At 41.1% G+C, this 144,179-nt stretch overlaps 1 long non-coding RNA gene across 1 annotated transcript; it reads right to left on the bottom strand.

Moving 5' to 3' along the window:
- Positions 1–28,923: 28,923 nt before the first annotated feature.
- LOC133609489 (uncharacterized) lies at positions 28,924–99,137 on the bottom strand. Its single transcript, XR_009815720.1, has 3 exons — positions 99,009–99,137; positions 76,462–76,600; positions 28,924–29,384 (listed from the first exon to the last, which is right to left on the bottom strand). It is a non-coding gene; the product is annotated as an uncharacterized lncRNA (long non-coding RNA).
- Positions 99,138–144,179: the final 45,042 nt, after the last annotated feature.

The raw sequence follows: 144,179 nt of genomic DNA, 5'->3' as shown, positions 1-144,179 counted from the left end.
AGAGGCGGCCTCAGTGATGTTGACTGCGGAACTCCTGAATAAATAGAGGGACGCGGGAGCTGTACCTTAGAGCGTAGGGCGAGACTGTGACTAAGTGTGCAGCTCCATGCGTTCTCCTCATGAGCTAAATTGAACTCTGTCTCTGCATGATTCCTTGCTTCTTGTCTGATTAATAGATGTCATCATTGTTTGAACCTGACAGTTAAATAAATAATATTTGTTGTTAACACATGGTTTCATATCAATTGACAAGGTTTATCCTGTTAAACTTTAAGTAGGTTAAAATAATTATTGAATACCAATAATATCAAGAGTGAGATTAGTAATTCAGTGTAGTGGAAAAGTTGGAAGCCCTGAGATGAGAAAAGGTTAATAAGCCCTGCTCTACACTGTCCTTTGCAGTGGACATTTGTGTTGTTGTTTTTTATTGCAGAATGTCTGTTTTTTTCTAAATGTTTGTAATTAGAACAAAAGAAAGGCATAAAACAAACGTCCACTGCAGGCCGGTGTGAAAAAGTGAAGCACACATTTCTGCAGGATGAAGCAAGAGGTTAGTCCAATTACCTTTCTCCTCCGTTTAAACGGATTAAATCCACTAAATCGGGCGTTTGTGAATGCTTCACCTGACGGCCACGTTAAAGGAAACAAGATTTTCTAACGTGCTGGCGTACTGAAGGTGATCTACGGGAGCATTTGCTACCTTTAAGATGAACTAACCCCAGTACCCTCTGCATCTGGCATTAGTGACATACCACTGCTGTTACTGAGGAGGATATAACATGCTAAGATGGCTAAAATCTCGCTAACATGAGGCAAAGAATAAATGTTATGTTTTTTTTTTTTTTACGTTGAAGCTGCAAATGAATCAAAAGTCATCAAATATGTCAAGCACTCCAAAACGTTGACAAATTGTGAGCAAGTCTCCACTTTATGTAATTTTTAAGTGGTTTTTTTTAATTCTTTGTTGTTACAAAGGAAATATTCATGTTGCTGTCACTTTTAACAACAGCAGGCTGCATTGAGAATGCCACTTTATTTATTTAGAAATAATTACTTTTTTTCCCCGCCACATCTATTTTACAAAACCCAAAACCAGTGAAGTTGGCACGTTGTGTAAACCGTAACTAAAAACAGAATATGATGATTTGCTAATACTTTTCAACTTATATTCAATTGAATAAACTGCAAAGACAATATATTTAACATTCGAACTGGAAAACTAGATTTTTTGCAAATATTAGCTCATTTGGAATTTGATGCCTGCAACATGTTTCAAAGAAGCTGGCACAAGTGGCAAAATAGACTGAAAAAGTTGAGGAATGCTCATCAAACACTTATTTGGAACATCCCACAGGTGAAAAGGCTAATTGGGAACAGGTGGGTGCCATGATTGGGTATAAAAGTAGATTCCATGAAATGCTCAGTCAGTCACAAACAAGGATGGGGAGAGGGTCACTACTTTGCGGATAAATGCCTGAGCAAATTGTTTTCGAACAACATTTCTCAACCAGCTATTGCAAGGAATTTAGGGATTTCACCATCTACGGTCCGTAATATAATCAAAACCAACATTGAATGCCCGTGACCTTCGATCCCTCAGGCGGTATTGTATCAAAACACAACATCAGTGTGTAAAGGATATCACCACATGGGCTCAGGAACACTTCAGAAAACCACTGTCAGTAACTACAGTTGGTCGCTACATCTGTAAGTGCAAGTTAAAAACTCTACTATGCAAAGCGAAAGCCATTTATCAACAACACCCAGAAACGCCGCCGGCCTCGCTGTGCCCGAGCTCATCTAAGTCGGACTGATGCATAGTGAAAATGTGTTCTGTGGTCTGACAAGTGCACATTTCAAATTGTTTTTGGAAACTGTGCACATAGTGTCCTTTGGAACAAAGAGGAAAAGAACCATCCGGATTGTTACAGGCGCAAAGTTGAAAAGCCAGCATCTGTGATGGTATGGGGGTGTATTAGTGCCCAAGACATGGGCAACTTACACATCTGTGAAGGCGCCATTAATGCTGAAAGGTACGTACAGGTTTTGGAGCAACATATGTTGCCATCCAAGCAACGTTATCATGGACGCCCCTGCTTATTTCAGCAGGGTAATGCCAAGCCACGTGTTACAACAGCTTGGCTTCATAGTAAAAGAGTGCGGGTACTAGACTGGCCTGCCTGTAGTCCAGAACTGTCTCCCATTTAAAATGTGTGGCGCATTATGAAGCCTAAAATACCACAAAGGAGACTGTTGGACAACTTAAGCTGTACATCAAGCAAGAATGGGAAATAATTCCACCTGAAAACCCAGAAACGTTGCAGGCTTCCATTTTTATTTACGAATCACACAACGTGCCAACTTCACTGGTATTGGGTTTTGCAAATAAATATGTTCAACTTCCATAATATTGTTTAAAAAGGACTGTTCATTCTCTCTACTTTTCAATGAAGACATTTCAAACTGGAGATGTCCGATAACATCGGACTGCTGATATTATCGGCCGATAAATGCTTTAAAATGTAATATCGGAAATTATCGGTATCGGTTTCATAATTATCGGTATCGGTTTCAAAAAGTAAAATTAATTACTTTTTAAAACGTCTCTGTGTACACGGACGTAGGGAGAGGTACAGAGCGCCAATAAACCTTAAAGGCACTGCCAGTCACATAATATCTACGGCTTTTCACACACAAAAGTGAATGAAATGCATACTTGGTCAACAGCCATACAGGTCACACTGAGGGTGGCCGTATAAAAAACTTTAACACTGTTACAAATATGCGCCACTCTGTGAACCCACACCAAACAAGAATGACAAACACATTTCGGGAGAACATCCGCACCGTAACACAACAGAACAAATACCCAGAAGCCCTTGCAGCACTAACTCCTCCGGGACGCTACAATATACACCCCCCCGCTACCCCCTACCCCTCAAACATTTTAGAGCTGCAGTTCTAAAAGTGATATGTTTACAGTTATCAAACTGCCAGAATGTCATATCTATCCTTTTCCTTGAGTGGCTTTCTTCCTGGTCCTAATTGGCTAAAAGGCCCTCAAAGACAGGCTGAGGGTGATTAGCATAGATGGAGCTTATTATCGTTTGTTTCCGAGCTTCTCCGAAAACTTTGAAGAAGATTCCAGCGCTCTTCTCCTCAACAAGCCTCTCATCTTGCTCTCGTCCTCGCGACTCCAACTCTTCATCTCTCCTGGAGTTTGTCATTAGGATCCTCCAGCAACATCTCGACCTGTCATCAACCTCCTCCTCCTCCTCCTTTTGTCAGCCTTCTGCCACCACCGCGCTGGAGATGCTCGCTCCACAACCTTCCGGGAAAAAAAAAAACGAAAAAAAAAACTTTTGCATCCGCGTCTTGTCGCGTGGAGGAGGGGCCGCAACCTTTCCGTGATGTCACGTTGACGGAAAACGTTCGTCGCTCGCCGGTGAAGCTGTCACGGCGACGCTCTCGTTGTCTCGCTATTTGTCAAACTTTCATTTGGAGACGCTGTCAGCTGTGTCGACACTTTGCCTTTTCTTTTTTCTTTTTTTGACTTTCTGGAGTGTCGTTATTTGAGAGCACAGAAAGACCACTTTTATCAGGACGACGACTTTGGGCAACCCTAATGAGGTTTACATAATCGCACAAATTGTCAGCTCATCGTCTTCAGACTTGGAGGAACGGTTAAGGAACGTTTCGGCAAGGTTTGCTACAAAATGATTACTCAGACTTCCTTTTATTGTCATTCAAATTTGAATTTTGCAGGACAGATAAGAATGAAATTCCGTCGCATTCGCTCGTTGTAGTGCAGGATAAAAGAGCAATAAGGTGCAGATATAAATAAATAGATTAATGTACAGATAAATATATCGCACTTTTGCATATGCATCCACGTTTATGGATGCATGTTATATTGTCTTTTTATTCCAGCCAGTTACCGTATTTTTCGGAGTATAAGTCGCACCTGCCGAAAATGCATAATAAAAAAGGAAAAAAACGTATATAAGTCACACTGGAGCCCGGCCAAACTATGAAAAAAACTGCAACTTATAGTCTGAAAAATACGGTAATCCGTTTTTGGGGGGAATTGAGGGGATTGTAAACAGGTATATATATATACATACAGTCGTGATCATAAGTTTACATACCCTGGGACAGGGGTCGGCAACCCGCGGCTCCGGAGCTGCATGCGGCTCTTTGATCACTCTGATGCGGCTCAGCAGCTTACTTGCTGAACCCCCCGATTTTCCCGTGAGACTTTCGGACTTCAGTTTCTCTCGCAGAAAACTCCCCCGGGATTAATATTCACCGATTTTCACCCTTACAGCTATATTAAGGGCGTACCATGATGGTACAACATTTGGCGCCTTCTACAATCTATATCAACAGCGTGCTAGCCCAACACTTGTTATACATATACATCTTCTGCTTTCACACGTAAGTGACAGCAAGGCATACTTGGTCAACAGCCACACAGGTTACACTGACGGTGACCATATAAAACAACTTTAACACTCTTACTAATAATGCGCCACACTTTGAACCAAAACCAAACAAGAATGACAAACACATTTCGGGAGAACATCTGCACCTTCACACAACATACACACAACAGAACAAACACCCAGAATCCCATGCAGCCCTGACTCTTCCGGGCTATATTATACACCCCTGCTACCACCAAACCCCGCCCCCACTCCAACCCTGCTCCCTCACACATCAACCCCCCCCCTCTCTCTCTCTGTGCGTCGGTTGAGGTGGGCGGGGTTTGGTAGCGGGGGTGTATAATGTATCCCGGAAGAGTTAGGGCTGCATGGGATTCTGGGTATTTGTCCTGTTGTGTTTATGTTGTGTTAAGGTGCAGATGTTCTCCCGAAATGTGTTTGTCATTCTTGTTTGGTGTGGGTTCACAGTGTGGCGCATTATTAGTAAGAGTGTTAAAACCATTTTTTATACCGCCACGTCAGTGTAACCTGTGTGGTTGTTGACCAAGTATGCGTTGCTGTCACCTACGTGAGCAAGCAAAAGCCACATACAACGTGAGACTGATCAGGCACGTTGTTCATGGTGGGTGCTATATACTGTACCAACACGGCACGCATGACGCTGACAAGCGCCATTCAGTTAAAACCCGCGTGCCGCACCAGCTTTCAAATCCTATATAAAGGTGTGGGCAGCATGTCTGAGACCCCTAGTTTAAACATAGCTCAAAGTAAAAAAAAATCTCTGTATACAGTGTTATTTCATTTAAAATTTCATAAATTTTTTGCGGCTCCCATAGTTTTCTATAATTTGTGAAACTGGTCAAAATGGCTCTTTGACTGGTAAAGGTTGCCGACTCCTGCCCTGGGAGAAGTTATGATTTCTTGGCCATTCTTCAGAGAATATGAATGATAACACAAAAACATTTCTTCCACTCATGCTTAATGGTTGTGTGAAGCTATTTATTGGCAAACAACTGTGTTTACTCTTTTTAAATCAAAATGACAAAAGAAAGTACCCAAATGACCGTGATCAAAAGTTTACATACCCCAGTGACTGTGATCTGATAACATGCACAAAAGTTGACACAACCAGGTTTGAATGGCTGATCAAGGTTCCAATCCTCACCTGTGACATGTTTGTTTGTAATTAACGTGTGTGTATAAAAGGTCAGTGAGTTTCTGGGCTTCTGACAGACCATTGCATCTTTCATCCAGTGCGGCACGGATGTTTCTGGATTCTGAGTCACGGGGAAGGCAAAAGAATTGTCAAAGGATCTGCGAGAAAAGGTGATTGAACGGCATAAAACAGGAAAGGGGTATAAAAAGATATTCCAAGGAATTGAGAATGCCAATCAGCAGTGTTCAAACGCTGATTAAGAAGTGGAAAATGAGGGATTCAGGTAGACCAGCAAAGATTTCAGCCACAACTGCCAGGAAAATTGTTCGAGATGCAAAGAAAAATCCACAAATAACTTCAGCTGAAATACAGGACTCTCTGAAAAATAGTGGTGTGGCTGTTTCAAGATGCACAGTAAGGAGGCACTTGAAGAAAAATGGGCTGCATGGTCGAGTCGCCAGAAGAAAGCCATGTATGTGCAAATGTCACAAAGTATCCCGCTTACATTACGCTAAACCGGCTTCCGTTTTTATTTACGAATCACACAACGTGCCAACTTCACTGGTTTTGGGTTTTGCAAATAAATATGTTCAACTTCCATAATATTGTTTAAAATGACTGTTCATTCTCTCTCCTTTTCAATGAAGACATTTCAAACTAGAGATGTCCGATAAGATCGGACTGCCGATATTATTGGCCAATAAATGCTTTAAAATGTAATATCTAAAATTATCGGTATTGTATCGGTTTCAAAATGATCGGTATCAAAAAGTACAATTTATGACTTTTTAAAACGCCACTGTGTACACGGACGTAGGGAGAAGTACAGAGCGCCAATAAACCTTGAAGGCACCGCCTTTGCGTGCCGGCCCAGTCACATAATATCTACGGCTTTTCACACACACTGAGTGTGGCCGTATAAACAACTTTAACACTGTTACAAATATGCGCCACACTGTGAACCCACACCAAACAAGAATGACAAACACATTTCGGGAAAACATCCGTCACGAATTGGTTTGCGGCTTGCTGCGCGGTTGTTCTTCCAAGATGCAAGGGACGGCTCCGGATGAAGGCATAAAGGTGGGATTGGATTTAATAACATAAATCACCCAACTACCAAAAACACAAACAACACAACAAAAAAGGCAAGCTTGCCTAAAACACGTGAAGCTAATATTTGAGCAGAAGCTAGGGCATGGAACATGAACGTGACGTAAACAATGAAGCCACACCGAGTGACCGGAAAAAGCAGGCTTAAATAGTAGTCTCTGATTAATGACAGGTGTGATCCAAACAACAAATGACAAGTGAAACTAATGAGTCGCCATGGTGACAAAAACAAACAAGGAAGCGCAGACGGAACTAAAGATTATATTTATACATATCGTATTTGCTGGTAACCCAACCGAATTGAAATACTATTGTTTATTTATTTGTTAATTCATGTGCTATTCACCCAATAGCCAGCACTGCTCTTAAGGTGGTCAGGGAGTGAGGTTTACCAACGTGCACGTGGCCAAGCCACACTGGCTGACCTCCATCACACACGCACCACCTAAGGTTAAAGGGGAACATTCTCACAATTTCAGAATGGTTAAAACCATTAAAAATCAGTTCCCAGTGGCTTATTATATTTTTCGAAGTTTTTTTCAAAATCTTACCCATCACGCAATATCCCTAAAAAAAGCTTCAAAGTGCCTGATTTTAACCACCCGTCCATTTTCCTGTGACGTCACATAGTGAAGCCAACACAAACAAACATGGCGGAAAGAACAGCAAGCTATAGCGACATTAGCTCGGATTCAGACTCGGATTCAGCGGTTTAAGCGATTCAACAGATTACGAATGTATTGAAACGGATGGTTGTAGTGTGGAGGCAGGTAGCGAAAACGAAATTGAAGAAGAAACTGAAGCTATTGAGCCATATCGGTTTGAACCGTATGCAAGCGAAACCGACGAAAACGACACGACAGCCAGCGACACGGGAGAAAGCGAGGACGAATTCGGCGATCGCCTTCTAACCAACGATTGGTATGTGTTTGTTTGGCATTAAAGGAAACTAACAACTATGAACTAGGTTTACAGCATATGAAATACATTTGGCAACAACATGAACTTTGAGAGTGCAGACAGCCCAATTTTCATCAATTAATATATTCTGTAGACATACCCTCATCCGCGCTATTTTCCTGAAAGCTGATCTGTCTAGTTTTGGAGTTGATGTCAGCAGGCCAGGGAAGCTAGGGTCGATATTCTTCTCTTGATCATCTTCGGGACGGTGTGAGCCAAGACATCCAGGGGGTTTAGCTCGCTCGTCTTCGGGAACAAAATGCCACCATTGCTTGCCGTGTTACCGAGGTCCTTTGTCCCTGAATTGCTCACACACTCCGGCAGATTCAATGGGGTTCTGGCGGCAGATTTCTTTGACTTTATCGTTGGAAATGCATCTGCTTTGAGTGTCGCAGGATATCCACACATTCTTGCCATCTCTGTCGTAGCATAGCTTTCGTCGGTAAAGTGTGCGGAACAAATGTCCAAATTCTTGCCACTTTCGCATCTTTGGGCCACTGGTGCAACTTGAATCTGTCCCTGTTTGTGTTGTTACACCCTCCGACAACACACCGACGAGGCATGATGTCTCCAAGGTACAGAAAACAGTCGAAAAAACGGAAAATAACAGAGCTGATTTGACTCGGTGTTTTTAGAAAATGGCGGATTGCTTCTCGATGTGACATCACAACGTGAATATTAGAAAGGCGTTTAATTCGCCAAAATTAACCCATTTAGAGTTCGGAAATTGGTTAAAAAAATATGGTCTTTTTTTCTGCAACATCAAGGTATATATTGACGCTTACATAGGTCTGGTGATAATGTTCCCCTTTAAGAACCGTTACTGAAGGAATAGTGATTCAGCCCTGGTAGTGTAGCGCTACCTGTTGCGACTGGGACTGTTGTTCCAAATCACACCAACACCCCGACTTGATTTTAGAAATGTGGTCAAAAAGAAATCCCAAAAATATACGGTTGTCATCCCTGTGTCACATGAATCTATTTGACAAGTGATTCTACAGACTCTAAGTACACGTTCCACTTCATATTCGCTGCTCGGTATTGAGATGTGAGGATGGAAGTGGTTTGGCAATGCAGACCAGAATATGCAAATTGATGCCACCAGCTCCAAACAAACCGCGAGTATTTTAGATGTACACTTTATACTTTGACTACTTTTGTTGGGAAAGAGCACTTTCTTTTCAGGCTCTCTCACCTCTTCGACGCAAACGCTTTCATTACGGCGCCATCACAGCTTGTGTCCGCCGTGTCGCCGAGGCAAATTATTGCTGCCACCCTCGGCGCGCTCTCTCAATCACTCACGGGCCGCCGCCTTACACACGCCGATGGCCTCTGTCTCGCACAAACAACCCACTATTGAACGCGTGCACGTTCTCAAAGGGGAACTGCACTTTTTTTTTAAATTTTGCCTATCATTCACATTCTCTATGTCAGTGTTTTTCAACGTTTTTTGAGCCAAGGCACATTTTTTGCGTTGAAAACATTTGGAGGCACACCACCAGCAGAAATCATTAAAAAAACGAAACACAGTTGACAGTAAAAAGTTTAAAGTCAATTGTTGGGTATGACTTTAAAGCATAACCAAGCGTGCATCAATGTTGCTCTTGTCTCAAAGTAGGTGTACTGTCACCACCTGTCACATCACGCCCTGACTTATTTTTAGTTTTTTGCTGTTTTCCTGTGTGTAGTGTTTTAGTTCTTGTCTTGCGCTCCTATTTTGGTGGCTTTTTCTCTTTTGTTGGTATATTCCTGTAGCAGTTTCATGTCTTCCTTGACCGCTATTCTCCATACCTGCTTTGTTTTAGCAATCAAGAATATTTCAGTTGTTTTTATCTGTCATGTCTGTGTGATCATGTTTTTGTTTTGGTCATGTTCGGTTTTGTTTTTGGACTTTTTGTGCACTTTTGTTTTGTCACCATAGCAACCATTAGTTTTAACCTGTCACGTCACGCACCTGTTTCACGTTTTGAGTCACTCACCTGTTTTCGTTAATCATGTCTGTAGTATTTAAGTTCATTGTTTTCAGTTTGTCTTTCTGGTGACATCCCACATTTATGCTCTGCACATTTCTGATACTTTTTTCATGTCCATCGTTCACGCTGATTCTTTTGTCCATGGCAAGTAAGTTTTGTTTATTAATGCCACAGTTAGTGTTTTTCTTTTTGGACATCTGGGATCTGACCGTAAGGGGGGGTTCTGTCATGTCTGTGTGATCATGTTTTTGTTTTGGTCATGTTCGGTTTTGTTTTTGGACTTTTTGTGCACTTTTGTTTTGTCACCATAGCAACCATTAGTTTTCACCTGTCACGTCACGCACCTGTTTCACGTTTTGAGTCACGCACCTGTTTTCGTTAATCATGTCTGTAGTATTTAAGTTCATTGTTTTCAGTTTGTCTTTCTGGTGACATCCCACATTTATGCTCTGCACATTTCTGACACTTTTTTCATGTCCATCGTTCACGCTGCTCCTTTTGTCCATGCCAAGTAAGTTTTGTTTATTAATGCCACAGTTAGTGTTTTTTGTTGTTGTTCATAGTTTCTGCCTTTGTGCAAGTATTTGTTTTCATAGCCAAGTTGTTTCTCCGCCACTGTGCGCGCTTTTCGTTTGTACTTTTTTTAAATAAAATTAAATAAATATGTTCTCACATTCCCGTCTCGCCCGAGCCAACTTTCCGTTGCCTTCTAGAAAAACTAAACCCCAGGACCAAGTCATGACATTATCCTTCTTTGTGGGGACATTTTTGATTTTCATGTCATGTTCGGATGTACTTTGTGGACGCCGTCTTTGCTCCACAGTAAGTCTTTGCTGTCGTCCAGCATTCTGTTTTTGTTTACTTTGTAGTGTCGGAGGCAGATATTTACATATATCCGTATTTAAGTGTTACTTCTTTATATTCATAATCATATTACAAAACAGCTAGTGTTTTTCTTCCAATTGTGGTCTTTTGGTTGTCTGCAAATACTGTGTGCTGACCTTGACTATGGAATGTAAGGAGGAGAGATACTCCTTCTCCTTATCTCTTCTTGTGTCCAGCTGCGGAGGACAATGGGCATGTGTTTGGGCTGGAAAGACAAGACAGCGAGGGTGGGAGGGAGAGAGACTTTATAGAATAGAAGGTTTCCATATTTTAGATCAGACCATCTTAGCTGCGCGATTGAATGTTCTATGCTGGACTGGTCTCATTATATTTCCAAAGCTTTGGGGATAAAATTACAAAATACCTATTCTGTCTCTGGTGGTTCTTCTACTCAGCTTTCAGTGTCATAAAGAGCTTGGGAGCGACCAGAAACTTGAATTCCCTGGGAGGAACAACTGGTCCGAACGCAACAGTAGCCAGTTCAGTTTTAGTTTTCTTCTGCATAGCCTTCCCTAAGCTTCAATGCCTTTTCTTAGGGGCACTCACCTTTTGTTTATTTTTGGTTTAAGCATTAGACACCTTTTTACCTGCACGATGCCTCCCGCTGTTCCCGACATCTACAAAGCAATTAGCTACCGGCTGCCACCTACTGATATGGAAGAGTATTACACGGTTACTCTGCCGAGCTCTAAACAGCACCGACACTCAACAACAACACATAATGTGTAGACTATAATTACTGGTTTGCAAAAAATATTTTTAACCCAAATAAGTGAAACTAGATGATATCTCACGGCACACTGGTTGAAAAACACTGCCCTATGTAATACAAGAACACACATTTTCTTTGTTTTTATGCATTCTAACTCATAAAATATGGCAAGCACAAGGTGGCTAACAATGCAAGTAATGGGAGTACTCTATTCCACCCATAAATCATTTCAAAAAAGACATCTAAAACCGCCAACAATACTCCATTTACAGTTGTGGTCAAAAGTTTACATACACTTGTAAAGAACATAATGTCATGGCTGTCTTGAGTTTATTGAGTTATTTTTTTGTGATAGATTAATTGGAGCACATACTTGTTGGTCACAAAAAACATGCATGAAGTTTGGTTCTTTTATGAATTTATTATGAGTCTACTGAAAATGTGAGCAAATCTGCTGGGTCAAAAGTATGCATACAGCAATGTTTTTTTTTTCTTTTTTCATTTTGTTCATTTATTGTGGGAATGTCAGAGAATAAAAAAGTTATGGTTGAAAACAACAAAAGAAGCAATCACATTCCTTAATATAAACATCCCATTGACACTGCAAACTTGTATTCTTGGGGATCTACATCAATTTAGTAACGTGTCATCAAAGAGTAAAAATGCGTACTCATATAGTAGTACAGTTGGCACAGTACAGTAAACTGACAGTTAATATTTAAACATTTAAAATGTGACATTTCTAACAATTCATGCACATTCAGATAAATTCTTCAAAATTGACTGAAAGAGCACGCACTTGGCGCAATGATGTCATGTTATCGATGGAAAAATGCATTTTTAGACCATATGATTTGCCTGAGCGGCTAGGAGACCCCGAGAGTAACAAGCGCTTGCCTTGTTGCCTTTCCATTAAGAACAATAAATTAGTTTTTAGTATAAGTTTGCTGGTTTCAAGAAATGTAATGCCGAGCGCATATCATAATGTCAAGATAATGGCACTAGCATTTACTTCATTTAAGAATATTTTTCAACATATTGAGCAATAAGGTCTCTTTTTTTTTTCTACCAAGAAAAGTGCACTTGTTATTAGTGAGAATATACTTATTGTAAAGGGGAACATTATCACAATTTCAGAATGGTTAAAACCATTAAAAATCAGTTCCAGTGGCTTATTATATTTTTCAAAGTTTTTTTCAAAATTTTACCCATCACGCAATATCCCTAAAAAAAGCTTCAAAGTGCCTGATTTTAACCATCGTTATATACACCCGTCCATTTTCCTGTGACGTCACATAGTGATGCCAATACAAACAAACATGGCGGAAAGAACAGCAAGCTATAGCGACATTAGCTCGGATTCAGACTCGGATTTCAGCGGCTTAAGCGATTCAACAGATTACGAATGTATTAAAACGGATGGTTGTAGTGTGGAAACAGGTAGCGAAAACGAAATTGAAGAAGAAACTGAAGCTATTGAGCCATATCGGTTTGAACCGTATGCAAGCGAAACCGACGAAAACGACACGGGAGAAAGCGAGGACAAATTCGGCGATCGCCTTCTAACCAACGATTGGTATGTGTTTGTTTGGCATTAAAGGAAACTAACAACTATGAACTAGATTTACAGCATACGAAATACATTTGGCAACAACATACACTGTGAGAGTTCAGAAAGCCTAATTTTCATCAATTAATATATTCTGTAGACATACCCTCATCCGCTCTCTTTTCCTGAAAGCTGATCTGTCCAGTTTTGGAGTTGATGTCAGCAGGCCAGGGAAGCTAGGGTCGATATTCTTCTCTTGATCATCTTCGGTGGCATAAGGGACGGTGTGAGCCAAGACATCTAGGGGGTTTATTTCGCTCGTCTGCGGGAACAAACTGCCGCCATTGCTTGTCGTGCTACCGAGGGCCTTTGTCCCTGAATTGCTCACACACTCCGGCAGATTCAATGGGGGTCTGGCGGCAGATTCAATGGGGGTCTGGCGGCAGATTTCTTTGACTTTATCGTTGGAAATGCATCTGCTTTGAGTGTCGCAGGATATCCACACATTCTTGCCATCTCTGTCGTAGCATAGCTTTCGTCGGTAAAGTATGCGGAACAAACGTCCAATTTCTTGCCACTTTCGCATCTTTGGGCCACTGGTGCAACTTGAATCCGTCCCTGTTCGTGTTGTTACACCCTCCGACAACACACCGACGAGGCATGATGTCTCCAAGGTATGGAAAACAGTCGAAAAAACGGAAAATAACAGAGCTGATTTGACTCGGTGTTTGAGAAAATGGCGGATTGCTTCCCATTGTGACGTCATCGCTCCAAGAGCGAATATTAGAAAGCCGTTTAATTCGCCAAAATTCACCCATTTAGAGTTCGGAAATCGGTTAAAAAAATATATGGTCTTTTTTCTGCAACATCAAGGTATATATTGACGCTTACATGGGTCTGGTGATAATGTTCCCCTTTAAGGTATTTTTGGGTTCATTGAGGTTAGCTAACTTTACTTGTTTTGGAAAGTCTTGACAAGCCAAATTTTCTTGTTCTATTGGCAGATCATTTTGCTTAGTTCAAATAAAATATCCCAAAATTTTGTATTTTTTTTTCTTGTTTTTGACCACTGACTTTTTGCAGTGTTCTATTTCTTCATATTGAGCATTTTGTGTCCCGTCAGGAATCCGCAGGTCCGATTCCTGCGTTATTATTCTGGTGCCCCATTGCAGACGTTCCCAGACTCCACAGAGAGAAGCTGGCTGGTCAGACATGGATTGTTTTCTATTTTTAGCGCGCGCAAAATGACCTGTAATTTGATTTCATCCAGTTTAGAGCAGCAAGAGACATGGGTGGCGGGGGCCCAACCCTCAGTGACGAAGGCGTCCGTTGGAATCGCGGCGGTCGGGGCTGCAGATGCCGCTAAGCTATGCCTGTCGTTCATCAGTCGGGGATGATGAAAGCAGGCTGGCAGTTGACCGCAGAGAGGCGTTGCAGGGAGGTCGGCCATGTGGCGGCCATGTGCAGTGCGGCTTCAGTGACTGACAAAGAATATCATTTGCAATAATTGCGGCGGCACTGTTGGCACGGGCGCCATAATCACACACAGATTGTTTCGCAATGAACAAAAAAAAAGCCTCCCCGGAAAAGGCACAGGAGGCTCTTTCAGCGGAGAAGTGGGGACGACAACAACGGCGGCATTGTCACCGACCTTCTTCCTCCTCCTCCTTTCTTCTTCCAGCTGCTCCGGGGACTTTGCCTTTGAGAGTCAGGTGCGAGGAGTAAAAATTGAAATTACTCATGAATCCCATTGGCTTTCTGCGGGCTCCCAGAGCTCAGCTGCTCAGCGGGAAGTTTCTTGAAATATTCCTTTTATTGTGCGCACGGGCGACATATAAAGCTGCCAGGAACACACAGCTCGCTATCTTATTATTCCCCCACAAGGGTCAAAGCGAGCGTGGGCGGGGGCGGCGGTTTCTCGGTTTTCTAAACATTCCTGACAAGACTCGAACTGCTTTCGGACGTGGTGTCAGATCGTCTCCAGGAATGATGGCTTGGGATTGTTTAAAAATGGGTTCGCATGCCCCGGGGTTCTGTGAGGAGCAGGCTTTTACCCCAAACACCTGGCGGCAATGTTCCCTCCAAGCTGCAAGCGTGTGCAATTACGCTACTTGGAAAATGTAGTGAGCTTAGCTAGGAGTTATTTGACATTAAATGTGGCTTTTACTACACTGAAGCTACAGTAAACACCAGAGAAATGTCGCCAAGCGACAGTTAAAGTAGCTTAAAGGCGAACTGCATTGTTTTGGGAATTTTGTCTAGCATTCACAATCCCTACATTGCAAAAAGTCAGTGTTCAAAAACAAGAAAAAAAAACAAAAAATGAGGGGTATTTTATTTGAACAAAGCAAAATTATTTGCCAATAGAACAAGAAAATTTGGCTTGTCAAGACTTTCCAAAACAAGTAAAATTAGCTAATTTCAATGAACCCAAAAATACCTTAAAATAAGTATATTCTCACTAATAACAAGTGCACTTTTCTTGGTAGAAAAAAAAGAGACCTTTTTGCTCAATATGTTGAAAAATATTCTTAAGTTAAGTAAATGCTAGTGCCATTATCTTGACATAATGATATGCGCTCGGCATTACATTTCTTGAAACCAGCAAACTTATACTAAAAAAATAATTTATTGTTCTTAATGGAAAGGCAACCGCTTGTTACTCTCGGGGTCTTCTAGCCGCTCAGGCAAATCATATGGTCTAAAAATGCACTTTTCCATCGATAACATGACATTATCGCGCCAAGTGCGTGCTCTTTCAGTCAATTAGTGCGCATATATACAGCCCGGCCCCCGGCCAAAATTTTTTTAATTGTAATTTTGAAGAATTTATCTGAATGTGCATGAACTACTTCTGTTCAAAATTGTTTGAAATGTTAAATGTTTAAATATTAACTGTCCGTTTACTGTACTGTGCCAACTGTACTACTATATGAGTATGCATTTTCTATTGTTTCATTGAAAATAGAACAGCAAAGTCCATTTGGCTGTCATCCGTTTTAATTATGAGACACAATTGTGTCAGAGTCATGATTTTTTATTTCATGCTTGAAATAAGAAATTATTACTTTGAAAAAGTAGTTTTATACTTGTGAGTGTTGATGACACAGCTTTGCAACACTTGATATTCTAGTTTCAAGCATGTTTTACTCAATATAGGTCATCAAATCTCAGCAACAAGCTGTAATATCTTACTGAGATCATTTAGGACCAAAACACTTAAAACAAGTAAAACACTAACATATAATCTGCTTAGTGAGAAGAATTATCTTATCAGACAGAAAATAATCAAATATCACCCTTATTTGAGATATTTAATCTTACTTAGATTGCAGTTTTTGCAGTGTATTCAAGACAAGAACACATACAGTACAGGCCAAAAGTTTGGACACACCTTCTCCTCATTCAATGCGTTTTCTTCATTTTCAGGACTATTTACATTGTAGATTGTCACTGAAGGCATCAAATCTATGAATGAACATATGTGGAGTTATGTACTTAACAAAAAAAAAGGTGAAATAACTGAAAACATGTTTTACATTCTAGTTCAGTGGTTCTTAACCTGGGTTCGATCGAACCCAAGGGTTCGGTGAGTCGGCTTCAGGGGTTCGGCGGAGGTCAAGACACACCAGACTCATCGTGTAAATACAAACTTCTCCCTATCGGCGTATTACGGATACGGCAACAGCTGACTGGTTTGCAGGTGTGTAGATTGTTGTGAGTTTATGCACTGTGTTGGTTTTGTTCTTTGAACAAGGTGATGTTCATGCACGGTTCATTTTATGCACCAGTAAAAAAACATGGTAACACTTTAGTATGGGGAACATATTCACCATTAATTAGTTGCTTATTAACATGCAAATTAGTAACATTTTGGCTCTTAACTAGTCATTATTAAGTACTTATTAATGCCTTATTCGGCATGGCCTTATTATAACTCTAACCCTGACCCTAACCCATACTTGCCAAATTTTACTTGTTTTGGAAAGTCTTGACAAGCCAAATTTTCTTGTTCTATTGGCAGATCATTTTGCTTAGTTCAAATAAAATACCCCTCATTTTTGTATTTTGTTTTCTTCTTTTTGAACACTGACTTTTTGCAGTGTATGAGGTAAAAACTTTGTCAAAATTCAGACAAATCAAAGGTTAAGCAGCGTCCCGGAATAGATTTTGTTCAGACTTAGGTGTTCTGCTGTAGACGTAGCATCATACACCGAGGCTTAAAGCCCCAAGGTTGTACAATTTGGAACATTTCACCCAAAAATACTCCCCAAACAGCCACCTGGCTCACAGATGGTGAGAAAGAAATATTGTGATGTTGAGCCAACAAGAGATGTTCAGATGCATTTCAGCTTGCTTGAAGAAGCAGTGTTTTGGTAGGTAAACAATAGCCACTCAGGAACTCAAACAGGACAAAAAAACAAGCTTGAAAATGCTTTAGAATCACCAAGTCATGAAATGAAACAAAAACCTACATAATCACGCAGCAAACCTAACACACATGATACGACTACAACCATATTGGCAAAATTAATACAGTAACATACCTGCCAACTTTTGAAATCAGAAAAACCTAGTAGCCAGGGTCCAGGGGCCGCAGGCCTCGGTAGGTCCAGGACAAAGTCCTGGTGGGGGGTTCAGGCCCCCCGACGCAAAATGATTGATTGCATTCAGACAGGTTAAAATGTTGCTAAAACCATCACTTTTCTATCAGTCACAGTGATTTTTCAAAACAAAAATATTACAGCAAAAATCATATGGGTTGATTGACATGTTTATTCTGTAAGCTAACTTCAATAGTTTGAAATTATTTTGACAGTTAATGCCAGTTATCCTGTCAACCTTTCACAAGACTTCAATTAGTTAATTGAAAGTATAAACAGTATAGACACTTTTTACAGTAAACAAATGGTAAAACAGTACTAAACAATTCCATAAAAAAAAAAATTGGTGTCATTATTAACTTTCTGTCCAAGCTTGTATAATCTACTGCCTTGTTCAATTGTAAAAAATATTCTGTGCCTAAAATTCACATTTCTATCACAATTATCATACTGTAAACATGGTAAGCTAACTTCATTCAAATTAATAGTCCTGTCAATAGCATGGAATTACAATTCAAATGTAGTTTTTTTGTAAGCCTTTCAAAATAATTCAAAATATGAAAAATTTATGAAAATTAATTTAAGCCATCAGACACTTGAAAAGTGGCACATCACATCTCTAATGTAATCATTTTAACTTTTCAACAGAAATAGCACTGCAAAAATATTAAGGACATACTTCTGTATTTTGGTAGTTATACTGTCAACATTTAACAAGATTTCTTTAACTTGGACTTGAAAGCATAAATAGTATAAACACTTTTAACAGTATAACAGTACTAAACAATTCCAATAGATAACATTGGTGTCATTACCCTTTTGTGGCTAAAATCCAAATTTAGCAACGGCATTAGACTTGTGTTTTTTTGTCCCAACGTGGTCTTTTACATCGCTAATTCCTCCGTGTCCGATCGAAAAATCTTGTCTGCACAAGGTGCAATTCGCGTAGTTTTCACCCTTTTTGGAACGGATAATTATTCCCGGATAGGCTTTTGAATATTCTTCACGGAATGACTGCAGTTTTCTTTTCGGTTTAAGACTCGTTTGCGATTTTTCTCCGGCTGATTCCATGATCGTTCGCTCGTTTGGAAACAATGGGCAACAGGTGCCTCGTGCTTGGCAGCGGTGCTATAAATAGCCTCGCGCATGGCATTCGGAATGGCTCGATAGGAAGTTACGGGAAGCAGTGTCGATTGTCATTGTTGATACGCGATTTCGTGAATAAAACTTAAAAAAAAAAATTTTTTTTTAATGAATGAAAAACCGTATTTTTTATCACTGCAACCGTAACCCGGAATAGGTTGATGAAAACCGTACTAATTACGGGAAAACCGGAGTAGTTGGCAGGTATGCAGTAACAAGCAGGGATGCGGGTACAAAACAGCACTGCTGCCACAGTGAACAGTAATAACCAGACCGGAAAAAGAATAAGCTATCAGTGTCTCATTTTGTTGCAAAATTAATGCAGACTCAGCAACCTGCAACAAGTGGTTGGCGGTGGTATTGTACAAGTAACATCTAAGTCAGTGGTTCTTAACCTGGGTTCGATGGAACCCTAGGGGTTGTGTGAGTCGGGCTCAGGGGTTCGGCGGAGGTCAAGACACTCCCGACTCATCGTGTAAATAAAAACTTCTCTCTATCGGCGTATTACGGATACGGCAAGAGCAGAAGTCAGACTGATTTGCAGGTGTGTAATTTGTTGAGAGTTTATGCACTTTAGTATGGGGACCATATTCACTATTAATTAGTTGCTTATTAACATGCAAATTAGTAACATAGTGGCTCTTAACTAGTCAATATTAAGTACTTATTAATGCCTTATTCGGCATGGCCTTATTATAACCCTAACCCTTTAACCCTGGCCCTTACCCTAGCCCAGGGGTCGGCAACCCGCGGCTCTAGAGCCGCATGCGGCTCTTTAGCGCCGCCCTAGTGGCTCTCTGGAGCTTTTTCAGAAATGTATGAAAAATGGAAAAAGATGAGGGGAAAACAATCTATTTTTTGTTTTAATATGGTTTCTGTAGGAGGACAAACATGACACAAACCTCCCTAATTGTTATAAAGCACACTGTTTATATTAAACATGCTTCACTGATTCGAGTATTTGGCGAGCGCCGTTTTGTCCTACTAATTTTGGCGGTCCTTGAACTCACCGTAGTTTGTTTACATGTATAACCTTCTCAGACTTTCTAGGACGTGTTTTATGCCACTTCTTTTTCTGTCTCATTTTGTTCACCAAGCTTTTAACGTTGTGCATGAATCCACAAAGGTGAGTTTTGTTGATGTTATTGACTTGTGTGGAGTGCTAATCAGACATATTTGGTCACTACATTAATGCAAGCTAATCGATGCTGACATGCTATTTAGGCTAGCTATATGTACATATTGCATCATTATGCCTCATTTGTAGGTATATTTGAGCTCATTTAGTTTCCTTTAAGTCATCTTAATTCAATTTATATCTCATGACACACTATCTATATGTAATATGGCTTTTAATTTTTTGCGGCTCAAGACAGATTTGTTTTTGTATTTTTGGTCCAATATGGCTCTTTCAACATTTTGGGTTGCCGACCCCTGCCCTATCCCAAACCCTAACCCTAACCAAATAACTCTAAATTAAGTCTTTATTACTTAGAATATGTTCCCCTAGTGTCCAAATAACTCTAAATTTAGTCTTTGTTACTTAGAATATGTTCCTCATACTAAAGTGTTACCAAAAACATATAACATTGTCTGGAATTTGAATTTTTAAAAAATGTTTCACTAAAGAAGGGTTCGGTAAATGCGCATATGCAACTGGTGGGGTTCGGTACCTCCAACAAGGTTAAAGGGGAACATTATCACAATTTCAGAATTGTTAAAACCATTAAAAATCAGTTCCCAGTGGCTTATTATATTTTTCGAAGTTTTTTTCAAAATTTTACCCATCACGCAATATCCCTAAAAAAAGCTTCAAAGTGCCTGATTTTAACCATCGTTATAAACACCCGTCCATTTTCCTGTGATGTCACATAGTGAAGCCAACACAAACAAACATGGCGGAAAGAACAGCAAGCTATAGCGACATTAGCTCGGATTCAGACTCGGATTTCAGCGGCTTAAGCGATTCAACAGATTACGAATGTATTGAAACGGATGGTTGTAGTGTGGAGGCAGGTAGCGAAAACGAAATTGAATAAGAAACTGAAGCTATTGAGCCATATCGGTTTGAACCGTATGCAAGCGAAACCAACGAAAACGACACGACAGCCAGCGACACGGGAGAAAGCGAGGACGAATTCGGGGATCGCCTTCTAACCAACGATTGGTATGTGTTTGTTTGGCATTAAAGGAAACTAACAACTATGAAGTCGGTTTACAGCATATGAAATACATTTGGCAACAACATGCACTTTGAGAGTGCAGACAGCCCCATTTTCATCAATTAATATATTATGTAGACATACCCTCATCCGCACTCTTTTCCTGAAAGCTGATCTGTCCAGTTTTGGAGTTGATGTCAGCAGGCCAGGGAAGCTAGGGTCGATAGGGGGTTTAGCTCGCTCGTCTGCGGGAACAAACTGCCGCCATTGCTTGTCGTGCTACCGAGGGCCTTTGTCCTTGAATTGCTCACACACTCCGGCAGATTCAATGGGGGTCTGGCGGCAGATTTCTTTGACTTTATCGTTGGAAATGCATCTGCTTTGAGTGTCGCAGGATATCCACACATTCTTGCCATCTCTGTCGTAGCATAGCTTTCGTCGGTAAAGCGTGCGGAACAAACGTTCAATTTCTTGCCACTTTCGCATCTTTGGGCCACTGGTGCAACTTGAATCCGTCCCTGTTCGTGTTGTTACACCCTCCGACAACACACCGACGAGGCATGATGTCTCCAAGGTACGGAAAACAGTCGAAAAAACGGAAAATAACAGAGCTGATTTGACTCGGTGTTTGAGAAAATGGCGGATTGCTTCCCGATGTGACGCCACGTTGTGACGTCATCGCTCCGAGAGCGAATATTAGAAAGGCGTTTTATTCGCCAAAATTCACCCATTTAGAGTTCGGAAATCGGTTAAAAAAATATATGGTCTTTTTTCTGCAACATCAAGGTATAGATTGACGCTTACATAGGTCTGGTGATAATGTTCCCCTTTAAGAACCACTGATCTATTGTGAAGGTAAAATATAGTGTAGGAATGCATCCAATACAGGAGATGTCATCTGGATTTTCAAAATTTAGAATTTCTCACAATGTTCCTCTTTTCTCCCCTCAAAGGGTGCTCACATCCCTAGATACCACCACTTAAGGGAAACAGCAAAAGTGGGCACTATGCCCAGGTTGCCATGACCTACCCACATTTTGAAGCCATAGAACTTGTTATCTCAGGTTTTGGACAAGTGCGATACTGGTCTGGTCAAAGTGTGCTCAAATGTGGTCCAAGGAAATGTGGTCAGGGAGTTTTTGTGTTTTCTCAGACACGGGTCATCTGTCCAGTTATTTAGTCTCAGGTCGTACAATGGACACTAGTGTGAGCGCAGCATACCGACCTTTCTTTGAACGACTGGAGGAGGAAAGCTTCATTTTGCAGTCAGACTGAAACTGAGTCACCAGTGCGTGGGATAACACCGGAAAATAATCCACAAAGTCTAGGAAATTGCAGTAACACCGCAGTACACCAGTGATGAAACAAACGGGTTGTATCACCAATGCTCGACCAGCAGGGTTCAGGACAGAAAGGTGGAATCACGTCCCAGCCTTGTGTGAGTACGCACTAATGACATTTTATGTCGGGGATTTTTCCAGCTTGAGACATATCCGGGAGATTGGATGTGTTATGGAAGCCGGTCATGTCGTCCTTAACTTTGCTTCTGACTGTGATGAGCTGAGGGACGGGTCATTCCCTTGGTGATCCCACACCAGGTTTACTGGGCTGATTGGTGCCGTGGTGTTTCCTGTTTGTGTTACGCTACACTCTTCTTCGTCCCTCCTGATGCGCTTTATTCTCCAGAAATCATCCGAGGGCATCTGAGGGCTCGCCGGCGGTCTTCAGAAGAGCGCTCGCACTCAACAATATCACAAAAGAATGGAGAAAAAAACAAGATGGAAATGCTGCCTCGAATCTCGATCTTCAATTATGTGCTCACGAACGTCTGAAATGCGGAGGTGAGCGTTTGCGAGACAGCTATTACCTAAATACCGTATTTTTCGGAGTATAAGTCGCACCGGAGTATAAGTCGCACCTGCCAAAAATGCATAATAAAAAAGGAAAAAACATATATAAGTCGCCAAACTATGAAAAAAACTGCGACTTATAGTCCGAAAAATACGGTAAATGTTTTTTTTTTTTAATTAAAAAAACATCAAAATTAGGGATGTCCGATAATGGCTTATTGCCGATATCCGATATTGTCCAACTCTTTAATTTCCAATACCGATATCAACCGATACCAATATATACAGTCGTGGAATTAACACATTATTATGCCTAATTTGGACAACCAGGTATGGTGAAGATAAAGTCATTTTTTTTTAAATTAATAAAATAAAATATGATAAATAAATTAAAAAAAAATTCTTGAATAAAAAAGAAAGTAAAACAATATAAAAACAGTTACATAGAAACTAGTAATTAATGAAAATGAGTCAAATTAACTGTTAAAGGTTAGTATTATTAGTGGACCAGCAGCACGCACAATCATGTGTGCTTACGGACTGTATCCCTTGCAGACTGTATTGATATATATTGATATATAATGTAGGAACCAGAATATTAATAACAGAAAGAAACAACCCTTTTGTGTGAATGAGAGGGAGGGAGGTTTTTTGGGTTGGTGCACTAATTGTAAGTGTATCTTGTGTTTTTTATGTTGATTTAATTAAAAAAATAAATAAATAAAAAAATAAAAAAACAACACGATACCGATAATAAAAAAACCTGATACCGATAATTTCCGTTATTACATTTTAAAGCATTTATCGGCCGATATTATCGGACATCTAATCAAAATTAAAGCCAACAACTATGTGATTTACAATTGAGGGAACCATCGCCAGTGTTTCATCTGTGGGCGGACAAGCAGAGATAGTCCCAGGAATGTACTTTTTCGGGGAAGTCTCTTTGGATGTATTGAACATACATACAGTCGTGGTCAAAAGTTTACATACACTTGTAAAGAACATAATGTCATGGCTGTCTTGAGTTTTCAATAATTTCTACAACTCTTATTTTTTTGTGATAGAGTGATTGGAGCACATTCTTGTTGGTCACAAAAAACATTCATGGAGTTTGGTTCTTTTATGAATTTATTATGGGTCTACTGAAAATGTGACCAAATGTGCTGGGTCAAAAGTATACATACAGCAATGTTAATATTTGGTTACATGTCCCTTGGCAAGTTTCACTGCAATAAGGCGCTTTTGGTAGCCATCCACAAGCTTCTGGTTGAATTTTTGACCACTCCTCTTGACAAAATTGGTGCAGTTCAGCTAAATTTGTTGGTTTTCTGACATGGACTTGTTTCTTCAGCATTGTCCACACGTTTAAGTCAGGACTTTGGGGAAGGCCATTCTAAAACCTTAATTCTAGCCTGATTTAGACATTCCTTTACCACTTTTGACGTGTGTTTGGGGTCATTGTCCTGTTGGAACACCCAACTGCGCCCAAGACCCAACCTCCGGGCTGATGATTTTAGGTTGTCCCGAGGAACTTTTTGAAATCATCATCATCGGCGGTCACTCGAAGCGAGTATGACGATCTTCCTGGCAGGGGGGTATCCCTTTATGGAGGATGCCTGTGCGTGACTTAGTTTAACGTGGGGAGACTGGTGCACAGACAGTCACCACATGATCCTTGACAGATCCAGGTCAGGGTCCAGTGGCATGGAGTCCAAGACGACTGGGGACCCTTTTCTGCTGCAGCCTTCATCCGCCATCCCAGCCGTTGTGATGCTCCATAGCAGGGGTCACCAACATTTTTGAAACCAAGAGCTACTTCTTGGGTACTGATTAATGTGAAAGGCTACCAGTTTGATACACACTTAAATAAATTGCCAGAAATAGCCAATTTGCTCAATTTACCTTTAACTTTATGTTATTATTAATAATTAATGATATTTATCTTTGTGGAAACACTGATCATCTTAATGATTTCTCACAAACAATATATATAGAAACAGATAAACATCAATATGCAACACTTTATTTTTATATTTTCTCGAAGTGCACATTTTTCAAATTGAACATTTTCAAATGATCACTTCTAAGACAGTCTTGTGAAATCACAATATCCCATTTTAACTAGCTAGCCACTAACATTTTTTTTTAACAAATCATGAGTTACTTTGCACCATGTTTGTACAAATAATTAGAATTTATGGAACACCATTAGTCATTTTTCCTGATTAAGATTCATTTTAGAATTTTGATGACATGTTTTAAATAGGTTAAAATCCAATCTGCACTTTGTTAGAATAGATAACAAATTGGACCAAGCTATATTTCTAACAAAGACAAATCATTATTTCTTTTAGATTTTCCAGAACAAATTTTTTAAAAGAAATTCAAAAGACTTTGAAATAAGATTTCAATTTGATTCTACAGATTTTCTAGATTTGCCAGAATATTTTTTTTGAATTTTAACAAGTTTGAAGAAATATTTCACAAATATTCTTCGTCGAAAAAACAGAAGCTAAAATGAAGAATTAAATTAAAATGTATTTATTATTCTTTACAATAATAAAAAATATATATACTTGAACATTGATTTAAATTGTCAGGAAAGAAGAGGAAGGAATTGAAAAGGTAAAAAGGTAAATTTGTTTAAAAATCCTAAAATCATTTTTAAGGTTGTATTTTTTCTCTAAAATTGTCTTTCTGATAGTTATAAGAAGCAAAGTAAAAAAAATTAACTAATTTATTTAAACAAGTGAAGACCAAGTCTTTAAAATATTTTCTTGAATTTTCAAATTCTATTTGAGTTTTGTCTCTCTTAGAATTAAAAATTTCGAGCAAAGCGAGACCAGCTTGCTAGTAAATAAATACAATTTAAAAAATAGAGGCAGCTCACTGGTAAGTGCTGCTATTTGAGCTATTTTTAGAACAGGCCAGCGGGCTACTCATCTGGTCCTTACAGGCTACCTGGTGCCCGCGGGCACCGCGTTGGTGACCCCTGCTCCATAGGGTTAGCAATCATCCTCCGCCTGTTCCACCGTTGAGGTCTTGGGTTGTTATTTCCCCAAAACTAGGCCCACATGGTTGTGGGGGTGCCTTCTTCCGCCATCCCAGCCGTTGTGGTAGTTCTTAAATCTACAGTCTTCCGCCGTTGAGGTCTTCACCATATCCCTGGCTAGGGGGCAGTCAGGTACTAGGCCTTTGCCAAGGGCCACCTGGGGTAACAGTAGTAAAGGGGTTAACCTCCTAGTGCCCCAAGACCCCATAGAGGAGCCTCCACTGCCGGATGCACTTTAACGTCATGCCCACTAGGGGGGGGAGTCAGGGGCCTCTAGGTCCAATTCTGTTTACATCCTGTACATACGGGTGTGGCAATTTTGAAGAGCTTTAACGGCGAGCAGCATTTCCGACTAATTTATTTCCACATATGTCGTACCTTGCCATGGTCAGAGCTGTGTCAGCTGCTCCAAACTCTCCCAGTCACTACGTTTCCATGCACTAAATTAGTCTGATTTCTAAAATAGTTTGATTTTTTTTTTTGTACTTTCACACCTACATGTGAAGTCCCAGTGTCCATGCACACTCTCCAGTGCAGGGGTGTCAAACTCATTTTAGATCGGGGGCCACATGGAAAAAAATCCACTCCAAAGTGGGCCGGACTGGTAAAATCACAGCACGATAAACTTAAAAATAAAGACAACTTCAGATTGTTTTCTTTGTTTAAAAATAGAACAAGCATAATCTGAAATTGAACAAATCATTTTTTTTTTTATAAATACCTGTTGTGGTTAATAGTATATATACTTTATTTGTCGTTATTTATATTTTCTGAATAAATTAAGTGATCATGTTCATCAGTCAACTCATCGGTGTTAAATTTCAGATGTTTCCATGGGTTGTAGGATGCTTATTCATAGTCGAGGTACCTGTATATAAGACATCGGACTAAATAAGTGCATGGACACGTACTGAGTCTCGCTGAAGAGCCTCGGATTCCTAGACAACCGCTGAGAGCTAGCGTTTTAGCTCATTAGCCCACGGCTTGCAGCACCTTCAGTTTATAATGAGACCTAAAAAGATGCCGCAGTGGACCTTTATTACAGCAATGGAGAAGGCACTACAAATAAAAGGATTTTCCCTTTTTTGTTGTAGCAACATGGTGGTTAGGGTTTTGGAGCACACCAACAAGACTTTTGTGATATCATCTGACATCAGATGGACAAAGATAAGTTCTGTGGTCAGATGAAACAAAAATGTAGCTGTTTGGCCATAAAACCCAGCAATATGTTTAGAGGAGAAAAGGTGAGGCCTTTAATCCCAGGAACACCAGGCCTACCGTCAAGCACGGTGGTGGTAGTGTTATGCTCTGGGCCTGTTTTGCTGCCAATGGAACTGGTGCTTTACAGAGAGTAAATGTGACAATGAAAAAGGAGGATTACCTCCAAATTCTTCAGAACAACCTAAAATCATCAGGTTGGGTCTTGGGCGCAGTTGGGTGTTCCAACAGGACAATGACCCCAAACACATGTCAAAAGTGGTAAAGGAATGGCTAAATCAGGCTAGAATTAAGGTTTTAGAATGGCCTTCCAAAAGTCCTGACTTAAACGTGTGGACAATGCTGAAGAAACAAGTCCCTGTCAGAAAACCAACAAATTTAGCTGAACTGCACCAATTTTGTCAAGAGGAGTGGTCAAAAATTCAACCAGAAGCTTGTGGATGGCTACCAAAAATATTAACATTGCTGTATGTATACTTTTGACCCAGTAGATTAGGTCACATTTTCAGTAGACTCATAATAAATTCATAAAAGAACCAAACTTCATGAATGTTTTTTGTGACCAAGTATGTGCTCTAATCACACTATCACTCTATTATGTTCTTTACAAGTGTATGTAACCTTTTGACCAATATATATATATATTTTTTTTATTTTATTTATTATTTATATATATATATACAGTATGTTATATATATATATATATATATATATATATACACACACATATATATACATACATATATACTTAAGCATATATATATATATATATATACATCTATACATATACATATATATTATACACACACGTATATATCTATATATATATACATATGTATGCATAAACATATATAAATATACATATACATTTATATATACATATATACACACATGTATATATCTATATATACACATATACATTTATATATACATATATATATACACATATACATTTATATATACATATATATATATATATACACACACACACATGTATATATATATATATACACACACACACACATGTATATATATATACATATACACACATGTATATATATACACACGCGTATATATATATATATATACATACATATATATGTAACTATGTATACATATACACATATGTATATGTATATATATATACACACACACACACACACACACACACACACACACACACACACACACACACACACACACACACACACACACACACACACACACACACACACACACACACACACACACACACACACACACACACACTCACTCACTCACTCACATTTTACAGTGTGTTTAAATAGTGCATTTATTTTTACATTACATACACTCGGCTGGTTCGCAGCCGAGTGTGAAGCGACTGGGATGAGAATCAGCACCTCCAAGTCCGAGTCCATGGTTCTTGCCCGGAAAAGGGTGGAGTGCCATCTCCGGGTTGGGGAGGAGATCTTGCCCCACGTGGAGGAGTTCAAGTACCTCGGAGTCTTGTTCACGAGTGAGGGAAGAGTGGATCGTGAGATCGACAGGCGGATCGGTGCGGCGTCTTCAGTAATGCGGACGCTGTATCGATCCGTTGTGGTGAAGCAGGAGCTGAGCCGGAAGGCAAAGCTCTCAATTTACCGGTCGATCTACGTTCCCATCCTCACCTATGGTCATGAGCTTTGGGTTATGACCGAAAGGACAAGATCACGGGTACAAGCGGCCGAAATGAGTTTCCTCCGCCGGGTGGCGGGGCTCTCCCTTAGAGATAGGGTGAGAAGCTCTGCCATCCGGGAGGAGCTCAAAGTAAAGCCGCTGCTCCTCCACATCGAGAGGAGCCAGATGAGGTGGTTCGGGCATCTGGTCAGGATGCCACCCGAACGCCTCCCTAGGGAGGTGTTTAGGGCACGTCCGACCGGTAGGAGGCCGCGGGGAAGACCCAGGACACGTTGGGAAGACTATGTCTCCTGGCTGGCCTGGGAACGCCTCGGGGTCCCACAGGAAGAGCTGGACGAAGTGGCTGGGGAGAGGGAAGTCTGGGCTTCCCTGCTTAGGCTGCTGCCCCCGCGACCCGACCTCGGATAAGCGGAAGAAGATGGATGGATGGATGGATGGATTTATTTTTACTAAAATCGGGACTTATGCTGAGACTAGAATTAATTATTCATGTTCACATTGTTTCTTATGGGGAACTCTTCTTAACAATATGAACTTTTTGGTTTACCAGCCATGTTTAGGAACCAATGAGGTTCGCAAATCGAGGTTCCACAGTATTAGAGTACATTAGAAGCCTTTAGTCACAGCTGTGGCAAGTGACACGTACTGGTGAGGCGTGGTCCATTGAAAAAAGTGACTGACAGATGCTAAAAATGGCTACCTGCCCAGCTCAGGATTAACACCCTCGACTCCCTCCGTGCTTCTCCACATCTGCTTTCACTTGGCAACATCTCCATCCCAGGAGGATTGGCTCTTGAAGATATCCCACTTTTGACGCCTCCTCTTACATTTCTTTGTGAATCCGAAGCGGGATTTCCGCGGTGTTTTCCCGGACCGGTTGCATCCGCCCGTTCTTGACCTCTGCAGTGTAAACAACACAAGCGCAGGCAGTAATTAATTCTCCTACGATTCATTATTTGCAAGGGTGGAATACTCTGAAGTCCATGTCCACAGTTTCTTTTGGAAGATCTCTTTCCTGTGCACGCGTCTTTATAATACACTGCAAAAACTGAAATCTAAGTAAGATTAAATATCTCAAATAAGGGTATTATTTGCTTATTTTCTGTCTGATAAGATAATTCTTCTCACTAAGCAGATTTTATGTTAGAGTGTTTTACTTGTTTTAAGTGTTTTGGTCCTAAATGATCTCAGTAAGATATTACAGCTTGTTGCTGAGATTTGATGACCTATATTGAGTAAAACATGCTTGAAACTAGAATATCAAGTGTTGCAAAGCTGTGTCATCAACACTCACAAGTATAAAACTACCTTTTTAAAGTAATAAATTCTTATTTCAAGCATGAAAAAAAAAATCATGACTTTGACACAATTTTGTCTCATAATTAAAACGGATGGACTCTGCTGTTTTATTTTCAATGAAACAATAGAAAATACGTACTCAAAGTAGTAAAGTTGACACAGTACAGTAAACTGACAGTTAATATTTAACATGTGACATTTCTAACAATTTTGAACATAAATAGTTCATGCACATTCAGATGAATTCTTCAAAATTACAATTAAACATTTTTTGGCCCGGGGCCGGGCTGTGTATATATATATATATATATATATATATAAGCGGTAAGAAATGGATGGATGGATGGATGGATGGATATATATATATATATATATATATATATATATATATATATATATATATATATATATATATATATATATATATATATATATATATAGGGCTGCGAATCTATGGGTGTCCCACGATTCGATTCAATATCAATTCTTGGGGTCACGATTCGATTCAAAATAGATTTTTTTCGATTCAACACGATTCTCGACTCAAAAACGATATTTTCCCGATTCAAAAGGATTCTCTATTCATTCAATACATATTTCAGCAGGATCTACCCCAGTCTGCTGACATGCAAGCAGAGTAATAGATTTTTGTAAAAAGCTTTTATAATTGTAAAGGACAATGTTTTATCAACTGATTGCAATAATGTAAATTTGTTTGAACTATTAAATGAACCAAAAATATGACTTATTTTATCTTTGTGAAAATATTGGACACAGTGTGTTGTCAAGCTTATGAGATGCGATGCAAGTGTAAGCCACTGTGACACTATTGTTCTTTTTTTTTTTTTATAAATGTCTAATGATAATGTCAATGAGGGATTTTTAATCACTGCTATGCTGAAATTGTTACTAATATTGATACTGTTGTTGATAATATTAATTTTTGTTGCTGGGTCGGGTTTGGTTTTGGAATTGGATTGCATTGTTATGGTATTGCTGTGTATTGTTTTGTTGGATTGATTAATAAAAAATGTAAAAAAATAAAATAAAATAAAAATTAAATAAATAAATAAATAAATAAATAAATAAATAAAATAAAAAAATCGATTTTTTAAAAATAAGAATCAATTCTGAATCGCACAACGTGAGAATCGTGATTTGAATTCGAATCGATTTTTCCCCACACCCTTAATATATATATACATATATATATTCCTCGCACACTAATGACTGAAAGAGCACGCACTTGACGCGATGTTGTCATGTTATCGATGGAAAAATGCATTTTTAGACCATATGATTTGCCTGAGCGGCTAGGAGACCCCGAGAGTAACAAACGGTTGCCTTGTTGCCTTTCCATTAAGAACAATACATTCGTTTTTAGTATAAGTTTGCTGGTTTCAAGAAATGTAATGCCAAGTGCATATCATTATGTCAAGATAATGCCACTAGCATTTACTTCATTTAAGAAAAAAATGTCAACATATTGAGCAAAAAGGTCTCATATTTTTTTTTGCACTTATTAGTGAGAATATACTTATTTTAAGGTATGTTTGGGTTCATTGAGGTTAGCTAATTTGACTTGTTATGGAAAGTCTTGACAAGCCAAATGTTCTTGTTCTATTGGCAGATAATTTTGCTTAGTTCAAATAAAATACACCTCATTATTGTATTTTTCTTTTCTTGTTTTTGAACACTGACTTTTTGGAATGTAATATATATTTAAAAAAAATGCTGCTCTGTTGTTTGCCCAATTACAAGCCAAGCATCTACAAACAAACGCAGCTTGTTGTCCAGTAACCTGCCGGGCCGAGATCGGTTTGCTTTGCTGCACATTTCTGTTCCTTGGGGGAGTGAGCAGGCAGTTTGTTGCCCACCTTGTCAGAAGACACTAAGGTCTTCACAGGAATGAATCAGCAATCAAGTTAGATGTGGAAAACAGGTTGAATGAGTGGCATTTTTTTTATCAGAACTAGACAACTTGTCTTATTTTAGTACTGGAAATACTCTAAATACTTGGTCTTCAACAGGGGGTCCACGAAGGTACTGTAGGGGGTCGTGAAACTTTTGCTGGACCGAACTTTTTTTTATTTTTATACTGGATCCAACACACTGTGGTGAACAAATAAGTGGGCCATTACCAAGAGATTTGCTTCAGAACTACAGTAGTTGCGGGGCGCGTGACTGAAGTACACAGCCTGTGTTGGCCACACCGCTGTGTGAGAGACTGGCTGACACTGCCAGCTGCTGCTGCTCACTGCTTCCTGTCACACTGCTCAAACACTTCTACACTTCCATTGAAACCACAGTAATGGCACTTTTTTTTACTTTACTTCACGGACTTCATTATGTCTACCATGCAACAGTGGGACATGGAAAATGAATATCGTATTTTCCAGACTATAAAGCGCACTTAAAATGTTTTTTTTCCCCCTCAAAACTCGACAGTGCGCCTTATAACCCGGTGCAGAATCATTCTGGTGTTGCTTACCGACCTCGAAGCTATTTTATTTGGTAAATAGTGTAATGATAAGTGTGACCAGTAGATGGCAGTCAAACATAAGAGATACGTGTAGACTGCAATATGACTCAAGTAAACACCAACATTATATATGTTCTAGAGATGTCCAATAATGGCTTCCAATATTGTCCAACTCTTAATTACCGATACCGATATCAACCGATACCGATATATACAGTCATGGAATTAACACATTATTATGCCTAATTTTGCTGTGATGCCCCGCTGGATGCATTAAAAAATGTAACAAAGTTTTCCAAAATAAATCAACTCAAGTTATGGGAAAAAAAATGCCAACATGGCACTGCCATATTTATTATTGAAGTCACAAAGTGCATTATTTTTTTTTAACATGCCTCAAAACAGCAGCTTGGAATTTGGGACATGCTCTCCCTGAAACAGCATGAGGAGGTTGAGGTGGGCTGGGTTGGGGGGGTGGGGTTTATGGGTAGGGGGTAGCGGGGGTCGCTACATCTGTAAGTGCAAGTTAAAACTCTACTATGCAAAGCGAAAGCCATTTATCAACAACACCCAGAACCGCAGCCAGCTTCGCTGGGCCCGAGCTCATCTAAGATGGACTGATGCAAAGCGTAAAAGTGTTCTGTGGTCTGACGAGTTAACATTTCAAATTGTTTTTGGAAACTGTGGACGTCGTGTCCTCCGCATTGTTACAGGTGCAAAGTTCAAAAGCCAGCATCTGTGATGGTATGGGGGCGTATTAGTGCCCAAGTCATGGGTAACTTACACATCTGTGAAGGCACCATTAATGCTGAAAGGTACATACAGGTTTTGGAGCAATATATGTTGCCATCCAAGCAACGTTATCATGGACGCCCCTGCTTATTTCAGCAAGACAATGCCAAGCCACGTGTTACAACAGTGTGGCTTCATAGTTAAAGAGTGCAGGTACTAGACTGGCCTGCCTGTAGTCCATACCTCTCTCCCATTGAAAATGTGTGGCGCATTATGAAACCTAAAATATGACAAATACCCCTAGACAGTTGAACAACTTAAGCTGTACATCAAGCAAGAATGGGAAAGAATTCCACCTGAAAAGCTTCAAAAATTGGTCTCCTCAGTTCCCAAACATTTACCGAGTGTTGTTAAAAGGAAAGGCCATGCAACACAGTGGTAAACATGCCCCTGTGACAACTTTTTTGCAATGTGTTGCTCCCATTAAGTTCTAAGATAATGATTATTTGCAAATAAAAATTAAGTTTCTCAGTTTGAACATTAACTCTGTTGTCTTTGCAGTCTATTCAATTGAATATAAGTCGAAAATAATTTGCAAATCATTGTATTCTGTTTTTATTTACAAATTACACAACGTGCCAACTTCGCTGGTGTTGGATTTTGTATATATATTTGACAGCGTACATTTTAAAAGATAATTGATTCTTTTGGAGAGGGTGAGCGTGCTTTCATTTGTAATCTGAGAATGCCACCATGAACTCTTCATCTTGCAGACACATGCAGAAAGTGGGTTATAAAAGGGACTGGAGAGCAACATTTACACCCCAGAATATTCAACACATTATCTAGAGCACAAGAAGTTGCCTTAAATATAGCCGGAAAGCATCGTAGTTAAAATTGTTGTGGCATATTATTTTAAGCAACCCTGAAATCTATTTTCCAATCATTTGTATAAAATCCGAACTCATAAACAACATTTTTGTGGGAACTCGCATCCTTAAAAAAAAAGTGCATGATGCATGAGGCATTGGAGCAAAAACATTTTACAGTTGGAATATTCAATGACCTAAAAAAAGCATTTGATACAATAAACCATGACATATTAATGAATAAACTGGAACGGTATGGCATTAGGGGTAATGTATCGGACTGGCTGAGGAGTTATTTGAATAACAGAAAGCAGTTTGTGAGGTTGGGTGATTAATGTTCAACATGTCTTGACATTACCTCAGGGTTGAGCCCAAAATTGTTTATTTTATATACCAATGATCTGTTGAGGGTATAAAAAGTGTTTGCAGATGACACTAACATTGTTTGTTCTGGTAGTGACTTGTTACTGCAAGAAATTAATACAGAATTAATCAAACTCAAATCATGGCTTGATATAAATAAATTGTCATTAAGCTTTAATAAAACAAAAATTATGCTCTTTGGAAAATGCAGAACTAGTTCACAATTACAGATACACTTGGATGGGGTGTACCGTATTTTTCAGAGTATAAGTCGCTCTGGAGTATAAGTCGCACCGACCGAAAATGCATAATAAAGAAGGAAAAAAACATATATAAGTCGCACTTTTTGGGGAAATTTATTTGATGAAACCCAACACCAAGAATAGACATTTGAAAGGCAATTTAAAATAATTAAAGAATAGTGAACAACGGGCTGAATAAGTTATATGAGGCATAAATAACCAACTGAGAACGTGCCTGGTATGTTAACGTAACATATTATGGTAAGAGTCATTCAAATAACTATAACATATAGAACATGCTATACATTTACCAAACAATCTGTCACTCCTAATCGCTAAATCCCATGAAATCTTATACGTCTAGTCTCTTACGTGAATGAGATAAATAATATTATTTAATATTTTACGGTAATGTGTTAATAGTTTCACACATAAGTCGCTCCTGAGTATAAGTCGCAACCCTGACTGCGACTTATAGTCCGAAAAATACGGTAAATCAGACGAGTTAATTAAATAAAGTTTCTGGGGGTTACAACTGATCAAATCAACTGGAAATCACATATTAAAGGGGAACATTATCACCAGACCTATGTAAGCGTCAATATATACCTTGATGTTGCAGAAAAAAGACCATATATTTTTTTAACCGATTTTCAAACTCTAAATGGGTGAATTTTGGCGAATTAAACGCCTTTCTATTGTTCGCTCTCGGAGCGATGACGTCACAACATGACGTCACATCGGGAAGCAATCCGCCATTTTCTCAAACACATTACAAACATCGAGTCAAATCAGCTCTGTTATTTTCCGTTTTTTCGACTGTTTTCCGGACCTTGGAGACATCATGCCTCGTCGGTGTGTTGTCGGAGGGTGTAACAACACGAACAGGGACGGATTCAAGTTGCACCAGTGGCCCAAAGATGCGAAAGTGGCAAGAAATTGGACGTTTGTTCCGCACACTTTACCGACGAAAGCTATGCTACGACAGAGATGGCAAGAATGTGTGGATATCCTGCGACACTCAAAGCAGATGCATTTCCAACTGGACTGGACAGATCAGCTTTCAGGAAAAGAGAGCGGATGAGGGTATGTCTACAGAATATATTAATTGATGAAAACTGGGCTGTCTGCACTCTCAAAGTGCATGTTGTTGCCAAATGTATTTCATATGCTGTAAACCTAGTTCATAGTTGTTAGTTTCTTTTAATGCCAAACAAACACATACCAATCGTTGGTTAGAAGGCGATCGCCGAATTCGTCCTCGCTTTCTCCCGTGTCGCTGGCTGTCGTGTCGTTTTCGTCGGTTTCGCTTGCATACGGTTCAAACCGATATGGCTCAATATCTTCAGTTTCTTCTTCAATTTCGTTTTCGCTACCTGCCTCCACACTACAACCATCCGTTTCAATACATGCGTAATCTGTTGAATCGCTTAAGCCGCTAAAATCCGAGTCTGAATCCGAGCTAATGTCGCTATAACTTGCTGTTCTATCCGCCATGTTTGTTTGTATTGGCATCACTATGTGACGTCACAGGAAAATGGACGGGTGTATATAACGATGGTTAAAATCAGGCACTTTGAAGCTTTTTTTAGGGATATTGCGTGATGAGTAAAATTTTGAAAAAAACTTTGAAAAATAAAATTAGCCACTGGGAATTGATTTTTCAGAGAGTAAATGGGACATTGAAAAAGGGAGGATTATCTCCAAATTCTTCAGGACAACCTAAAATCATCAGCCCGGAGGTTGGGTCTTGGGCGCAGTTGGGTGTTCCAACAGGACTATGACCCCAAACACATGTCAAAAGTGGTAAAGGAATGGCAAAATCAGGCTAGAATTAAGGTTTTAGAATGGCCTTCCCAAAGTCCTGTGGACAATGCTGAAGAAACAAGTCCATGTCAGAAAACCAACACATTTAGCTGAACTGCACCAATTTTGTCAAGAGGAGTGGTCAAAAATTCAACCAGAAGTTTGTGGATGGGTACCAAAAGTGCCTTATTGCAGTGAAACTTGCCAAGGGACATGTAACCAAATATTAACATTGCTGGATGTATACTTTTGACCCAGCAGATTTGGTCACATTTTCAGTAGACCCATAATAAATTCATAAAAGAACCAAACTTCATGAATGTTTTTCGTGACCAACAAGTATGTGCTCCAATCACTCTATCACAAAAAAATAAGAGTTATAGAAATTATTGAAAACTCACAACAGCCATGACATGTTCTTTACAAGTGTATGTAAACTTTTGACCACAACTGTATATGAAGCATTGATGGTTTTTTTTATTTTATTTTATTATATTTATAATTTTTGTGGGTTACTTGTTTGGGGGGGGGGGGGGGGGGAATAAACATCTGACATGTGTTTAATTGTGTTTATGGTTAACAATTCAATAAACAAATGATGGAGGTTGTTGGTTTGTTTTTAGAGCTCTATACCAAAGACTATAAAAATGGGACCCATTACCTCCCTGCTTGGCACTCAGCATCAAGGGTTGGAATTGGGGGTTAAATCACCAAAAATGATTCCCGGGCGCGGCCACCGCTGCTGCTCACTGCTCCCCTCACCTCCCAGGGGGGTGATCAAGGGTGTAGGGTCAAATGCAGAGAATAATTTCGCCACACCTAGTGTGTGTGTGTGACAATCATTGGTACTTTAACTTTAGCTTAACTTATAGTTGGAACAGAGCATGGGTGTCAAACTCTGGCCCTTGAGGCGATATCAAATTAACACTAAAGCTGGCCCGCCGATCCTCCCGATGGTCTTCCAAACGCCAGCCAGCCAGCCAGTCAGTCACATAACACGTGCGGCATCTGCACGCACACACATTAGAATGCAACGCATATTTCATCAACAGCGATACAGGTTACACTGAGGGTAGCCGGATAAAAAACTTTAACACTGTTAGAAATATACGCCACACTGTGAATCCACACCAAACCAGAACCCTTTGCAGCACTAACTCTTCCGGGACGCTACAAGGTGTGTGTGTGTGTGGGGGGGAGGAGTTTTGGTGGTAGCGGGGGTGTATTTTGTAGCGTCCGGGAAGAGTTAGTGCCGCAAAGGATTCTGGGTATTTGTTCTGTTGTGTTTATGTTGTGTTACGGTGCGGATGTTCTCCTGAAATGTGTTTGTCATTCTTGTTTGATGTGGATTCACAGTGTGGCGTATATTTCTAACAGTGTTAAAGTTTTTTATACTAGCACCCTCAGTGTAACTTGTATCGCTGTTGATGAAGTATGCGTTGCATTCGCTCGTGTGTGCGTACAGGAGCCGCACATATCTTGTGACTGGGTCTGAACGATGTTAGAATGGATGAAAAGCGGCTTTGTTCAGTTTTAAATTTTGGCCCTCTCTGTATTTGAGTTTGACACCCCTGGAATAGAGCGAATCACATTTTTAGCTGACTCTTACTAGCGTTTATTTACAAGTTTAGAATTCATAGAAAAAAGAAAAATGTGTTATTGTCTCACAAAAGGATTGTGAATGATAGACCGAACTCCAAAACAGTCCGTATTACATGCATGCTAACATGTATTCCAAAGCATTTAAAACACAACCTATAGGGGGCGATATATATAGTGAGATAAGACACTAAGGACGTTCAAACAATCCCTCTTATTTGGAAAAAAGCCTTTAAAACTGCCGACGCTTTCCAGCGGTTTTCTATCACAAATCCATCTGGCGTGTCAGGTTACTTTACAGCGGCTCTCCCATAAAGACAAACCATGCCGCCTCCGGGTCCGTGATGGATGGCTGGCATTATTTTTATCACTGTAACATAATCAGCCCGCACGGCCTCTTCTTGTCTTTGTCTGCTGGCCGCTCTGGCAACACGACTATAAATACCTCCACGCAATATCACGTATCGTGGCGCGCGCTACATCTATCATGCCAAATGGGAGTTGAAAGATCATTCCGTGTATTAAATATGCATGACTTATCGGGGCGTCCGCCGCGCACGTGCCGGCATCTGTCAGCGGGTTGATGGCGTCGCAAAGTGTTGGCCGCCTCGGACCTGATTTGTCTGCTGGTGGGAAAAATGTTAGAATTCACCTTCGAACGTGTCGATGACCAGCTGATCAATTATGGAAGATTTTTACGGCGAGAGAATATTAAATAAAAGAGCTTCAGGTGCGTCGAGTCCGAACAGTTTTAGATGGAACTTTCTAAAAGTGACAGTAGGAAGTTGTCATAACGTGTTTGTTTTCCTGAGTTTGCAATTCCCCCTTCAAAACAAAAGTTTAGTAAAAACAGTCACTTTTGCCTCTTTGAGGTGTAATTTGACCCCCTTAACATGCTTCAAAACTCACCAAACTGGACACACACATCAGGACTGGCACAAATTGCGCTCTCATAAAAAAAACCCAAACCCAAAATTGCGCTCTAGCGCCCCCTAGGAAGAAAACAGACACAACTGCTCCTAGGAAGAAAACTCAAGACAAAACTGCCTGTAACTTCCAGTAGGAATGTCTTGGAGACATGAAACAAAAACCTCTATGTAGGTCTCACTTAGACCTACATTTCATACATTGACATCTTTCAGCAAATATCAACAGGAAGTTTGCAATTCCCCCTTCAAAACAAAAGTTTAGTAAAAACAGTCACTTTTGCCTCTTTGAGCTGTAATTTGACCCCCTTAACATGCTTCAAAACTCACCAAACTGGACACACACATCAGGACTGGCAAAAATTGCGCTCTCATAAAAAAACCCAAACCCAAAACTCAAAATTGCGCTCTAGCGCCCCCTAGGAAGAAAACAGACACAACTGCTCCTAGGAAGAAAACTCAGACAAAACTGCCTGTAACTTCCAGTAGGAATGTCTTGGAGACATGAAACAAAAACCTCTATGTAGGTCTCACTTAGACCTACATTTCATATATTGACAACCCCCAGCAAAAATCAACAGGAAGTTTGCAATTCCCCCTTCAAAACAAAAGTTTAGTAAAAACAGTCACTTTTGCCTCTTTGAGCTGTAATTTGACCCCCTTAACATGCTTCAAAACTCGCCAAACTGGACACACACATTAGGACTGGCAAAAATTGCGCTCCTAGGAAGAAAACTCAAGACAAAACTGCTGATTTGTCTGCTGGTGGGAAAAATGTTAGAATTCACCTTCGAACGTGTCGATGACCAGCTGATCAATTATGGAAGATTTTTACTGCAAGAGAATATTAAATAAAAGAGCTTCAGGTGCGTCGAGTCCAAACAGTTTTAGATGGAACTTTCTAAAAGTGACAGTAGGAAGTTGTCATAACGTGTTTGTTTTCCTGAGATGCAAGTAAAGTTGGAGTCGACATGGCGTGAAGGTAAATACATAATTTATTTTAACAAAATGAACAAACAAAAAGCGCGCACAAGGCGGAAATGCAAACTTGACTACGATGCACAATACTAGCACAAAGGCAGAAACTATGGACATGAAACAAAACTCGCTAACTGTGACATGAACAAACAAAACTTACGTGGCATGGCATGAAGCATAACTATGAACAGGCATGAGTATCAGAAGTAGCAGAGTTAATGTCACCAGCCCGACTGCCTGGCAACTACAAGGTTAACTAATATTGTCTTGATTTACAACAGGTGCGTGAGTCCAAATGCATGACAGGTGAAACCAATGAGTAGTCATGGAAACAAAAACAATGGAGCGTAAACAGAAACTAAAGAGAGTCCAAAAACCAAACATAACTAAATAAACCAAAACATGATCCAAAAGACATGACAGAAGTAGAGATGTCCGATAATGGCTTTTTTGCCGATATCCCGATATTGTCCAACTCTTAATTACCGATTCCGATATCAACCGATACCGATATATACAGTGGTGGAATTAACACATTATTATGCCTAATTTTGTTGTGATGCCCCGCTGGATGCATTAAACAACGTAACAAGGTTTTCCAAAATAAATCAACTCAAGTTATGGGGGGAAAAAAATGCCAACATGGCACTGCCATATTTAGGGACCGCATTGTCCCTTTGGGACAGAGTACCCTATTGTAGATGTAAGGTTTTATTATTATTATTCCACCGCCTCTTTGAGCTGTAATTTGACCCCCTTAACATGCTTCAAAACTCACCAAATTTGACACACACATCAGGTCTGGCGAAAATTGCGATCTAATCAAAAAACCTAGCCCCAAAACTCAAAATTGCGTTCTAGCGCCCCCTAGGAAAAAACACAGCCAAAACTGCCTCTAACTCCCAGTAAGAATGTCGTAGAGACATGAAACAAAAACCTCTATGTAGGTCTCACTTAGACCTACATTTCATACATTGACATCTTTCAGCAAAAATCAACAGGAAGATTGCAATTCCCCCTTCAAAACAAAAGTTTAGTAAAAACAGTCACTTTTGCCTCTTTGAGCTGTAATTTGACCCCCTTAACATGCTTCAAAACTCACCAAACTGGACACACACATCAGGACTGGCAAAAACTGCGCTGTCATAAAAAAACCCAAACCCAAAACTCAAAATTGCGCTCTAGCGCCCCCTAGGAAGAAAACAGACACAACTGCTCCTAGGAAGAAAACTCAAGACAAAACTGCTGATTTGTCTGCTGGTGGGGAAAATGTTAGAATTCACCTTCGAACGTGTCGATGACCAGCTGATCAATTATGGAAAATTTTTACTGCGAGAGAATATTAAATAAAAGAGCTTCAGGTGCGTCGAGTCCAAACAGTTTTAGATGGAACTTTCTAAAAGTGACAGTAGGAAGTTGTCATAACGTGTTTGTTTTCCTGAGATGCAAGTAAAGTTGGAGTCGACATGGCGTGAAGGTAAATACATCATTTATTTTAACAAAATGAACAAACAAAAAGCGCGCACAAGGCGGAAATGCAAACTTGACTACGATGCACAATACTAGCACAAAGGCAGAAACTATGAACATGAAACAAAACTCGCTAACTGTGACATGAACAAACAAAACTTATGTGGCATGGCATGAAGCATAACTATGAACAGGCACGAGTATCAGAAGTAGCAGAGTTAATGTCACCAGCCCGACTGCCTGGCAACTACAAGCTTAAATAATAGTGTCTTGATTTAAACCGGTGCGTGTGTCCAAATGCATGACAGGTGAAACCAATGAGTAGTCATGGAAACAAAAACAATGGAGCGTAAACAGAAACTAAAAATGCAAACTTGACTATGATGCAAAATACTAGCACAAAGGCAGAAACTATGGACATGAAACAAAACTCGCTAACTGTGACATGAACAAACAAAACTTACGTGGCATGGCATGACGCATAACTATGAACAGGCTTGAGTATCAGAAGTAGCAGAGTTAATGTCACCAGCCCGACTGCCTGGCAACTTCAAGGTTAACTAATATTGTCTTGATTTACAACAGGTGCGTGAGTCCAAATGCATGACAGGTGAAACCAATGAGTAGTCATGGAAACAAAAACAATGGAGCGTAAACAGAAACTAAAGAGAGTCCAAAAACCAAACATAACTAAATAAACCAAAACATGATCCAAAAGACATGACAGAAGTAGAGATGTCCGATAATGGCTTTTTTGCCGATATCCCGATATTGTCCAACTCTTAATTACCGATTCCGATATCAACCGATACCGATATATACAGTCGTGGAATTAACACATTATTATGCCTAATTTTGTTGTGATGCCCCGCTGGATGCATTAAACAACGTAACAAGGTTTTCCAAAATAAATCAACTCAAGTTATGGGGGGAAAAAAATGCCAACATGGCACTGCCATATTTAGGGACCGCATTGTCCCTTTGGGACAGAGTACCCTATTGTAGATGTAAGGTTTTATTATTATTATTCCACCGCCTCTTTGAGCTGTAATTTGACCCCCTTAACATGCTTCAAAACTCACCAAATTTGACACACACATCAGGTCTGGCAAAAATTGCGATCTAATCAAAAAACCTAGCCCCAAAACTCAAAATTGCGTTCTAGCGCCCCCCAGGAAAAAACACAGACAAAACTGCCTCTAACTCCCAGTAAGAATGTCGTAGAGACATGAAACATCTATGTAGGTCTCACTTAGACCTACATTTCATACATTGACATCTTTCAGCAAAAATCAACAGGAAGTTTGCAATTCCCCCTTCAAAACAAAAGTTTAGTAAAAACAGTCACTTTTGCCTCTTTGAGCTGTAATTTGAACCCCTTAACATGCTTCAAAACTCACCAAACTGGACACACACATTAGGATTGGCAAAAATTGCGCTGTCATAAAAAAACCCAAACCCAAAACTCAAAATTGCGCTCTGGAGCCCCCTAGGAAGAAAACAGACACAACTGCTCCTAGGAAGAAAACTCAGACAAAACTGCCTGTAGACCTACATTTCATATGTTGACAACCCCCAGCAAAAATCAACAGGAAGTTTGCAATTCCCCCTTCAAAACAAACGTTTTGTAAAAACCGGTCACCTTTTTTCAAACATTATCTCCTCTGAGCGCGTTTGTCGTGTCGGCTTCAAACTAGCACAGGAAAGAGATTGAACCCTTCTGATTAAAAGTTGACAAAAGAGTTTTAATTACTGCTACGGTTTTGATTTTATGTGCCGTCAAAGTCGGTCCCGTCCATCGCTGCTTGCAGCTTTAATTATTATTGAAGTCACAAAGTGCATTTTTTTTTAACATGCCTCAAAACAGCAGCTTGGAATTTGGGACATGCTCTCCCTGAGAGAGCATGAGGAGGTTGAGGTGGGCAGGGTTGAGGCAGGGAGGTAGGGGGTAGCGGGGGTGTATATTGTAGCGTCCTGGAAAAGTTAGTGCTGCAAGGGGTTCTGTTCTGTTGTGTTTATGTTGTGTTACGGTGCGGATGTTCTCTCGAAATGTGTTTGTCATTCTTGTTTGGTGTGGGTTCACAGTGTGGCGCATTTTTGTAACAGTGTTAAAGTTGTTTATACGGCTCTGTTGTGTTTATGTTGTGTTACGGTGCGGATGTTCTCTTGAAATGTGTTTGTCATTCTTGTTTGGTGTGGGTTCACAGTGTGGCGCATTTTTGTAACAGTGTTAAAGTTGTTTATACGGCCACCCTCAGTGTGACCTGTGTGGCTGTTGACCAAGTAAGCATTGCATTCACTTGTGTGTGTGAAAAGCCATAGAAATTATGTGATTCGGCCGACACGTAAAGGCAGTGCCTTTAAGGTTTATTGGCGCTCTGTACTTCTCCTACGTCCGTGTACACAACTGCGTTTTAAAAAGTCATAAATTTAACTTTTTGAAACCGATACCGATAATTTCCGATATTACATTTTAAAGCATTTATCGGCCGATAATATCAGCAGCCCGATATTATCGGACATCTCTAGTAGGAAGAATGACATCGTCCTTCCAAGAAGAGCGATTACATCTTCTTCTGTGTCCTTTCTTCGCCTGTAAAATTATGCACTCGACCCCATTCAGGAAATTTAATTGCAGAAACTTCCCCCAGAATCGTGTCCTATTACTTTTAGACAAGTTGACAAGTCCTTTTTTTACCTTCTGTAGGACACCCGCTGTGAAAATGTCACGTCGGATGAGTCAGAGAGTGGAGAGCAACAGGTGACGGATTGGGCAGCAGGTGGATGAGCACCATGAAGGAAGATAAGATATCACAGATCGACTTTTATTCTGAGTAGTTCTTAAATTCAGTGGAAAACAGTAGTCCAATTAGGCTCAATAGATCTTCTAAGAATGACGTAATTGTTATTCTTATAGCTAGGGATGTCCGATAATGGCTTTTTGCCGATATCCGATATCCCCGATATTGTCCAACTCTTTAATATATATAATGTATATATCAACCGATATATACAGTCGTGGAATTAACACATTATTATGCCTAATTTGGACAACCAGGTATGGTGAAGATAAGGTACTTTAAAAAAAATAAAAATAAAAATAAAATAAGAGAAATAATTTGAAAACATTTTCTTGAATAAAAAAGAAAGTAAAACAATATAAAAACAGTTACATAGAAACTAATAATTAATGAAAATGAGTCAAATTAACTGTTAAAGGTTAGTACTAATAGTGGACCAGCAGCACGCACAATCATGTGTGCTTACGGACTGTATCCCTTGCAGACTGTATTGATATATATTGATATTGAATGTAGGAACCAGAATATTAATAACAGAAGGAAACAACCCTTTTGTGTGAATGAGTGTAAATGAGTGTAAATGGGGGGGAAGGTTTTTTGGGTTGGTGCACTAATCTTGTGTTTTTTATGTTGATTTAATTAAAAAAAATAAAAATAAAAAATAAAAAATTGATACTGATAATAAAAAAACCGATACCTATAATTTCCGATATTACATTTTAACGCATTTATCGGACGATATTATCAGACATCTCTACTTATAGCCAGACCTGTGTGTACGAAAATCATCACACAGGTTTGGCGAGAAGAATAGAAAATGACATACAGTAGACTACAGTACTTCCATCCATCCATTTTCTACTGCTAGTCTCTTTCAGGGCCGCGGGAGGCAGAGTATTTTCCAACTTAATTGTCCCTTTACCCAAAAAATGAGTGTCTCAAATCAACATTGGCCTTTGAAATTAATTGAAGTTGATCTAATTGGTGCTTGGATCCCCCAAAACAGCACAATTTTAACATGCGTTTAAAAAGAAAACAACACTTCTCGACTATGTTTACACTGCAGGCCAAAGTGGCCCAAATTGGACTTTTTTCGAAATCAGATTTTTTTCCACTGGAGTGTCTTTATCAGACTTCATTGTAAACGCGCACAGACCCTGTGACAGTTTGACCTCCCCACTGTCGCTGTTTGACCTTAAAGGGGAACATTATCACAATTTCAGAATTGTTAAAACCATTAAAAATCAGTTCCCAGTGGCTTATTATATTTTCCGAAGTTTTTTTCAAAATTTTACCCATCACGCAATATTCCTAAAAAAAGCTTCAAAGTGCCTGATTTTAACCACCCGTCCATTTTCCTGTGACGTCACATAATGAAGTCAACACAAACAAACATGGCGGAAAGAACAGCAAGCTATAGCGACATTAGCTCGGATTCAGACTCGGATTTCAGCGGCTTAAGCGATTCAACAGATTACGCATGTATTGAAACGGATGGTTGTAGTGTGGAGGCAGGTAGCGAAAACGAAATTGAAGAAGAAACTGAACCTATTGAGCCATATCGGTTTGAACCGTATGCAAGCGAAACCGACGAAAATGACACGACAGCCAGCGACACGGGAGAAAGCGAGAACGAATTTGGCGATCGCCTTCTAACCAACGATTGGTATGTGTTTGTTTGGCATTAAAGGAAACTAACAACTATGCACTAGGTTTACAGCATATGAAATACATTTGGCAACAACATGCACTTTGAGAGTGCAGACAGCCCAATTTTCATCAATTAATATATTCTGTAGACATACCCTCATCCGCGCTCTTTTCCTGAAAGCTGATCTGTTCAGTTTTGGAGTTGATGTCAGCAGGCCAGGGAAGCTAGGGTCGATAGCTCGCTCGTCTGCGGGAACAAACTGCCGCCATTGCTTGCCGTGCTAGCGAGGTCCTTTGTCCCTGAATTGCTCACACACTCCGGCAGATTCAATGGGGGTCTGGCGGCAGATTTCTTTGACTTTATCGTTAGAAATGCACCTGCTTTGAGTGCCGCAGGATATCCACACATTCTTGCCATCTCTGTCGTAGCATGGCTTTCGTCGGTAAAGTGTGCGGAACAAACGTCCAATTTCTTGCCACTTTCGCATCTTTGGGCCACTGGTGCAACTTGAATCCGTCCCTGTTCGTGTTGTTACACCCTCCGACAACACACCGACGAGGCATGATGTCTCCAAGGTACGGAAAACAGTCGAAAAAAACGGAAAATAACAGAGCTGTTTTGACTCGGTGTTTGAGAAAATGGCGGATTGCTTCCTGATGTGACGTCACGTTGTGACGTCATCGCTCCGAGAGCGAATAATAGAAAGGCGTTTAATTCGCCAAAATTCACCCATTTCGAGTTCGGAAATCGGTTAAAAAAATATATGGACTTTTTTCTGCAACATCAAGGTATATATTGACGCTTACATAGGTCTGGTGATAATGTTCCCCTTTAAACTTCCTTTTAAACCGTGCACATTTGTAAGGAAGCACAACTTGGACAAACAACAAACATTCAATCTTTTCAGTCAGTGAACAGCATGCGCTCAAACAAAGTATAACCTGTCACTCACCATGGCTCTGAACGGGTGGCTAAAAGAGTCAGGGTGGGGCTGAGGGCTTTATAAAGGTGAACACACCTGCCTTGCCTAATTAGGCCTAATTTGGGCCGAACCATGGTTCTCAAAAGCTGGGTGTTACAGAAGGACACTGGACATTTACTGTACTGGCTCACCTGCACTGGATTCCTGTGCACTTAAGATGTGACTTTAAGGTTTTACTACTTACATATAAAATACTACACGGTCTAGCTCCGTCCTATCTTGCTGATTGTATTGTACCATATGTCCCGGCAAGAAATCTGCGTTCAAAGAACTCCGCCTTATTAGTGATTCCCAGAGCCCAAAAAAAGTCTGCGGGCTATAGAGCGTTTTCTTTTTGGGCTCCAGTACTATGGAATGCCCTCCCGGTAACAGTTAGAGATGCTACCTCAGTAGAAACATTAAAGTCCCATCTTGTGGAGGGGGGCCCAGGTCTGGTGGCCATGGATGAAGTGCTGGCTGTCCAAAGTCGGGACCCGGGGTGGACCGCTCGCCTGTGCATCGGTTGGGGACATCTCTGCGCTGCTGACCCGTCTCCGCTCGGGATGGTCTCCTGCTGGCCCCACTATGGACTGGACTCTCACTACTATGTTAGATCCACTATGGACTGGACTTTCACAATATTATGCTAGACCCACTCGACGTCCATTGCATCCGGTCTCCCCTAGAGGGGTGGGGGTCACCCACATCTGCGGTCCTCTCCAAGGTTTCTCATAGTCATTCACATTGACATGAGTTTTTCCTTGCCCTTATGTGGGATCTGAACCGAGGATGTCGTTGTGGTTTGTGCAGCCCTTTGAGACACTTGTGATTTAGGGCTATATAAATAAACATTGATTGATTGATTGGTTTAAAAGTTATATAATGCAATCCTGAATACACTGTATACAAAAAGGACTGATCTACAAATGCAAAAGTACTATGTGAGTACTTTTAGATGTGTGATGGTTATCTATGGTGTATTTTAAACAAAAGAAAGGCATTCTTAATTCCCCCTTTCAAATTGGTCCCAGCTAGTGGGCGGGGCTAAGGGCTATTTAAAGGCCTACTGAAACCCACTACTACCGACCACGCAGTCTGATAGTTTATATATCAATGATGAAATCTTAACATTGCAACACATGCCAATACGGCCGGGTTAGCTTACTAAAGTGCAATTTTAAATTTTGCGCAAAATATCATGCTGAAAACGTCTCGGTATGATGACGCCTGCGCGTGACGTCACGGATTGTGGAGGACATTTTGGGACAGCATGGTGGCCAGCTATTAAGTCGTCTGTTTTCATTGCAAAATTCCACAGTATTCTGGACATCTGTGTTGGTGAATCTTTTGCAATTTGTTCAATGAACAATGGAGACAGCAAAGAAGAAAGCTGTAGGTGGGAAGCGGTGTATTGTGGCAGGTGTTGTGCCGGATAACGTGCCCCCGCCGTAGAATGCACCCCCTGACTGTTGTGCCGGATAACACAGCCAGTGTTTCATTGTTTACATTCCCGGAAGATGACAGTCAAGCTTTACCATTGGCCTGTGGAGAACTGGGACAACAGAGACTCTTACCAGGAGGACTTTGAGTTGGATACGCAGACGCGATACCGTGAGTACGCATGCAGCTGCGGCTTCCAAACATTTGATCGCTTGCCAGTACGTGCGTGCCGCTATGTGCATGTCACGTACGTAACTTTGGGGACTTTGGGGAAATATATGTGCTGTATGAACTTTGGGGAGGTGAACGGTACTTTGGGCTGTGGGATTGAGTGTGTTGTGCAGGTGTTTGAGTTGTATTGGCGGGTTATATGGACGGGAGGGGGGAGGTGTTTGTTATGCGGGATTAATTTGTGGCATATTAAATATAAGCCTGGTTGTGTTGTGGCTAATAGAGTATATATATGTCTTGTGTTTATTTACTGTTTTAGTCATTCCCAGCTGAATATCAGGTCCCACCCGCCTCTCACAGCATCTTCCCTATCTGAATCGCTCCCACTGCCCTCTAGTCCTTCACTCTCACTTTCCTCATCCACGAATCTTTCATCCTCGCTCAAATTAATGGGGAAATCGTCGCTTTCTCGGTCCGAATCGCTCTCGCTGCTGGTGGCCATGATTGTAAACAATGTGCAGATGTGAGGAGCTCCACAACCTGTGACGTCACACTACTCGTCTGCTACTTCTGGTACAGGCAAAGCTTTTTTATCAGCGACCAAAAGTTGCGAACTTTATCGTCGATGTTCTCTACTAAATCCTTTCAGCAAAAATATGGCAATATAGCGAAATCATCAAGTATGACACATAGAATGGACCTGCTATCCCCGTTTAAATAAGAAAATCACATTTCAGTAGGCCTTTAAGTTGGAAAATGCCATTTTTCTGAGAGTCTGCTGTCTCTGCCAGAGGAGGTTCTCTGTCCTGAGCAGGAGCTCAGGTCTCCATGCATCAAACATCGACTGAGGTGATTATTTTGATGATGAGATTATGTTGTGTTGTAACCGGTTAAATGAGTTTTGTTGATTGCTAATTGATTTTGCAAAATCTGTTTTGATTATTTAATTATTTACTTTTGACATATTTGATTATTGACCTTTGATTGTGAATACATGCATTTTGTTATAATGGATGATTTACCTTTTGATTATTTGATTATTTTTAATATGCTTATTTTGATGAATTATTTAGGCCTATTTAACAAATGCGACTTTGAAATGGGTTTAGAATACAAATGTACTATATATAATATACTATACTAATATTGCCTCTATTTATTACTATTGTAGATTTTGGGGGCTTTGTTTCCTCTTCTTGTTGTTCACTTTTTGTTTTGACACTTTGGGATTTAAATAAATGTTTGTAAACCGTTACCAACTGTGTGCCTGGCCATCCTTGGTTTGAAAGTCTGGTTTGCAAAGGTTACATTACCTTCACCCGAGGCAGAGTGTGACAGACCCCAATGTGGCCCCAACGTCACATACATGCGCAGTTTAATAAAGTGAAAACAAAGGAAGTTGACCGGAATCCGTAAATCAGGGGTCACCAAATCTACGGCCCGCCAGCGTCCAAAATACGGCCCGCAGGAAGTACCAAGTTTACTTTTTTTCCCCCTTTTTTTAAAATCTGTCCTTTCTAATCCATTTTCTACTGCTTGTTGCTCTCGGTGTCTCCTAGCATTTTGTCTAAAAATGCATTTTCCTATCAATAACATGACATCATTGCGCTTGGAATATATATATATATATATATATATATATATATATATATATATATATATATATATATATATATATATGTGTATATATATATATATATATATATATATATATATACACTATATTTCCAAAAGAATTTGGCCACCCATCCAAATGATGAGAATCAGGTGTCCTAATCACTTGGCCTGGCCACAGGTGTATAAAATCAAGCACTGTGGACCACCATGGAGACTGTTTCTACAAACATTTGTGAAAGACTGGGTCGCTCTCAGTGATTTCCAGCGTGGAACTGTCAAAGGATGCCACCTGTGCAACAAATCCAGTCATGAAATTTCCTCGCTCCTAAATATTCCAAAGTCATCTTTATAATAAGAAAAGTAAAGAGTTTGGGAACAACAGCAACTCAGCCACCAAGTGGTAGGCCACGTAAACTGACAGAGAGGGGTCAGCGGATGCTGAAGTGCATAGTGCAAAGACTTTCTGCACAGTCAGTTGCTACAGAGCTCTGAACTTCATGTGACCTTCCAATTAGCCCACGTACAGTACGCAGAGAGCTTCATGGAATGGGTTTCTATGACCGAGCAGCTGCATCTAAGCCATACATCACCAAGTCCGATGCAAAGTGTGGGATGCAGTGGTGTAAAGCACTTCGCCACTGGACTCTAGAGCAGTGGAGTGATGAATCACACTTTTCCATTTGGCAATCTGATGGACGTTGGAGGTTGCCAGGAGAACGCTACATTTCGGACTGCATTGTGCCGAGTGTGGAATTTGGTGGAGGAGGAATTATGGTGTGGGGTTGTTTTTCAGGAGTTGGGCTTGGCCCCTTAGTTCCAGTGTAATGAACTTTGAATGCTCCAGGATACCAAAACAGTTTGGACAATTCTATAGGATGGCACTTAAAGGGGAACATTATCACCAGACCCATGTAAGCGTCAATATATACCTTGATGTTGCAGAAAAAAGACCTTTTTTTTTTTTTAACCGATTTCCGAACTCTAAATGGGTGAATTTTGGCGAATTAAACGCCTTTCTATTATTATTCGCTCTCGGAGCGATGACGGGAAGCAATGCGCCATTTTCTCAAACACATTACAAACACAGAGTCAAATCAGCTCTGTTATTTTCCGTTTTTTCGACTGTTTTACGTACCTTGGAGACATCATGCCTCGTCGGTGTGTTGTCGGAGGGTGTAACAACACGAACAGGGACGGATTCAAGTTGCACCAGTGGCCCAAAGATGCAAAAGTGGCAAGAAATTGGACGTTTGTTCCGCACACTTTACCGACGAAAGCTATGCTACGACAGAGATGGCAAGAATGTGTGGATATCCTCCGATATCCCTGGCCTGCTGACATCAACTCCAAAACTGGACAGATCAGCTTTCAGGAAAAGAGAGGGGATGAGGGTTTGTCTACAGAATATATTAATTGATGAAAATTGGGCTGTCTGCACTCTCAAAGTGCATGTTGTTGCCAAATGTATTTCATATGCTGTAAACCTAGTTCATAGTTGTTAGTTTCCTTTAATGCCAAACAAACACATACCAATCGTTGGTTAGAAGGCGATCGCCGAATTCGTCCTCACTTTCTCCCGTGTCGCTGGCTGTCGTGTCGTTTTCGTCGGTTTCGCTTGCATACGGTTCAAACCGATATGGCTCAATATCTTCAGTTTCTTCTTCAAATTCGTTTTCGCTACCTGCCTCCACACTACAACCATCCGTTTCAATACATGCGTAATCTGTTGAATCGCTTAAGCCGCTGAAATCCGAGTCTGAAGCCGAGCTAATGTCGCTATAGCTTGCTGTTCTTTCCGCCATGTTTGTTTGTGTTGGCTTCACTATGTGACGTCACAGGAAAATGGACGGGTGTTTATAACGATGGTTAAAATCAGGCACTTTGAAGCTTTTTTTAGGGATATTGCATGATGGGTAAAATTTTGAAAAAAACTTTGAAAAATAAAATAAGCCACTGGGAACTGATTTTTAATGGTTTTAACCCTTCTGAAATTGTGATAATGTTCCCCTTTAAAGTTCATATGTGAGTAAAGGCAGATGGCTAAATACTTTTGGCAATATAGTGTGTGTATATATATATATATATATATATATATATATATATATATATATATATATATATATATCAGTGACGTGCAGTCACTAGAGGCAGGTGAGGCGGGGCCATCTTGGAAAGAAAAAAAATGTAATAAGAAAATTTTTTTATTAAATTGTTATATGTATCCAGTAATAATACTATAAAGTTATTTTCCATTTAACTTCACCAGTTTTAGATTATTTTTATTTAAAATCGCTGAATTTTCACATTTGCCGTTCAAATACTGAGAAGAGACGGTGCGGTGATCAGCAGCCAGTTGAGGCACGTCACTGCGTTGTGCCTCACCATGGATTGTGGACTCGGCTAACTGCTGGCCTGCTGTGCAGTGAGACCGTATTGCTATATGAATTATATTATACATTTCCATAGTTTAGTTAGCTGAGGTATATAATGTACAGTGGATTTTGTCAACAACTGTATGTGTGTAACGTATTTCTTGTGCTGAGCGATCATAAAACGGCTGCAAAAGACGCACTGGCTGAGGCTCGCAGTAATCCCGCCTCCTGCACCCCCGCCGTAGAATGCAACCCCTGACGGGAGTGTTATATCAACTAAAGCCCACACTTAAACTTTCCACGTGCAAGATTGAATCTATTTAAAAAAGTTATTTCATAAGAAGCCAAAAAGTGCAAAAACAATAATGTCAGAATCAGAATCAGCTTTATTGTCATTACGCAAGGTAACGAGATTGAGGCCATTCCATACAGTGCGATGTGTGCATGCTAGAAAAGAAAACAATAATGTTTGTGTTGGAGGAGTTGTGAATGACTGCAGGGCCACAACATTAGGTACACCTGCAGACTGCAGGTGTACCTAATTCACAACTCCTCCAACACAAGCATTATTGTTTTTGCACTTTTTGGCTTCTTATTAAATAACTTTTGTAACCTATTTTTATGGGCTTTCCTCTTTGTGATGTTAAGTTCCTGTTATGCGCTGTTATACAGTATATGCCTTGAGCTCTTATTTTGAAGGCGCTAAGAGCGGAAGTGACGACACGTTGGAGTGGAGCGGAAGTTTTTGAAAGAAGGTAAATAAAGTTAAAGTTAAAGTACCAATGATTGTCACACACACACTAGGTGTGGTGAAATTTGTCCTCTGCATTTGACCCATCCCCTTGATCACCCCCTGGGAGGTGAGGGGAGCAGTGGGCAGCAGCAGTGCCGCGCCCGGGAATCATTTTTGGTGATTTAACCCCCAATTCCAACCCTTGATGCTGAGTGCCAAGCAGGGAGGTAATGGGTCCCATTTTTATAGTCTTTGGTATGACTCGGCCGGGGTTTGAACTCACAACCTACCGATCTCAGGGCGGACACTCTAACCACTAGTCCACTGAGTGGTCCTCGTGTAAACTGGAGCCTCCGTGTTTGTTATTTTGTAGTTTCATACAGTATAGGCGACATTTATAAACCCTCGGTTACACTTTTTTAAATAGATTCAATCTTGCACGTGGAAAGTTTAAGTGAGGGCTTTAGTTGATATAACACTCTCGTCAGGGATTGCATTAATCCAGCACAATAGCGGCTCATGGATTTATTTTATAAGTAAAGGTAAGACCATAATAACGTTTTTTTTATTAAATGTGCTTTTTTGTGTGCTACAGTTTGTATGTGTACAGTTAAAGTTAAGTTAAAGTACCAATGTTTGTCACACACACACTAGGTGTAATGAAATTTGTCCTCTGCATTTGACCCATCCCCTTGATCACCCCCTGGTAGGTGAGGGGAGCAGTGGGCAGCAGCAGCGCCGCGCCCGGGAATCATTTTTGGTGATTTAACCCCCAATTCCAACCCTTGATGCTGAGTGCCAAGCAGGGAAGAATGCTGGTATGAGCTTTTAAACATAACCCGTTAACTGCTGCCAATCAAATGGTGAATAAGATACTCTTTAGGGTTCATATGTTTGTAAATCTGACTGTGATGAAGTCAGTGCCTCACCAGCCATCAACCTCACCGCACGTCACTGGTATATATGTATGTATGTATGTATGTATATATATATGTATATATGTTACATACAGCTTAGTCTTTGCACACTACAGTGACGAACCAAAAATTCCGCTGTGGAACAAATACTTTGCTCACCGAAACCGATGTGATGAAGTATCCACTTCCACTGGCAGGCTGCATCTTTCCCGGCGCACATGAATGACGTAGCTCGCCCAAAGGTGACAAAAATGTCACATACGGGTCGCATTCGGGACGCATTGTGTTTAGACTGAAGTCACACTTGAAAAAATCCCATTCCAATCGGATTGAGGGCTACCTCTTGACGTGGCCTGAATCTGATGCAAAAAGACCAGACTGGCAAAAAAAAGTCACATTACGGCAAAAAAAATCAGTTTTGGTGTGCAGTGTAAACGGGGCCTTAGATAAGAAACATTTAATGAAACAGTTCAACAGAATGCCGTTAAAACAACTGCAGCTGTTGTATGAAATAAAGTAAAAATAATGTACAGCATTTACCGCGGAGAGTGGACTTCTATGGCAGGGGTGGCCAACCAGTCAGAGACCAAGAGACATTTTTTTTTTTTTTACTGTGTTACTGCAAAGAGTCACATCATAGTCACGGGCAGACATGAACATCACCCCATTCCTTCCTCACGCACACGCACACGCACACACACACACACACACACACACACACACACACACACACACACACACACACACACACACACACACACACACACACACACACACACACACACACACACACACACCCACCTTTGCTCAGCCAGATTAATTGTAAATGTCACACACCAAGCAACATAATGCCATAAATGGACTCCTCCAGTACCAAGACAACAGGCCCGTCATGTTCAACAATGACCATTGTGTGCACCGTCTCACACAAACTAACTCCCAGTTCAACCAAGTCCAAGGCGCTGAAGATTTGGCGCTTTGAAATGTTAATGACGCCCGACTTATAAGGCAATTGGACACTCACACTGCAAAAACTGAAATTTAAGTAAGATAAAATATCTCAAATAAGGGTGATATTTGCTTATGTTTTGTCTGATAAGTTCATTCTTCTCACTAAGCAGATTTTATGTAAGTGTTTTACTTGTTTTCGCCTTGCATAGGAGAGTTTTAACTTCCACTTACATATGTAGCGACAAACTGTAGTTACTGACAGTGGGTTTCTGAAGTGTTCCTGAGCCCATGTGGTGATATCCTTTACACACTGATGTCGCTTGTTGATGCAGTACAGCCTGAGGGATCGAAGGTCACAGGCTTAGCTGCTTACGTGCAGTGATTTCTCCAGGATCTCTGAACCGTTTGATGATATTACGGACCGTAGATGGTGAAATCCCTAAATTCCTTGCAATAGCTGGTTGAGAAAGCTTTTTCTTAAACTGTTCAACAATTTGCTCACGCATTTGTTGACAAAGTGGTGACCCTCGCCCCATCCTTGTTTGTGAATGACTGAGCATTTCATGGAATCTACTTTTATACCCAATCATGGCACCCACCTGTTCCCAATTAGCCTGCTCACCTGTGGGATGTTCCAAATAAGTGTTTGATGAGCATTCCTCAACTTTATCAGTATTTATTGCCACCTTTCCCAACTTCTTTGTCACGTGTTGCTGGCATCAAATTCTAAAGTTAATGATTATTTGCACACAAAAAAAAGTTTATCAGTTTGAACATCAAATATGTTGTCTTGGTAGCATATTCAACTGAATATGGGTTGAAAATGATTTGCAAATCATTGTATTCCGTTTATATTTACATCTAACACAATTTCCCAACTCATATGGAAACCTGGTTTGTAATAAACGCACAGTCTGTGCTAATGTTTTCCTACCAAACAGCGCCAACCTTGACCAATAAATAGGTTCTGGAATAGGTTTGTCGGGCCATCTTTTCAGGTGTTAGTCCGCGTAATTTGTTAGGGAAGATCCTCAGATGTGTAAGGGCGACGTACAAGAAGGCAAAGTTAGGACAAATACCAAGAAACCGGATTGTGGTGAGAACAGCAGCCCAGTGTGACTTTTTGTTATTCACAGGGCCCATAATTCCTTGCGGTGCCCCCGTATGTGACACTTCCATCCGGAGCAAGGTGTCTGGACTTGCTCAGTGCTAATGGCGCTAACTGCTAATTGCTAATGGTAATGACCCACCTTTTTCCGTGAACCTGGCCGCTTCCACAAATGATGGGCAATTTCCGAAGCGGTGCTGCACGCACACACACACACACACACACACACACACACACACACACACACACACACACACACACACACACACACACACACATGCTGTCGACACCCACATCTCTTACTTGAGACGTCCTTCACCTGAAATTCTGCCACCCCCCTCTCAATTAGCTGCGCCTGCTCAGGATATTAACAGACGCTCCAATGAGTTTGGCCTCCTTGAGGACCCCCCCCCCCCCCCCCACACAACCCACACATCCTTCATTCCTTTGGTGGCTGACGCCTCGTGACCCCTTTCCGGAAAGTCTCCGCCTCTTGAGTCGCTTCTTTTGAGTCTCAGCAGTCCGCTCGCCCTGCTGACGGTCCATCTGCCGAAATTGAGAACTCACTCTCCGCATGAGCACCCACCCCACCTACCGTCCTCCGTGGACCCCCCACCGCTTGGCTCCCCGCATGATCCTGGCAGAAAACAGCTGAAGTGGCGGCAGGGAGATTTGCCTGAGGTTCAATCCCCTCCGCAGTGAAGGTGACTTCCTGCAGTCGAGCACGCTGCGAATGTATCGGGATGAGAAGAAGGGAATGTGAGGAGAGGGGAAAGCTGCTGTCAATAACGCCCATGTTGCTCACCACAAAATTGTCAGGAAGGCTTAATCCTTTTCAATAGATTTCTACACAGTAGAACCTCAATTTACGAAACCCCCAATTTTTGTATTTAAGATCTTTTAGATTGAGTTAATTGTGCCAGCGTGTGCGAACCATGTCTCTGTGTACATGTGTCCCGCCTGCAGACAAAACGCAGGGCGCGGCAAAATATTTAATTGTGATGAGACCAGACTTTTCTGCTAAAAGATGCCAAAGCAGACTTATTTCACAGCTATGGAAAACACAACTAATCAAAGTCTATTTAAAAAGCTCTTAATCACAGGTAAGTAAGTAAGTAAGTTTGTTTTATTTATAAAGCGCTTTTCACAGATAAAACCACACTGCAAAAAGTCAGTGTTCAAAAAAAAGAAAAAAAAATACAAAAATTAGGGGTATTTTATTTGAACTAAGCAAAATTATCTGCCAATAGAACAAGAAAATTTGGCTTGTCAAGACTTTCCAAAACAAGTAAAATTAGCTAACCTCAATGAACCCAAAAATACCTTAAAATAAGTATATTCTCACTAATAACAAGTGCACTACTATATGAATACGTATTTTCTATTGTGTCATTGAAAATAAAACAGCAAAGTCCATTTGGCTGTCATCTGTTTTAATTATGAGACACAATTGTGTCAAAGTCATGATTTTTTTTTTCATGCTTGAAATAAGAAATTATTACTTAGTAAGTAATTTAGTAGTAGTTTTATACTTGTGAGTGTTGATGACACAGCTTTGCAACACTTGATAGTCTACTTTCAAGCATGCTTTACTCAATATAGGTCATCAAATCTCAGCAACAAGCTGTAATATCTTACTGAGATCATTTAGGACCAAAACCCTTAAAACAAGTAAAACACTCGAACATAAAATCTGCTTAGTGAGAAGAAATATCTTATCAGACAGAAAATAAGCAAATATCACCCTTATTTGACATATTCACCGTATTTTTCGGACTATAAGTCGCAGTTTTTTTCATAGTTTGGCCGGGCTCCAGTGCGACTTATATGTTTTTTTCTTTTTTTATTATGCATTATCGGCAGGTGCGATTTATACTCCGGTGCGACTTATACTCCGAAAAATACGGTAATCTTATTTAGATTTCAGTTTTTGCAGTGCACAAAACATAGGTAAAGTAAAACAACAATTCAATTCAAACAACAAGGGCAACATCATAAAAAGGATACAACGTGGATTAAAAATTATAGTTAAAAGGTGCATTAACTAAAAGCTTTACTAAAAAGAGAAGTTTTCAAATGTTTCTTAAAAGTTTCAACACAATCAAGATGATCACGGAGGGCCTGGTGCAAATTGTTCCAGAGTCTGGGAGCCTGGAATGCCAGGTTTCCACGGGTTTTAAAACAAGTTTTTGGGATCTTTAGAAGACCCTGAAGAGTAGGCGCATAACAAATCAGTGATGTACTGAGGGGCCCCACCATGCAACGCACGGAATGTCAGGACTAACATTTTAAACTCAATGCGGAATTTAAAGGGGAACATTATCACAATTTCAGAAGGGTTAAAACCATTAAAAATCAGTTCCCAGTGGCTTATTTTATTTTTCGAAGTTTTTTTCAAAATTTTACCCATCACGCAATATCCCTAAAAAAAGCTTCAAAGTGCCTGATTTTAACCATCGTTATATACACCCGTCCAATTTCCTGTGACGTCACACAGTGATGCCAATACAAACAAACATGGCGCATAGAACAGCAAGATATAGCGACATTAGCTCGGATTCAGACTCGGATTTCAGCGGCTTAAGCGATTCAGCAGATTACGCATGTATTGAAACGGATGGTTGTAGTGTGGAGGCAGGTAGCGAAAACGAAATTGAAGAAGAAACTGAAGCTATTGAGCCATATCTGTTTGAACCGTATGCAAGCGAAACCGACGAAAACGACACGACAGCCAGCGACACGGGAGAAAGCGAGGGCCAACGATTGGTATGTGTTTGTTTGGCATTAAAGGAAACTAACAACTATGAACTAGGTTTACAGCATATGAAATACATTTGGCAACATCATGCACTTTGAGAGTGCAGACAGCCCAGTTTTCATCAATTAATATATTCTGTAGACATACCCTCATCCGCGCTCTTTTCCTGAAAGCTGATCTGTCCGGTTTTGGAGTTGATGTCAGCAGACCAGAGAAGCTAGGGTCGATATTCTTCTCTTGATCATCTTCGGTGGCACATTCTTGCCATCTCCGTCGTAGCATAGCTTTCGTCGGTAAAGTGTGCGGAACAAACGACTGACCATTTCGTCGGCTTTCCCCAAACCCTCGTATTTTGAACAAATTGCGTCCAATTTCTTGCCAGTTTCGCATCTTTGGGCCACTGGTGCAACTTGAATCCGTCCCTGTTCGTGTTGTTACACCCTCCGACAACACACCGACGAAAGTGAAAAAATGGCGGATTGCTTCCCGATGTGACGGCACAAAGTGACGTCATCGCTCCGAGAGCGAATAATAGAAAGGCGTTTAATTCGCCAAAATTCACCCATTTAGAGTTCGGAAATCGGTAAAGGAACGGCGTGGCGCAGTGGAAGAGTGGCCGTGCGCGACCCGAGGGTCCCTGGTTCAATCCCCACCTAGTACCAACCTCGTCATGTCCGTTGTGTCCTGAGCAAGACACTTCACCCTTGCTCCTGATGGGTGCTGGTTAGCGCCTTGCATGGCAGCTCCCTCCATCAGTGTGTGAATGGGTAAATGTGGAAGTAGTGTCAAAGCGCTTTGAGTACCTTGAAGGTAGAAAAGCGCTATACAAGTACAACCCATTTATTTATTTATCATTTAAAAAAAATGTATGGTCTTTTTTCTGCAACATCAAGGTATATATTGACGCTTACATAGGTCTGGTGATAATGTTCCCCTTTAACTGGTAGCCAATGAAGACTGGATAAAACGGGGGTGATATGGGCTGTTCTGGGTGCAATGGTCAAAAGTCTGGCAGCCGCATTTTGTACAGTCCGAAGTCTTTAGGGGGCCTTAAAGCAGTGGTTCTCAAATGGGGGTACACGTACCCCTGGGGGTACTTGAAGGTATGCCAAGGGGTATGTGAGATTTTTTTTTAAATATTCTAAAAATAGCAACAATTCAAAAATCCTTTATAAATATAAATAAAAACTTTTTTTCCAAATAGTTCAAGAAAGACCACTACAAATGAGCAATATTTTGCACTGTTATACAATTTAATAAATCAGAAACTGATGACATAGTGCTGTATTTTACTTCTTTATCTCTTTTTTTCAACCCAAAATGCTTTGCTCTGATTAGGGGGTACTTGAATTAAAAAACGGGGTACATCACTGAAAAAAGGTTGAGAACCACTGCCTTAAAGGGCTGCACAAACCAATCAAATCAAATCAAAGATTAGCCCTAAATCCCAAGTGTCTCAAAGGGCTGCACAAGCCACAACGACACCCAGATCCCACATCAGGGCAAGAAAAAACTCAGCATACAATGAGAAACCTTGGAGGGGACCGCAAATGTGGGGGCCACAATGAAATCACTGGTCTGAACCCACATCCGAGCAAGGAAAAACTCAAAACCCTATAGGGGAAAACACAGAAACCTTGGGAAGGATTGTGGGGACCTCCTCCTGGAGGATGCCGAGTGGGTACAGTTAAATACTACCTCTCGTTCAGCGACACAGGAGCACACACACCCACACACATGCCAACCCCCTCACCCCCGCCCCCTTCCTTCTCTCCGTGTTTCCTGCGCCGATGTTCTCAGTGGCCTAGTGGTTAGAGCATGGGTGTCAAACTCTGGCCCGTGGGCCAAATTTGGCCCGCCGTGTAATTTCATTTGGCCCTTGAGGCAATATCAAATTAACATTAGAGCTGGCCCGCCGGTATTCACCGCTAATACTCATACTTGCCAACCCTCCCGATTTTCAGTGCCCCTCTCGAAAGTCTCCCGGGGGAACCATTCTCCCGAATTTCTCCCAATTTCCACCCGGACAACAATACTGGGGGCGTGCCTTAAAGGCACTGCCTTTAGCGTCCTCTACAACCTGTCGTCACGTCTGCTTTTCCTCCATACAAACAGCATGCTTGCCCCTGTCACATGATATATGGGGCTTCTACACACACATAAGTAAATGCAAGACATACTTGATCAACAGCCATACAGGTCACACTGAGGGTGGCCGTATAAACAACTTTAACACTGTTACAAATATGCGCCACACTGTGAACCCACACCAAACAAGAATGACAAACACATTTCGGGAGAACATCCGCACCGTAACACAACATACACACAACAGAACAAATACCCAGAAACCCTTGCAGATATAACTCTTCCGGGATGCTACATTATACACCCCCCGCTACCACCAAACCCCGCCCCCCCCAACCCCGCCCACCTGAGCCCCGACATCAATGAACTAGCATCCCAGAAAAGACGGCAGGTATCTGGCTTGGGCACATCAGATTAGATCAGTGTGTTGCAAACTGAGCAGTAAAAACTCCTGAACGGATGGTTTATTCATTGTTATTTTATTTTCAAATTTATTATTAGCCTGTGGAAAAAGTTAATGTTGATATTTACCTCAGAAGGCTGCAAATAGAAATTTTTATTTAAATTGTATTTGATATGCCAAAATTCCATCCATCCATCCATCCATTTTCTACCGCTTATTCCCTTTTGGGGTCGCGGGGGGCGCTGGAGCCTATCTCAGCTACAATCGGGCGGAAGGCGGGGTACACCCTGGACAAGTCGCCACCTCATCGCAGGGCCAACACAGATAGACAGACAACATTCACACTCACATTCACACATACTATATATATATATATATATATATATATATATATATATATATATTATTATTATTTTTATTATTTTTGGGACACTTAGGACGAAAAATGGACAAAAGTATTGGGACACTTGGGACTAAAACTTGACAAAAGTTTTGGGACACTCAGGACGAAAAATGGACATAAGTATTGGGACACTTAGGAATAAAACTGGACAAAAGTATTGGGACACTTAGGGCGAAAACTGGACAACACTATTGGGACACTTGGGACTAAAACTTGACAAAAGTTTTGGGACACTTAGAACGAAAAATGGACATAAGTATTGGGACACTTAGGAATAAAACTGGACAAAAGTATTGGGACACTTAGGGCGAAAACTGGACAACACTATTGGGACACTTGGGCCTAAAACTTGACAAACGTATTGGGACACTTAGGACTAAAACTGGATAAAAGTATTGGGACACTTAGGACTACAACTGGACAAAAGTATTGGGACATTTAGGACTAGTTATTATTTGAAACTCGATTTTGCATGTCACTATAAAGTTATATAAGCCTTGCTTGTTCAATATTCAATGCAAAACTTGTTTGGGTCCCTATTAAAAGGTTAATTTGTTCAACCTTGGCCCGCGGCTTTGTTCAGTTTTACATTTTGGCCCACTCTGTATTTGAGTTTGACACCCCTGGGTTAGAGTGTCCGCCCTGAGATCGGTAGGTTGTGAGTTCAAACCCCGGCCGAGTCATACCAAAGACTATAAAAATAGGACCCATTACCTCCCTGCTTGGCACTCAGCATCAAGGGGGTTAAATCACCAAAAATTATTTCCGGGCACGGCCACCGCTGTTGCTCACTGCTCCCCTCACCTCCCAGGGGGTGATCAAGGGTGATGGGTCAAATGCAGAGAATAATTGCGCCACACCTAGTGTGTGTGTGTGACAATCATTAGTACTTTAACTTTAATGTGGGTGGATTTTTCTTTTTAAAATGTTTTTCATCGTAGCAATATGGTTGTTAAAGTTAAGGATTTGTGTGATTTCTGATCGTTTGTGAGGGCACCAAAGAGACTTTTGTGTGACAGCAGCTTGTCGTCGATGTTTTGAATAGAAAGTTGATCCTTCGCTCCCTTGTTATGTCTGTTTTATATACAGTACTGCATAGTGTCATGACGTGGACTATGATGCAGCATGTTTTCCTGTGGTGTAAACGGACTTGACTGGACAAGGCTTGCAGGTAAATACATGATTTATTCTTACTCAAAAGCTCTACAAAAACAAAAGGCGCACACAAGGCGGAGACACAAACTTGGCGCAGGGTACAACAACTAACACTTAAACAGACTAAGGACATGAAACAAAAAAAAAAACTTACTGTGGCGTGAAAAGTCAAAAACTGTCATGACTTGGTCCTTGGGTTTTGTTTTTCCTGAAGGCAACGGAAAGTTGGCTCGGGCGAGACGGGAATGTGAGTACATATTTTATTTAATATTATCAAAAAAGAACAAACAAAAAGCGCGCACAATGGCGGAGGTACAAAACTTGGCTAATGAAAACAAAACTTGCACATAGGCAGAAACTGTGAACAATGAAACAAAAACTTACTTGGCATGGGACTGTGAACATGGCTTGAGAGGATAAAGTGTGCAGAGCATAAATGCGGTGTCGCCCCCCTGACCAACAGAAAAAGAAAAGCTTAAATAATACAGACATGATTAACGAAAACAGGTGCGTGACTCAAAACGTGAAACAGGTGCGTGACGTGACAGGTGAAAACGAATGGGTTGCAATGGAAACAAAACAAGGGAGTGAACAACCAGAAACTAAAGAGTCCAATAACTAAACAAAACAAAACATGACTAAAACAAAAACATGATCAACGCAGACATGACAAAAACAACAGAGCAATGGCGTGAGCACTATGGCATGGACAGAGTAATCATCGGGGTGTTAAGAGTAATCATCGGAGTGTCAAGATTAATCATCGGAGTGTCAAGAGTAATGTCGCCAGGCTGACTACCTGGCAACTACAGTCTCATGATTAGTGACAGGTGTGTGAGTCCAAATGAGTCAGGTGAAACAAATGAGTTGTCATGGAAACCAAAACAAACCAGGGTGCGCAAACAGGAACGAAAAGAGTCCAAAAACCAACAGAACATGATCACAGAACATGACACATAGCACTTTATATTGTGTTTAAAATGTAGAAAACCTTGACTAAAATATGGACTTTTGTCGAGGCTGAAACACATTTGTCATATTTATATTGTTTCTTATGGAGAAATTTGCTTCACTATACAACATTTTACATTTACTAACCCTGTTAAAGAACCACTTAAGTTTGTAAATCGAGGTTTGGCGGCGTGGAGATGTTGATTGGACGTTTTCTTCAAGGACTGTCAATATTTTCAAGTTCTTGGACTCTTGGCAAATTTTGGATGTCAGACACAGAAGTGATTGACAGCAATTATCCCAGCCTCTCTGTGTCAAAGAGGGACAAACGGGGGTTGATGGTGAGCCCCCATTAGCATCCGGGCCCTCAGCGCAACACTGACAGCTGACACTGACGCAGTCTCCAAGGTGAGCGGGAAGCGGAACCCCCCCAGAGTCCGAGAGCCGCGTGTTTGATGCTGTTCTGTTTCCTTTGTGGTTGCAGGCTGTTGCTTTTTCCCAATGTCGCACTTCCCTGACACATGTAGACGTCTTTGACCTTGTCACTGAACAGCACCCCCCCCCTTCACGGCCTCATTTTGTCTATTCTATTCCTTCAAGGCTACACTAAAGCAGGATTTTTAATACATCCCAACAAAGTGAAGATGAGGGTCAAGCTGTCAATAATTGGAAAAGTACCTACCAATAAATCTTTTTTTTTTACATGCTTGTAAATGGCAGGCGCCCCCTTTGAGCTGTGCTGAAAAAGCTTTGGAAGACATTCCAGCAGTAGATAGACTTGTGGGTATTCGCCGCTGGCCGACTCTCTGCAATGGTCACTCAAAGTGTTTCACGCTTGATCGCACCATCGTGAGTAGCGAACGGACCGCTGTTTTCAGAGTCCAACTGAGTTTTTTTTTCCAATACTGATGACGTAGAACACATAGCATAGTTTAGCCAAAATATCGAAATCTACACTCATGCATATAATCACGTTTCATCAAGCATATATTAACGTTTCATCAAACATATATTAATGTTGTTGCCCTAGGGCGGGGGTCGGCAACCCGCGGCTCTAGAGCCACATGCGGCTCTTTAGCGCCACCATAGTGGCTCTCTGGAGCTTTTTCGAAAATGTATGAAAAAAGATGAGGGGGAAAAAAATATATTTTTTGTGTTAATATGGTTTCTGTAGGAGGAAAAACATGACACAAACCTCCCTAATTGCTATAAAGCACACTGTTTGTATTAAACATGCTTCACTGATCGAGTATTTGGCGAGCGCCGTTTTATCCTACTAATTTTGGCGGTCCTTGAACTCACCGTAGTTTGTTTACATGTATAACTTTCTAGGACGTGTTTTATGCCACTTCTTTTTCTGTCTCATTTTGTCCACCAAACTTTTAACGTTGTGTATGAATGCACAAAGGTGAGTTTTGTTGATGTTATTGTGTGGGGTGCTAATCGGGCATATTTGGTCACTGCATGACTGCAAGCTAATCGATGCTAACATGCTATTTAGACTAGCTATATGTACATATTGCATAATTATGCCTCATTTGTAGCTATATTTGAGGTCATTTAGTTTCCTATAAGTCCTCTTAATTCAATTTATATCTCATGACACACTATCTGTATGTAATATGGCTTTTGATTTTTTTTGCGGCTCCAGACAGATTTGTTTTTGTATTTTTGGTCCAATATGGCTCTTTCAACATTTTGGGTTGCCGACCCCTGCCCTAGGGGAAACTGGGTAACACAGGGCACACTGGCAAAGCTTAACCTATTGTTACTATAACAATCTACAAGGTTAATATAGTTGGCTTCTTTTTCTTCTTCTTTTGTATTTCAAGTTATCATTACATATATGTATTGTTGCATTTGAACAATTGTATTTATGCTTATAGAGGTAATTATTGTTATTATTAATCATCAATAATGCTATTTCTATTGGTATTTGTATTGCTCCATTTGTAGTGCAATAATGTTCATTGTCATGTCTGTATTATTATTTATTTCACTAACTGCTTCTTTGCTATCACTATTACCATCATATTTGTACATATCCTATTCGATATTGTTGTTGTTGTTGTTGTTGTGTTTGCTGTTGTTATCCCCCTATTGTCCCCACAATTTCCCCCTCGGTCTTTCTTTGCTGCACCAAATAATAATATAAATCCATTTAATTAAGTCAAATACAAATAAGGCAACAAGAGAAGTATCCTGGGCAGCACGGTGGGACAGGGGTTAGTGCATGTGCCTCACAATACGAAGGTCCTGAGTAGTCCTGGGTTCAATCCCGGGATCTTTCTGTGTGGAGTTTGCATGTTCTCCCCGTGACTGTGCGTGGGTTCCCTCCGGGCACTCCGGCTTCCTCCCACCGCCAAAAACATGCACCTGGGGATAGGTTGATTGGCAACACTAAATTGGCCCTAGTGTGTGAATGTGAGTGTGAATGTTGTCTGTCTATCTGTGTTGGCCCTGCGATGAGGTGGCGACTTGTCCAGGGAGTACCCCGCCTTCCGCCCGATTGTAGCTGAGATAGGCTCCAGCGACCCCAAAAAAGGGACAAGCGTTAGAAAATGGATGGATGGATGGATGTGTGTTGCCAGTTTGCAGCTTAATCAGTGTTACACCTTGTTCATGATATCAAATGCAAAAGGAACATCCGCCAGCACTTACTGCTGACTTGTTGTTTGTCCCGCGGGCCAAGACCAGACTCTGGCATCGGCTGACAGACATCTGGCCCACAACACCAGGCGTTATTTACTTATCAACACAGAGCATGCAAATAATCATGCGGGCACATGCGTTCATTTGCTGGCCATGGCAAATATATTGAAATATATTGTCATTATGGAGGCGCACCCCCCTCCTCCTTTGCAAACATCAATTTTGATTTGAAATATGGATGAAAAATGTTCGCATTCAGTGTGTTCCTGCAACACATCTCACTTCTTCCAGTGCAGGGGTCGGCAACCCGCGGCTCCGGAGCCGCATGCGGCTCTTTGATCACTCTGATGCGGCTCAGCTGCATACTTGCCGACCCCCGATTATCCCGGGAGAATTCCGGATTTAAGTGCCTCTCGCAGAATACTCCCGGGATTAATATTCTCAGATTTTCACCCTTACAATAATAATTTGGGCATGCCATGATGGTACAGCATTTGGCGCCCTCTACAATCTGTATTTACAGCGTGCCAGCCCAGCCTCTTGTTTTATGCATCTTTTACTTGCACACGTGAGGGACAGCAAGGCATACTTGGTCAACAGCCACACAGGTTACACTGACGTTGGCCATATAAAACAACTTTAACACTCTTACTAATAATGCGCCACACTTTGAACCAAAACCAAACAAGAATGACAAACACATTTTGGGAGAACATCTGCACCATAACACAACATAAACACAACAGAACAAATACCCAGAATCCCATGCAGCCCTGACTCTTCCGGGCTACATTATACACCCCTGCTACCACCAAACCCCGCCCCCACTCCAACCCTGCTCCCCCACACATCAACACCCCCCCCCCCCCCCCACCCCCCCCCCAACTCTGTGCGTCGGTTGAGGTGGGCGGGGTTTGGTAGCGGGGAGTTAGGGCTGCATGGGATTCTGGGTATTTGTTTTGTTGTGTTTATGTTGTGTTACGGTGCAGATGTTCTCCCGAAATGTGTTTGTCATTCTTGTTTGGTGTGGGTTCACAGTGTGGCGCATTATTAGTAAGAGTGTTAAAGTTGTTTTATATGGCCACCGTCAGTATAACCTGTGTGGTTGTCATACTTGCCAACCCTCCCGGATTTTCCGGGAGACTCCCGACATTCAGCGCCTCTCCCGAAAACCTCCCGGGACAAATTTTCTCCCGAAAATCTCCCGAAATTCAGGCACACAAAATAAACAGCGTACCTGCCCAATCATGTTATGACTGTAGAATGATCGAGGGCGAGTTCTTGGTTTCTTATGTGGGTTTATTGTTAGGCAGTTTCATGAACGACCTCCCAGCGCGACAACAACACACAACAACAGCAGTCACGTTTTGTCTACCGTAAAGCAGTTTGTCTGCCGTAAACAGCAATGTTGTGACACTCTTAAACAGGACAATACTGCCTTCTAGTGCATTTGATGAAAGCACTTTTTGCGCACCACACAGCAATGCATCATCAGTGAGGGTGTTCAGCATGGTTAGAAAAATAGTGACAAATAGAACAAGGATGGACAATTCAACCCTTAACTCAACAATGAGTAGATGAGTGTTATGTGTGTGTATATGTGTAAATAAATGAACACTGAAATTCAAGTATTTCTTTTATTTATTTATATATATATATATATATATATATATATATATATATATATATATATATATATATATATATATATATATATATATATATATGAAATACTCGACTTAGTATTTATTATATATATATATGAAATACTTGACTTGGTGAATCCTAGCTGTAAATATACTCCTCCCCTCTTAACCACGCCCCCAACCACGCCCACGCCCCGCCCCCCACCCCCATCTCCCGAAATCGGAGGTCTCAAGGTTGGCAAGTATGGTGGTTGTTGACCAAGTATGCCTTGCTGTCATTTACGAGAGCAAGCAGAAGCTCCATACAACGTGTGGCTGGGCCGGCACGCTGGTTGTAGTGGGCGCTAAATGCTGCACCATCACGGCACGTTCGAGAGAATAGTCGCCCGGAAATTCATAATCTGCCGGAAAAATCGGGAGAGTTGACAAGTATGACGATGTCAAGCGCCGTTCGTTTAAAACATTTAAAACCCGCGGGCCGCACTAACATTCAATTTTCATATTAAGGTGTGGGCCGCTTGTTTGAGACCCTTGGTTTATACATAGCACAAAGCAAAAAAAAACTTTGTATGCAGTGTTATTTCATTTTAAATTTCAAAAGATTTTAGTGGCTCCCTGTCAAGACTTGGACTATGGCTTGGTTTGTTCTCCCGAGGTGCAAGTGAATTGGACCAGATGTGGCGTGAAGGTAAATACATGAGTTATTTAAACACTATAACTACAAAAAAAAGGATCAAACAAAAGGCGCGCACAGGGGCGGAGGTACAAAACTAGACTATTAACACAGAACTTGCACATTGGCAGAAACTATGAACAATTAAACAAAACTTGCAAACTATGGCATGAATAAAGAAAACTTACTTGGATAAAAAACGGCATGAAAAAGCGCAGCAAGGGTCATAAGGGTGTGTGGAGAGTATAAATGCGGGATGTCGTCAGAACGACAAACTGAAAACAATGAACTTAAATACTATAGACATGATTAACGAAAACAGGTGCGTGACTCAAAACGTGAAACAGGTGCGTGACGTGACAGGTGAAAACTAATGGGTTGCTATGGTGACAAACAAGAGTGCACAATGTCCAAACGTGGAACAGGTGAAACTGATGGGTAATCATGGAAACAAGACAAGGGAGTGAAAAGCCAGAAACTAAAGAGTCCAATAACTAAACAAAACATGACTAAAACAAAACATGATTACACAGACATGACACTCCCATTGTTTTCTTTAATTTGTGAAACTGGTCAAAATGGCTCTTTGACTGGTAAAGGTTGCCGACCCCTGTTCTAGTGCATACAGCCTTCTCGGACATAGATTGATGGCAGTGTGTTATGTGCACATGTCAGCGTGCAGCACGGACGTGTTAATGAGGTGAAAATGTCGTATGACACAACACAGCCTAAGGGGACCGGTGGCTTTCCTCTACGTGCTGCTTGGAACTGCTTGTAATATTTCGGTTTATTTTATTTTTTTGGAGTTCTTTTGTGGTCCAATTTCTGACCTTCAGTGTTCTTTGTTTGGAATTAGCATAATTTAGCTATCTTTGACGTGATGGAACAGGCAGAGGAGATGACGTCATCGTTATTATTGCGCATTATTCCCTGCAGCGTGGATGTACAGTCCGGCTGCGAGCTTGTCAGAGACTAGTGGACACGCGACCTCCCCCCAGGGCGACGTCTCCTTTAGGTCGGCGTGATTTTACCTGGCAAGGTGTTGTCTGCTCCCATTAGGCGGCCAACCAATCACGACTAATCCGGACATATTACCTCCAAGCTGCGCAGCCTGAGAGCTTTTATGACATGCTTTCACAATAGTCTCTCTCCACAATGGCAGTAATGCATCTCTGCTCTGCATATTCATTTAAGGGAGTTGTGGAGTGGCTAGTAAGTGCGTCTTTGAGGAAAAGCAATATTTCCCTTTTCATGAAGCAAACAAATTGTGTTTCCTCTTAAATAAAAAAAAAATCAAGGCGACGGCTCAGCAAAGAAATTGTTGTGGATTTTAATGTGCGTGTTTGCAGGCAGTGTTGTTTTTTTAATTCATCTGCCTGCTTTATGATGCCATCTGTTTGTTCTTCCGTTGGATTTAACTTCCATCTTATTTATCTTCTCTTCTGTGCTGAGTGCGACCAACGTCTTCCCTGCAGGAGCGCTGCATGCACATTTTTATGATATGTTTGGATCCTTACAGAATTAATTGTTACATTTGCACTTGATATAGCATGGCAGTGACGTGCAGTCATGGAAAGAAAATGTAAAAAGAAAAAAAAAAATATTAAATTGTTATATGTATCCAGTGATTATACTATAAAGTTATTTTCCATTTAACGTCACCAGTTTTAGATTATTTTTATTCAAAATCGCTGAATTTTCACATTTGCCGTTCAAATACTGAGAAGAGACGGTGCGGTGATCAGCAGCCAGTTGAGGCACGTCACTCATTTGTGCCTCACCATGGATTGCGGACTCGGCTAACTGCTGGCCTGCTGTGCAGTGAGACCGTATTGCTATATGAACTATATTATACATTTCCATAGTTTAGTTAGCTGAGGTATATAATGTACAGTGTATTTTGTCAACAACTGTATGTGTGTAACGTATTTCTTGTGCTGAGCGATCATAAAACGGCTGCAAAAGACGCACTGGCTGAGGCTCGCAGTAATCCCGCCTCCTGGTGCCGGTTAATGCACCCCCTGACGGGAGTGTTATGTCAACTAAAGCCCACACTTAAACTTTCCACGTGCAAGATTGAATCTATTTAAAAAAGTTATTTCATAAGAAGCCAAAAAGTGCAAAAACAATAATGTTCGTGTTGGAGGAGTTGTGAATGACTGCAGGGCCACAACATTAGGTACACCTGCAGACCGCAGGAGCACCGAATTCACAACTGCTCCAACACGAACATTATTGTCTTTGCACTTTTTGGCTTCTTATTAAATAACTTTTGTAACCTATTTTTATGGGCTTTCCTCTTTGTGATGTTAAGTTCCTGTTATGCGCTGTTATACAGTATATGCCTTGAGCTCTTATTTTGAAGGCGCTAAGAGCGGAAGTGATGACACGTTGGAGTGGAGCGTAGGTTTTTGAAAGAACGTAAATAAAGTGGTCCTCGTGTAAACTGGAGCCTCCGTGTTTGTTATTTTGTAGTTTCATACAGTATAGGCGACATTTATAAACCCTCGGTTACACTTTTTTAAATAGATTCAATCTTGCACGTGGAAAGTTGAAGTGAGGGCTTTAGTTGATATAACACGTCAGGGGGTTCATTAATCCAGCACAACAGCGGCGCATTGACTTCATTTATAAGTAAAAGTAAGACCATAATAAAGTTTTTTTTATTAAATGTGCTTTTTTGTGTGCTACAGTTTGTATGTGTAAAGTTAAAGTTAAGTTAAAGTAGCAATGATTGTCACACACACACTAGGTGTGGTGAAATTTGTCCTCTGCATTTGACCCATCCCCTTGTTCACCCCCTGGGAGGTGAACAAGGGGAATACTTTTTGGTGATTTAACCCCCAATTCCAACCCTTGATGCTGAGTGCCAAGCAGGGAAGAATGCTGGTATGAGCTTTTAAACATAACCCGTTAACTGCTGCCAATCAAATGGTGAATAAGATACTCTTTAGGGTTCATATGTTTGTAAATCTGACCGTGATGAAGTCAGTGCCTCACCAGCCATCAACCTCACCGGACGTCACTGTAGCATGGTATACAAAACCCAAAACCAGTGAAGTCGGCACGTTGTGTAAATGGTAGGGATGATGTTCGAAATCGGTTCTCCCGGTTGTTCGATAAGAAAAGAACCGATTACATGGACTCAAATCCCTTTTTGAGAACCGGTTCCCATTATCGAGGCCACTATAGTAAAGAAAAAGAGTTGGTTCTTTATTCGAATCCCTGGGAACGAATCCCTTCCCACGTACAGGAAATGCCCTGTGGGACCTGCAATGTCCAATGTTATGCCCATTTGATTGTAGACTTTCTATGCCACATCAATGTGGAATGCGCTTCCAACAGGTATAAAAGAAAGGGCATCTCTATCCTCCTTCAAAACCGCAATAAAAGTACACCTCCAGGCAACTTCAACCCTAAACTAACACCCTCCCCGGATTGTTAATAACCAAATGTAAACAATCAAATGTAGATACTTTTTCTTATGCCTTCTGATCTCTCTCTCTTTCTCTATGTCCACTACTTGATGTACATATCCTACCAAGTCAGACCTACACTGTTTCAATATCCATTTCTCTGTTCTCAATTGTTGATGACTGATGATAACAACCAAACCTAACCCCCCCCCCCCCCCCCCCCCCCCACACACACACACACACACACCCTGGATTGTAAATAATTCAATGTATATACCCTGATGATTATCTTGTCTGATGACTGCATTATGATGATAGTTTATATGAGAGTATATATATCTGTATCATGAATCAATTTAAGTGGACCCTGACTTAAACAAGTTGAAAAACTTATTCGGGTGTTACCATTTAGTGGTCAATTGTATGGAATATGTAATTCACTGTGCAACCTACTAATAAAAGTTTTAATCAATCAATCACAACTTGTACTGACACCTTGTGGCGATATGAAAATACTACGCGTCATTAGTTTGGGCACTTCCGGGTTGAGACAATTGAGAAATAGACAAGTTGTGTTAGCTCTTACAAGCCTTGGAAACGATAAGTCTGCAAGTAAACTGTTTAACTTGTTTATGTAACTCAATATTAAAGTGGAAAGTGGTTAAGTTTGATACTAAGATGTTTATTGAAAAACGATTTTTGTGTACTCTTTCAATGGATGTTTTGAGGACTTAAAATGGCTGCCAGTTATATATTTCCACCATCGAAATAGTTTCAACACTCAGAAGTATTTGTTTGATGATAGTACTGTATATTTGTGTGAAGCTGATATTTACATATTGTGTATTACATTTCAGTATGTTAATTGAATCACATAGCTTATACATTTGTCATTGTGTGTATTTCAGTTTGAAAAAAAAAAATAACAGTCCAGTGCAAGACAAAAGTAAAGATAGGAAAAGACAAAGTAAGATCAACAACAATAAAGAGCCTAAATGGATTAATCTGCTTTGTATTGTTTGTTAGCTGTCTGCCAAGCTGTAAAACCTCAACACGTATAGTGAGGGCAGAACAGGCAACATGCAATTATTGCCAGGCTTCGCTCTCATGTAAGGGGGGAAGAATTGTTGATTGATGACTGTGGTGTTCTTAGTGTCATAGTGTGCATAGTTAGTATGTTCCAATAGCAGCAGAAGTGCACTTTTTGGAGAGCTGTATTATTTTCAGTTTTGTGCCCAAGGGACTGATTTTATTTAACACTATATTATTATTTATACACCTATAGTGATCACAGAGACAGGTTGTTTTTGTGTTACTGTATATATTTGTTTTTCTGAAAAATCCCACTTAATATACTTTGGGTAACAACAGTCAATATTTTTATTTTTTTAGGGGGGTAACAGTCAATATTTATTTATTTATTTTATTTTTTTCTTATAAAATAAAAGTGAGTTTTTGTTAAACCAAATATTGTGTTTTTTCCATATACAACAACCTATCTGGATTCGATAAGAGAATTGATAAGGAATCAGTTCGATAAGAGGATTCGGGGGAGTGCAGACTTCCGCCAGGTCTTACAGCATCTCCTAATAGTAAAGTATCTATTTTATACAATCCTAAATCCAATTTGATGCGATTAGCCCCACAATATCATCTATTGTTTCTTATTCCATTTCTGACGTTTCCTCAAAGAGATGCTGGTGAATACATCATTTCTGGAGACGGAATAAGGGGTTCAAGGAGCACTGTGTGGGTGTGTCTTAACTCATTCTCTTTCTATGCCACATCAATGTGGAATGCGCTCCCAACAGGTATAAAAGAAAGGGCATCCCTATCCTCCTTCAAAACCGCAATAAAAGTACACCTCCAGGCAACTTCAACCCTAAACTAACACCCTCCCCGGATTGTCAATAATCAAATGTAAATAATCAAATGTAGATACTTTTTCTTATGCCTTCTGATCTCTCTCTCTCTCTCTCTATAACCACTACTTGCTGTACATATCCTACCAAGTCAGACCTACACTGTTTCAATATCCATTTCTCTGTTCTCAATTGTTGATGACTGATGATAACAATCAAACCTAACCCCCCCCCCGGATTGTAAATAATGTAAATAATTCAATGTATATACCCTGATGATTATCTTGTGTGATGACTGTATTATGATGATAGTATATATGATAGTATATATCTGTATCATGAATCAATTTAAGTGGACCCCGACTTAAACAAGTTGAAAAACTTATTCGGGTGTTACCATTTAGTGGTCAATTGTACGGAATATGTACTTCACTGTGCAACCTACTAATAAAAGTCTCAATCAATCAATCAATGTTTGTTGGTCACATGGGCATGTGTGTGTGTGTGCATTTACGTGCGAGTGGAGGAGAGGACAGGCTTGGGTGCCATATTCTTTGTTTACTGCTCTATTTTTTGCTACTTTGTTTCATCATATTTGTACCACCCGTTGGGCATCTGATTGAATTATGTTATGACATTGAGTTATTAAATCCACTTAAAATCACTTTACACTTTATGTTTCTGTGTAAAGTGTGTCATTCAAAACAAAAACATTTCCATGTCTCAAACGATCTAAAAGGGAAAGGTTGCAACAACATAAATGTACTAATATATTGATATAATGAGAGACACAGTAAAGCATGGCATGAACATTTTTGAAATGCTATGACCAAGAAAGTTCACATTCAAGCTTGTTTTTTTTTTTTACTCATACCAAATGTTAAAATAATAAATGCAAAAATTATAATTTTATTATAATATATATAATACAAAACATAGCCAGGACTTGTGATCTCGCTAGAAAGATGTCCAGGCATCGAGTAATTGTCTCCCTGCCTGCGAGAGGCAATGATGAGAGATATAGCAGATTAGTCTCGCTTAACAAGTGGCTGGCTAGCTTCTGTAGACAACAGGGACTAACGTTTATTGATAATTGGCCCTCTTTCTGGGGAAAACCAGGCTTGCTGATGAGAGACGGCCTTCACCCTAACCAGGAAGGCGCCATCATCCTGTCTAAAAACATAGACTACTGTTTAAGTCACATTTGACTAACTACACTAGAGCAAGCCTGGTCACAGGCAATTACAGAGCCTGCTAGTCCGGGTGAGGAGTCAGTTAATCAGATCATTATTCATGAGTTCTTTACGTCTCGTCTCGACTACTGTAACGTATTATTTTCGGGTCTCCCTACGTCTAGCATTAAAAGATTACAATTGGTACAAAATGCGGCTGCTAGACTTTTGACTAGAACAAGAAAGTTTGATCATATTACGCCTATACTGGCTCACCTGCACTAGCTTCCTGTGCACTTAAGATGTGACTTTAAGGTTTTACTACTTACGTATAAAATACTACACGGTCTAGCTCCGTCCTATCTTGTCGATTGTATTGTACCATATGTCCCGGCAAGAAATCTGCGTTCAAAGAACTCCGGCTTATTAGTGATTCCCAGAGCCCAAAAAAGTCTGCGGGCTATAGAGCGTTTTCTATTCGGGCTCCAGTACTCTGGAATGCCCTCCCGGTAACAATTAGAGATGCTACCTCAGTAGAAGCATTTAAGTCCCATCTTAAAACTCATTTGTATACTCTAGCCTTTAAATAGACCCCCCTTTTAGACCAGTTGATCTGCCGTTTCTTTTCTTTTCTCCTCTGTTCCCCTCTTCCTTGTGGAGGGGGGGGGCACAGGTCCGGTGGCCATGGATGAAGTGCTGGCTGTCCAGAGTCGGGACCCGGGGTGGACCGCTCGCCTGTGCATCGGCTGGGAACATCTCTGCGCTGCTGACCCGTCTCCGCTCGGGATGGTGTCCTGCTGGCCCCACTATGGACTGGACTCTTACTATTATGTTGGATCCACTATGGACTGGACTCTCACAATATTATGTCAGACCCACTCGACATCCATTGCATTCGGTCTCCCCTAGAGGGAGGGGGGGGGGGGGTTACCCACATATGCGGTCCTCTCCAAGGTTTCTCATAGTCATTCACATCGACATCCCACTGGGGTGAGTTTTTCCTTGCCCTTATGTGGGCTTTGTACCGAGGATGTCGTTGTGGCTTGTGCAGCCCTTTGAGACACTTGTGATTTAGGGCTATATAAATAAACATTGATTGATTGATTCATTGACAAAACACTCAAATCTCAAACCAGCCACGACCATTTAAATATATTAAAACAAATCTAATCAGTGCTAGGGCCCTCACAAAACAACACAATTTTACCACGTAACATGCCTTTTAAAAGAAAAAAAAACTTTTGGATAATAAATATTTTATGAAAAATAATACAGTTCAAAATAATGAAATAATAATTTTCAGAATGTACCTTGGGAGCTGACTTGTGTTGGTGTTACCTCCAGGCTGCTTCTCCTTCGTGAACCAACAGGAACTGTTATTGTTGTTTATGTTGCACACGGACATCTTTCAGTGACGGACCGGAGGTCAGAGTTGACGGAAGGTTGTGTCTGTGTGCCCAAAAAAAAAATACTCAATCATCTAATTTGTTAAGTCAGGACTAGACAAAACAAACTGAAATACGTCCAATACAGTGGCAGCTTTTTCATATTTTCATGGATAAATGTCCATTCTGGCTGCACTTTCAAGCGATGCGGACTATGCTAGCAACTTAAAGCATTAAAATATGATTTGTTTGTTTAATGTTTTTAATCACTCCTTTGATGTTATTGTTATAATTATAATTATTATTATTTGTTGATACTAATGTTGATATTATTCATGTATTCTTGATGTATTTGTGTGTCTTCTCAATTGCTGTGTGGATTGCTATTCGGAGTGTTGCGGGGCGAGGATTCGTTTGGAATTGGGATTGTTCTATAGATAGAGCATTATTTTGTTGGACTGATTAATATTCTGTGTGATTTTTGTAAATGAAAAAAAAAGAAACTGCACGTCAAAATACTTGTACGTTGGTGTACGACTATACTTAAAAAATATACATTTTCTCTCACCAACACATTCTAAAGGTTTAAATTGTTTGTCTAGCTATGATAAACAGCAGCTTTCATGGATTTCTTCACAACTTCACATATTTGCCATCTGATTCAATTATTTCATGCTGTCTTACTGCTGTGACATCCACTCATTAAATCCACTTGAAAAGCACTCTGGACGTAATGTCTGTACAAAGTGCATCGTTCAAAACGAGGAAAAAAATCCAATCCTACCTCTTAAGCGATCAAAAAGTGTGTGGTGATGTGGCTAAACATTCCAAAGCTGCAGTTGGTTGTTGTTGTCGTTATTTTTTTTTTAAGGAAATTGAGAAATTTCAAGTCAATATAACTTATGGTGTGCCATACAGTGGAAACAAAGTCAAACCGTCTACATTAGCAGGGAATTATTGAGAAAACAAAGACTTCTCTTTTTAACTCATAATGACTCTCAAATAAAACAGTCAGTGATGAAGCCAGAGGTCAAACACACACACACTTTTACCCACAGACCAGATGACACCGTGTAATTGGTTGCTTATTTATTGACAATTTAAGAGCAGATCAATTAAGGTAATGAGTCGTTTTGCTCATTTGGGAACCTGCAAGTCGTTACAATGTAAAAACATGTCATCAATAGACTTCATTCAGCTCACTTTTCGATCTGGTATTTTGCCCCGGTTTTCGTATTTTGTATTGGCACAGTGCACATAATAAACTAGTTCTTGGGTGCAATAAATTGAGTGTTTAAAGAAAGAATCCAAATGGTAGAGGTAGTAGTTTAGTTTAGTCTTTATATGAAGGGACAATGCACAGAAACATTAAGCTCAAAGACAGAAATGTTCTGCACCATCCATCCATCCATCCATTTTCTACAGCTTGTCCCTTTCGGGGTCGCGGGGGGTGCTGGAGCCCATTGGCGTTGTTAGGCCTATGAGCCCCCCTAAAATATTCTTAAGCCCCCCTAAATAATTTGGTGTTATATACAGTATATATATATATATTTTTTTACAAATACATGCCGACATATTCATTATAAAGCGGCCCGAATATGAGTTTAAATAAATCATATAACCTGTTATTATTCACTCAGTTTCCCCTCACTTCATAGCGTAAGGTTGAGAGCCCCTTTAGTGCGTCGGTATCCAATCCATTCCACTTGTTCATATAGAAAATGCCCATATCACTCAAACTCCAGTCCGCATTTTCTCTGCGACCTTGCTTGCGGTCCTGCAGGTGTACGAAGCACATTATCTTCCTTTACAATGAGTGAAGCTGCACGAAACCTTGTGTGTGCAATTGTAAATAATTTAGTTTTTAAGTTTTGTGTTTCTTGTAGAATCTATATAAAGTAATATACATTAGCCTATTGTTAAAATAATGAAAAAAATATCATTAAATATATTTGTTTTATTGTATTGTTACATTAATAGCTGTTGTATTATTATAGGATGGCTTGTTAAACATTACATAGGATTTTCAGAGGGAGGAAAAACCAAGACATTTAATATAAAATGTAAACTGAATAAATACATAAAAAGAAAAAGAAAAAAAATGGTTAAAAGCCATCGTCCCGGGGAGCATTTCATTTCATCCTGTGCATTTTTTAAAAATAATAATAATAACAATGAATCATTTCTAAGTCTTTATTAGCCGTTTGTGAAGTTTTGTGCTCGTGCGCTACGTTCGCTCACACCCTGTGCATCTCCTGGGGGCTATTCCCCCCTGTCCTTAAAAGCTAGTGACGCCCCTGCTGGAGCCTATATCAGTTGCATTCGGGCGGAAGGCGGGGTACACCCTGGACAAGTCGCCACCTCATCGCAGGGCCAACACAGATAAACAGACAACATTCACACTCACATTCACACACTCGGGCCAATTTAGTGTTGCCAATCAACCTATCCCCAGGTGCATGTTTTTGGAGGTGGGAGGAAGCCGGAGTACCCGGAGGGAACCCACGCAGTCACGGGGAGAACATGCAAACTCCATACAGAAAGATACCAAGCCCGGGATTGAACTCAGGACCTTTGTATTGTGAGGCACCCATGTGCCACTGTGCTAAAGAGTTCATTTTCATCTGCAGTCCCTGGCTACCTAAATTAAAGAGATACAAAAATCCTGCAGTAAAATGATAACAATAAAATCATACTATAGCATGTAATCAAATTAAGAAAAGTCATAAAATGCCCTTCCATTGACACATACTTATTATACAATACAACCACCCCTCCTTTACATCATAACACAAAGACAATACATGCTCTTGTTCACATCTGTCATCATTTGTAAAAACAACCATCATTTTAGCACACACACCTGACATCTTACACCAAAATGTTCTCAAGCATAAATATAATACACATTAAGTTGACATGACAATCATAGTGCCCACCTCAGTGACCGTGTGAGCAACTTTGATTGCTCCAAAGCCACTTTTTTAACTTCAATTGTGAATGAAGAGCAATCTGTTAGACTTTTCAAGTTTGTTGTGAGGTCGTTCCATTCCTTTATCGCTTTATATGAAAAGGCTGATCGTGCAAAAGAGGTTTTACATCTGGGTACGCTACACTGCCCCCTGGTGGAGGCTCATGTGTTTCTAGTTGTCACAGCAGATGTAAACTGGACAAAGTGCTTAAGTGGCACTGGTGCAGTGTTATTTAGGATTCGATGGGCCATTCGTATTGATGCTAATCTTTCAATGTTAGCAAAATATAACAATCTATGTTTTTGGAGAACTAAACAGTGATGGTAGTAAGTACACACATGTGCACAGAACTAAAGGAGGCGGAGAGATAGATACGTTTGTGACAGGAATAAAATGAAAAATAATTATAATTAGAGATGTCCGTTAATGGCTTTTTTGCCGATATCCCGATATTGTCCAACTCTTAAAACCTATTCCGATATATACAGTCGTGGAATTAACACATTATTATGCCTAATTTTGTTGTGATGTCCGCTGGATGCATTAAACAATGTTTTCCAAAATAAATCAACTCAAGTTGTGGAAAAAAATGCCAACATGGCACTGCCATATTTATTATTGAAGTCACAACGTGCATTATTTTTTTTAACATGCCTCAAAACAGCAGCTTGGAATTTGGGACATGCTCTCCCTGAGAGAGCATGAGGAGGTTGAGGTGGGCGGGGTTAAGGTGTGGTTAGGTGGTAGCGGGGGGGTGTATATTGTAGCGTCCCGGAAGGGGTTCTGGGTATTTGTTCTTTTGTGTTTATGTTGTGTTACGGTGCGGATGTTCTCCCGAAATGTGTTTGTCGTTCTTGTTTGGTGTGGGTTCACATTGTGGCGCATATTTGTAACAGTGTTAAAGTTGTTTATAAGGCCACCCTCAGTGTGACCTGTATGGCTGTTGACCTTGAATCAACACAATTCATATTTTTTCGGAAGCTCATCTCGTATTTGACTTTGTTTGTAGGATTAGGAGCAATAAGTGTTCAACTTCAGCCAAAACAGTTTTTTGTAACAGTGTTAAAGTTGTTTATACGGCCACCCTCAGTGTGACCTGTATGGCTGTTGACCAAGTATGGATTGCATTCACTTGTGTGTGTGAAAAGCCGTAGATATTATGTGATTGGGCCGGCACGCAAATGCAGTGCTTTTAAGGCACGCCCCCAATATTGTTGTCTGGGTGGAAATCGGGAGAAATTCGGGAGAATGGTTGCCCCGGGTGATTTTCAGGAGGGGCACTGAAATTTGGGAGTCTCCCGGGAAAATCGGGAAGGTTGGCAGGTATGACTGGGAGACGCAACTGCTCTGTATTTCTCCTTATGTCCGTGTACCACTCCGTACAGCGATGTTTTAAAAAGTCATACATTTTACTTCTTGAAACCGATACCGATAAATTCCGATATTACATTTTAAAGCATTTATCGGCTGATAATATCGGCAGTCTGATATTATCGGACATCTCTAATAATAATAATGATACAGCTGACATAGGCTCCAGCACCCCCGCAACCCCGAACGGGACAAGCGGTAGAAAATGGATGGATGAATAGATAATATAAATATAGGAAGCATGAAATCTTTGGATTCGCTGTAACTACAGTAGAAATGAGGAATGTTTTATGGCATTCTGTGTGAGATGTTATTTCTCCTGTTGCTGTAATAAAAACTAAGTGCAGGTCGCAGTGTTATAATGAGCAAAAGTTTGGACGGACGTGCAAAAAGTGCTCACTGCAGCCACTAAATACGAGCTGAATCATCTTTTTTGTTGTTGTAGATTTTTGCAAATTTTGCACAAAATGGTGAATGGATTATAGTCGTATCGCAAGTTTCTACCTCCAAGGTACTCTGACACCATTACCACATTCACATACTGATGATCAGGGGCAACCGAGGGTTCAGTAGCTTGCTCAAGGATACCGTATTTTTCGGATTATAAATCGCTCTGGAGTATAAATCGCACCGGCTGAAAATGCATAATAAAGAAGAAAAAAAAAACATATACAAGTCGCACTGGAGTATAAGTCGCATTTTTGGGGGAAATTTATTTGATAAAACCCAACACCAAGAATAGACATTTGAAAGGCAATTTAAAATAAATAAAGAATAGTGAACAACAGGCTGAATAAGTCATACTTGCCAACCCTCCCGGATTTTCCGGGAGACTCCCGAAATTCAGCGCCTCTCCCGAAAACCTCCCGGGACAAATTTTCTCCCGAAAATCTCCCGAAATTCTTCCTGAGTGACGTGTCGACAGCCTGTTTTCACGTCCGCTTTCCCACAATAAAACAGCGTGCCTGCCCAATGACGTTATAACTGTAGAATGATGGAGGGCGAGTCTCTTGGTTTCTTATGTGGGTTTATTGTTAGGCACTTTCATTAACGTCCTCCCAGCGCGGCAACAACACACAACAACAGCAGTCACGTTTTCGTCTACCGTAAAGCAGTTCGGCTGCCGTAAACAGCAATGTTGTGACACTCTTAAACAGAACAACACTGCCATCTACTGTACATGCATATGTGACAATAACATCTACGGCTTTTAGAGAGTGCAGTGCACAACTGCGCACACAACAAGGAGACGAATCAGAATGCATCATCAGAGAGGGTGTTCAGCATGGTTAGAAAAAATAGTGACAGAGAATAGAACAAGGATGGACAATTCAACCCTTAACTCAACAATGAGTAGATGAGTGTTATGTGTGTGTATATGTGTAAATAAATGAACACTGAAATTCAAGTATTTCTCTTATTTATATATATATATATATATAATAAAATAAATATATATGGCTAGAATTCACTGAAAGTCAAGTGTTTTATATATATATATATATATATATATATATATATATATATATATGAAATACTTGACTTGGTGAATTCTAGCTGTAAATATACTCCTCCCCTCTTAACTACGCCCCCCAACCACGCCCCCACCCCAACCACGCCCCCCCATCCCGAAATCGGAGGTCTCAAGGTTGGCAAGTAAGTTATATGACGCATAAAAAACGGTTGACGTGTGTGTGTGACGATTGCTGATATACGTCTAGTCTCTTACGGTGAATGAGATAAATAATATTATTTGATATTTTACGGTAATGTGTTAATAATTTCACACATAAGTCGCTCCAAAGTATAAATCGCACCCCTGGCCAAACTATGAAAAAAACTGCGATTTATTATCCAAAAAATACGGTACTTCAACATTGTTACAGGGGGACCGAGGTTCGAACTCCCAACCATTAAGTTGGGGGCCAACCACTTTACCACCCGAGCTGAAAACAGAAAAACTTAGCACTTTTTGAAACGAAACAAGCTGATGAAGCTGACAATGTTGAAAGTTGCAAAACATGTTCAATGTTACTACGTTAGCTTTATAAAAACGCACAGCCCAGTGAATCATGTGCACTTTTTTCTGTGGGAAATCGGAACAATTGTCAAAGGAATAATTTTACACCTTTGGGAAAAATGTACTGCCTTAGAAGTTACTCACTTTGGCTTTTGTTTTGCTTGAAGAGATAAACACAATGTTCTCAGCTTGTTTCTTATCTGTACTGTACACACACACACACACACACACACACACACACACACACACACACACACACACACACACACACACACACACACACACACACACACACACACACACGCACCATTCTCTCTAGCCGTACCATGTGCGTATAGAGCGAGAGTAGACAAGAGTGTGTGTGTGTGTGTCCAACACACACACACACTAAGTTAACTTTCGGTTTGACATCTCCACTAAGGCGGGGCAGCAAGGTTGTGTGTAGACTATAGCAGTGTTTTTCAACCACTGTGCCGCGGCACACTAGTGTGCCATGAGATACAGTCTGGTGTGCTGTGGGAGATTATCTAATTTCACCGATTTGGGGTAAAAAATATTTTTTGCAAACCAGTAATTATAGTCTGTAAATGATATGTTGTTGTTGAGTGTTGGTGCTGTCTAGAGCTCCGCAGAGTAACCGTGTAATACTCTTCCATATCAGTAGGTGGCTAATTGCTTTGTAGATGTCGGAAACAGCGGGAGGCAGTGTGCAGGTAAAAAGGTGTCTAATGCTTAAACCAAAAATAAACAAAAGGTGAGTGCCCCTAAGAAAAGGCATTGAAGATTAGGGAAGGCTATGCAGAACGAAACTAAAACTGAACTGGCTACAAAGTAAACCAAAACAGAATGCTGGACGACAGCAAAGACTTACTGTGGAGCAAAGATGGCGTCCACAATGTACATCCGAACATGACATGACAATCGACAATGTCCCCACGAAGAAGGATAAAAACAAAGTAGATGCGGGAAATATCGCTCAAAGGAAGACTTGAAACTGCTCCAGGAAAATACCAAAAAAAGAGAAAAAGCCACTAAAATAGGAGCGCAAGACAAGAAGTAAAACACTACACACAGGAAAACAGCAAAAAACTCCAAATAGGTCACGGCGTGATGTGACAGGTGGTGACAGTACACCTACTTTGAGACAAGAGCTATATTGATGCACGCTTGGTTATGGTTTAAATTCATATCCAACAATTGCGACTTTTTACTGTCAACTGAGTTTCGTTGTTTAATGATTTCTGCTGGTGGTGTGCCTCCGGATTTTGTCAACACAAAAAATGTGCCTTCGCTCAAAAAAGGTTGAAAATCACTGGACTATAGCGACCATTTTCAGAAAAAGTGCCAGACTTTAGACAGCTTGGTCTTCTCTCCAGCGCTGGTGTTGCTACTGATTGTATTTAGCCCTTTTTTTTTTTTAGAATAATTATCGGACATCTCTAGTAATTATATAAAGAATGTAACTCACATAAAACAATACATATTATCGAGTTCACAATAGTAATTAGATTCTGTCACCAAGGGGGATAATGTACAATGTTCTTTTACATATATAATCATCATTTATTTGTTTTCTGCATGTAGGACTGTGAGTATTCTCCATGACATGTTTTACATTTGGTGGGTTTGTGTTACAGATGAATTGGATCGACATTATTTCCTATGTTTAAAGGAAGACCGTCAAAAATAAGAAGCATTATAATTGAAAATAAAATGTTAATTCTGAAGGATTGATTAGAGTTTCTTTTCCACCATTAGGGAGGACTTTGAAGCCGGATCCATGCTGCGTCTTCATATCCACACACACCGAGCCCGGCTCCGGTTGTTCCGAGGGCTGGGTGCGGAACACAGCGTGGTTCCTGGCACCTTGTCCTAATGAGCAGTTTGCATCCCTGGCATCGCACCACCCCAGCTCCCCCGCTTGCACTTGATTTTGTTTATTTATGCATTAACTCCGGTGTTCCTCGGCTCCGGTGACGTTCCGGGAGGGACGGCGCTCGGAATGGCAGCGCTGTCTCTTGCCAGTGTTGAAGGGTAATGGGCCCACCCACCGGCTGACGGATCTAAAAGGGTGATTAACGAACACCCCGGGGAGAAAAGCGGTGGGTGGGAGGGTAGCGCACTTTCTCTTTGTTCTTCCAGACTTCATTCTTTTCCACTTTCTTTTTCGCCTTTGAGAAGCAAAGTCGCTCCACACCCTACCCAGCCGCCAGATGTGCATAAACAAACCGGCTTCTCTCCTGGCTGCTCGTTCCCCAGCGGGCTCCTGAGGTAATCTGCATCATTTTGTCGCCATGCTGACAGGCCGGGCGGCGTCCATCAATCTAAATGAGGCGGCGTGATGTGCCTCATACATCCTGGCCCGGGTCCTCGGCGCTCCTCAGACGGAAACACAGAGGCCTATTTTATGGCGCTATATATAAACGGCCAGGTTGATGGGCTTCTAAAAATATGGCGCTCTTTAAATGTCTCCACTTTCTGATAAAAGAAAGACGGTCCATGTTCTACTTTTTTTTTGTTCATACGTACTCAACCTGACCTGACTTCCACTGGAAGGACATCCGTCCATCAGCAGCCTTTACCGACTATCTCCTCAGCGAGGACCCGTCTCACTTTCCTTCAGCGAAAAGTTTTGATGATGATGAAGATAAGAGCTAATTCAAGGCTGGCGGAGAGGTTAAATGTTGCCACACTGCAAAAACTGAAATCTAAGTAAAGATTAAATATCTCAAATAAGGGTGATATTTGCTTATTTTCTGTCTGATAAGATAATTCTTCTCACTAAGTAGATTTTAAGTGAGAGTGGTTTACTTGTTTTAAGTAATTTGCTCCTAAATGCTGAGATTTGATGACCTATATTGAGTAAAACATGCTTGAAACTAGAATGTCAACTGTTGCAAAGCTGTGTCATCAACACTCACAAGTACAAACCCCGTTTCCATATGAGATGGGAAATTGTGTTAGATGTAAATATAAACTTGATTGCACAGGTGGGCCCTCGTCAGATTTCACTGGGTGACATTATCTGGCCTAAATTTGAGTGCAGCATATGTACATACCGCATGTATACCACTGTCCCAGAATATACTCTGTGGCCGATTCTCTTTAGCACTATAGTGCAATATGTTATATACCCATGTAGAAACAAAGAAAAGCAAAATATGAACTTAAAACATTAAAACACACAACATGAATATTGACTCACTATCAAGGCAGGCCTGGAGTTTGTTTACTATTGAAAGAAAGAATGGTAATAGCGTGGTTAACCATCCATAATGATCAGTGCCCCAAATCCCGTCTCACACATGTACCGTAAATTCCCTACGCTTTGAACCCTGTGGCTTATAAATTGGTGCGGCTAATTTATGGATTATTGTTCATTGACGGTTATAAAGCAAATAGTTTTCATTAAACACATGCAAAGACACATAAATGGTGTGAATTTCGGCTGTTTAAACCTTTGAACCGGAAGTAGAAGTGTCGTTTCGTCTTCTAATCGTCTATATAGATCTGCATAAGTCCTAAAAATGTGTGCGCGTCGGCCATTTTTCCATAGTCTTCAACCAACTGAGTCAATTCCTGACATTCAACAAAATATTTGATACATTTCAATCAGGTTTTTGTTCTCATCAAAAAACAGAGACTGCTCTGATTAAAGTTATCAATGACATAAAGTTGAAAACTGAAAGCATGGTTGGACTAAACGGAAAAGTACTGCAATGGTGTAAGTCCTACTACAAACCCCGTTTCCATATGAGTTGGGAAATTGTGTTAGATGTAAATATAAACGGAATACAATTATTTGCAAATCATTTTCAACACATATTCAGTTGAATATGCTACAAAGACAACATATTTGATGTTCAAACTCATAAACGTTTTTTTTTTGCAAATAATCATTAACTTTACAATTTGATGCCAGCAACATGTGACAAAGAAGTTGGGAAAGGTGGCAATAAATACTGATAAAGTTGAGGAATGCTCATCAAACACTTATTTGGAACATCCCACAGGTGAACAGGCAAATTGGGAACAGGTGGGTGCCTTGATTGGATATAAAAGTAGATTCCATGAAATGCTTTGTCATTCACAAACAAGGATGGGTCGAGGGTCAACACTTTGTCAACAAATGCGTGAGCAAATTGTTGAACAGTTTAAGAAAATCGTTTCTCAACCAGCTATTGCAAGGAATTTAGGGATTTCACCATCTACGGTCTGTAATATCAACAAAGGGTTCAGAGAATCTGGAGAAATCACTGCACGTAAGCAGCTAACCCCGTGATCTCCGATCCCTCAGGCTGTACTGCATCAACAAGCGACATCAGTGTGTAAAGGATATCACCACATGGGCTCAGGAACACTTCAGAAATTCACTGTCAATAACTACGGTTGGTCGCTACATCTGTAAGTGCAAGTTAAAACTCCCCTATGCAAGGCGAAAACCGTTTATCAACAACACCCAGAAACGCCGCCGGCTCCGCTGGGCCTGAGCTCATCTAAGATGAACTGATACAAAGTGGAAAAGTGTTCTGTGGTCTGACGAGTCCACATTTCAAATTGTTTTTGGAAACTGTGGACGTCGTGTCCTCCGGACCAAAGAGGAAAGAACCATCCGGATTGTTATAGGCTCAAAGTTGAAAAGCCAGCATCTGTGATGGTATGGGGGTGTATTAGTGCCCAAGACATGGGTAATTTGCACATCTGTGAAGGCGCCATTAATGCTGAAAGGTACATACAGGTTTTGGAGCAACATATGTTGCCATCCAAGCAACGTTACCATGGACGCCCCTGCTTATTTCAGCAAGACAATGCCAAGCCGCGTGTTACATCAACGTGGCTTCATAGTAAAAGAGTGCGGGTACTAGACTGGCCTGTCTGTAGTCCAGACCTGTCTCCCATTGAAAATGTGTGGCGCATTATGAAGCCTAAAATACCACAACGGAGACCCCGGACTGTTGAACAACTTAAGCTGTACATCAAGCAAGAGTGGGAAAGAATTCCACCTGAGAAGCTTAAAAAATGTGTCTCCTCAGTTCCCAAACGTTTACTGAGTGTTGTTAAAAGGAAAGGCCATGTAACACAGTGGTGAACATGCCCTTTCCCAACTACTTTGGCACGTGTTGCAGCCATGAAATGCTAAGTTAATTATTATTTGCAAAAAATAAATAAAGTGTATGAGTTTGAACATCAAATATGTTGTCTTTGTCGTGCATTCAATTGAATATGGGTTGAAAAGGATTTGCAAATCATTGTATTCCGTTTATATTTACATCTAACACAATTTCCCAACTCATATGGAAACGGGGTTTGTATAAGACTACTTTTTTAAAGTAATAATTTCTTATTTCAAGCATGAAAAAACATCATGACTTTGACACAATTGTGTCTCATAATTAAAACAGATGACAGCCAAATGGACTTTGCTGTTCTATTTTCAATGAAACAATAGAAAACACGTACTCATATAGTAGTACAGTAAACTGACAGTTAATATTTAAACATTTAACATGTGATATTTCTAACAATTTTGAACAGAAATAGTTCATGCACATTCAGATAAATTCTTCAAAATCACAATCAAAACAATTTTGTCCGGGGGCCGGGCTGTATATATGCGCACTAATTGATTGAAAGAGCACGCACTTGGCGCGATGATGTCATATTATCGATGGAAAAATGCATCTTTAGACAATATGATTTGCCTGAGCGGCTAGGAGACGCCGAGAGTAACAAGCGGTTGCCTTGTTGCCTTTCTATTAAGAACAATAAATTAGTTTTTAGTATAAGTTTGCTGATTTCAAGAAATGTACACTGCAAAAAGTCAGTGTTCAAAAACAAGGGAAAAAAAATACAAAAGTTAGGGGTATTTTTTTTAACTAAGCAAAATTATCTGCCAATAGAACAAGAAAATTTGGCTTGTCAAGACTTTCCAAAACAAGTAAAATTAGCTAACCTCAATTAACCCAAAAATTCCTTAAAATAAGTATATTCTCACTAAAAACAAGTGCACTTTTCTTGGTAGAAAAAACAAATATGAGACCTTTTTTCTCAATATGTTGAAAAATATTCTTAAATTAAGTAAATGGTAGTGCCATTATCTTGACATAATGATATGCGCTCGGCAATACATTTCTTGCATTTTCCCATCGATAACATGACATCATCGCGCCAAATGCGTGCTCTTTCAGTCAATTAGCGCGCAAGGAATATATATATATATATATATATATATATATATATATATATATATATATATATATATATATATATATATATATATGTATATATATATATAAAAAAATTTTTTTAATTGTAATTTTTGAGGAATTTACCTGAATGCGCATGAACTATTTCTGTTCAAAATTGTTAGAAATATCACATGTTAAATGTTTAAATATTAACTGTCAGTTTACTGTACTGTGCCAACTGTACTACTATATGAGTACGTGTTTTCTATTGTTTCATTGAAAATAAAACAGCAAAGTCAATTTGGCTGTCATCTGTTTTAATCATGAGACACAATTGTGTCAAAGTCATGATTTTTTTATTTCATGCTTGAAATAAGAAATTATTACTTTAAAAAAGTAGTTTTTTATACTTGTGAGTGTTGATGACACAGCTTTGCAACAGTTGATATTCTAGTTTCAAGCATGTTTTACTCAATATAGGTCATCAAATCTCAGCAACAAGCTGTAATATCTTACTGAGATAATTTAGGACCAAAACACTTAAAACAAATAAAACACTCTAACATAAAATCTGCTTAGTGAGAAGAATTATCTTATCAGACAGAAAATAAGCAAATGTCACCCTTATTTGAGATATTCAATCTTACTTAGATTTCAGTTATGTCAAGATAATGGCACTAGCATTTACTTAATTAAAGAATATTTTTCAACATATTGAGCAAAAAGGTCTAATTTTTTTTCCTACCAAGAAAAGTGCACTTGTTATTAGTGAGAATATACTTATTTTAAGGTATTTTTGGGTTCATTGAGGTTTGCTAATTTTACTTGTTTTGGAAAGTCTTGACAAGCCAAATTTTCTTGTTCTATTGGCAGATAATTTTGCTTAGTTCAAATAAAATACCCCTCATTTTTGTATTTTTTTTTCTTGTTTTTGAACACCGACTTTTTGCAGTGTACCGACTATCTCCTCAGCGAGGACCCATCTCACTTTCCTTCAGCGGAATGTTTTGATGATGAAGAAGATGCGAGCTAATTCAAGGCTGGCGGAGGACAAGGACGCCAGGAGTTAAAGCCCAGATGGCGAAGAGGTTAAATGTTGCCAGGCCGCTTTGTAAGATGATAAACAAGCCGACGCCCCTCCACCCCTTCCATTGGTTGCTTTCTGGTCTTCTGACTTGACATCCATCTGCCTGCTGTTAGCTTCCTCCTGTCACAGCAGGATTACGATAAAAGTCTTGTTTTCAAAGAGGCGACCTTCATCACACGTGTGACGCTTTATGTTGAAGGGAAGCATTTGCAAACATGTGACATCTGTCACGCCACTTACGGGGGTGAGGAGGGAGGGGCAGCCTCGTATTGTTGTTTTTGCTAATGGTTCTAAGGTTATGTCTACACTAAGCCGGATAACTCCTTAAACGAATAATTATTTCGCCTAAGCCCCGTTTCAGCCACACTAAACCATCGTTTAAAGGGGAACATTATCACAATTTCAGAATGGTTAAAACCATTAAAAATCAGTTCCCAGTGGCTTATTATATTTTTCGAAGTTTTTTTCAAAATTGTACCCATCACCAGTGTTGGGACTAACGCGTTACAAAGTAACGCCGTTAGTTTCGGCGGTAACTAGTAATCTAACGCGTTATTTTTTTATATTCAGTAACTCAGTTACCGTTACTACATGATGCGTTACTGCGTTATTTTACGTTACTTTTTATGTAGTATAAAGTGTGTTTTATCGGAGCGCTGTGTCATCGTTCTGATTCTTCTTGTGTCACAAGCCGGAGAAGAGAGAGAGACATATGCGCTCTGTGTGGGTGTGTGTGAGTGTGAGTGTGGGGAGCGAGGTGGGGTGCGTGTCTGATCATGGCGGAGCCAGAAGTCGAGTTTGCTAACATGGAGATATTTTCACTACTTTTCTTTTGTCAAGCACAAAGAAAATAACATTTTAGTTAAATGTAAATTGTGCTTTGGATCAAAGATGCCATCTACTGCCCAAAACAGCAATTCAAATCTGCTGAAACAAGCTACATAGCAACATGCTTCGACAAAGCTAGTAAAGAGAGACAGAGACTCTGATGCCACTTCACCTCCACCACCACTACCATTCACCGCTGAAGGTACACACTCTGTCAATCAATGTTCCCTCTAATTGTTCATGTATTATTAAACACCGACATTTATTTAATAATACCACCTTAACATTTGACAACCAAACAATTACACAAGGCGAATCAGTAAAGAATCTGGGTATTATCTTCGACCCAACTCTCTCGTTTGAGTCACACATTAAGAGTGTTACTAAAACGGCCTTCTTTCATCTCCGTAATATCGCTAAAATTCGTTCTATTTTATCCACTAGCGACGCTGAGATCATTATTCATGCGTTCGTTACGTCTCGTCTCGATTACTGTAACGTATTATTTTCGGGGCTCCCTATGTCTAGCATTAAAAAATTACAGTTGGTACAAAATGCGGCTGCTAGACTTTTGACAAGAACAAGAAAGTTTGATCATATTACGCCTATACTGGCTCACCTGCACTGGCTTCCTGTGCACTTAAGATGTGACTTTAAGGTTTTACTACTTACGTATAAAATACTACACGGTCTAGCTCCGTCCTATCTTGTCGATTGCATTGTACCATATGTCCCGGCAAGAAATCTGCGTTCAAAGAACTCCGGCTTATTAGTGATTCCCAGAGCCCAAAAAAAGTCTGCGGGCTATAGAGCGTTTTCTATTCGGGCTCCAGTACTATGGAATGCCCTCCCGGTAACAATTAGAGATGCTACCTCAGTAGAAGCATTTAAGTCCCATCTTAAAACTCATTTGTATACTCTAGCCTTTAAATAGCCCCCCTGTTAGACCAGTTGATCTGCCGTTTCTTTTCTTTTCTCCTCTGCTCCCCTTTTCCTTGAGGGGGGGGGGCACAGGTCCGGTGGCCATGGATGAAGTGCTGGCTGTCCAGAGTCGGGACCCGGGGTGGACCGCTCGCCTGTGCATCGGCAGGGAACATCTCTGCGCTGCTGACCCGTCTCTGCTCGGGATGGTGTCCTGCTGGCCCCACTATGGACTGGACTCTTACTATTATGTTGGATCCACTATGGACTGGACTCTCACAATATTATGTCAGACCCACTCGACATCCATTGCTTTCGGTCTCCCCTAGAGGGGGGGGGGGTTACCCACATATGCGGTCCTCTCCAAGGTTTCTCATAGTCATTCACATCGACGTCCCACTGGGGTGAGTTTTTCCTTGCCCGTATGTGGGCTTTGTACCGAGGATGTCGTTGTGGCTTGTGCAGCCCTTTGAGACACTTGTGATTTAGGGCTATATAAATAAAGATTGATTGATTGATTGATTGATGTGTGAGCAAATGCAAAAAGTCCCTGAGCATTGAGTGGAGTCCATGTGAGCAACATCACACGTGCACACCGTGGCTACACCAGCAGCACACCTGTCCCAAACCTCACTAAATAACAACTTACATCTCCATCCATCCATCCATTTTCTACCGCTTGTCCCTTTCGGGGTCGCTGGAGCCGATCTCAGCTGCATTCGGGCGGAAGGCAGGGTACACCTTGGACAAGTCCCCACCTCATCACAGGGCCAACACAGATAGACAGACAACATTCTCTTATTATTAGAATCAAATGACAGCAGTCATTTCCATTTCTAATATAAGTGTTTAGGCCTACTTATAATGACAATAACAAAAAATATTGTTTTTCATGAACTGTGTACTTGTATTGTTTGTCTGGGTGGAGGTCCTGCTTTGGAAATAATTTGTACCCCTTTCAGACATTGCATTTAGTTCCCATTAAAACATTCACATGTTGCACAATGAGATGTAAGCAGGGGATCATGTGTACATTCCTGCAACTTCCTGTTTGTAAAAAATATATTTTTATTAGTATTTATTTAATATACTAACAGCATTTAATGATTAATATTTATAAATTAAGATTCCTAATAAATGACACTAGAATAAGCACACATTTGATTGGTAAATCATAGTGTAACGACCTGGAATGACACTTTATGTGTGGTGTTGGAGTTGTCCGACTTTTTGTGTGGCTGTAAACGCATCACTGGCTAAGTGCCATATGTGCAAGTGTTGGCGCACGTGAGAGAGCGAGCGGCTGCTGTTGATATAACAAAGTAGCTTTTGGTCTGGTTTGTACTGCAGAAAATGACCAGTTTTGCTAGATATCATTTTTTTTACTAATGTTTTGGTGATGTGTTTATGGCCGACAGTAAAGAGTTTTGCTCAGTAAAGTGATCGATGGAATTCATGTCCTCAAAGCGTCTCGACAGACGTTACAATATTTGAACAATGATGACGAAAACGGTTTTCTCTGTCGTGTCCGTGTCGTGTCGAAAATTGTTATGCGTTTATTTTTTTATTTGATTTTGTGCATGGCATAGATTTGCCGTGCGCAGAGGACGCTTGAGCAGTGCGCAATTGCACATGCGCGCTCCTGAGAGGGAACGTTGCTGTCAATTCTCTTATATACTCTTTCATTCTAGACTTCTCTAAACTAAAACTGGGGAAATGTGTAGTGTTCTGGGTTTCAGACATGATTTTGTATAAGAATTACTTGAGGAAGAAAATGCCTGGTTAGACTTTGTGTATGTAGTGTGTGCCTTTCTTGGTTTACATCTATGCTGTTATTATGCTGTTTGTTACTTATGTATGTTATGTTGCAGCTATTTAAAATAGTTTTGTCAATTTGTTCTGGCCAGAAACAAATTGGCCTTTGTAACATATCTTTGTCTTTGTGTGTTGTATGTAGACCACATGGCTTAGCAGAGTTGAGTGATGCAAATGCATGTCAAGTTGATCAACAGATTGAATTATTCTCCAGTGCAATAACAGTACTGAAATGAAGGCTAAAAGGGCATTAATTGGAGCTTTAAAAAAAAAAGAAAAAAGAAGTAACTAAATAGTTACTTTTCACAGTAACGCATTAGTTTTTGGTGTAAGTAACTGAGTTAGTAACTGAGTTACTTTTGAAATGAAGTAACTAGTAACTGTAACTAGTTACTGCTTTTCAGTAACTAACCCAACACTGCCCATCACGCAATATCCCTAAAAAAAGCTTCAAAGTGCCTGATTTTAACCATCGTTATAAACACCCGTCCATTTTCCTGTGACGTCACATAGTGAAGCCAACACAAACAAACATGGCGGAAAGAACAGCAAGATATAGCGACATTAGCTCGGATTCAGACTCGGATTTCAGCGGCTTAAGCGATTCAACAGATTACGCATGTATTGAAACGGATGGTTGTAGTGTGGAGGCAGGTAGCGGAAACAAAATTGAAGAAGAAACTGAAGCTATTGAGCCATATCAGTTTGAACCGTATGCAAGCGAAACCGACGAAAACGACACGACAGCCAGCGACACGGGAGAAAGCGAGGACGAATTCGGCGATCGCCTTCTAACCAACAATTGGTGTGTGTTTGTTTGGCATTAAAGGAAACTAACAACTATGAACTAGGTTTACAGCATATGAAATACATTTGGCAACAACATGCACTTTGAGAGTGCAGACAGCCCAATTTTCATCAATGAATATATTCTGTAGACATACCCTCATCCGCGCTCTTTTCCTGAAAGTTGATCTGTCCAGTTTTGGAGTTGATGTCAGCAGCCAGGGAAGCTAGGGTCAATATTCTTCTCTTGATCATCTTCGGGACGGTGTGAGCCAAGACATCCAGGGGGTTTAGTTCGCTCGTCTGCGGGAGCAAACTGCCGCCATTGCTTGCCGTGCTACCGAGGTCCTTTGTCCCTGAATTGCTCACACACTCCGGCAGATTCAATGGGGGTCTGGCGGCAGATTTCTTTGACTTTATTGTTGGAAATGCATCTGCTTTGAGCGTCGCAGGATATCCACACATTCTTGTCATCTCTGTCGTAGCATAGCTTTCGTCGGTAAAGTGTGCGGAACAAACGTCCAATTTCTTGCCACTTTCGCATCTTTGGGCCACTGGTGCAACTTGAATCCGTCCCTGTTTGTGTTGTTACACCTTCCGACAACACACCGACGACGCATGATGTCTCCAAGGTACGGAAAACAGTCGAAAAAACGGAAAATAACAGAGCTGATTTGACTCGGTGTTTGAGAAAATGGCGGATTGCTTCCCGTTGTGACGTCATCGCTCCGAGAGCGAATATTAGAAAGGCGTTTAATTCGCCAAAATTCACCCATTTAGAGTTCGGAAATCGGTTAAAAAAATATATGGTCTTTTTTCTGCAACATCAAGGTATATATTGACGCTTACATAGGTCTGGTGATAATGTTCCCCTTTAAGGTCGTCCTCCTTGGATTTTTTTGTACATGGGTAAGTGCGCCTGGCATATCTTGAATCTCCGGCTCCTAGCTTTGTATAGACTCATTGATCGTTTACAAACTGAGTTTGGAGAGGAAGTGAAGTCAGACAGACCGCGCCCCACACAGGAAGTGACATCAGAAAGAACGCGACCACAGCCAGCTTCATAACAACCGGAGCTAACCACTGGAAAGATGGAGGCGAGTCATCCAGACATGCCCGTGTTTCTCATTCCTCTACATCAGTGGTTCTTAACCTGGGTTCGATCGAACCCTAGGGGTTCGGCGGAAGTCGAGACACACCTGACTCATTGTGTAAATAAAAACTTCTCCATATCGGCGTATTATGGATACGGCAACAGCAGAAGTCACACTGATTTGCAGGTGTGTAATTTGTTGTGAGTTTATGCACTGTGTTGGTTTTGTTCTTTGAACAAGGTGATGTTCATGCATGGTTCATTTTGTGCACCGGGTATTGTGACCAAACAGCTCAATTTTTGTTTAATCTGACCACAGAACTTTCTTCCAGAAGGTCTTATCTCTGTCCATGGGATGTCAGATGAAACAAAAAGAAAATCGAGCTGTTTGGCCACAATACCCAGTAATATGTTTGGAGGAGACAAGGTGAGGCCTTTAATCCCAGGAACACTATCCTACCGTCAAGCATGGTGGTGGTAGTATTATGGTCTGGGCCTGTTTTTCTGCCAATGGAACTGGTGCTTTACAGAGAGTAAATGGGACAATGAAAAAGGAGGATTACCTCAAAATTTTTCAGGAGAACCTAAAATCATTAGCCCGGAGGTTGGGTCTTGGGCGCAGTTGGGTGCTCCAACAGGACAATGACCCCAAACACACGTCAAAAGTGGTAAAGGAATAAATAAGGCTAGAATTAAGGTTTTAGAATGGCCTTCCCAAAGTCCTGACTTAAACGTGTGGACAATGCCGAAAAAACAAGTCCATGTCAGAAAACCAACAAATTTAGCTGAAATGCTCCAATTTTGTCAAGAGGAGTGGTCAAAAATTCAACCAGAAGCTTGTGGATGGCTACCAAAAGCACCTTATTGCAGTGAAACTTGCCAAGGGACATGTAACCAAATATTAACATTGCTGTATGTATACTTTTGACCCAGCAGATTTGGTCACACTTCCAGTAGACCCATAATAAATTCATAAAAGAACCAAACTTCATGAATATTTTCTGTGACCAACAAGTATGTGCTCCAATCATCCATCCATCCATCCATCCATCCATCCATCCATCCATCCATCTTCTTCCGCTTATCCGAGGTCAGGTCGCGGGGGCAGCAGCCTAAGCAGGGAAGCCCAGACTTCCCTCTCCACAGCCACTTCGTCCAGCTCTTCCCGGGGGATCCCGAGGCGTTCCCAGGCCAGCCGGGAGACATAGTCTTCCCAACGTGTCCTGGGTCTTCCCCGGGCCCTCCTACTGGTCGGACGTGCCCTAAACACCTTCCGAGGGAGGCGATCGGGTGGCATCCTGACCAGATGCCCGAACCACCTCATCTGGCTCCTCTCGATGTGGAGGAGCAGCGGCTTTACTTTGAGCTCCCCGCGGATGACAGAGCTTCTCACCCTATCTCTAAGGTAGAGCCCTGCCACCCGGCGGAGGAAACTCATTTCGGCTGCTTGTACCCGTGATCTTGTCCTTTCGGTTATAACCCAAAGCTCATGACCATAGGTGAGGATGGGAACGTAGATCAACCGGTAAATTGAGAGCTTTAGGGACGGCGTGGCGCAGTGGAAGAGTGGCCGTGCGCGACCCGAGGGTCCCTGGTTCAATCCCCACCTAGTACCAACCTTGTCATGTCCATTGTGTCCTGAGCAAGACACTTCACCCTTGCTCCTGATGGGTGCTGGTTAGCGCCTTGCATGGCAGCTCCCTCCATCAGTGTGTGAATGTGTGTGTGAATGGGTAAATGTGGAAGTAGTGTCAAAGCGCTTTGAGTACCTTGAAGGTAGAAAAGCGCTATACAAGTACAACCCATTTATCATTTATTTATCATTTGCCTTCCGGCTCAGCTCCTTCTTCACCACAACGGATCGATACAGCGTCCGCATTACTGAAGATGCCGCACCGATCCGCCTGTCGATCTCACGATCCACTCTTCCCTCACTCGTGAACAAGACTCCGAGGTACTTGAACTCCTCCACTTGGGGCAGGGTCTCCTCCCCAACCCGGAGATGGCACTCCACCCTTTTCCGGGCGAGAACCATGGACTCGGACTTGGAGGTGCTGATTCTCATCCCAGTCGCTTCACACTCGGCTGCGAACCGATCCAGCGAGAGCTGAAGATCCTGGCCAGATGAAGCCATCAGGACCACATCATCTGCAAAAAGCAGAGACCAAATCCTGCAGCCACCAAACCGGATCCCTTCAACGCCTTGACTGCGCCTAGAAATTCTGTCCATAAAAGTTATGAACAGAATCGGTGACAAAGGGCAGCCTTGGCGGAGTCCAACCCTCACTGGAAACGTGTCCGACTTACTGCCGGCAATGCGGACCAAGCTCTGACACTGATCATACAGGGAACGGACTGCCACAATCAGACAGTCCGATACCCCATACTCCCTGAGTACTCCCCACAGGACTTCCCGAGGGACACGGTCGAATGCCTTCTCCAAGTCCACAAAACACATGTAGACTGGTTGGGCAAACTCCCATGCACCCTCAAGGACCCTGCCGAGAGTATAGAGCTGGTCCACAGTTCCACGACCAGGACGAAAACCACACTGTTCCTCCTGAATCCGAGGTTCGACTATCCGGCGTAGCCTCCTCTCCAGTACACCTGAATAGACCTTACCGGGAAGGCTGAGGAGTGTGATCCCACGATAGTTAGAACACACCCTTCGGTTCCCCTTCTTAAAGAGAGGAACCACCACCCCGGTCTGCCAATCCAGAGGTACCGCCCCCGATGTCCACACGATGCTGCAGAGTCTTGTCAACCAAGACAGCCCCACAGCATCCAGAGCCTTAAGGAACTCCGGAGTGCTCCAATCACTCTATCACAAAAAAATAAGAGTTGTAGAAATGATTGGAAACTCAAGACATGATGTTCTTTACAAGTGTATGTCAACTTTTGAGCACGACTGTATATCCAGAAGATATGAAAGCACACGAGCAGTATGTCGCAGTCTGTTGAGGTGAGGAGCACATAATGTGACTCACAACAAACATGACATTTAGATGGAGCAGGAAAACAAATAAAATACTTTACTTGTGTTATTTCCCTGTAAGTGCGAGCTGAGATGGAGGGGAGTGCATGAAACAGAACGTTCAATTCAGTTAGCAGCGGGACAAAAATGGAGTGCAATTTGTGGAGTGTAAATTGCTCATTGTCTTGTGCAAAAATTGCTCTATTCAAGCACTGACATTGACACAACACTGGACCAAGTCTGCAGGCTGTGCAAGGACACTGAATAAAAGGCATTTTGACGTCTTTTTCCACATGAATACAAGGTTCAGTTTTTTTCTCCCCTCTAGCACAGAGCTTGAGTCACAATCTGGCACATTCACGGCAGGCTGAATGTTCGCCACTTGCTTGTTTTTCATGTGTGGAAAACAACACGCACCTCTGATCAGCTGTCTTTGGGGTATCAGCCTGGCTGTGCGCTCTGGTCCCCCTCCTCTAATATTTGCACATTTCCAATATGTGCTCATTGACATTTGGATTTCCCAGAGAGCGTCGAGGCAGGTTGCCAGTTTCTTTTTTCCCCTCTCCCTCTCTGAGCATAAATTTATAAATTGAAAAAAAAAAGAGGCAAAAAAATGACCTTAATCCGCTCGCCGTCATTCGCCATGTTCGAGCTCTGCAGGGAGCAGGTTTACCGCCGCCATCTGTTGCTTTTTTTTCATTAACAAAATCTATTTCTTCATTTAGCCGTGCATGCTCAGACAATGCCGGCGCTCCCATCGCGACGCTAAATCCTGGATTGGAAACGAATGCCAACTTGCGAGAGAGAGAGAGAGAGAGGGAGAGCGCAATGCTTTCAGATTAGCGCTGTAATTGCAGGTATAATTCCAGTGTGCTCGCCGAGGATTACGACATCGACACGTTGTAGTCAGGTAGCACGGGACCGAGGCTTGTTAAGGTCCCGGTTGAGAGGCCGTCGTATTGTCGGCATTTTCACACAATGTCTGACACGTTCACCTTTGTGATACAACGGCGGCCCCCAAAAGGGATGTGCGCCGAATCCGGGGTTTGTTTCCGCATCGACCAAATCCCGCCGATTTAACAATGCCATGTTTATGTGCCTCGGTTGCGCGTGATGTCATGCCCGGTTTCCCACTCACATTTTGCACTTCAGCACTTAAGTTCAAGTAAAGTTAAAGTACCAATGATTGTCACACACTCACTAGGTGTGGTGAAATTTGTCCTCTGCATTAGACCCATCCCCTTGTTCACCCCCTGGGAGGTGAGGGGAGCAGTGAGCAGCAGTGGTGGCCGCGCCCGGGAATCATTTTGGTGTTTAAAGGCCTACTGAAATGTGATTTTCTTATTTAAACGGTACAGCAGGTCCATTCTATGTGTCATACTTGATCATTTTGCGATATTGCCATATTTTTGCTGAGAGGATTTAGTAGAGAACATCGACGATAAAGTTCGCAACTTTTGGTCGCTGATAAAAAAAGCCTTGCCTGTACCGGAAGTAGCAGACGATATGCGCGTAACGTCACAGGTTGTGGAGCTCCTCACATCTGCACATTGTTTACAATCATGGCCACCAGCAGCGAGAGCGATTCGGACCGAGAAAGCGACGATTTCCCCATTAATTTGAGCGAGGATGAAAGATTTGTGGATGAGGAAAGTGAGAGTGAAGGACTAGAGGGCAGTGGGAGCGATTCAGATAGGGAAGATGCTGTGAGAGACGGGTGGGACCTGATATTCAGCTGGGAATGACTAAAACAGTAAATAAACACAAGACATACTCTATTAGTCACAACACAACCAGGCTTATATTTAATATGCCACAAATTAATCCCGCATAACAAACACCTCCCCCCTCCCGTCCATATGACCCGCCAATACAACTCAAACACCTGCACGACACACTCAATCCCACAGCCCAAAGTACCGTTCACCTCCCCAAAGTTCATACAGCACATATATTTCCCCAAAGTCCCCAAAGTTACGTACGTGACATGCACATAGCGGCACGCACGTACGGGCAAGCGATCAAATGTTTGGAAGACGCAGCTGCATGCGTACTCACGGTACCGCGTCTGCGCATCCAACTCAAAGTCCTCCTGGTAAGAGTCTCTGTTGTCCCAGTTCTCCACAGGCCAATGGTAAAGCTTGACTGTCATCTTTCGGGAATGTAAACAATGAAACACCGGCTGTGCTATCCGGCACAACAGTCAGGGGGTGCATTCTACGGCGGGGGTGCGTTATCCAGCACAACACCTGCCGTAATACACCGCTTCCCACCTACAGCTTTCTTCTTTGCTGTCTCCATTGTTCATTGAACAAATTGGAAAAGATTCACCAACACAGATGTAATATTTCATCATTGATATATAAACTATCAGACTGCGTGGTCGGTAGTAGTGGCTTTCAGTAGGCCTTCAACCCCCAATTCCAACCCTTGATGCTGAGTGCCAAGCAGGGAGGTAATGGGTCCCATTTTTATAGTCTTTGGTATGACTCGGCCGGGGTTTGAACTCACGACCTATCAATCTCAGGGCGGACACTCTAACCACAAGGCCACTGAGCACTTGGAAATCACTCCAGCAGCACTGAGAGCGGACTCAGTCAAACCACCTCTAGGTCAGGTGTGTCAAGTGTTGCTGTTTTGCAAGCACCAATACTCCATCAGTGTCGGCGCTAGGTACCACTGTATTTCTCCTAAGACTGCACTGCACACCTGTGTTTGCTTGTGATTAAGGATGGCTACCTTTCACATTTGAACCGATACGGCACCCTGGAATTGATACTCCACAGTAAGAATTTTCTGTACTTCCGTGCGTTCATGCAGTACTCTCAGGCCATTCAATTGATCACAACTGGACTCTTCAGTTTGTCTTTGAAAACGTTTCGCCTCTCACCCGAGCTGGTGTCATCGGTTCATCCGCGTAGACTCAGATTGATCAGATCTATCCAATCCAATCCAATCCACTTTATTTATATAGCACATTTAAACAACAAAATGTTTCCAAAGTGCTGCACAACAATATTAAACACAATTAAAAACAATATAAAATAAATATGATTAAAACAATTTCAATGGGTAAAACCAATTAAAACAGTAAATAGAAAGCAACATTTTAAAAACACAGAGGACAACAGAGGACCACACAACTCACGTAGTGTTAAAAGCCAGAGAATAAAAGTGGGTCTTAAGACGAGACTTAAAACACTCCACTGTGGGAGCAGTTTGAACATGGAGGGGCAGAGTATTCCACAGAGAAGGCCCTGTCTCCCCTGGTTTTAAGTCTCGTCTTGGACACCACAAGCTGGAGCTGGCTCTCGGACCTCAGAGCGTGCGCAGGATTGTAAGTTTGGATGAGGTCCGAGATATACTGAGGTGCCAGTCCATGTAAAGCTTTAAAAACAAACAGCAAGGTTTTAAAATCAATTCTAAAATGAACAGGGAGCCAGTGCAAACTCTCAAGGATTGGGGTTATATGCTGGCGTCTCCTGGCCCCTGTTAAAAGTCGTGCTGCCGGATTCTGGACTAACTGCAACCGGGAGAGAGCTTTTAGGCTAATGCCAGCATAAAGTGCATTGCAGTAGTCCAGGCGACTTGAAATAAAAGCATGCACGACTTGTTCAAAAAGGTTAAAAGATAAAAACGGTTTTACCTTTGCTAAAAGACGAAGATGATAAAAACTGGATTTTAAAACGCCATTGACTTGTTTGTCAAGTTGAAGCCAAGGCTGGTGACTTTGGGACGCACATAATTTTGCAATGGTCCCAAGTCAGTGAGGGCCGGACCAAAAACTAAAATTTCCGTTTTTCCCTCATTCATTATTAAAAAATTCTGGGCTAACCATAGACAGTTGAGAAGGGGTGTCAGGGGGCTGTGGCCTTTTGAAATAGGCATATAAATTTGGCAGTCGTCTGCATAAAATTGATAAGACACTCCATGCCTCTTAAAAATCTCTCCAAGAGGGAGGAGATATAGAGCGAACAGGATGGAGCCTAGAATAGATCCCTGGGGGACACCACAGTAAAGCGGAGCAGAAGAAGAAGTTGCGTCCCCCAGCCTGACAGAGAAGGACCTTTCTGACAGGTAGGATCTGAACCACTCTAATGCAGTCCCCCTGAAACCCACACAGTCTCTCAGGCGATCTAAAATAATTGTGTGGTCGACTGTGTCAAAGGCAGCTGTAAGATCTAAAAGCACTAAAATGGCAGAGCTGCCAGAATCAGATATTAAAAGCAAATCATTAAAAACCTTGATCTAGCCCAAATGCTGGTGCCAAAGCCATGGCTCGATCTGATCTCAGTTTGTGAGCATGAACTGATGACGCCTGCTAAGACAAACTGAACAGTCCAGTTGTGATCAATTCAATTGAATCATTCCAACAGCCTAAAACTAAATGCCGCCCAGAACGCTTTGACGACAAACTCTGGCTGGCCCACCGCTTCAAATCTCACATATTTAATATGACTATATGACCTTAAGTGAATACTACCTATAACTCAGAAGATCCCGATCTTTTGTTGCTGAGGCAGCGTTTCTAACCCATGCACCAATTGTCCTTCTGCTTCGAAGGACTTCATTGTTTCTTTCCTGAAACAACAACAGCAGTTCATACCTCAGACCTAAAAGCTTCCACATCACTAAATCTTATTTTTCTTTGTGTCGGACGACGACAGATAAAGTTTTGTTTCAGTACCGCACGCACTTGATGATTTTTTAAGTAGCCCATATCCATCTCTCCATGGCTGTTCTGCTCCGGCGGAGTGTGCATACATCATGTCAGCATTCCCTGATAGCCTTATCGATTTCACACTCTTCCCCCTTCGCACCGGCCCCTCAAACTTCTCAACGCCGCCACTAACTGAGACAGATCTTTTCCAAACGGCTCCAAATGGATCATTAGCCAATTGGAGAACTTTAAGCCGAGCAGATCCATACTGGAGATTAGAGGGTATGGATGAAAGGGGGGGTTGGGGATGAAACCCTGACAATCTGCACCATGCGTCCTTTTGCCGGTGTTGAATTCCCGGGGAGAGTGAAGGACAACAGCTGCTCGGTGAAAATGTTTATGATAAATACATGAGAATAATATCTGCTGAGGGCTCGGTAATAAGACGCAGCTGCTCCAGCGAGGCGGCTTTACCAAGATGACGGAGGCCGTTCTAAACCCTCCATCTCTGGATCTATATCACGGGGGACCATCTTCCCTGCGGGATGGGCTGCTGTCCTGATGGCTTCCTCCGTCTCAGGACAAATAGGCTAATAATTCCATCAAGGGGCGAGGAGGAGGCAATAAAACATGGCAAACAGATAGGGGGGGTTCTTATGCGCCTCGTTGTCTCGGATGCAATTACGACAGCCATCATGTGAGGCGTTATCTAGTCTCCCCGAGTCCCAACACACTCTTATGAAAAAAAACACATTGGCATGAGAAGCAAATAAAACAGGAAAGAGCAAAGTGTTGTTTTCGGTTTTAATTTGTTGGTAGAGAACAAACCAGCGTCACTACCAGGGACAAAAACATTACCTTGAGCTGAGTAAAGCAAATAGGAGTTCCCCCCATGAGTAATCATCGGCGGCGCTCTCTGCATGCTAATTGCTAATCAGTGATCTCGTGTGCAGGAAATAAAGTTGAGCCCGAACAATAAGACGACGACAGTGGGACCTGTAAAGTCACGGAGGCAAACTCTTTTTCTGATCTCCTTAATTACTTTGAGGGGAGCTCAGCGAGGCTAATTAAGACATACGTCCAAGTGAACCGTCGTCAATGACAGTCCGACTCCTGCCACTGGGGAGGGGCGGTGGCGGCGGTGACCCAGATCGCTAATGCCGCCCATGTAAGATTCGCCACACGACAAATACCCAATCAAACCGCCGCAAATCACCCTCCATCATCTGCCGCCGCTGCCCGCTAATCACGGCGCGTTGTTGATTAGTCAAAATTAAACGTCTCAAGGCGGGTCCCGAACCCGACGGCGTGCTCGGCGACGACGCACAATGCGGTGGAAATTATAATCAGCCGTATTGGTGGGCAGCGAGACCTTGATGGTGCTAATCAGTCTCCTGAAGCGGTTTGAATGTCTGACACCAAATGATTGGCGTGCAAACATTTTCTATTAGACTGAAAGCGACTGGGAGAACTTTGACCAGACTTAAGTCTGATCTATGACCTGGAGAATGACGGCTGCTGGCTGGTGCACCGAAAGGCCACAGATTTGAAACCTGGAATATATACGGGAAAAACATGGAAGTGGCTGCAAGCCGCTCTGCACGCACGTGTTTACTTGTGCCATCATTTCGTTCCATCAATTTCCGTTGGTGTTTGGAAGGCATTAAAGGGGAACATTATCACCAGACCTATGTAAGCGTCAATATATACCTTGATGTTGCAGAAAAAAGACCATATATTTTTTTAACCGATTTTAACGCCAAGCTTAACATTTTCAAATTTATTGAACATCAAGTAACATCAAGTTGTATACATTCAAACTCAATAACATAAAATAACATCAAGTTCAATAATAAATAAAATAACTGTGCAGCTGTGGTATAACTTGCCCATCCATCCATTTTCTACCGCTTATTCCCTTTGTGGTCGCGGGGGGCGCTGGAGCCTATCTCAGCTACAATCGGGCGGAAGGCGGGGTACACCCTGGACAAGTCGCCACCTCATCGCAGGGCCAACACAGATAGACAGACAACATTCACACTCACATCCACACACTAGGGCCAATTTAGTGTTGCCAATCAACCTATCCCCAGGTGCATGTCTTTGGAGGTGGGAGGAAGCCGGAGTACCCGGAGGGAACCCACGCAGTAACGGGGAGAACATACAAACTCCACGCAGAAAGATCCCGAGCCCGGGATTGAACCCAAGACTACTCAGGACCTTCGTATTGAGAGGCAGATGCACTAACCCCTCTTCCACCGTGCTGCCTGGTATAACTTGCATCAAGTTCAATAATAAATAAAACAAAAGTGTTATAACTTGCATCAAGTTCAATAATAAATCAAAAAAAGGGTTATAACTTGCATCAAGTTCAATAATAAATCAAAAAAAGTGTTATAACTTGCATCAAGTTCAATAATAAATCAAATAAAAGTGTTATAACTTGCATCAAGTTCAATAATAAATCAAATAACTTGCATCAAGTTCAAAATAAATAAAATAAAAGTGCCACTTTGCAATCTTTGCAAAAAAAAGGAGGAGCTATGCATTTGGGAAGACAGGGCAAGTGACAGCACTTTGCCCTGGGAGAGCCACCTTGCTTCACTGTGAAACACATACTTGCCAACCCTCCCGGATTTTCCGGTAGACTCCCGAAATTCAGCGCTTCTCCCGAAAACCTCCCGGGACATATTTTCTCCCGAAAATCTCCCGAAATTCAGGCGTACCTGAGTGACGTGTCGACAGCATGTTTTCACGTCCGCTTTCCCACAATATAAACAGCGTGCCTGCCCAATCACGTTATAACTGTAGAATGATCAAGGGCGAGTTCTTGGTTTCTTATGTGGGTTTATTGTTAGGCAGTTTCATTAACGTCCTCCCAGCATGGAAACAACACACAACAACAGCAGTCACGTTTTCGTCTACCGTAAAGCAGTTCGTCTGCCGTAAACAGCAATGTTGTGACACTCTTAAACAGGGCAATACTGCCATTTAATGTACATGCATATGTGACATTAACATCTAGGGCTTTTAGAGAGTGCAGTGCACAACTGCGCACACAACAAGGAGACGAAGCAGAATTCATCATCAGAGAGGGTGTTCAGCATGGTTAGAAAAATAATGACAGAGAATAGAACAAGGATGGACAATTCAACCCTTAACTCAACAATGAGTAGATGAGTGTTATGTGTGTGTATATGTGTAAATAAATGAACACTGAAATTCAAGTATTTCTCTTATTTATATATATATATATATATATATATATATATATATATATATATATATATATATATAGCTAGAATTCACTGAAAGTCAAGTATTTCTTATATATATATATATATATATATATATATATATATATATATATATATATATATATATATATATATATATATATATATATATATATGTGTGTGTGTGAAATACTTGACTTGGTGAATTCTAGCTGTAAATATACTCCTCCACGCCCCCACCCCCAACCGCGCCCCCCACCCCCACCTCCCGAAATCGGAGGTCTCAAGGTTGGCAAGTATGGTGAAACAGCACGGCTGTATGATCAGCTCCCATTTCCTCACACAGTGCAGAGAATAGTCGCGCTTTCAGTGGTCGTGTTTTGATCAAATTTACCGCGCTCACATCTGTTAAAACCTCATTGAGTTCGGGGCTGAGCTGCCTTGACGCGAGTGCTTCCCAGTGAATGACACAGTGTGTCCAATGCGCATTTGGCGCAACCCTCTTTATTAGAGCCTGCAGCTTGTTTCTTGACCCTGCCATGGTCATTGCGCCATCAGAGCAAAAGCCCACACAGTTTTCCCATTTAAGGTCGTGTTCTTTGAGGAAACTGTCCATTATCTTGAACAGCTCATCAGCAGAGGCTCTATTTTTGATGTATTTGCAAAACAGCAAATCCTCGCACAGTGACTCGCCATTCACAAAGCGGACGTATGCGATGAACAGGAAGTCTTTATTGCTGTCAGTAGCTTCGTCCACTTGTAAAGCAAAACGACTTTATTTTCATTTGTCTCCGAGTTGTTCCTCAAGATCACTTGCAATGTCGCATATACGTCTCGCAACTGTGTCGTTTGACAGTGGGACAGCTTTTCATTTTGCTGTGCTTGTCTCGTCAAGTTTGTTCCGCTTAGCCCCGCCCCCATTAGTTACTGTTGCTATGTCTGTCAAACTTTTGCTCCTACCTAGAAATGTAAAGCCTACAGGAAAAATAAGTAATTTACATTTATTTATAAAGCGGATTTCACAGACAGAATCACAAAGTGATTTACAGTGTGTATAGAAAATGAAAGCATAGTAAAAAAAAAAAATCTAAAAAAAAAAAAAAAAAAAAAAAAAAATTAAAGTGAAATTCCCTCCCGTTCCTCGCGCCCCACCTGTCATGTCTCTATTCCCCACCAGTGGGGCGCGCCCCACACTTTGAGAAACGCTGCTGTAAACCTAGTTCATAGTTGTTAGTTTCCTTTAATGCCAAACAAACACGTACCAATCGTTGGTTAGAAGGCGATCGCCGAATTCGTCCTCACTTTCTCCCGTGTCGCTGGCTGTCATGTAGTTTTCGTCGGTTTCGCTTGCATACGGTTCAAACCGATATGGCTCAATAGCTTCAGTTTCTTCTTCAATTTCGTTTTCGCTACCTGCCTCCACACTACAACCATCCGTTTCAATACATGCGTAATCTGTTGAATCGCTTAAGCCGCTGAAATCCGAGTCTGAATACGAGCCAATGTCGCTATAAACTTGCTGTTCTATTCGCCATGTTTGTTTGTATCGGCATCACTATGTGACGTCACAGGAAAATGGACGGGTGTATATAACGATGGTTAAAATCAGGCACTTTGAAGCTTTTTTTTAGGGATGTTGCGTGATGGGTAAAATTTTGAAAAAAACTTTGAAAAATAAAATAAGCTACTGGGAACTGATTTTTAATGGTTTTAACCCTTCTGAAATTTTGATAATGTTCCCTTTTAAACATCAAAACTGTGGCCGCCATTATGACGTGCAGTGCTGTTTTTAAATGACCATAAGTCTTGAACTATAGAAAGTGTTGCAATCAATTCGCACACTCTTGGCATTCTCTCGATGAGCTTCAAGAGGTAGTCACCGGAAATGGTTTGTGTCAGGTTTAAGCACCGAACCATCTATTAAACAGAACAAGAAGCAAGGAAGCAGGCAGAGACAGAGTTCAATTTTGCTTATGTGGAGAACGCATGGAGCTGCATGGAGCTGCACATCCACGCGCTTTTCTATTTATTCAGTTTAGGAGTTCCCTAGTTACATCGCTGAGGCTGCTTCTAAAGGGAGGGGTCACACATTATGCGAGCATCTCAGTATGCACAATACTTAGACTTAGACTTAGACTTTAAAAGTCTTATATAAGTGTTATAATGAAGACAACACATGATGTAAGTGTCTATATTAGCTATATTAGCCTACTATCAAAATGACTTTAAAAGTCTTATATAAGTGTTATAATGAAGGCAACACATGATGTAAGTGTCTATATTAGCTATAATAGCCTACTATCAAAATGACTTTAAAAGTCTTATATAAGTGTTATAATGAAACTTTTTTTAGGGATATTGCGTGATGGGTAAAATTTTGAAAAAAACTTCGAAAAATAAAATAAGCCACTGGGAACTGATTTTTAATGGTTTTAACCCTTCTGAATATGTGATAATGTTCCCCTTTAACATTATTATACAGTACACCATTTGGTGCAATGGACTAGCCTTCGAGAAAAGTAAGTGTTTTCGATCCGTCGGAACGGTTTTATGGTTCTCTGCAAGCAGCGGTCAGCAGGTGTTACAAAAATGTTACATAGAATTTGGTTCTGGAGCAGTGAAGTTTACAAGACTCGGGTCCAGTAAATCAGTTGCGGTTCACAAGTTCTGGCTCTGAAACGCGTAAGGCTCATTCTTCTTTAACGGCCGATGAAAAAAGGTCAAGTGGCAAAGCTGAAAAAGCTCACCGGGGGGGCAAAGTGGGCGGAGGAGGGGGTGGTGAAGCCGACACAGACGTGGGGTGACATCAGTCGCCATAAACAGTCTTATTTATGAAAATATGGCATGGCGCGAGACGGGCCTGGGGCCGTAAAGGCGGCTGAATTATTTATGAGCTACATTTTGGAGAAGAGCGTGATGCATGTCCACTGGCCTTATTCTGTGGCACTGCTCTAATGCTTTGATAAATGGCCGTTATCTCCAGCCTTTGGAGTATGACGGCCATCTGCTGCCGACTCCTTCAGGGCCAATTGGAGACGTTGGCCAATGTGGGTCAGGCTCAGGTGGTTGCTTTAGAGCAACATTTTAAAAAAGGTTGCTGACCACGAGGAGTCGGCCAATCTCGCCGTGTGTCAGACGACCGCGCTGACCCCCTTATCAGCGCCGACAGAAGTCCGCTTGCGGTGTCACTCGGAGGCTCGCCTCGCGGGGATTGGCTGGGAATCAGGACAGATTGTAGCCGCAGCGGCGCCATTTCTGCACACTCACGTCTGCGAGAGCACAGCGGCCTCCGAGAACTGTCGAGTGGAGTTTGGGGCGCGACGGAGCTGATAATTACGCCACTGGACCTTCTGTCGACACAAGGAGGAATTATTTGGGATTTGGGGATTAATGGAGTCTTATTGGGGTTTGCTTCTCCGTGGAGGCTCTGTGTTTGTACATTATGGTAGCAACAGTTGCTAATAGCTCTATTGAGGCACTTGAAAGGGAAGTTTTTTGGACAAATTGACGACTCAGAAAGTGTTCTAAGTTGGAAAACTACAGATCAAAATGTATTTTTGTACCACAGAAGAGGTGGCAGAGGGGTTAGTGTGTCTGCCTCACAATATGAAGGTGCTGAGTAGTCTTGGGTTCAATCCCAGGCTCTGGATCTTTCTGTATGGAGTTTGCATGTTCTCCCCGTGACTGCGTGGGTTCCCTCCGGGTACTCCGGCTTCCTCCCACCTCCAAAGACATGCACCTGGGGATAGGTTGATTGGCAACACTAAAAATTGGCCCTAGTGTGTGAATGTGAGTGTGAATGTTGTCTGTCTATCTGTGTTGGCCCTGCGATGAGGTGGCGACTTGTCCAGGGTGTACCCCGCCTTCCGCCCGATTGTAGCTGAGATAGGCTCCAGCACCCCCCCGCGACCCCGAAGGGAATAAGCGGTAGAAAATGGATGGATGGGGAAGAATATTTGCTGATTTCAGTTCTAACCACAAGTGTACAATATTCAACTTTCGACGTTTTTTTTTTTTAGAATTGATGAGATTCTGATTTTGATTTTTATACAATCTGTAAGCTATAATCACCACAGACTATAAAATACACCACTGGTCAAAAGTTTTAGAACACCTAATCGTATACTTGCCAACCTTGAGACCTCCGATTTCGGAAGGTGGGCGGGGGGGGGGGGGGGGGGGGGGGGGAGGCGGGGGGTTGGGGGGGGGGGGGGGGGGAGAATATTTACAGCTAGAATTCACCAAGTCAAGTATTTCATATATATATATATATATATATATATATATATATATATATATATATATATATATATATATATATGTATGTGTGGGAAAAAAAATCACAAGACTATTTCATCTCTACAGGCCTGTTTCATGAGGGGGGGTACCCTCAATCATCAGGAGATTTTAATGGGAGCATTCGCATACCATGGTTTATATAGGGCACAGAGTGGGTGGGTACAGGCTGGCCTAGGGGCGTGGTGATTGGCTCATGTGTTACCTAGGAGGTGTTTCCGTCTATGGCGGCATGTTGTTACAATTTTGCTGCGCTTGTTGAGGGATGACAGGTCTGGACGGTAAATAATAAACAGTTTCTCTTTCAAGCATAGGTTGCATCTTTTATTACCACTATTGTAAGGTGTGCTGGATGCAAGAATTTGCCATGTTATTGAATATTCAACATTATTGTCTTTGAGGTCCCAAATGTGTTTGCTGAGTTCTGTGGTATTTCGCAGGTTTTTGTTCCTTAAAGAAGCCTTGTGATTGTTCCATCTGGTTTTGAATTCACCCTCGGTTAATCCTACATATGTGTCGGATGTGTTAATGTCCTTGCGTATTACCTTAGATTGGTAGACAACTGATGTTTGTAAGCACCCCCCTTTGAGGGGGCAATCAGGTTTCTTTCGACAGTTACATGCTTTGTTGGTTTTGGAGTCGCTCTGACTGGGGGTCGACGGCTCATTTGCAATTGTTTTGTTGTGGTTTGAGATGATTTGTCATATATTGTTCATGCAGCTGTAGCTCAATTTAATGTTGTTCTTGTTGAATACTTTTCTTAGGTTGTTGTCTTTGGGAAAGTGTTTGTCAATCAGATTGAGGAATTTGTGTCCAATGTTCGTTGAGACGTTTTTGCTGTATGGGGGGTTGTACCAGATGATGTCGTTTCGTTTTCTGTTCTTTTTTGGCTGGTTTCCTGGCGTGGGTTCATAGGTGAGGGTGAAATTGTATCCGCTTTCATCAAGGGCTTTTTGGTACGGGGGGGTTGCTTGGTCAAATTCAGCTTTGCTAGATGACAGCATCGATAGCCTTTTATTGATTCCGGTAGGTATTCTTTTCGTGGTGGTGGGTGGGTGGTTGCTGTCATGGTGCACGTATTGGAGTGTTGTGTTGGGTTTCGTGAATGGTTGGTAGCTGTTATTTCTCAGGTTGAAAGTGACGTCAAGAAAGTTGACGGTTTGCTTGTTGGCTTCAATCGTGATCCGTAGGTCGTTCTCTTTGAAAATTTGGCATATGCGCTTCTTGGTATTCTCGCTGCTCCTTGGCGAGGCGCGACACACTGCCAGTCCGTCATCACGGTAAATACCAAGGTTCAGATTGAGGCTAGCGAGCTGGGAGAGGAGGAAACTCCCAACGAGTTCACACGTTTCTGCTCCGTCATATATATATATATATATATATATATATATATACATATATATGTATAAGAAATACTTGACTTTCAGTGAATTCTAGCTGTAAATATATATTTATTTTATTGTATGTATATATATATATATATATAAAATACTTGAATTTCAGTGTTCATTTATTTACACATATACTTGTTGAGTTAAGGGTTGAATTGTCCATCCTTGTTCTATTCTCTGTCACAATTTTTCTAACCATGCTGAACACCCTCTCTGATGATGCATTGCTGTGTGGCACGCACAAAAGTGCTTTCATCAAATGCACTAGATGGCAGTATTGTCCTGTTTAAGAGTGTCACAACATTGCTGTTTACGGCAGACGAACTGCTTTACGGTAGACCAAAACGTGACTGCTGTTGTTGTGTGTTGTTGCCACGCTGGGAGGACGTTAATGAAACTGCCTAACAATAAACCCACATAAGAAACCAAGAACTCGCCCTCGATCATTCTACAGTTATAACGTCATTGGGCAGGCACACCGTTTATATTGTGGGAAAGCGGACTCAGGGCCGCATGGACCTGTGTCCGCCTGAATTTCGGGAGATAAGTTGTCCCGGGAGGTTTTCGGGAGAGGCGCTGAATTTCGGGAGTGTCCCGGAAAATCAGGGAGGGTTGGCAAATATGCCTAATCTATAGCACTGTGTAAGTACAGTGGAACCATGATTTATTGTACAAACTTTTAGATTTAAAAATATAATACATAGTGTTGTCCCGATACCAATATTTTGATACCAAAAATTATTTCGATACTTTTCTAAATAAAGGGGACCACAAAAAATTGCATTATTGGCTTTATTTTAACAAAAAATCTTACGGTACATTAAACATATGTTTCTTATTGCAAGTTTGTCCTTAAATAAAATAGTGAACATGCAAGACAACTTGTCTTTTAGTAGTAAGTAAGCAAACAAAGGCTCCTAATTTAGCTGCTGACATATGCAGTAACATATTGTGTCATTTATATTTCTATTATTTTATCAACATTATTAAGGACAAGTGGTATAAAATTAATTATTAATCTACTTGTTCATGTACACTTCTGTTAAAATGTAATAATCACTTATTCTTCTGTTGTTTGGAGGCTCTGGATGATACCACACATTTGGGTATCAATCCGATACCAGGTCATTACATTGGTCATATTCAAAGTCCTCATGTGTCCAGGGACATATTTGCTGACTTTATAAACATAATATATATATTTTTTAAAACAAAAGAAGATGTGATGGCAAAAAATATTGACGTAATCATAGTAGTATTGACTAGATACCCTACTGTACTTGGTATCATTACAGTGGATGTCAGGTGTAGATTTACCAATGACGCCAGTGAGCTACGGTGTGTAGTGAAGCATGTGTAGCTATTCCTCGTCCTGCAGGGATGATACTTGTAAGAAACGTACTTTATTTGTTGCCATGGAGGCGAGGATTAGTGATTTAGAAGTCGCTACAAGACTGCAGACTGGGGCTGGACTTTAGCCGCTAGCTAGCTAGCCTTGTCTTAAAGCACCTCTTCGTGAGGGCATTTCAGTGTTATAACTTCACCTTTAATGTTAGTTTTTAAGTCAAAATGCATTTGTTTTCCCTTTTCTGTCTACACACCATGTCTGTTTGTAAGTACTCCGTGATTGTGTGCCGCCGAACATGCGTAAAACCAGCAATGAGGGGGAAGGGGTGGGTGCGGACCGGTACTTTTCAGAGGCGGTATAGGACCGAATATGATTCATTAGTATCGCGGTACTATACTAAAACTGGTATACCGTACTACCCTACCACAGACTAGGGATGTCCCGATCCAGGTTTTTGCACTTCCGATCCGATACCGATATTGTTTTTGCAGTTCCGATCCGATACCGATATTGTTTTTGCACTTTCGATCCGATACCCATACTGACCGATACTGGCCTATCCGAGCATGTGTTAAAGTTTAAAGTTATTTAGCCTACTTAGTTGTCAGAATAATGTTGAAAAGGGTTTTAGTACTCTTGATAACAACTAGCCAGCTGAATTAGGGGAGTTTGAATAATACACAACGGTTGGTAACAAGAAACTGACCTGTTTATTCAAGGATAAACACAAAATAGACAACATTATACATGACAAACAGAAATGGCATCATTGAACTAGGGCTGGGCAATAAGGCCTTTTTTAATATTGCGATATTTTAAGGCCATATTGCGATACACGATATATATCTCGATATTTTGCCTTAGCCTTGAATCAACACTTGATGCATATAATCACAGCAGTATGATGATTCTATGTGTCTACATTAAAAGATTCTTCTTCATACTGCATTAATATATGCTACTTTTAAACTTTCATGCAGAGAAGGAAATCACAACTAAAAAAAATCACTATTTTTTTCATACGGTGTTGATCTGGAAATGTTTGCCTCGGCATTTTGATGGTGTGGGCGTGTGGCACCGAACGGAGATAAGCGTCTCGACAGACGTTACAATATTTGAACAATGATGACGAAAACTGTTTTCTCTGTCGAAAATTGTTAGGCGCTTATTTTTATTTTTTATTTTGTGCGTGGCATAGATTTGCCGTGCGCAGAGGACGCTTGAGCAGTGCGCAACTACACAGGCGCGCACCTTAGAGGGAACATTGTTCGCACGGCTGCGCTAGCATCACAGCTAACGTTAGCCATGCTGCTTCCTCTCTGCTGAGAGAGGGCGTATACGTACGTGACGTATGACGTGACAGTATGTGACGTGTGTAAGAAGGTGCACTTGCTGTCTGTGAGAAGGAGACACAGAAAAGAGTGAGAAGAGCCTGTAGTGTAATGCCAGCAGCTAAAAGCAACTGCGTGAGAATCCACAGACCTGTGGATGTGTTGAAGGTGTGCTGGAAAATGCAGAACAGAAATTAGGGAGCAGCAGAAAAGTGGAATGTATTACTTCAATTGGTGCGTTGGAAAACACGGACCGGAGTTTTTTTTTTTAACTGGATCTGGATCGGCATTTTCCCATGCCTTGCCGATACGCATTTCTTTGCAAATATCGGCGGCCGATCCGATCCAAATATCGGATCGGGACATCCCTACCACAGACTGAATACAAATTGGTGCACAAACCTTGTCTCAGTGTACGAACGTTTCATCCACACATCGTGTGTCTCCCAACGCAGCCATTTTGTGGCCGGCAGCACATCCATTGCGAGCAGGTTCATCAAACTCAGGTGCTCATTCAGTCAGCAAATTTATACATCACCCCCTTCCTTATGTTTGTTAGATATACAGTAATGTAGATAACCTTTATATTGTGTTCAAAGTGTATGACATGTAACTAAAATATGGACTTTTATCGAAGCTGAAACCCTTTATTCATATTTACATTGTTTCTTATAAAAAATATGCTTCAACATATAACATTTTCTATTTAATCAAGTTCATAAATCGAGGTCCCGAATCAAATGGTACTATAAATGCAACCACAACTTTTACGTCAATATTTTTGTCCAAAAGTAGATTGTTTCTTTTTGGATTTGTAATGAATAAATCAATAAAAGGTCAGCCCGTGATTGAAGTGTTGAATTTCAGCTTTAATTAATAGGTTTGAAAAAAAACATGTAATTTACCAATTAGGAATGACAGCGGCAGAACCATTATGGAGATAACATCCATTTCATTGTCAATGATTCAACGGACATAATTGAAAATATAATAATCAGGTTTAATACTTATTAAAAAAATCATGTTCATGGACTTCATTTACTGCAAATTACTTTTATCCAAGTGTTAAAATAATGGTTATATTTTCAGCGTGTCTTTAGGCACCTACAGCTTTACTTCCTAAACGGTGAATGACATTATTTTGGCACAGTTACTAAATTAAAGTTGAAAGTCTGCGCTTCAACTGCTGATTTATAATTGATTGGTTCATTTCTAATCCGTGGTAGTGGTGCTGTGAAGGTAAATATGTTAGAAGAAAAAAACTGTCACTGTCCAAATATTTTTGGGCTTACAGTACATGTAGCTGTGTTTACATAATAATTAGATGGTTCAGACCATTCATCCATCCATTTCCTACCGCTTGTCCCTCTCAGGGTCTTGGGGGGTGCTGCAGCCTATCCCAGCTGCATTCGGGAGGAAGGGAAGTCGCCTCCTCATCGCAGGGCCAAGACAGATAGAAAACATTCACACTAGGGTTGTACGGTATACCGGTATTAGTATAGTACCGCGATACTAATGAATCATATTCGGTACTATGCCGCCTCTGAAAAGTACCGGTCCACCACGCCCTCACGCACCTTGTCGTGACATTGCTGGTTTATGAGCAGACGAGCATGTTCGGCAGCGCACAATCACGGAGTACTTACAAGCAGACTAGAGATGCGCGGTTTGCGGACACAACCGCGGAGTCCGCGGATTATCCGCGGGTCGGGCGGTTGAAAAAAAAAAAAAAAAAGATTTTATCCGCGGGTCGGGTCGGGCGGTTGAAATAAAAAAAAATTAGATTTTAAATAGGTTCAGGCGGGTGGCAGTTAAACCAATTCGGAAATATATATACATAGTAAAATGTTGTTACCCACATACGAAAAACGAGCAGGCACCTGCAGCATATGCCACAACAGAAGAAGAAAAAAAAAAGAGATGGCAACGCCGGCAGCAAACGTGGTACGTGACAAACTAAAAAAGGGAATACTAAAGACCAGGGGAAAAAAAGGCCAGAAAAGTTCAGCGTGGACTCGTTTTTATGAGGTTGTAAATCAGGATGATAGTAATGCTGGCTACGTGATTTGCAAGAGCTGCGACGCTGTTTATGTCTACGACAGTCACAAAACCGGGACATCTAACATGGTGCATCACATTTGTGCAAAACCCCGAATCTCCACAAACACCCTGAGCATGAGCAGTTTCGTCCGCCGTGATCCCAGAAGAGTGCCACAGGATGTTAAAACAAGATAGAACGCAGCTACCTGCAGCAGTTTGAGTGGCGCGAGCGCGCTTGGAGGTGCGCTCAGTGCGGCTGCCAGATGATTGCGCACTGGTGTGCGTCTGGGCCGTGACAGCGTGGCACGCATTGAATGTCTCTGCTCCATTGGATCAGTCTCCTTTCTTTAACAGGCAAAAGCTTTATAACCTCACTAATGCCTTGCATCGTCTATATTAGATATATAACAACGGGCGGGTGCGGTTTTGATTAAATGTTAGTTCGGGTGGATGCGGATGGTTGACGACTTTTGTGATGCGGTTGCGGATGAAATAATTGCCTATCCGCGCATCTCTAAAGCAGACACAGTGTGTAGACAGAAAAGGGAGAACGGACGCATTTTGGCTTAAAAACTAAAGATAAATGTGAAGTTATAGCACTGAAACGCCCTAAGGAAGAGGTGCTTTAAGACATGGCTAGCTAGCTAGCTAGCGGCTAATGTCCAGCCCCAGTAAATAAAGTACATTTCTTACAAGTATCATCCCTGCAGGACGAGGAATAGCTAAACATGCTTCACTACACACCGTAGCTCACCGGCGTCACAATGTAAACAAACGCCATTGGTGGATCTACACCTAACACCTAACCACTGTAATGATACCAAGTACAGTAGTCGATACTACTATGATTACGTCAATATTTTTTGACATCACAACATCTTTTGTTTTTTTTAAATGAATATTATGTTTATAAACTCAGTAAATATTTCCCTGGAAACATGAGGACTTTGAATATGACCAATGTATCATCCTGTAACGACTTGGTATCGGATTGATCCCCAAAACTAATGTAAAGTATCCAAACAACAGAAGAATAAGTGATTATTACATGTTATCAGAAGTGTAGATAGAACATGTTAAAAGAGAAAGTACGCTGTTATTAACAGTAAATGAACAAGTAGATTATTAATTCATTTTCTACCACTTGTCCTTAATAATTTTGACAAAATAATATAATGGAAAATGACACAATATGTTACTGCATATGTCAGCAGACTAAATTACCGGTAGAAGCCTTTGTTTGCTTACTCACTACTAAAAGACAAGTTGTCTTGTATGTTCACTATTTTATTTAAGGACAAACTTGCAATAAGAAACATATGTTTAATGTACCCAAAGATTTTTTGTTAAAATAAAGTCAATAATGCAATTTTTTGTGGTCCCCTTTATTTAGAAAAGTATCGAAAAGTACCAAAATAATTTTGGTACCGGTAGTAGTACCAAAATATTGGCATCGGGACAACACTAATTCACACTCACACTCACACACGAGGGCCAATTAAGTGTTGCCAATCAACCTATCCCCAGGTAAATGTCTTAGGAAGCGGGAGGAAGCCGGAGTACCTGGAGGGAACCCACGCAAACATGCAAACTCCACACAGAATGACCCCGAGCCCGGGGATCAAACCCAGAACCTTCTCATTGTAAGACACACGCACTAACCCCTGTGTGTCACCATGCTGCCTAGAATGTTCAGTATGAAACTAAATTATGGTTATAATTAAGGATATCCGATAATATCGGACTGCCGATATTATTGGCCGATAAATGCTTTAAAATGTAATATCGGAAATTATCGGTATCGGTTTCAAAATTATCGGTATCGGTTTCAAAAAGTAAAATGTATGACTTTTTAAAACGCCGCTGTGTACACGGACGTAGGGAGAGGTACAGAGCGCCAATAAACCTTAAAGGCACTGCCTTTGCGTGCCGGCCCAGTCACATTATATCTACGGCTTTTCACACACACAAGTGAATGCCCAGCATACTTGGTCAACAGCCATACAGGTCACACTGAGGGTGGCCGTATAAACAACTTTAACACTGTTACAAATATGCGCCACACTGTGAACCCACACCAAACAAGAATGACAAACACATTTCGGGAGAACATCCGCACCGTAACACAACATAAACACAACAGAACAAATACCCAGAACCCCTTGCAGCACTAACTCTTCCGGGACACTACAATATACACCCCCCGCCCACCTCAACCTCCTCATGCTCTCTCAGGGAGAGCATGTCCCAAATTCCAAGCTACTGTTTTGAGGTATGTTAAAAAAAAATAATGCACTTTGTGACTTCAATAATAAATATGGCAGTGCCATGTTGGCATTTTTTCCCCCATAACTTGAGTTGATTTATTTTGGAAAACCTTACATCCTGCGGGGCATCACAACAAAATTAGGCATAATAATGTGTTAATTCCACGACTTTATATATCGGTATCGGTTGATATCGGCATCGGTAATTAAGAGTTGGAAAATATCGGATATCAGCAAAAAAGCCATTATCGGACATCTCTAGTTATAATTTCAAGTACCAGTGAAATTTTTGGACATAAGTATTGTCATGAATACAGATTGAGTACAAACAAATGTGTAATAAATTGCTGTGAAACAGAAAGGACTAAGTTTGAATAAACTTCTTGCTACTCCTTTTTGGACATGCTGTAATGAGAGAGTGGAAATATGTAATGTACCATATTGTAACTGTATGCATGTTTGAAATAAACTGATACCATAAGCATAAAATAAGTGTTTTTTGGCCGTAAACTCTATTTGCTGTTATGTCGCTTAAAGCTTATTCAGTCTTTCCTTTGTTCGAGCAGTTTTATCTGCGATTATTTATTTATTTAAAAAAGCATCAAAACCCCGAGACCTTAAGGATGCCGCTAATCTTCTGAGCGAATGATGCAGGATGATTAAGAGTACTGTAAGACTCTGGTGTCCAGGTGTCTGGATGGAGTGCTACCTGGAGGCTCCAAATGGTTAAGCAGCTTTGTTTGCTCCCCCGGGATAGTTGGGAGTCCACACAACCTCTATTTTCCCCTGGACCCAAAGTGATGAACCCGGCCCAGCCATTAATCATGCTGCAATGACATGGCGGCTGCTGGATCCACTCAAGGACAGCTTTGAGACACATTAGGCCAAGTGCTGCCAGTCCCAGGACGTATAGTCACCGCCCCCTGGGGGGACGAAGGACAGACGGGGGTTGCAGCATCTCCTGCTAACCACCTCGGGCTACTCTAAGCTTCTGTTTGGCGTCCAACGGGAAGTTAAAGTGCGCTTTTAATCACCTTTGCAATAAATCTCAATCAGCTGCGCGTCAAGGATGTGAGACGCGCGCTGATCGGCCGGTTAGTGGCAACATGCTGGGACTCAATCACAGAGCGACACAATGACACCGCTAGTAATGGCAATTCTGTACTTTTATAGGTGCTGACCAAATTCCATCGGGACTGCCCAGTACCATTTACGTAACACCGACATTACCTGCCTCTAGGTAATGTTCCATCCATCCATCCATCCATCTTCTTCCGCTTATCCGAGGTTGGGTCGCGGGGGCAGCAGCCTAAGCAGGGAAACCCAGACTTTCCTCTCCCCAGCCACTTCGTCCAGCTCCTCCCGGGGGATCCCGAGGCGTTCCCAGGCCAGCCGGGAAACATAGTCTTCCCAACGTGTCCTGGGTCTTCCCCGTGGCCTCCTACCGGTTGGATGTGCCCTAAACACCTCCCGAGGGAGGTGTTCGGGTGGCATCCTGACCAGATGCCCGAACCACCTCATCTGGCTCCTCTCGATGTGGAGGAGCAGCGGCTTTACTTTGAGCTCCCCCCGGATGACAGAGCTTCTCACCACCCGGCGGAGGAAACTCATTTCGGCCTCATCTTGTCCTTTCGGTCATAACCCAAAGCTCATGACCATAGGTAAGGATGGGAACGTAGATCGACCGGTAAATTGAGAGCTTTGCCTTCCGGCTCAGCTCCTTCTTCACCACAACGGATCGATACAGCGTCCGCATTACTGAAGATGCCGCACCGATCCGCCTGTCGATCTCACGATCCACTTTTCCCTCACTCGTGAACAAGACTCCTGGGTACTTGAACTCCTCCACTTGGGGCAGGGTCTCCTCCCCAACCCGGAGATGGCACTCCACCCTTTTCCGGGCGAGAACCATGGACTCGGACTTGGAGGTGCTGATTCTCATCCCAGTCGCTTCACACTCGGCTGCGAACCGATCCAGTGAGAGCTGAAGATCCTGGCCAGATGAAGCCATCAGGACCACATCATCTGCAAAAAGCAGAGACCTAATCCTGCAGCCACCAAACCGGATCCCCTCAACGCCTTGACTGCGCCTAGAAATTCTGTCCATAAAAGTTATGAACAGAATAATGTTCAATAATAGGTAATGTTGCAATGTTCAATGCCATCAAAGGAAAAAATACGCTCAAAGGCTCTACTTTTTAAAATGTGCTAGCTCCATGCTAGTTTACATTGACTATGCCATATACATGCTGCTGATAAGCATTAGTGATTTTACGTGGAGATTTCAACACCTCTACACAACTACTGTAAGATGCACGTTACAATCAAACAGCTGGTGTTTGGGTCTGTGGGACCCGTTTTCATTTTGTATCAAAAGAAAAATTATACAATTAATTAATTTTTCAAACAAAGACTCACTGACTTTGGCTCATTTTCTGTGAAGAACATATATCAGAGTACATATTTAATGACCACACACCATACACATTTGTACATATAAGATGTCCGGGTCCTGTTGCGTCCCAACAGATCTTCCTCCCAGAGAAATTAAGTTGTGCTGGCCGCTCCCAAGTTCTTTTGATGACATATAAGCTGAGTTCAATTTGACCACCAGACAGGATGGATATTTTGTGATTTATTTTCAAAGCCTTGAAAACAAACGTGAGACCAATCCAGTACAGAAGCGTTCACTAGCGCAGCTAAAATGGTCTGATCTGAAATACGGAAACCTTCTCATCTATAAAGTGTCTCTTGCTCCCACCCTCGTTGTCTCTTCCTCCAGCCCAAACGCATACCCATTGTCCTCCTCAGCTGGGCACAGGAACAGATAAGAGAAAGGAGTTATAGCTACTCCCTGCATACCACAACTTCAAGGTTGACACATACAGTACTTGCAGACAACCAAAAGAGAACAACAGGAAGAACACTAGGTGTCTTGTAATATGACTATGAAAGTAAAAAAGTAACACTTAAATATGGATATATGTAAATATCTGCCTCCGACAGTCCACTGGACCCAGGGCTAATAGAAGTGTGGAAATTGATGTTCTGTGTACCACATGCACCCACATCTGCGGTTTCTCATAGTCATTCACATTGACATCCCACTGGGTTGGGAGTTTTTCCTTGCCCTTATGTGGGCTCTGAACCGAGGATGTCGTTGTGGCTTGTGCAGCCCTTTGAGACACTTGTGATTTAGGGCGATATAAATAAACATTGATTGATTGATTGATAAGGTGCATTTTCAGTGCACCTTATAATCAGGAAAATACGGGTTTATATACCGGACAGCACCGTTATCATTAACCTCAGTGTGGAATGTTGAATACATTTTTTTTGTATTATTATCTGAATCATTACATTTAATTCCATATGAACACACACAAAAGTAACATGAATTGGTACAGTTCAGCGATTCCCAGTCACTGGTAATTGGTACCGTACCGACTCAAATATTAAAAAGGTACCTATCCCAATAAACCGCACCCCTTCTCATGGGCTTTGTGCCATTATGGAACAGAGTTGCAGTAATAGTTGGTGTTGTCGGCGACTTGCCAAGCGATGCAAATGGACTAAAATGCCCAAACAGATGTTGTGCAGTGCGGCGCCTTGATGTGAGTGTTGCTCCCTTCGTTTAAAGGCCAGTCAAGTATAAGACCACCTTATGGACCCTGCGCTATAAAGCACTACACCTTTCCCACAGGAGCCTACAATTCAACAGGACGCCCCACTGACCTGAAGAAGAAGCAAGCTCACCTTGAGGGAGCGTGAGCATCGTTTAGAGCAGTGTTTTTCAACCTTTTTTGAGCTAAGGCACATTTTTAGCGTTGAAAAAATCCGGAGGCACACCACCAGCAGAAATCATTAAAAAACAAAACTCAGTTGACAGTAAAAAGTCGTTGTTGCATTTGTTGGATATGAATTTAAACCATAACCAAGCATGCATCAATATAGCTCTTGTCTCAAAGTAGGTGTACTGTCACCACCTGTCACATCACGCCGTGACTTATTTTGACTTTTTTTTGCTGTTTTCCTGTGTGTAGTGTTTTAGTTCTTGTCTTGCACTCCTATTTTGGTGGCTTTTTCCCTTTTTTTGGTATTTTCCTGTAGCAGTTTCATGTCTTCCTTTGAGCGATATTTCCCGCATCTACTTTGTTTTAGCAATCAAGATAATTTCTGTTGTTTTTAATCCTTCTTTGTGGGGACATTGTGGATTGTCATGTCATGTTTGGATGTACATTGTCTTTGCTTCACAGTAAGTCTTTGCTGTCGTCCAGCATTCTGTTTTTGTTTACTTTGTAGCCAGTTCAGTCTTAGTTTCGTTCTGCATAGCCTTCCCTAAGCTTCAATGCCTTTTCTTAGGGGCACTCACCTTTTGTTTATTTTTGGTTTAAGCATTAGACACCTTTTTTACCTGCACGCTGCCTCCCGCTATTTCCGACATCTACAAAGCTATTTGCTACCGGCTGCCACCTACTGATATGGAAGAGTATTACACGGTTACTCTGCCGAGCTCTAGACAGCACCGACATTCCACAACAACACATCATTTGCAGACTATAATTACTGGTTTGCAAAAAATATTTTTACCCCAAATAGGTGAAATTAGATAATCTCCCACGGCACACCAGACTGTATCTCACGGCTGTGCCACGGCACAGTGGTTGAAAAACACTGGTTTAGAGGAGTCAGCGTGCATTATTCAGACGAGTCCGCGTGCATGACACTGAGGCGCTAATAACAAGTGCAGAAAGTCTGCTGCCACAATGGTGACAGTGTGATTGCGAGACATAATTGCTATTTGGTGCTTTAGCTATGCTTTTAAGAAAGGTGGGGGAGGAGGGAGGCGGTGGCGTTGAGGCAGGTGATGACACACGGCTGTGAAATTGATGCGACCTTGAAAAGGTGCGGCGATGGCGGAGGCGAGCGTGGGCACTGGTAATTACGGTGAAAAGGCGTGTAACTAACGGCCACGTTGGGCGCCCGCCGATGAGCTCCGGACCGCGCCGCCATCACGCCGCGCACTCAATTACAGCGAGGGGGAGGAGGAGGGAGAAGCCGGGGGGGTCATTTTCTCCTTGGGTGACCTTCAGACTCTAATGCGGCCCCCGAGAGAAAGACCGCCATAGATCCACTCTCGGAATATCACTGGAAAATGTCTCTGAGACTCGGTTAGAGCACGCAGGTGTACCTAATGAATTGTCCTCAGGGTATACAGCCATTCGTCCGTCTCGTCCTCTCATTACGAGTGTGCCATTTACTACATTTCCATACATTTACATTTCTAAAAATATTCATTAGCATGCTCAGCGGCGTGGCTAATGTCGCAATGGCGGGGTCGTGGGGGTCGCTGGAGCATAAGGCGACCCCTGCGGGCCAGAGACGCAGGCGGGCATAGCTGGGGGCGCTTCTTTTCTTGGTCAGGGAAGAAAAAGATACGCTTTTATCCTGTGCAAAAGTGCATACACTCGTTTTGCAAAGGAGGGCTAAGTGGTTCGCTACATTTTTTTTTTTTGCACGGCTCTGTCAGCGTCACGTTACTGGGGGATTATTTATAGGATGGGTTTACCTTCTTGTGTCCTGCAAAAAGCTTTGTGGGACATTGAAAAATGCGCTAGAGCCTCACCCTGCTGAGTTACACTGGCAGAGTGGACATCTAGCATCAGCTAGCAGCATACTTGCCAACCTTGAGACCTCCGATTTCGGGAGGTGGGGGGCGGGGCGTGGTTGGAGCGGGGGGCGTGGTTGGGGCGGGGGGCGTGGTTAAGAGGGGAGGAGTATATTTACAGCTAGAATTCACCAACGCGAGTATTTCATATATATATATATATATATATATATATATATATATATATATACACATATATATATGTATGAAATACTTGACTTTCAGTGAATTCTGGCTATATATATATTTATTTATTTTATTATATATATAAATAAATGAAATACTTGAATTTCAGTGTTCATTTATTTACATATATACTCACACAAAACCCTCATCTACTCATTGTTGTACTTGAAAGTACAATGCAATACAATTCCGGGGCAATGGCACCTATCAAATACACAGTAATGAAAACACAGTTGTTCTACTAACTGTACTGTGTGTTAGAGAGTAGCGTATGTGTGTGTGTGGCCCTTTAATAGGTGACAGCATGTGAGGTGAGTGACGTCAGTGAGTGTGTGGGCGAGAGAAGAGAGGGAGCGGGGTAGCGTGAGTGCGGGGAGGGATTAGTTGGTTTTGTGTTGGATTGGCTGTGTAAGCAATCAATAAAGCAAGATTTGCAACTAATCGCTGGACTCATCATTCACCGTAAAGTCGTCCGGGTAAGGTGAAGGGTGTTGCCCCGAGCATACATCGGCCCTGGAGAAGTGTCTCCCCTACGCTTTAAAACCTGCGGCTTATAAAACGGTGCGGCTAATTTATGGATTTTGATGCAAATTGTTTTAAAAACAAACACAAGCAAATACCGTATTTTTCGGAGTATAAATTGCACCGGCCGAAAATGCATAATAAAGAAGGAAAAAACATAATTAAGTCACACTAGAGCAGGGGTCACCAACCTTTTTGAAACCAAGAGCTACTTCTTGGGTACTGATTAATGCGAAGGGCTACCAGTTTCCATCCATCCATTTTCTACCGCTTATTCCCTTTGGGGTCGCTGGAGCCTATCTCAGCTACAATCGGGCGGAAGACGAGGTACACCCTGGACAAGTCGCCACCTCATCGCAGGGGCTACCAGTTTGATACACACTTAAATAAATTGCCAGAAATAGCCAATTTGCTCAATTTACCTTTAACTCTATGCTATCATTAATAATTAATGATATTTATCTTTGTGGAAACACTGATCATCTTAATGATTTCTCACAATAAATATATATAGAAACAGATAAATATCAATATGCAACACTTTATTTTTATATTTTCTCTAAGTGCACATTTTTCAAATTAAACATTTTCAAATGATCACTTCCAAGACAGTCTTGTGAAATCACAATATCCCATTTTAACTAGCTAGCCACTAACATTTTTTAACAAATCATGAATTACTTTGCACCATGTTTGTACAAATCATAACTCATGTAAAATACAAAAGTCAACTCTCAAATTTTTAAATGAATCATGTCACACTTTGAACTGGACACCAAATCTGTTATCTGTTTCTTTGTCAGTTAGTGAAGACCAAGTCTTTAAAATATTTTCCTGGATTTTCAAATTCTATTTGAGTTTTGTCTCTCTTAGAATTAAAAATGTCGAGCAAAGCGAGACCAGCTTGCTAGTAAATAAATAACATTTAAAAAATAGAGGCAACTCACTGGTAAGTGCTGCTATTTGAGCTATTTTTAGAACAGGCCAGCGGGCTACTCATCTGGTCCTTACGGGCTACCTGGTGCCCGCGGGCACCGCGTTGGTGACCCCTGCACTAGAGTATAAGTCGCATTTTTTGGGGAAATTTATTTAATAAAATCCAACACCAAGAATAGACATTTGAAAGGCAATTTAAAATAAGTAAAGAATAGTAAACAACAGGCTGAACGTTATATGACGCATAAAATCAGTTTTTATAAGTTACCGCTAGAGATGTCCGATATTATCGGCCGATAAATGCTTTAAAATGTAATATCGGAAATGATCGGTATCGTTTTTTAATTTTTTTATTAAATTAACATAAAAAACACAAGATACACTTACAATTAGTGCACCAACCCAAAAAAACCTCCCTCCCCCATTTACACTCATTCACACAAAAGGGTTGTTTCTTTCTGTTATTAATATTCTGGTTCCTACATTATATATCAATATATATCAATACAGTCTGCAAGGGATACAGTCCGTAAGCACACATGATTGTGCGTGCTGCTGGTCCACTAATAGTACTAACCTTTAACAGTTAATTTTACTCATTTTCATTAATTACTAGTTTCTAGGTAACTGTTTTTATATTGTTTTACTTTCTTTTTTATTCAAGAAAATGTTTTTAATGTATTTATCTTATTTTATTTTATTATTTTTTTTTTTTTAAAGGACCTTATCTTGTATATATCGGTATAGGTTGATATCAGTATCTGTAATTAAGATTTGGACAATATCGGACATCCGTAGTTACCACCAATGTTGAAATGATAAATTTTCATAGGTACGGAAGTAGCAGGTAGCATCTTTTTTTTCACGATGCACTTCTGCCATGACCCGCCCCCGCCGAATTTTTATTGGTTGACGTGTGTCAATCAATCAATCAATCAATGTTTATCTATATAGCCTTAAATCACAAGTGTCTCAAAGGGCTGCACAAGCTACAATGACATCCTCGGTACAGAGCCCACATAAGGGCAAGGAAAAACTCACCACAGTGGGACGTCGATGTGTGTGTGTGTGACGATTGCTGATATACGCCTCGTCTCTTACGTGAATGAGATAAATAATATTATTTGATATTTTACGGTAATGTGTTAATAATTTCACACATAAATCGCTCCAGAGTATAAATTGCACCCCCGGCCAAACTATGAAAAAAACTGCGATTTATAATACGAAAAATACGGTACATTGAAAAGGTGTGGTATTGTTTGTGCTAAGGTGCCATTTGTTGGACGAATTCACTTACTGTGTTGCCCTTCTGTTCAGACCAAGCTTTCAACCGGAAGTACAAGTGTCGTTCTTTCTTCTAGCTATCCATAGCATTTCTACTCAAATGGATTCTTTAATCATCACTCCAACCAACGTTTATAAGTTTTATAATATATCTAAACCTGTTTTCACTACATGTGTGATGCCTATAGGAGTGTTTAATGCATATTTGTACATTGTAATGTAATAAAGTTAGCGTCAGCTAATATGTTAACACATTTATGAGTGTCTGTGTTAGTATTATAAACTTACAATGGCATTGTTTTTGTATTGTTTCCGTTTCGTAAATTCACCAAAACATCACCGTGAAGTTATTGAGTACGTTTAGCTGATTGGAGAGCTAGATTCCGCAGCTAGTGGGTCCATGACGATAATGTCTGTTTTGTTTGATCATCCGTTTTACTGCCGTGTTACAGGCTCCGTTTAGAAAAAAATAAGGTATGTAAATAAACATTTACAACAGCAGCTTATAGTCCATTGCGGCTAATATATAGAAAAAATTTATTTCTTCTAAAATGAGTGGGTGTGGCTAATATATCGGTGCACTCTATCGTCTGGAAAAGACAGTAGTTGTCACACACCACCTGGCACTTCAAAGTTTGCTCTATCGCAGTTTTTTTTTTTTTTTTTTTTTTAACACATTCTTCACTTTTGTCATTTTCAAGCTATTCATATTCAAGCAATACATATTATTGTAATTACTTTGATTTTCTTTTGTGTGTTCTCTTCTGAAAAGGATGTGCTCATATCGTCTGCAAACTTTTCGTGGTAACTTTACAAATGTCATTTATATAAATATTAAACAATTTTGGTCTTAGTATTGATCCCTGGGGTACGCCACAAGACATACAGTATCTACAGTACATATTGCTTCCTGTTGTTTAAGTCGCTTCTTAGCCAGTTCAAGACCAACCAACCCTGTGTTGCCATACCATTCTAATTTGGTAATTAACATAGTATGATTAATTGTGTCTAATGCTTTTGTTCGATCAACAATCACCACAGATGCACACTGTTAACCATTTATTGCATATTAGTGCCATCGATGTTAAAATGTATCAATATCGGCTGTCCGCAATCACTATAGTTTTGTTTATGAATTTGTCTACTCTGTTGTTGAATAATTTTTTAATGGTTTTGTAAAAGTAAATCATCACATTTAACTTACAAGATGTATCAAAGTGCCCCATCTGCATTCTTTGGTTTTTCAGTATGTGGGCCACGGTGGAAAAAGTTTGGACACCTCTGCCCTACGGTACTCAAAGCTCTTTGACACTATTACAACATTCACAGCAACAGGCGGTTCAGTATCTTGCTCATGGACGCTTCCACATGGTCACTGAGGTTCGAACCGGCAACCTTAAGGTTGGCTGACAACTACTCTACCACACTTTGTGTCCTGGGCATGACGTTAAAGTGCATCCGGCAGTGGAGGCTCCTCTATGGGGTCTTGGGGCACTAGGAGGTTAACCCCTTTACTACTGTTACCCCAGGTGGCCCTTGGCAAAGGCCGAGTACCTGACTGCCCCCTAGCCAGGGATACGGTGAAGACCTCAACGGCGGAAGATTTTGAGAACTACCACAACGGCTGCGATGGCGGAAGAAGGCTGCAGCAGAATAAGGGTCCCCAGTCGTCTTGGACTCCAGGCCACTGGACCCTGACCCGATTCTGTCAAGGATCGTGTGGTGACTGTCTGTGCACCAGTCTCCCCACGTTAAACTAAGTCACGCACAGGCATCCTCCATAAAGGGATACACCCCTACCACATACTTGCCAACCTTGGGACCTCCGATTTCGGGAGGTGGGGGGTGGGGGATGGGGGGTGTGGTCGGGGTGGGGTGGGGGCGTGGTTAAGATATATATATATAAGAAATACTTGACTTTCAGTGAATTCTAGCTATATATATATATATATATATATATATATATATATATATATATATATATATATATATAAGAAATACTTGAATTTCAGTGTTCATTTATTTACACATATACACACACATAACACTCATCTACTCATTGTTGAGTTAAGGGTTGAATTGTCCTTCCTTGTTCTATTCTCTGTCACTATTTCAGAACACACACATTATACAAATATACATTATAAAATCAATAAGAAAACGGGAGCTCTAATTTGGGAGTCTGAATTAGGATCAGAAGTTCCTATATAAACATTGCGCACTCACGTCGCCTTTTTGTATTGATTACTGCAGCTGTGCACTGGATTCATTCACAAATACAAACTACAACTCACAAACACTTTAGAGTTAGGCTCCACCATCAGAATGTGTACTTAAACTTATAAAGATCACATGGATATTATTCAGTGAGTTGATTCACCAAAACTAACCTGTTATACAGGAGGAAAAAGCACACAGGACGTTTCAATTGTTCACAGACTGGTCGCGCTCATCAGAATGACAAGACACTTCCGGTCTGCAGGTGATAGCATTCAATTGGGAAGAAACACCCTACTACCCCCTACTGACCAATGTGAATACTGATACATGTGTAATGACAGCTCCAAAAACGAATTCAAACCACAAAATAAAATAAATAAATCAACACAAAAATGTGACATTATGGGTGGGTCACATATGCATGTACAGTAGATGGCAGTATTGTCCTGTTTAAAAGTGTCACAACATTGCTGTTTACGGCAGACAAACTGCTTTACGGTAGACGAAAACTTGACTGCTGTTGTTGTGTGTTGTTACCGCGCTGGGAGGACGTTAATGAAACTGCCTAACAATAAACCCACATAAGAAACCAAGAACTCGCCTTCGATCATTAGCTGTTTATATTGTGGGAAAGCGGATGTGTGAACAGGCTGTCAACACGTCACTCAGGTCCGCATGGAGCTGGAGGGGGCGTGGCCTCCAGCTTCGCCTGAATTTCGGGAGAAAATTTGTCCCGGGAGGTTTTCGGGAGAGGCGCTGAATTTCGGGAGTCTCCCGGAAAATCCGGGAGGGTTGGCAAGTATGCCCTACCAGGAGGATCGTCATACTCGTTCGAGTGACCGCCGATGATGACTCTACCACTTGAGCCTTGCTAAGCTTATTTGTCCATTTTATTTGTTTTCTGCATGTCAAGCTAGAATTATTCTCCATAAAATGATGAATTACCGTATTTTTCGGACTATAAGTCGCAGTTTTTTTTCATAGTTTGGCCGAGCTCCAGTGCGACTTATATATGTTTTTTTTCCTTCTTTATTATGCACTTTCGGCAGGTGCGACTTATACTCCGGTGCGACTTATACTCCGAAAAATACGGTAACCAATTCATTTTAAGAAAATGCCTGTTTTCGCACAATTCGGTTTTCATCTTACTTTTTGGACCATTTTTCTAACGAATCACTGTACATTTATTCTACAAATTGTTAGGGGCGTGAATCTTTGGGCATCTGCAGGAGCGATTCCATCCAATTCCTGGTGTGACAATTCAATTCAGAATAGATTTTTTTCGATTCAAAACAATTCTCGATTCAAACAGATTATTGCGATGTATTATTTGGTCTAATAATTATATTACATTACAAAACAGGTTACAGTCAGGGCAGTTATATAAAGGGGAAAGGTGACAACATTTCTAAGGGCCCACACATAGCCCTCAGTAGCCTTTATGACCAAATGATTATGCATACACTGAACTAGAATCAGAATCCGAATCAGCTTTATTGTCATTACGCAGGGTAACGAGATTGAGGCCATTCCACACAGTGTGATGTGTGCATGCAAGAAAAACAATGTGTTAATATATAAAAATATAAAAAATATAGAAGTGCAAAGAAAAGTGTGGCCCACAAATGTGACCCTGTACACTCTATACCAGGGGTGCTCATTACGTCGATCGCGAGCTACCGGTCGATCGTGGAGGGTGTGTCAGTCGATCACCAGCCAGGCATTAAAAAAATAGTCCTAAAAATGAGCGATCATAAATCTTCACTATGACGTCACTTTCGTCACTTGATTGACATTCACGGCACCCGAGGGTCTTCTGAGATGACGCTGGCTGTTGCCAGCTCATTAAAATTACCGACAGGAAGGCGAGAAACACTTTATTTCAACAGACTCTGGCGCCGTACCTGTCGTCAAAACTCCAAAGACCGACTGCACAGTTGCACAATAAAAGCGCTGCTTCATCCTGCTTGCGCTACCAAAATAAGAGTCTCAGAAAGCTGGCATGCACAAGCTAGCAAGCTACGGACTGGAGTTTGCCAACAATGTATTTCTTGTAAAGTGTATACAAAGGAGTACGGAAGCTGGATAAATAAGATGCCAAAAACCAACCACTTTCATGTGGTATTGGACAGAAATGAGGACTTTTTTTCTCCTCCATTCGAAAATGCGGACGTTATCAGCACCACTGTCTGATTCCAATCAATGCAAGTCCTCAGAAACAGGTAATACACCAACTTATATTCTTGTCTTCATGAAAGAAAGGAATCTATATGTGTTAAACATGCTTGTATTATCATTAAACACCTTTAACTTATTAACAATATTAACGATATGTGTTAAACATGTTTGTATTATCATTAAACACCTTTAACTTGTTAACAATATTAACTGTATGTGTTAAACATGCTTGTATTATCTTTAAACACCTTTAACTTATTAACAATATTAATTATATGTGTTAAACATGATTGTATTATCTTTAAACACCTTTAACTTATTACCAATATTAACTATAAGTGTTAAACATGCTTGTATTATCTTTAAACACCTTTAACTTGTTAACAATATTAACTATGTGTTAAACATGCTTGCATTATCTTTAAACACCTTTAACTTATTAACAATATTAACTATATGTGTTAAACATGCTTGTATTATCTTTAAACACCTTTAACTTGTTAACAATATTAACTATATGTGTTAAACATGCTTGTTTTTTCATTAAACACCTTTAATTTATTAACAATATTAACTACATGTGTTAAACATGCTTGTATTATCATTAAGCACCTTTAACTTGTTAACAAAAACATATGTTTCATAAATAAGTAAATATAAATTATATATAAGAATGAGGTAGATCCCCACGACTTGATCGATTGAAAAGTAGCTCGCCTGCAGAAAAAGTGTGAGCACCCCTGCTCTATACGCATACATATATATGTATATATATGAATATATACCGTATTTTTCGGAGTATAAGTCGCACCAGAGTATAAGTCGCATCTGCCGAAAATGCATAATAAAGAAGGAAAAAATCATATATAAATCGCACTGGAGCCCGGCCAAACTATGAAAAAAACTGCGACTTATAGTCCGAAAAATACGGTACATGAAAAAAAAAAAAAAAAACAGTGTTCAAACGATACCAATATTTTGCTACCGGTACCGGTACTAAAATCATTTATTATTAGGCAAGCACAGTATGGGTTGTTGGTAGTCTGGTTCGCCAAATCAGTCTCTCCTGGAAGTTTTGGGAAGATATTGTCTATAATTTTAGTTGAGCAAACATTGTGAAGGCCGTTATTGGCATGAAGTCTTTCCCCGCGATCATTCGGTGCGGCGTAGGACGAGTGCTACAAGTTGATTTATTGCGGAAAGAGAAATGTAAAAGGAACATCATTAGCCCCTGTGTAACATTTGACATTTTGACACCGACGTAGCTTTTCATTTGCTGAGCTCAAGGTAATTGATTTATTCACAGGCTGAATACGTTAATCCTCCTTTTTGTTGCCTGTTCACGTTATACGTTTCTATAAACACACATATAAGTGCAGGACATTAGTATTGCCACTTGTCATTTTGAGCAAATTCATGTTTGTTGCTTTTTGTGAAAGCTGATGTGTGACGCGTTTTTCCCCCCCGCATGATTCATGTTGTTGCCAATAGCTAGAACATCTGCACATTCGAACCATTCTTCCTTTACAAATATAATAATGCTCAGTTTGGATGGACTCTGTTTAGAAAGCTGTTGGTGAGGGTGTTAATGTTCAGTTCTGTAACTGCACAGGTTAGAATGTGTAATGCGTAGACACTGCATATATATACATACATACACGCATTCATAATTACATAGCAGCAGGATTAATGCTCCATCTGCAATAACAAATGTCCATGTAGGTCGCTTCTGTCAATAGCAGCTGCCGCCGTCATTATCTAGACGTTTAGCACCGAGGGTGTTCAAAGTGCAGCTCGGGGGCCATTTGTGCCTCTAAGCTCATTTACAATTGGCTAAAAATACAATTAAAATACGACCCGCATCAGTAAAAGCACATTTAAAGGTCCCCTATTATGGAAAAGTGATTTTTAATGGTTATGTGTCCCTGGGGTCTGTTTATGAACGCCTACATCTCCATTACTTCACCTGTCTGCTCCACTTTTAAGCGAATGGCCACTTTCTGAACTAGCGGCTTGTCATGAAGAAGAAGAAATAAAAAAAACCTCCTTCTCCAGGCTTCGCTACACATCTCAAAATTCCATTTGTAGCTCTGTCAACTATTCACCAGTCAGCTACAGATGTGGTTGTTAACCAACAACTTCAAACTTGAAGTCCCAATGTTTGTCAGCATTAGAGGGGCCCTTTAATGAGAGGACACACATGTTAACAACACTAGCATAGCTATGTTAGCTCCATGCTAACTGTGGAGGGGGGCGTGGCCTGCGGACCTGCAGCGAAGCGGGGTGTGCCAGGACCGGCTTCAAGATCAGCGACAGGTGGGTAGATGGCCCACCTGGTAGGGACGGTATAGCTCGGTTGGTAGAGTGGCCGTGCCAGCAACTTGAGGGTTGCAGGTTCGATCCCCGCTTCCGCCATCCGAGTCACTGCCGTTGTGTCCTTGGGCAAGACACTTTACCCACCTGCTCCCAGTGCCACTCACACTGGTTTAAATGTAACTTAGATATTGGGTTTCACTATGTAAAGCGCTTTGAGTCACTTGAGAAAAAGCGCTATATAAATGTAATTCACTTCACTTCACTTCACTTCACCTGGGCCTGCTTATCTAATCACCTGTCGCTCTGTTAAAAGGCAGCAGCCGGGGAGGAGAGGGGAGTTGGAGTTGGGGCACGAGCGAGAAAGACAAGCCCAAAGACAATTGCTGAAAAGCACATGAGAGACAATTTATTGAAAAATAAACAATATTGTAAACCTGGACGAGACTGTCATGTCAGCGCTTGGTGGTCCGAAGAACCCGGAGTGGAGATACCTCCCCAATTTGGCACCCAACATGGCCGGACCACCGGTGGCGGAGGAGGCCGACCCCCTGACGGCTCTCGCGGGCGTGCTCGCGGCGGTGGCGGCAACCAGCCACCAGCAGCTTGAAGCCGGTCCTGGCACACCCCGCTTCGCTGCAGGTCCGCAGGCCACGCCCCCCTCCACACTAACATTACATTTATATTTTAACAAGTTAGCATATCCACTGAAGAAAACCGAAAGCTTCAGACTTTTTCTTCAGTGGATATGCTAACTTAAATATGCTAACTTGTTAAAATGTAAGTGTAATGTTAGCATGGAGCTAACGTAGCTATGCTAGTGTTGCTAACATTTGTGTCCTCTTGTCTTTTTCAAGGGCCCTTATAATGCTGACAAACATTGGAACTTATTTAGTTGTTCTGGACTTAAAATATGTATAGGTTAAAATGTCCCCCAAAATACACAGTAGTGATTTTAGGCTTGTCTTGATGAAAAAAAAACAAAAAAACTCCTTCACCAGGCTTTGCTACACATCTCAAAATACAGTTTGGAGCTCTGCCAACTATTCACCAGTCAGCTACAGTTGTGGTTGTTAAAGTTTGAAGCTTTTGGTTTTATTCAGTGAATTTGCTAACTTAAATATGCTAACGTGTTAAAATGTACTGTTAGCATGGACCTAACATAGCTATGCTAGTGTTGCTAACATTTGTGTACTCTTGTCCCTCTCATTAAAGGGCCCATCTAATGCTGACAAACATATGGACTTATTTATTTAATTGTTCTGGACTTAAAATGTTTATCGATAAAATTCCCCCCAAAATACACAGTAGTGATTCTATGCTTGTCTTGAAGAAAAAAGAAAAAACTCCTTCACCAGGCTTCGCTACACATCTCCAAATACAGTTTGGAGCTCTGTCAACTATTCACCAGTCAGCTGTGGATGTGGTTGTTAAAGTTTGAAGCTTTTGGTTTTCTTCAGTGGATATGCTAACTTAAATATGCTAACTTGTTCAAATGTATTGTTAGCATGGAGCTAAAATAGCTATGCTAGTGTTGCTAACATTTGTGTCCTCTTGTCTCTTTCATTAAAGGGCCCATCTAATGTTAACAAACATTGGAACTTATTTTATTGTTCTGGACTTAAAATTTCCCCCCAAAAAACACAGTAGTGATTTTAGGCTTGTCTTGATGAAAAAAATAAAAAAAACTCCTTCACCAGGCTTCACTACACATCTCAAAATACAGTTTGGAGCTCTGCCAACTATTCACCAGTCAGCTACAGTTGTGGTTGTTAAAGTTTGAAGCTTTTGGTTTTATTGAGTGAATATGCTAACTTGTTAAAATGTAATGTTAGCATGGAGCTAACATAGCTATGCTAGTGTTGCTAACATTTGTGTCCTCTTGTCTCTTTCATTAAAAGGCCCCTCTAATGCTGACAAACATTGGAACTTATTTAATTGATCTGGACCTAAAATGTCTGTAGGTTAAAATTTCCCCCAAAATACACAGTAGTGATTTTAGGCGTGTCTTGAATAAAAAAAAATAAAAAACTGCTTCACCAGGCTTCGCTACACATCTCCAAATACAGTTTGGAGCTCTGTCAGCAGTCAGCTGCGGATGTTAAAGTTTGAAGCCTTTGGTTTTCTTCAGTGGATATGCTAACTTGTTAAGATTTAAGTGTAATGTTAGCATGGAGCTAGCATAGGTATGTTAGTGTTGCTAACATTTGTGTCTTCTTGTCCCTCTCATTAAAAGGGCCCATCTACACTGTCTTTATGGGAACAATGGGCTCCGGTTCTGTAGATCAGTGGTCCCCAACCACCGGGCCGCGGCCCGGCACCGGTCCGTGTATCGATTGGTACCGGGCCGCACAAGAAATTAAAAACAAAACAAAAAATAAAATAAACATTTTTTAATTTAATTTTTTAAATTTAAATCAACATAAAAACACAAGATACACTTACAATTAGTGCACCAACTGAAAAAAACTCCCTCTCCCATTTACACTCATTCACACAAAAGGGTTGTTTCTTTCTGTTATTAATATTCTGGTTCCTACATTATATATCAATATAGTCTGCAGGGATACAGTCCGTAAGCACACATGATTGTATTTCTTTATGACAAAAAAAACAAAACAAAAACAAAAAAAACACCCCCCGCCCCACCCCCTGTTCGTGGGACAAATTTTCAAGCGTTGACCGGTCCGCAGCTACAAAAAGGTTGGGACCACTGCTGTAGATGACGTCACACCAAGAGGGAGCAACATAGAGTCTGCCGATGGAAGTAGTCATGTCTACAGATTACTGAAGCGCTAATTGATATTATGGGAAAAGACTGCCAAGTTCATTTTCAAGAACAAAAAATACAAAAAGAGAACGTGTTAGTGAAAGTTCGGTCATCTGAATTCTACGCGTCCTTTAATGTTATGTTGCCGTATGTCACAGATGTGGCCCGCCACTTCATTTTATTTTCCCCTCAAAAGCCTGGAAATAATATGTACCGTAACTTTTCTTACTAAATGTATTCTTTCTTTCTACTCTGGGAGAAAAATAACATATGTACTCCATGTAATTGCAAATTATGTTAACTTAAATAATGTCTAATTATGCAAAAATATATTATCAAACATTCAAACCATTTTTTAAATAGAACTAAATATCGTATTTTTCGGACTATAAGTCGCAGTTTTTTTCATAGCTTGGCCGGGGGTGCGACTTATACTCAGGAGCGACTTATGTGTGAAATTATTAACACATTACCGTAAAATATCAAATAATATTACTTAGCTCATTCACGTAAGAGACTAGACGTATAAGATTTCATGGGATTTAGCGATTAGGAGTGACAGATTGTTTGGTAAACGTATAGCATGTTCTATATGTTATAGTTATTTGAATGACTCTTACCATAATATGTTACGTTAACATACCAGGCACGTTCTCAGTTGGTTATTTATGCCTCATATAACGTACACTTATTCAGCCTGTTGTTCATTACTGTTGGGTTTTATCAAATACATTTCCACAAAAAATGCGACTTATACTCTAGTGCGACTTACATATGTTTTTTTCCTTCTTTATTATGCATTTTCGGCAGGTGCGACTTATACTCCGAAAAATACGGTACATAGAAACTAGTAATTAATGAAAATGAGTAAAATTAACTATTAAAGGTTAGTACTATTAGTGGACCAGCAGCATGCACAATCATGTGTGCTTACGGACTGTATCCCTTGCAGACTGTATTGATATATAATGTAGGAACCAGAATATTAATAACAGAAAGAAACAACCCTTTTGTGTGAATGAGTGTAAATGGGGGAGGGATGTTTTTTGGGTTGGTGTACTAACTATAAGTGTATCTTGTGTTTTTTATGTTGATTTAATAAAAAAAATAAAATTAAAAATAAAATTTAAAAAAACAATACCGATAAAAAAAAACAACCGATACCGATAATTTCCGATATTACATTCTAAAGCATTTATCGGCTGATAATATCGGACATCTCTAGCCATGACATTATGCTCTTTACAAGTGTATGTAAACTTTTAACCACAACTGTATATGACATTTTGTTGGACACGTGCTGAGTCATGGTATATAAGCAAAAATGGATAAAGTACACAAGAGCCAGTGACGTGCGGTGAGGTTGATGACTGGTGAGGCACTGACTTCATCACAGTCAGATTTACAAACATATGAACCCTAAAGAGTATCTTATTCACCATTTGATTGGCAGTAGTTAACGGGTTATGTTTAAAAGCTCATACCAGCATTCTTCCCTGCTTGGCACTCAGCATCAAGGGTTGGAATTGGGGGTTAAATCACCAAAAATTATTCCTGGGCGCGGCGCCGCTGCTGCCCACTGCTCCCCTCACCTCCCAGGGGGTTAACAAGGGGATGGGTCAAATGCAGAGGACAAATTTCACCACACCTAGTGTGTGTGTGACAATCATTGGTACTTTAACTTAACTTTAACTTTACACATACAAACTGTAGCACACAAAAAAGCACATTTAATAAAAAAAACGTTATTATGGTCTTACCTTTACTTATAAATGAAGTCCACAACTAAAGCCCTCACTTAAACTTTCCACGTGCAAGATTGAATCTATTTAAAAAAGTGTAACCGAGGGTATATAAATGTCGCCTATACTGTATGAAACTACAAAATAACAAACATGGAGGCTCCAGTTTACACGAGGACCACTTTATTTACCTTCTTTCAAAAACCTCCGCTCCACTCCATGTCATCACTTCCGCTCTTAGCGCCTTCAAAATAAGAGTTCAAGGCATATACTGTATAACAGCGCATAACAGGAACTTAACATCACAAAGAGAAAAGCCCATGAAAATAGGTTACAAAAGTTATTTAATAAGAAGCCAAAAAGTGCAAAAACAATAATGTTCGTGTTGGAGGAGTTGTGAATTAGATACACCTGCAGTCTGCAGGTGTACCTAATGTTGTGGCCCTGCAGTCATTCACAACTCCTCCAACACGAACATTATTGTTTTTGCACTTTTTGGCTTCTTATGAAATAACTTTTTTAAATAGATTCAATCTTGCACGTGGAAAGTTTAAGTGTGGGCTTTAGTTGATATAACAATTCTACGGCGGGGGTGCAGGAGGCGGGATTACTGGAGCCTCAGTCAGTGCGTCTTTTACAGCCGTTTTATGATCGCTCAGCACAAGAAATACGTTACACACATACAGTTGTTGACAAAATACACTGTACATTATATACCTCAGCTAACTAAACTAGGGAAATGTATAATATAGTTCATATAGCAATACAGTCTCGCTGCACAGCAGGCCAGTAGTTAGCCGAGTCCGGAATCCATGTTGAGGCACTGAGTGACGAGCCTCAACTGGCTGCTGATCACCGCACCGTCTCTTCTCAGTATTTGAACGGCAAATGTGAAAATTCAGCGATTTTGAATAAAAATAATCTAAAACTGGTGAAGTTAAATGGAAAATAACTCCATAGTATAATCACTGGATACATATCACAATTTTTTTTTTTTTTTCTTTTTACATTTTTTTTCTTTCCATGATGGCAGGTGAGGCCCCGCCTCACCTGCCTCTAGTGACTGCACGTCACTGACAAGAGCACTTCTTGGGAACACACATTGTGTCATTAGCATTGCAGCCACAGACACACAGCAGGGTGTGTTTCCAGCAGGGTTTACCAGAAGCACTTTTAAACTGTCTAAATGTAAGCGCCCGGGCTATGTTTTGTAAAACACACTTCCAATACATCATTGTGGCACCTTTGACATGTATTCTAAAACCGGTGACAAGAACGACGGTGTGGGACTTTTAAGACAGAAAGGGGAAAGAAATGTCAACATGCCCCAACCTCGGTGTTTTAGAGCATACTGTGTACAGTTAGAGCCGTGCTGTCAGTTGGTAGTATTTAGCACTGCCTTAGCTGTTAGCGCTCATTGATTGGCTGTCACGTGCTGCATGAGTGCTCACGAGGAGTGGTGGTTAGGAAAAAAAAAAAAAGATGCTTTTTCACGTCGGGCATCGACTTCTCCCACACCGTTGCCATTATAAAACGTCGGCCATCCATCCATCTGTGCACACCTGAAGCGCATTTTAGTCAATACGTTCTTCAATGACAGGCAGCCATATTTCATATTTAAATCGGTGGCTTGAGAGGACAGAGGGGGAATTCAGAATCACACTGCACATAAGTGCTTTCCTCGCAGAAACCTGGTCTACCAAAAACGTGTTGTGAATATTTTCATCCATAGGCTAACTAGGTCAGTGTGACAATGGTCTCAATGCTTTGTGAACCGGCCAATCAGCGGTAAGGACCGCCACCAACAGCTGACGGAATAACACATCAGACGTGAGAAAAAAAAAGTCCTGAAAGTGTCTAATTACCACTTAAAACTACTGCCTGACATGTTATTTTTTCGCCAAGGGAACTCAACGATGAATAAAAAAACCACACCTTTCATCTTCAAGCCTACGTTTTCTTAATGTCCCGACTTTATTTTATCTTTCCACATACTTTATGCATGCACATCATAATGTTCAGGCATAACAGGTGTGTCAGAAAAGTTCCAGGTTTCTAAGTCACTAATCCTCGCCTCAAATAACCGCAAGTTTTGTTATCACTGGAAGACCAAGAATAGCTTAACAGCAGTGACGTGCAGTCACTAGAGGCAGGTGAGGCGGGGCCTCACCTGCCATCATGGAAAGAAAAAAAATGTAAAAAGAAAAAACAAAAATTAAATTGTTATATGTATCCAGTGATTATACTATAAAGTTATTTTCCATTTAACTTCACCAGTTTTAGATTATTTTTATTCAAAATCGCTGAATTTTCGAATACTGAGAAGAGACGGTGCGGTGAACAGCAGCCAGTTGAGGCACGTCACTCAGTGCCGCAACGTGGATTGCGCAATGACTCGGCTAACTGCTGGCCTGCTGTGCAGTAAAACCGTATTTCTATATGAACTATATTATACATTTCCATAGTTTAGTTAGCTGAGGTATATAATGTACAGTGTATGTGTCTGTGTGTAAAGTATTTCTTGTGCTAAGCGATCATAAAACGGCTGCAAAAGACGCACTGGCTGAGGCTCGCCTCCTGCACCCCCGCCGTATAATTGTTATATCAACTAAAGCCCACACTTAAACTTTCCACGTGCAAGATTGAATCTATTTAAAAAAAATATTTCATAAGAAGCCAAAAAGTGCAAAAACAATAATGTTGGTGTTGGAGGAGTTGTGAATGACTGCAGGGACACAACATTAGATACACCTGCAGACTGCAGGTGTACCTAATTCACAACTCCTCCAACACGAACATTATTGTTTTTGCACTTTTTGGCTTCTTATTAAATAACTTTTGTAACCTATTTTCATGGGCTTTCCTCTTTGTGATGTTAAGTTCCTGTTATGCGCTGTTATACAGTATATGCCTTGAGCTCTTATTTTGAAGGCGCTAAGAGCGGAAGTGATGTCACGTTGCGGAGGTTTTTGAAATAAGGTAAATAAAGTGGTCCTTGTGTAAACTGGAGCCTCCGTGTTTGTTATTTTGTAGTTTCATACAGTATAGGCGACATTTATAAACCCTCGGTTACACTTTTTTAAATAGATTCAATCTTGCACGTGGAAAGTTTAAGTGAGGGCTTTAGTTGCGGCGCATGGACTTAATTTCTAAGTAAAGGGAAGACCATAATAACGTTTTTTTTATTAAATGTGCTTTTTTGTGTGCTACAGTTTGTATGTGTAAAGTTATAGTTAAGTTAAAGTACCAATGATTGTCTCACACACACTAGGTGTGGTGAAATTGGTCCTCTGCATTTGACCCATCCCTTGATCACCCCCTGGGATGTGAGGGGAGCAGTGAGCAGCAGCGGCGCCGCGCCCGGGAATCATTTTTGGTGATTTAACCCCCAATTCCAACCCTTGATGCTGAGTGCCAAGCAGGGAAGAATGCTGGTATGAGCTTTTAAACATAACCCGTTAACTGCTGCCAATCAAATGGTGAATAAGATACTCTTTAGGGTTCATATGTTTGTAAATCTGACTGTGATGAAGTCAGTGCCTCACCAGCCATCAACCTCACCGCACGTCACTGCTTAACAGGCTACACTACACACCGCTTAGCTAGAGCTCGTCAATGTAAACGGGGTGGGCGGGTAACGATCCCAAGTATGGTATCAGTTTATGATTAATATTATTTATTATCAGTAAAAAAAAAATGTTGTCGTACAAACTCTGTACACAGACGGACTTTAAGGGCAAAAACCAAAGGATTTAAATCAGAGCCAATAGGAGTTGTTTTCTTATGTTTAGTTATTGTTGCTCTATTGTACATTATAAACATGAATAAGGAAATCATTACATATTTAATTGACAATGGTTTTGTCTGATTATAATTGTGACCAAATATTTGATCTTGGAAATTTGAAGTACCGTATTTTTCGGACTATAAGTTTTTTTCATAGTTTGGCCGGGGGTGCGGCTTATACTCAGGAGCGACTTATTTGTGAAATTATTAACGCATTACCGTAAAATATCAAATAATATTATTTAGCTCATTCACGTAAGAGACTAGACCAGGGGTCGGCAACCTTTACCAGTCAAAGAGCCATTTTGACCAGTTTCACAAATTAAAGAAAACAATGGGAGCCACAAAATTCTTTTGAAATTTAAAATGAAATAACACTGCATACAAAGGTTTTTTTCTTGCTTTGTGCTATGTATAAACCAAGGGTCTCAGACACGCGGCCCACACCTTAATATGAAAATTGAATGTTAGTGCGGCCCGCGGGTTTTATATGAATGGCGCTTGACAGCGTCATACTTGTCAACCCTCCCGATTTTTCCGGCAGACTACGATTGTCAAGGCAACTGTTCTCTCCAACGTGCCGTGATGGTACAGCATTTAGCCCCCGCTAAAATCAGCTTGCCGGCCCAGCCACACGTTGTATGGGGCTTCTGCTCTGACCTACTCAGTGGCCTAGTGGTTAGAGTGTCCGTCCTGAGATCGGTAGGTTGGGAGTTCAAATCCCGGCCGAGTCATACCAAAGACTATAAAAAAATGGGACCCATTACCTCCCTGCTTGGCACTCAGCATCAAGGGTTGGAATTGGGGGTTAAATCACCAAAATGATTCCCGGGCGCAGCCACCGCTGCTGTCCACTGCTCCCCTCACCTCCCAGGGGGTGATCAAGGGTGATGGGTCAAATGCAGAGAATAATTTCGCCACACCTAGTGTGTGTGTGACAATCATTGGTACTTTAACTTTTTAACTTTCGTGTAAGTGACAGCAATGCATACTTGGTCAACAACCACACAGGTTACACTGACGGTGGCTGTATAAAAAACTTTAACACTCTTACTAATAATGCGCCACACTGTGAACCCACATCAAACAAGAATGACAAACACATTTCGGGAGAACATCCGCATCGTAACACAACATAAACACAACAGAACAAATACCCAGAATCCCATGCAGCCCTAACTCTTCACCTCAACCGACGCACAGAGGCGGGGTTGATGTGTGAGGGAGCAGGCTTGGGGTGGGGGCGGGGTTTGGTGGTATAATGTAGCCCGGAAGAGTCAGGACTGCATGGGATTCTGGGTATTTGTTCTGTTGTGTTTATGTTGTGTTAAGGTGCAGATGTTCTCCCGGAATGTGTTTGTCATTCTTGTTTGGTTTTGGTTCAAAGTGTGGCACATTATTAGTAAGAGTG

The sequence above is a fragment of the Nerophis lumbriciformis genome, linkage group LG07 (assembly GCF_033978685.3).
Source record: "Nerophis lumbriciformis linkage group LG07, RoL_Nlum_v2.1, whole genome shotgun sequence".
In the NCBI taxonomy this organism is placed as follows: domain Eukaryota; kingdom Metazoa; phylum Chordata; class Actinopteri; order Syngnathiformes; family Syngnathidae; genus Nerophis; species Nerophis lumbriciformis.
Note: the sequence above shows the minus strand (reverse complement) of the source record. Positions and strands in the feature narration are given on the sequence as shown.